General features: G+C 38.8%; 9 protein-coding genes across 13 annotated transcripts in view; 6 read left to right on the top strand and 3 right to left on the bottom strand.

Annotated features, from left to right (window-relative positions):
* The first annotated feature begins 23490 nt into the window (after positions 1 to 23490).
* On the top strand, positions 23491 to 28265 carry LOC117294291 (stabilizer of axonemal microtubules 2-like). Its single transcript, XM_033776652.1, has 8 exons — positions 23491 to 23507; positions 23754 to 23841; positions 24819 to 24941; positions 25054 to 25362; positions 25558 to 25837; positions 25980 to 26119; positions 27625 to 27801; positions 27930 to 28265. Exons 1-8 carry the CDS (start codon positions 23491 to 23493, stop codon positions 28263 to 28265), a joined length of 1470 nt encoding a protein of 489 aa, XP_033632543.1.
* A 1920-nt stretch (positions 28266 to 30185) lies between these two features.
* On the bottom strand, positions 30186 to 56848 carry LOC117294462 (transcription elongation regulator 1-like). The gene is made up of 17 exons (XM_033776874.1): positions 56709 to 56848; positions 55773 to 55995; positions 54280 to 54453; positions 52615 to 52906; positions 51517 to 51795; positions 50011 to 50247; positions 49752 to 49888; positions 47892 to 47986; positions 45424 to 45587; positions 44583 to 44794; positions 43789 to 43997; positions 43101 to 43251; positions 36324 to 36491; positions 35454 to 35624; positions 34037 to 34216; positions 33178 to 33362; positions 30186 to 31146 (listed from the first exon to the last, which is right to left on the bottom strand). Exons 1-17 carry the CDS (start codon positions 56840 to 56842, stop codon positions 30942 to 30944), a joined length of 3216 nt encoding a protein of 1071 aa, XP_033632765.1. The 5' UTR covers positions 56843 to 56848; the 3' UTR covers positions 30186 to 30941.
* Positions 56849 to 59853: 3005 nt separating this feature from the next.
* On the top strand, positions 59854 to 68226 carry LOC117294798 (histamine N-methyltransferase-like). 3 transcript variants are annotated; one of them, XM_033777328.1, is made up of 4 exons: positions 59854 to 60185; positions 65088 to 65318; positions 66302 to 66634; positions 67738 to 68226. In XM_033777328.1, the coding sequence occupies exons 2-4, from the start codon at positions 65132 to 65134 to the stop codon at positions 68076 to 68078; spliced, it is 861 nt and encodes a 286-aa protein (XP_033633219.1). In that variant the 5' UTR covers positions 59854 to 60185; positions 65088 to 65131; the 3' UTR covers positions 68079 to 68226. The 3 variants fall into 3 exon arrangements, with proteins under 3 accessions (XP_033633219.1, XP_033633218.1, XP_033633217.1); XM_033777327.1 differs by lacking the exon at positions 59854 to 60185 and adding an exon at positions 60689 to 60940; XM_033777326.1 differs by lacking the exon at positions 59854 to 60185 and adding an exon at positions 63205 to 63330.
* A 991-nt stretch (positions 68227 to 69217) lies between these two features.
* On the top strand, positions 69218 to 87074 carry LOC117294498 (ficolin-1-like). Of its 2 annotated transcripts, XM_033776935.1 has the most exons (7): positions 69218 to 69714; positions 79324 to 79521; positions 81093 to 81393; positions 82496 to 82638; positions 83743 to 83936; positions 84919 to 84992; positions 85805 to 87074. In XM_033776935.1, the coding sequence occupies exons 3-7, from the start codon at positions 81117 to 81119 to the stop codon at positions 86062 to 86064; spliced, it is 948 nt and encodes a 315-aa protein (XP_033632826.1). In that variant the 5' UTR covers positions 69218 to 69714; positions 79324 to 79521; positions 81093 to 81116; the 3' UTR covers positions 86065 to 87074. The 2 variants fall into 2 exon arrangements, with proteins under 2 accessions (XP_033632826.1, XP_033632827.1); XM_033776936.1 differs by lacking the exon at positions 79324 to 79521.
* Positions 70332 to 76352, top strand: LOC117294499 (histamine N-methyltransferase-like). Of its 2 annotated transcripts, XM_033776938.1 has the most exons (5): positions 70332 to 70455; positions 71327 to 71441; positions 73047 to 73277; positions 74220 to 74552; positions 75850 to 76352. In XM_033776938.1, exons 3-5 carry the CDS (start codon positions 73091 to 73093, stop codon positions 76191 to 76193), a joined length of 864 nt encoding a protein of 287 aa, XP_033632829.1. In that variant the 5' UTR covers positions 70332 to 70455; positions 71327 to 71441; positions 73047 to 73090; the 3' UTR covers positions 76194 to 76352. The 2 variants fall into 2 exon arrangements, with proteins under 2 accessions (XP_033632829.1, XP_033632828.1); XM_033776937.1 differs by having other exon boundaries at positions 70332 to 71441.
* An 8712-nt stretch (positions 87075 to 95786) lies between the features above and the next one.
* On the bottom strand, positions 95787 to 96293 carry LOC117294290. Its single transcript, XM_033776651.1, has one exon. It carries the CDS (start codon positions 96291 to 96293, stop codon positions 95787 to 95789), a length of 507 nt encoding a protein of 168 aa, XP_033632542.1.
* A 2198-nt stretch (positions 96294 to 98491) lies between these two features.
* On the top strand, positions 98492 to 108280 carry LOC117294289 (fibrinogen gamma chain-like). The gene is made up of 9 exons (XM_033776650.1): positions 98492 to 98514; positions 99341 to 99363; positions 100047 to 100186; positions 102124 to 102391; positions 103275 to 103526; positions 103807 to 103943; positions 105643 to 105830; positions 107549 to 107622; positions 107883 to 108280. The coding sequence occupies exons 1-9, from the start codon at positions 98492 to 98494 to the stop codon at positions 108152 to 108154; spliced, it is 1377 nt and encodes a 458-aa protein (XP_033632541.1). The 3' UTR covers positions 108155 to 108280.
* A 10024-nt stretch (positions 108281 to 118304) lies between these two features.
* Positions 118305 to 121607, bottom strand: LOC117294288 (fibrinogen C domain-containing protein 1-A-like). Its single transcript, XM_033776649.1, has 5 exons — positions 121559 to 121607; positions 120838 to 120980; positions 119891 to 120078; positions 119545 to 119624; positions 118305 to 118722 (listed from the first exon to the last, which is right to left on the bottom strand). Exons 1-5 carry the CDS (start codon positions 121605 to 121607, stop codon positions 118457 to 118459), a joined length of 726 nt encoding a protein of 241 aa, XP_033632540.1. The 3' UTR covers positions 118305 to 118456.
* A 2682-nt stretch (positions 121608 to 124289) lies between these two features.
* Positions 124290 to 127655, top strand: part of LOC117294287 — an 8228-nt gene continuing 4862 nt past the window's right edge. Inside the window, exons 1-3 of the mRNA XM_033776648.1 lie at positions 124290 to 124637; positions 126740 to 126821; positions 127485 to 127630. Coding sequence (XP_033632539.1) covers positions 124290 to 124637; positions 126740 to 126821; positions 127485 to 127630 — 576 coding nt within the window. The remainder of the gene's footprint in view (positions 124638 to 126739; positions 126822 to 127484; positions 127631 to 127655) is intronic.

Here is a 127655-nt window from a genome sequence, read left to right as displayed (position 1 = left end):
GGTGATATAATGTACAAAAGTGAAATGTATTTAAATAGTCTTAACAATTAAATTTAATTACAACTCAATTTAGTTACTGATTGTTAGTAGGCAGCATTACACTACCTGAATCACATACTTATTGTAATATTCATGAACTACTAAAGACAATCATCACAAACATTTGTTATTAATTAAATCATAGAAAGCTATTTCTTTTCAGATGTTAGTAGCAAGTATAGCATACAGTTAATGCAATGAAAACAATTTATCATGTTTAATCATTCATTTTTAAAACATATAACTAAAATACTCTTGTATTGTGTAAATTGTTTGTTAGTAATATAATCATTGCAAGCTATTTCTTTTCAGATGTTAGTAGCATGTATAGCTAGCAAGCACTTAGAGCAATTAAAATAATCTACCCATTTAATAATAATGTATATATTCAAATACTCTTGTAATGTGTTAATTTTTTGTAAGTCATCAAATGATAGGAAGCTATTTTTTTTTAGATGTTAGTAGCATGTATAGCTAGCAAGCACTAGGTGCAATTAAAATAATTTAACATGTTTAATAATTCATTGTTAACATATATATATATATATATATTTTTTTTTTAATGTGTCAATTTGTTGTTAGTAATAAAATCATAGAGAGCTATTTCTTTTTAGATTTAAGTAGCAAAACTTAACGGAACTAAAATATGTATATATTTATAAATAAGAAAAAGTTGTTTGTATTAGTCGCTTTAACATCAGTTATTTTGTTAGTTATTATAATCAGTAATTTGTTTGTACATATAATTTACAACATTGTTAATTCCTCGTTTGATTTTGAGGTTAATTAATTATTTTCCCCCAGTTTAGCTTTCTTCATAATTCATTTTATATGTGATTTAGTACTTGATTAAATTTCACATATTTTACATGTTAATATACACATGTACATGTCGTGTAACTCTTATAACGTATCTGGTAACATATATACATTATCTGTGAATAAAATAACATATTCCAGTACATATTTCATGGTGTTATGGCAACAATAATTTACAAGGTGAAAACTTTTATTTGGCAGCAGAAAACTTCCACGCAAGACAGCTTTATTTTCCGCCCGACTCACGCTTCAACCCGTCTGACTCACGCTCGAACCCATCAGCAGCTGCCTCGCTTAAAAAAAAATCGCCTCGTATTTTTTTACCGAAAAAAAGAGACACAAGACACTTCAATAAAAGGACAAAATAAATGGACAAAATTAAACACTCTAAAAGCAAACCACACAGGAACATTTTGCATTCCTCTTTTAATTTTTTTAATTTAATTGTCGTCTTCATTTATTGTGTATAATTTTTACATTTTTCAGTATCATTATCATGACAGTCCTGTTAACTTCTTTTGTCCTAATGATTCTGGATTTTGACTGTGCAGAAGCAGCCCACACCTCCGCACAAGGCAGAAGTAGCACGCACCTCCGCATCAATGCAGAAGCGGCAAGCACCTCAGCATCAATGCAGAAGCAGCATGCACCTTTGCATGATAAGTGCATTCTCGCAATGTCACCATTATAGGAGCTGATACTCCCATGATAAGAGACAGACTATAATGGGATACACTGCAAGACATCATACTGGGGTGACATGCCTTCAACACTTAGTCATCTATTAAAGGGGGTTAATTGCATCATCATTTGTTTTCTTTCATGGGGGGATTTCTTCAACATAGTTAATTGATGGTTTATCTTTTCCTGAGTCCAAAGGAGTTTGACCGTGAAGAAGCAGCACTACTTCCGCACAAGGCAGAAGCGGCACACACCTCTGCATCACTGCAGAAGTGGCCTGCACCTTCGCATGATAAGTGCATTCTCGCAATGTCACCATTATAGGAGCTGACACTCCCATGATAGGAGACAGACTATAATGGGATACACTGCAAGACATCATACTGGGGTGACATGCCTTCAACACTCAGTCATCTATTAAGAGGGGTTAATGCATTATGAATTGTTTCTTTCATGGGGGGGATTTCTTCAACATAGTTAATTGATGGGCTATATTTTCCTGAGTCCGGGGGAGTTTGACTGTGAAGAAGCAGCACGCAGCTTCGCACAAGGCAGAAGCGTCCTGAACCTCCGCATCAATGCAGAAGTGGCATTCACCTCAGCATCAATGCAGAAGCAGCATGCACCTTCGCATGATAAGTGCATTCTTGCAATGTCACCATTATAGGAGCTGACACTCCCATGATAAGAGACAGACTATAATGGGATACACTGCAAGACATCATACTGGGGTGACATACCTTCAACACTTTCCCACCATTGACGTAATTTATGTTCAATACATTCTACAAATCATTTATATTTAAAGCACAACATCCTACATAAGTACACCATCGCAAGCATTTTTTTGTCATCAGATTTTGCTGATTGTCATCCTGGTTAGCTTAGTTCAATTAGCAGGGCTACCATCGTGCAGGTTCCAGGATACCGGCCCCACGCGCTTTCTGAGATCGTAAGAGCCATTGCACCGCCCCTTAAGGGGACGGGTCCGGTCCACTGTCCCAACTTCGGCGCCAGGACAGCCTCCCTACTCTTAGTAACGCGGTCCCTAGTTGAAAGGACTAGGGACTACTTCCGTTGGTCAACCATACTTGTGATAACACCGGCACCATCCTGACAGATGAGGAGCCCAAATGCACCTTTAAGATCAACCACCCAGTGGCCCGAGCCGGAAGTAGGACCCCACATGCCACGTGCACGTGTCCAGGTCCCTTTAATCGAACCGCCGCACTCCTCCGTCAATTCCTTTTGACCGCCGCACTCCTCTGTCAATTCCTTTCGACCGCCGCACTCCTCTGTCAATTCCTTTCGACCGCCGCACTCCTCCGTCAATTCCTTTCGACCGCCGCACTCCTCTGTCAATTCCTTTCGACCGCCGCACTCCTCCGTCAAATTTCAAACGAACCGCCGCACCACCAAGACTCTAAGATCGCTAATTTCATAGCATAAAAACCGCATATATGCTTGCTTGCTTATGGTGTACTTATGGTGCTACAAATAAAACAGCCCACTATAGGACGATTACAAACATTATCAATATCAAAATATTTCACCTACAATGTCTCAATATTGATGACAACTAATTGCTGGATTGTTCTTTCATGACCTATAGATGAACTGCTTTAAAGATGTCTTGACGAGTCTGATGTTTTGATTTGCGTACCATGCAGCCTTCAAGATGTCAGTAGAGGAGATTCCCTCTGCACTTGATTTCAGGGAACTAGGAGCTTCATGTCTGACTCTGAAAGGAAAAAATACAAAATACATTTGTAAGCCAACAGTGTGCAAAAACTCATGCAGGGTTGATTAAAAACCTTTTCTGACAAGTTTGAATCAAGTACATTGTGTTTGGTTTTCTTCTTAACCCGCGGGGTTAATGATTTCCTAATAATTATGAATACATTTATAAGTATCATTTAGGGAAAAAACACAAGATCAAGTAGAGTCCAACTTATATAAATTTAACATTTTAAATCATTAATTTTTAATAACATATATAATCAAATACTTTTGTAATAAGTCCTTTTTTTGTTAGTCTCATTAAATCATAGAGAGCTATTTCTTTTTAGATGTTAGTAGCATGTATAGCTACCAAACACTTAATGCAATTAGAATAATTTAACATGTTTAATAATTAAATTTTGTTAACATATATTATTAAGATACCTCTGCATTGTGTACATTTGTTGTTAGTAATAAAATCTTAGAGAGCTATTTCTTTTTAGATGTTAGTAGCAAAACTTAATGGAACTAAAATATATATATATTTCTAATTAAAAAAAAGTTGGTTGTATTGGTTGCTATATAATAAGTTTTTGTGTTAGTTTTTATAATCAGTAATTTGTATGTACATTAATAAATAGTAAACTTGTAGTTAAAAATCCCTTTGTTTTTCTTTGATATTCCCATTAGTAAATAAAATGCATTTCTCTTGTAAATTGTACATTAGTGTTTTCATTAAGTCAAAAATAAATAAACACTGAAAGCATCGAAAGGTACTCACCAGACATATTATGTCTTCAGCATTTTCACGAAGGATTTTTCCACGTTGATGAAAGACACAAACCTCAAGAAAATCGATTAGAATTTTCACGAAGAGCTAAAAACCTTTTTGTTATGCGCTCGCATTGACGATACTGCTGCCGGAGCATCAAACATGAGTGTTTACACCAATGTCTAAATCTTACACCTACAACGTTTTACGAAAAGGGAGAAAAACAGCCACAACCAAGAATTGCCCAAAAGCGTATTGCTCTAACAAGTGGTTTTATCTACTGGCACAGTACCAAAAGTATGGCTCAGGCTTTTGCAATTTCTTCACAAACTTTAAAACACTTTCGCCCAACGTGCTGCACACAGATCACGTCTTGTACAGTTTTCTGCATTTATTTTTTTACTGAATGAAAGGATGTACAACTTAAAGTTAAGGCATTTCATTTGACTGGATTGAGCTTGAAATAGTATTAAAGGACCAAACCATCACAGCATGAAGGGAGAGGCAAAGAGCCAAGATAAAGAGAATAGTGGGGCAAAGGATTCCCAGTTTCCCCTGGACCAATGCCAGACAGAAGAGCAAATGAGGACTTGATCAAAGTCCCAGTTTGCTTTAAAAGGATTAAGGGACCCAACCATCATAGCATGGATGGGAGAGGTGCAAAGCCAACTTATAGAGGGTAGTGGGACAAAGGATATCTCACTATCACCTGTGCCGGATTGGTCGGACCAATGCCGGCCAGAAGAGCAAATGTGGACTTGAGTAACGCTGCAATTTGCTTTAGAAGGATTAAGGGACCCAACCATCATAGCATGGATGGGAGAGGCGCAAAGCCATCATACAGAGGGTAGGGAGACAAAGAATATCTCACTATCACCTGTGCCGGATTGGTCAGACCAACGCTGGCCTGAAGAGCAAATGTGGACTTGATCAAAGTCCCATGTTCGCTGTAAAAGGATAAAAAAGACCCAACCATCACATGGAAGGGAGAGGCTCAAAGCCAACACATACACAAACGATATCCCACGATCAACCATGCCGGATTGGTCGGACCAATGCCGGCCAGAAGAGCAAATGTGGACTTGATCAAAGCCCAGTTTGCTTTAGAAGGATTAAGGAACCCAACCATCATAGCATGGAGGGGAGAGGCGCAAAGCCAACATACAGAGGGTAGTGGGACAAAGAACATCCTACTATCACCTGTGCCGGATTGGTCGGACCAATGTCAGACAGAAGGGCAAATGTGGACTTGATCAAAGCCCAGTTTGCTTTAAAAGGATTAAGGGACCCAACCATCATAGCATGGATGGGAGAGGCGCAAAGCCAACATATAGAGGGTAGTGGAACAAATGATATCCCACTATCAACTATGCCGGATTGGTCAGACCAATGCCGGACAGAAGAGCAAATGTGGACTTGATCAAAGTCCCAGTTTGCTGTCGAAGGATAAAAAAGACCCAACCATCACATGGAAGGGAGAGGTGCAAAGCCAACATAGGAGGGTAGAGGGACAAAAGATATTCCACTATCAACCATGCCGGGGTGGTCGGAACAATGCCGGACAGAAGAGCAAATGTTGACTTGATCAAAGTCCCAGTTCGCTGTAAAATGATAAAAAAGACCCAACCATCACATGGAAGGGAGAGGTGCAAAGCCAACATATAGAGGTCGGACCAATGCCTGCCAAAAGGGCAAATGTTGACTTGATCAAAGCCCAGTTTGCTATAAAAGGATAAAAAAGACCCAACCATCACATGGAAGGGAGAGGCTCAAAGCCAACATATAGAGAGTAGCGGGACAAACGATATCCCACGATCAACCATGCCGGGGTGGTCGGACCAATGCCGGCCAGAAGAGCAAATGTGGACTTGAGCAAAGCCCAGTTTGCTTTAGAAGGATTAAGGGACCCAACCATAATAGCATGGAAGGGAGAGGCGCAAAGCCAACATATAGAGAGTAGTGGGACAAAGGATATCCCACTATCAACTATGCCGGATTGGTCAGACCAATGCCGGACAGAAGAGCAAATGTGGACTTGATCAAAGTCCCAGTTTGCTGTAGAACGATAAAAAAGACCCAACCATCACATGGAAGGGAGAGGTGCAAAGCCAACATAGGAGGGTAGAGGGACAAAAGATATTCCACTATCAACCATGCCGGGGTGGTCGGAACAATGCCGGACAGAAGAGCAAATGTGGACTTGATCAAAGTCCCAGTTTGCTGTCGAAGGATAAAAAAGACCCAACCATCACATGGAAGGGAGAGGTGCAAAGCCAACATAGGAGGGTAGAGGGACAAAAGATATTCCACTATCAACCATGCCGGGATGGTCGGAACAATGCCGGACAGAAGAGCAAATGTTGACTTGATCAAAGTCCCAGTTCGCTGTAAAATGATAAAAAAGACCCAACCATCACATGGAAGGGAGAGGTGCAAAGCCAACATATAGAGGTCGGACCAATGCCTGCCAAAAGGGCAAATGTTGACTTGATCAAAGCCCAGTTTGCTATAAAAGGATAAAAAAGACCCAACCATCACATGGAAGGGAGAGGCTCAAAGCCAACATATAGAGAGTAGCGGGACAAACGATATCCCACGATCAACCATGCCGGGGTGGTCGGACCAATGCCGGCCAGAAGAGCAAATGTGGACTTGAGCAAAGCCCAGTTTGCTTTAGAAGGATTAAGGGACCCAACCATAATAGCATGGAAGGGAGAGGCGCAAAGCCAACATATAGAGAGTAGTGGGACAAAGGATATCCCACTATCAACTATGCCGGATTGGTCAGACCAATGCCGGACAGAAGAGCAAATGTGGACTTGATCAAAGTCCCAGTTTGCTGTAGAACGATAAAAAAGACCCAACCATCACATGGAAGGGAGAGGTGCAAAGCCAACATAGGAGGGTAGTGGGACAAAAGATATTCCACTATCAACCATGCCGGATTGGTCAGACCAATGCCGGCCAGAAGAGCAAATGTGGACTTGATCAAAGTTCCAGTTTGCTGTAGAAGGATTAAGGGACCCAACCATCATAGCATGGATGAGAGAGGCGCAAAGCCAACATATAGAGGGTAGTGGGACAAAGAATATCCTACTATCACCTGTGCCAGATTGGTCGGACCAATGCAGGACAGAAGAGCAAATGTGGACTTGATCAAAGTCCAAGTTCACTTTAGAAGGATTAAGGGACCCAACCATCATAGCATGGATGAGAGAGGCGCAAAGCCAACATATAGAGGGTAGTGGGACAAAGAATATCCTACTATCACCTGTGCCAGATTGGTCGGACCAATGCAGGACAGAAGAGCAAATGTGGACTTGATCAAAGTCCAAGTTCACTTTAGAAGGATTAAGGGACCCAACCATCATAGCATGGATGGGAGAGGCGCAAAGCCAACATATAGAGGGTAGTGGGACAAAGAATATCCCACTATCAACCATGCCAGATTGGTCGGACCAATGCCGGACAGAAGAGCAAATGTGGACTTGATCAAAGTCCAAGTTTGCGAGAGAAGGATTAAGGGACCCAACCATCACATGGAAGGTAGAGGCACAAAGCCAACATATAGAGAGTAGCGGGACAAAGAATATCCCACTATCAACTATGCCGGATTGGTCGGACCAATGCCTGCCAGAAGAGCAAATGTGGACTTGATCAAAGCCCAAGTTTGCGAGAGAAGGATTAAGGGACCCAACCATCACATGGAAGGGAGAGACGCAAAGCCAACATAAAGAGGGTAGCGGGACAAAAGATATTCCACTATCACCTGTGCCAGATTGGTTGGACCAATGACAGACAGAAGAGCAAATTGGAACACCACAAAAGTTCCAATTTGCTGGAGGAGGATCGCTGGATCAAACCATTGCCCCTCCATGGAGAGGAGGGGGCACATTGCCCATTCAATTAGGAAGTTTTGGGCGAAGGATAACCCACAACTACCAGCACCAGAGGCGATGGTGCAGAATTACCCATAAGAATAACCAATGGATTTACTCACTAGTAAACCATTTTGTGACTATTGGAGCACCATTGCAATCCATGACAGCCATTCGACGGTAGACATTAAATTTTGGAAACATAGCACGGATGGACCACTGGATAAAGAAAAACAATTTCTTTAACCAAGGCAGAAAATGATAAGGACAGTGTAGATACTTTATCTGCTTGTTACCATTGGAAAGATGGAATCGGGATGGCATTAATGACAGATTAACAACTAATGACATACCACCAGAGGGCGTCAATTTTAAGGCATTCATTAAAGAGCAACAAATATTAGATTTCCATTCAGTGTCAGGGGTAAATGATAAGCGTATAGTTTTGTAAGTTTACCTTTTGCCATGTTTGCTGGAGTGTGTAGCTCTTTTATCTTAGGCTCGTCTGGACATTTACTTGTCTACAGGTTGATGTCTTTGGAGATGCTAAGCCTGACTGAAACACAAACAAATTGCAAAGTGTTTAAGAACATCAGTAAAACAATGAAAGAGGTAGCCATGATAGTATGATCGCTAAAGCAAGAAAAGTAAAGGTTACGTGGCACATAAAGACAGGTTACGTAGCACATAAAGACAGGTTACAAAGCACATAAAGACAGGTTACGTAGCACATAAAGACAGGTTACGTAGCACATAAAGACAGGTTACGTAGCACATAAAGACAGGTTACGTAGCACATAAAGACAGGTTACGTAGCACATAAAGACAGGTTACGTAGCACATAAAGACAGGTTACGTAGCACATAAAGACAGGTTACGTAGCACATAAAGACAGGTTACGTAGCACATAAAGACAGGTTACGTAGCACATAAAGACAGGTTACGTAGCACATAAAGACAGGTTACGTAGCACATAAAGACAGGTTACGTAGCACATACAGACAGGTTACGTAGCACATAAAGACAGGTTACGTAGCACATAAAGACAGGTTACGTAGCACATACAGACAGGTTACGTAGCACATACAGACAGGTTACGTAGCACATACAGACAGGTTACGTAGCACATACAGACAGGTTACGTAGCACATACAGACAGGTTACGTAGCACATAAAGACAGGTTACGTAGCACATACAGACTAATTACATAACAAACTGCATTAGCTTCGTAGCCATAAATATGATGAAGTAGTTGTTGCTACAAAAGCTCATGAAGTAGTTTTCATGCAGTTAGAGTTAATCTTAAAGTGCTTCCACTACCTTCCTTAGTTCATCATTGAAATAGCCGGCTTTTAAATAGTTTGCTTTTCTTTGAATTTATCTTTTGGTGAAACTTAAATGAAGATAACTCAATCATTTTAAAGCAGCAAGAAAATGATTGGAGGAACTCATGCACCTCATGAATGTTTTGATTGTTGCAATTAAAATAATGAAACTAATGAAATAATGAAAATAATTTAAAGGGAAGGTACACGCTTGGTAATTGTCAAAGACCAGTCTTCTCCCTTGGTGTATCCCAATATAAGCATAAAATTAGAAGCCTGTGAAAGTTTTAGCTAAATTGGTCATTGAAGTTGTGAGAAAATGATGAGAGAAAAACACCCTTGTTGGACAATTAGATAGGAATAAACGACTTCTGGCTAGAAGTCTTTTATTATTTTAGTGAGAAATTACCTCTTTCTCAAAATCTATGCTACTACAGAGCCAGCCAATTCTCACAATGTTTTATACTATCAACAGCTCTCCCATGCTCGTTACCAAGTCAGTTTTAAGTTAATATTTGTTTTGAGTAACTACCAAACGTATACCTTTCCTTTAAAAAATTAAACTAATCTAGCAAATGTCAAAAGCAAGAAATTGTATTGATACCAGTGTTTAACATACAAGAACCTAAAGGACTTTACCAAACTGTTTAAAACACACACCACCAAGCCCATCAACTCTAAAGAAATTGAAAATAACCTATGGGTAAATCACAGAAATAACAAACATTCTGCACAACTATAACAGAGTTTCATTTGGGACCTGTTTAAATGTTGAAAGTATTCTTTTGGGAAATTCACCTTTTACTGGAGAATGCAGCTCATTATTTGGGACTGGTCTTGCAGATTAAATTGTCGACAGGTAGATGTTAACACACACTCACTCACTCAGTCAGTCGACCCCTTGATGTCCGACACGCTACAGACTCTCGTGGAGGGATGTTGCCAAAGAGCTCAAGAGAAGTTACGCCTGACCACAACACAAACAAATCACAAAGTTTGCAACATTTGAACATTATCCATTATTTAAACAGTTAAAACTTGCTTCCATCTTTGTAATGTGTTTTAGTATTGTATCGAGAACATTGAGAGCAACAACAAAATGGTTTATCAATGAGCTTAGAATTTGTCTTGATATTAGGGTTCAACATGCAGCCTAAAAAAATACCATCCCAAAATCTTTCAAACCCCACAGGAAAAAAAGGAAGAAAAATAGATCAGATTAAATGTTTTGACTGAACATTCTTTAAACAACCATTGAAAAGAAAACTTGAAATAGCATTAAAATGTTTGGAGGATTAACCACATTTATAATATAATAATCTTTCAACAGTATTGGTACTTTTGTTTTGTTTGGGAGGGGGGAGGGGGTTGTCAAGTGATTGAAACAGTTCTGTTTAAGATTGGTGCTCGGTATGAGCTATATTTACTCAGAATGAAACGTATCTAGAATATTTTTTGAAAACCCCAACGAAGAAAACTAAGCCCAGTCGATAATGTCAAATCGCAAATGACTGCCAAACATACAGGCATCTTTGAGTTGGTTGTAATACTTTACCAAGACTTTGCCTCATTCCAGTTCTTGAAGATTGTCCACTTTTATCACCTGCAAAGAATTATATAACAATGCCATAATAAAGACTTAAACAAAAAGCAGACCATTACATGTAAAAAGACTTTCAAAGTATTTCGGCCAATAAGTCTAGTGGGGCATTGGTCTTGTTTTTGTGTCCAAGTTATCGACATTTGGGTTGAAGACCTTGCTTAATTTTTGTCTCCCCAAATTGCCTCCAGTTAGCTCTACATTTTCAAAAGCCTGCATAAATTTTGACAAAAAATAGGTACGTTAAAGGTTTTGTTACTCAGTAGGGCTACCCAAGAAGCAGGTTTGACTAGCTCTCAGCACCCTTGGATAAAAACACAATGATAAAAAACAAACACCTGTTGAGTATTGATACCATGAGCAACAATCCCATTATTCAATCACTTACTTAATTCAGTAAACTGCCTTACCTGTCAAGACTGCTCCTCCAAATGATGTCTCAGCCAAACCAAAGTTTCAAGTGGAAGTCAGTCATCATGAATGTCTGGAGAAGTCGAGATCCCTGTCCGATGCATCCAGTGATCATTTCCGTTCTAGTACGAAGACATCTCAGCTGTATGGATGGTTCGTCTACTTCACCTTGCCAGCTACAAGACGTGGTGGATATTCTGGATGGGCAGCCATTTGAAAGAGAAACATTAAGATAGAGCAAGAGTTGATAAAGGTACACTGAACTGTTTGATTGATGCCACACTTGCATCTGTCTAAAGACATGTCAATCTTCTGCAGAAGGAAAGATTTCTCCAGACCAAAGAACAATCCTGTAATTTGAATTTCAGTGGATGGTACTCTTTCAGTTATTGAAAGAATGCAATAACTTCAACCTTTATAACACTTCTCTATCATAGGATGGTAGGATAAGGGTAGGGGTGCATCTTTTGCTGAGACGACAGCTCCAGCATTGCATTCACCACACCATGACAACATTGAGGCATGACAGCCTGTAAGGTAACTAACAAAACAATGTCGCTTAAAAATTACTGAAAATAAATCAGTTTGTAACCTCATAACACTTGGTATAATATTACAAAATAATAGCACTGGGCAAGTTTGTTGGTCTATTGGTTAAACAAATCTGGAGCCAACTTATGATGGGTTTCCTTCAAGCATATTATCATCATAAATCCTCTTGCATGAAAAGCCAAATTTCTATGCAAGCTGAATATAAGTGACGAATGCTTAGAAACATGATGCATTCAATATGCACAGGCTGAAATAAATTCCTTGTGTGAAACACGCAATACTATGTACATCAAGTGCAGACTTTTCTGGGTTTTTTCTTAAATCGCTGGTTTTTCACTTCAGCAGGGCCATGAAACTTAGCCCGGCCATGAAACTTAGCCCTTGGCTTGAATGTAGAAGCTCAGTAAACAGTGCATATCACACAACAGTGTTGGGTAACAATTTAGCATACACTGTACAATAAATCAACAAATTGTATTACCAAGTCACTGGTTACCGAAAGCCTAGATGCGTGTACCATGTTTACAATATGTGGAGTCTACATTGTAACTCTGGACATCATGAAAAAACAGCCTCAATCTTCCTCAAACCAACTAATATCAGTTTAGGCAGGATGCCTACAGAGCCTTAATCCTAAAAAAGAAAATACCGGATCTGAGTTGTGAAGGATCTGCCCAATTCATGTAATTGCTCCAATACCATCCAAATTGTCTAATTGAGTTTACAGGCCTATACCTTTTTGAGTCACATCCAGGCCTAGAATTTCATCTTTTAGAGGGCAAGGCCATTTTCATTTTGAAAAGGGCACTTCCATTTGAAAATCTTAAAGTCTATTGGAGTTTTTGAAAGGGCACCAAGGTCAAGACCAGGGCAACGGCCTCCGTGGCTTCCGTGAGATTCCAGGCCTGCACACCTCCTTGCAAATGCAATATCTTACACGTATGTAAATCTCAATTCTTTTTACAATAATTATCTGTCTTAGTATTATTGTTCAAATAAAAACTCAATCAATGATGATACTGTAAGTAATATCTGTCATTTAAAGGATAGGCCTACTTTGATTTCAGTTTAAATCAACCACAATTTGACAACAACACACTCTCGCACTAAATAAGAGATGTTAAATTTGTATCGGGGATATAGAATATTAATTTTTGATTTTTACCCATACACCGATGTGTTAGCACTGTATACTCAGTACTTTCCCCGAGTCCTGTGAAAAAAATATCACAGGCATATTTACTCGGGTGGGATTCGAACCCACGACCCTTGCAACTCTATAGCAGTGTCTTACCAACTAGACTACCGAGGTTGCCCGGTAGCTAGAGGCATTTCGAATCCTATGTTTTGGCAGCGGGTACCGCAATGATATAATAGATGTTAAATTTGCATTAGGGATATTAATTTTTGATTGTTATCGTTGCTGTATTTATAATTAATGAAGGTGCAAAGGCCAGTAAGTGAACAAGCAAATTAAAAATTGAAAAACAAATTGGCAATGTTTGACCTTAACGGTGATCCGCTGGCAAAATGCCAGTAAAAATCGCGGCGGACCAGCTGAAACACCTTGCCAACTGGTCCGGCTGACCAGTCAAAAATATCGGCAGCGGTACTACAGAACTATGACTATTTTAAAACTATTTTCAGGCTAGAATAAAACGTAAAAAAATTCACTCAAGGACTGGATAAAACGTTAAAAAAATCACTCAAAGTGCCGCTGAACGCTTGCAAACTTCCGACGATCACGCCTACACAGCGCAAAACCCCCTCATGCAACGCACAGGCTTGTAGTCTTTGTATTAGTTCCATGTGGCAAAAACTGTAAGAAACATTGAACGCTAGAGCGCGTTTCAGAATATTTGATAGCGTGAGAATAGATGCCCTCTATTGGTGAAAGTACGCGATAGCTCACAAAACTAGCTTCAATCGCCTTGACAAAAGACCACAAAGCAAAACACGCACATTCTGTCAGCAGCATGGTCGTCAACAGAGCAGATATCCGTGTGGGAATAAGACTACATGTAAGAGTCTAGCGTGTTTACAAAAAACTGAAGACGGTGAGGCTTCATTTAATCAAAATTTCTAAGTTAGGATACTCTAGATGAGGAAAAGGAATATTTGATTGTGTATGTAAGGTTCTTCTGTCCTGATCTTTTAAAACTTTGCTGTTATTTGGTTGGGGCTTGTTTTTTTTGCAGGGCGATTGGTGAGCGATCGAGTTTATTGCTCAATGGACCCCATGGTATTATTGGTCACATAATGCGGGTTGGTTTCAAGAAAGATCATATATGTTAAACACAAGCGTGGTTGTTTTTGCTGCTTTTAAAAACATTTCTTTTAATGAAAATTTTGTTCACAAAACAGACGCCGGCACCGACCATTCCATAACACATAATTGACAAAAAATAACCGTAAAACTCATAGGCTTCTTCATGGATGTTGCAACTATTTTGATGTCTATTTTTTGTTGGGGGGTTTTCTGGACGAAAGTTGGAAGATTTGAACTTGGGTTATAAAAAGGGCACAACGGCCAACGGCAGTTTTGGCCGTGAAAATACAATTTTTTTGAGGGGCAGCACGGCCAGTTGGAAGGGCATCATCAATTCCAGGCCTGCCTACTACTACAGTGTTCTTTAATTAGGCAGAACTGCACCTTTGTCTTTTTATTTTTTCAATCTCAAGATGTTTTCAATAGTTAAGTGATTTACTCCTTCCTCAATCTAACAACATCCAACACCACATGGTAATCCAACACCCAAACTGTTGGTCTCTGTTATAAAATCCCAAGAAAGTATATTTTTAGTTAACTAGGCAGTCGATTAGTCTAACACTCACTCAACACCAAAACTGTTGACTCTGTTATAAAATCCCATGAAAGCATAATCAGTTTACTAGGTCAGTCCTCTGTCTAACCACAGAGAAAGGATGGTGTAACTCTGACTCAACACCCAAACAGTTGGACTCTGATTATGATGGTATGCCCAATCCAATAAAAGTGGGATTAGTTAAGTTTACTATAAGGTAAGCTTGGGCGATACCACGATATTATCGAATATCGCGATACTAATTTGGAAACAATTTCGATATCGGATCGATTAGGTTTTAATCGAAATATCGATATATCGATATATCGCGATATATCGCGATATCGACTAAGTATCGCAATATCGCGATGTATTTCCTAGCTGAGACATCTTGCACCCCATAGGTTTGGAGTAAAACCAGAAGAATAGTTCATTAGAACATCTCTCTTATGCTATGACTATCTCTTCTACAAATTTCATTGGGAGTTTGAAGACTGATGATGTCAAATTTAATTAATCGCGATTATATCAAATATCGCGATATATTGTCGGCGATATATCGTGAATAAAATAAATCGATATCGCCCAACTTACTATAAGGAGCCCAGTTCAACAGAATCAATCAATACATGCTGTTGGATGTTGTGGATAAATAAGGGAATCAATGTGTGGTGAAGAGGTTTTCAACTAGTGGTTTAATCCAAACGAGGCCTGGTTCTTGATAATTTTACCGAGACGAAGTCGAGGTAAATTATCAAGAACCAGGCCTTGGCGGGTTTAAACCACTAGTTGAAAACCGCTTCAACACACTTTGATTCCCATTCATAAACACCTTTTCGGTCAAAAAACATCAACAGTTTTGGTCAAAAAGTAAAATAAACGCAAAAATTATAATTGTTCAATTATTCCTTTCAACACAACACCCCTCCAGCTATGAAATGGTAAGGCCCTCAGCCGCCCTCGGGTAAACAACTCCTTATAAGGGAATGCTGTTGGTGTCGCGCGTATCACGTGATGTGGCACAACTGTCCCGGCCGTTGCTCTCGACCAATAGGAATGAAGAAACTGTCTTATAAGCACAGGTGCAAGCTCCCATGTTTCAACACTTTTTATTGGTCATAAACTAAGGTTTATACACACCCACGCGACGCGCTCTCCACCAATAGAAATAGCGCAACTGTATGAGGTATTTATGAATGATGGTTAAGGTTCAGAAAAAGGGACACTAGAATACCAATGTGACTTGTCACTCTACTGAAGATGTTTGGTGTTAGTTTGTCTTCAGCCCGTTTACACAAGATCTCACACTGATTTGCTACAAAATTGCATCATCGATGTTTCAAAATTGAAAATTTGCGTCAAGTGAATTGTGTTCGTGTGAATATATTGCAATGGATGCAAGTTCAATCGAGATCAAGACCTCCTACAAATGTTGCACTTTTGATTTAATTAGTTGGTGGCTCCAAGTTGCCTTCAAAAAATGCATTGGTTAACTATGCATTTTAAGCTTCTGCCATTATGGGCCTTTGTAAGCAACAATTGACGGTTAACTAAAGAAAGTTTTTTGGACTCACCTGAGCAATTTGAGGTTGTAGACTTCAACACGCTGTTCCTTGGCTATGTGCTTGCCACTTCACACTGAAGGGAGGGGACACATACATGTAGTTGTACTCTCAGTGGAGCAAACACTTGAAACTAGTTGACTCTGTACAATAAATAATACCAAAACAGTTAAAACACAAAGGCCCTAAATAATTTTAGTAAAACTGTCACAGGATTTCAATTGTGGGATGCTTATATGGTCGATAGAGACAGTTTTTCAAATTTGTTCTTTGTTTCAGAAAAAAAAGACAAGGTTGTTATGGTTTGAAGAATAAGAATTGCTACTACTCAAACTTTTTAGCTTATCATATGCAGAGTACAAAAACAAAGACAACACATCAAAAGTTGAGATACAGTATAGACACTGGAAGACCAAAAACCAATGTCTTGGGGTGCTTTCCGGAGAGATCTTCCGCGGTTTCTGTATTCAGTTCCATTGAACATAGAAATTCATATCTTTAGCCCGGGTTTGACTACTCCGTTGCACACAACGCGACACAGTTCAGGGTATAAAGTTCATATCTTTTGCCCGGGTTTGACTACTCCGTTGCACACAACGCGACACAGTTCAGGGTATAAAGTTCCCGTACCATTGCAAAAGAAAATTTACAGCCTAGATTTTTCATATTTTTACCTTATTGAGGAAGCTTAACTTTTAATGATTCCTTATAGCAGAAACTATCGGAAGGGTGAGTTGAACATTGCATAGATTTTGATCCTTTGATGACAATATTTTGTGAAACTCAAACTGAACTTGACGTCTGTTCTATGGACACGTCCTTATTAAAACTTGCTTTGTAAACACTTTCTTGCATTGATCACTACCGCCCATAGTGGCGGGTGGAGATGTGTCAGCCCTTTTTTGATTTTGTGCAAGCTGCAAATTGTTTACAGCGCAAACTTTGTTTACTTCTTGCTTGTTTTGTTTGCATGATTCAAAGATTGCGCCCAATATAATGCCAATTGCAGCGCCAGACTGTACTCCAAGCCATGTGCCCATGAGCTCACACTATCATGATGATCACATCACCAGTGCAGAACCTCAACTTATTTTCAGAAATAATTTCATCAATGGACATATTTGTCACTTGTAATATAGGTTTTCCCGGCCAATTTCAGCAAAAATCCATTCATTTTAACTCCTGGCTCAATCAATTTCGTTTTGAAACTGAATGCACTTTGAATCAGGATTCAAGAGTCAAAAGGAGTTATTCAATTTCAACAGTTAAGCATTCACTGGTCAACTTACATCATTCAATTTCATCAGGCCGCAAGACTCATTCAATTTCGTTAAAGCCAGCAGCTAGAGCTGGTCAACCATTCATTTTCATTAATGGGCAAACATTTTCCAAATGTTTGCATTCAAAATAAAATTCTTCGTTGGGCCTATGTGCTTATACTCATTCGTTTGGACAAATAACTCATGAAAAATGCGTCAGATGGTATAACCCTAGCCAGACCTACATGCCAAGATGTCTTGCACGTCAGATCATTGAAGGTTTAAGAAGAAGAAGATGGAGACAAACATAACCCAGAAAAATAACACAAATAGAACAAATGTATAACAAACAAAGAAAGAACCTGTGAAAAAAAACCAGGTTAACATTGAGTCTAACTTATTTGTAGATTTGAGAACGAACCCTTATAATTGTCAGCTTTGTGTTTCCGTAAACAAAACTTGTTAACAAAGAAAAGAACCCGAGTATAAAAAAAACAGGGTAACATTGAGTTTAACTTATTTGTAGATTTGAGAACAAACCCTTAAGCTTTGTGTTTCCCTAAAAAAGACTCGTTAATCTCTAGCTTGTTTGACAAGTTCTGGACATAGCAAAAACAAAGACAACAAGGCTAAAGCAAAAAAAAGGAAACAAGTTTTCATTTCAATGTTATCGGATACAGGCTTTAACTTAACGGGGGAACAAGGCAAGCAAAGGGAACAATTATAACAATTAAGAAAACAAAATGATGTAAACAATGTAAAGTACATGGAAACACCTAGGAAAACATCTGTGTTAGTGAGCTCTAATTTCCAGTTTACTCATGTCATAAAGCCATTATAAGTCATCTTTAATTTGAACGCAAAGAAGTTAAAATTCGTTGCACATAAATGAAAAAGAAAACTCAAACTAGCAGCAAAATCATTTTCGCTTCGGTGGGTCTTAATTTGAATACATCAATTGCAAATAGGTAGTAGAAGTTCAACTTAAGAATGGTCAAAGTGTAGTCTTGAATACCTATAAATGAAATAGAATGACTGAAGTTAATCTGAACGAGAAAAATGCAATCATGTGTGCACGAAAACGAAATTGAATGCTTTAACTCTTTTTTGGCCCAAAGTCCGGTGGATGGGGAGGGGTAAGCCTAGTTTGAGAGGATTAGGGGAAACTGCGTGAATTTGAATGCATGTTAATGAAATTGAATGATGTTTTGATGAAATTGGCCGGGAAAACCTATAATAATAACAAACCATTCTTATATAGCGCATATCACCGTGAGGTCCCTATGTGCCAAAGGAAATCAACAATTTCAAAAGAAAACAGATTAATAATGGTTTTTAAACGGTTTTGAATTGTTTTATCGTCTCAGCCTGTTTGACAACCTAAGGAAGACTGTTCAATAGGGGGCTCTAACTGAACACTACAGCTGCATACTGGAAAGAGCGGGAACCGTCAAAACTCATCAAAGGTGTGGTAAAGGACTCTTAGAAGAATATATGAACGGAATTTCAACTTCTCAAATCAAGTAAAAAAAAATTAAAATTGTGGTCAAATTTGTGTTCACATAGTAAAGAAGCTTTATACCATGAAACCCAGCAAGTCAGTGCAGTGGAACTGACTCTGAGTCTGACATCCTACCGTCCTACTCCTAGAACTATGCAGTTTCGTTTCGCTATTGTCTCCCGTAACCTCATAGACGTACATCTCTCACGACAATACTGCCACTTGTAATAATAGACGTACATCTCTCACGACAATTACAAGTCTGCTTTTGGAAAAGTTTCCGTATGGCGCCACCACTTTTTCATTCGAAATAAAATAATATAGTATCTAATTTACCTGATTGATGTATCCCTTTTTGTAAAAATGAGTGAAAAAGTGGTGGCGCCATACGGAAAGTTATCCCTGCTTTTTTCTGGTTCTTTTATAAATTAAAACTTTATAAAAGAACAAGGAAATAAGCAGACTCGTTAATTATGTCTTGAGAGATGTACGTCTATATGAGGTTACGGGAGTTGATAGGGAAATGAAACCGCATAGTTCTAGGAGTACTACGGTCCTACCAGGGCTAAAGTCCACTTCACCATTTTATAAATAAAAAATAAACTAGAAGTAGAACTTATTAGTAGGGATGGCAACCAGAATTTCAATGTTTGTTCTATAGCTTTGAAATGTGGCTAGTATGAAAGAATTCAGTAAATGGAGTTATTTGGTGGTTGTTTGAAGAAAATCGGTCAAGGGGTTCCAGAGTTGTGGTTATTTAGTGTCAAGTTCAGAGTCGTGGTCGTTGCCTAGCAACTAAAGTAAACAACAAACAAACAAATAACAATTTTAATAAAATCCTAATTAACAAATTAGACTTTTTAGTTACACAAAACTGAAATATTCTGGTTCCAGGCAAAAAGTGTTATGAGAACTGAAGAAAAAAACCAATTTGATTGCGTGGATTTTGAATTAACAGACCTCAAAAATGGACTCAAAGTCCCCAGGGATTACTCAAAGTGCATATCTTGATCTTTCGTATAAACAAATAAACAATGAATAAACAACAGTTCTCAGAAGAGCATATCTCAAAAAGTAATTGACTGGCCACCTTCATTTTTGGACTAGGGGTAGAAAAGTGGGATGCATTTGAGGTTACTTAATGACAACTAAAAATTCCCATGAACTTAATTATTGTTATTTTTGAAAATATGCAAATTAGGCCTAATTACCCGTGTAATCTGACTCCCCGCTGAGATAAACAAACAGCGAATATACCTTGCATTTTCAAAAGTGCATATCTCTAAAAGGAAATCTCTAACCAGCTTCATATTTGGACAAGGGATAGAAAAGGGAGATGCCATTAAGGTTTTTAAACAACAATAACAAAATTCCCTTATCTAAATAATTTTTTTTCTTGTTCAAAATATGCAAATCATGCTAATTATCTGTATTTTGACACCTGCCAGATATAATGAATTAACTCGTGGTTCAAATCACTCACACCAATGCTCACCTCATCACAAAAGTACTGCAAACTAGCCATTAGTAATTATCACAAAGGTAACACAACAGAACTTCTCAATAGGAATGCTCAAAAATGATAACACCTGTTAGTATGTGCCGAGTAATATTAAAATGAACAATAACAATAAAAGTTATCAAAAAGTCAATATTTAATTGTCAAAACTGCCAAATAAAAAAAGCTAAGTAACACACCTAGACTAGAGTAAATGTTAAGTTGAACAATACTTAAATACTTAACTGAGTAGGACTAAATGTTAAATTAACTTCTCAAAAGTCAAATATTTAATTGTGAAAAATGTCAAGAAGAGGTAAATAACACAACAAAGTTAATGTTAAATTCAACTTCTCAAAAGGTCAATATTTAAAATAATGTGAAAATTTCAAAAACACAGCTATATCAACATCATACATGAACACAACAGAGTAAATGTTAAAATGAACAACTTCTCAAAATGTAAAAAATGTCAAACAACAAAGATAAATAACAGAGTAAATGTTTAATTGAAAGATAACAATAAAACTTAATAATATTTAGTCAAAAATCAAGTAACAAAGCTAAGTTGCAGAATAAAATGTGTGAAATTGGAGATTAGAAAGTTTGCAATTTAAACTGCTGAATATGGATCACCGAAATCCGAAGAAAAAAAAACAATTTTGACGGACGAAAAACAAGTTCAATTTCTTTTTTACGAAAATAATGTGAATATTCTTTGTCAACAAACAAAAGTTCTCTCTAAAAAGTTCAAATTTCCCGCAAATATTCTGCACTTTGATCAATAAACACTTGCAATTCTCAATACACGTCCGCTCTTCACGAATGAATAATGGAGTGTAAACAAATATAAGACCCACGCGGCGCAGTAACTGCCATTTTGCAGCTTCATTGCGCAAGTCTGGTTTCGGCGCGATGACGTCACCATGTACACTGCGCTGTAGTGGGATTTATGAATGACTCTTTACGAGAGGTCAAAACTAGACATCTAGCTCTGTACACAACCTTGCAACCGAATAGCTACAGATTCTTGAGCGACCCCTCATGGAAAAGGCGCTGTAGCTGAAAACCGCCTCGTTCCTCAACTTAGCTACGGCCACCATTTTGTAGAATAGAACACGGTCTTTCATTTGGTATGCGTCGCGATGGTGAGCTAAGTCGCGATCGTTAAAATCCCCTTCAACAAACATTTTAACATTGTTTCAATAGTTTAAGATTAATTATGGCAAAGTGGACTTAGCCATAATTAAAAAGCCTAACATCTAAGCTTCATTTTAAGGGGTATTTCGATATTTTTGGACGTATTTACGGCCGTACGACAGCCCAAAGAAAAACTTCATCACGCATGGCAATTCAGGGACAAGAAATGAACTGCGCGCTGACGGGGTGCGAATTAACGAAAAGTACGGATTTTTTCTTCTCTTTTCTCGGAAAGTAAATTTCTAATTATTCTAACATTTTGTCAAGTACTAGAAAACGAATTTCTCAAAAGTTTTACATTATTAACATACTTTTATTCTACACCATTTCGTAAAAAAAAATTTTTGGAACTGAAATATGACACCGTCGCAAATTAAAACTTCGTCAAATTGTTCGCCAGTCACGTGACCGGGTAAATAAGATACTATAATTAATTATTTCATATCGAATGAAATGCATGGTCGTCGGATATACAGCATTGTTGTCATTATGGGCGTGTTTGTATTGTAACACATGTGAAACGTACGGCGGGTAAAATTCGCCATTTTAAAAAGAATTTCCGTTTCTGACCGAAAAATAAACTCGTAATTTGTGGAGGTCTTTTAAGCTTGGCAAGAGTATTAGTTCAAGCTTTCAAACGAGAAATACATGAAGATGTGTTGTGTTCGTTTAAATGAAGGAAAAGATTTGGTAAATGGAGAAATAATGGCAATTTACCTTGTCCATTTTTCTTTGCTGGTCGCCTCGTTGGAAATCACGCACGTAAAGGCAGTAGTGTGCGCGCGCAGGTTTAAAGGGCTCCTCTGGCTATCTCAATGCCGCCGTACGGTGGCGCTCTGTCAAAAGATGAAAAAAAGCATATTAAAACAATGTGAAGATTAATTTGACAAGTTGTAATGGTTTTTGTTGTGATAGTTTGCTATGAAAATCAGATTCTTCCGAAATACACGTTGTTTATAGGGATTGCATAACTGCGTATTCAGAGGGAAACCAGCTAGATGTTTCTGAAAATAATACACATTATAAGGAGTGCCTAGAATAATCAGTAGGAATGGTTTCCATTCATTTCAATTCAATTCAATTATTTATTTCATCGCAGTTTACAAGTAAAAAGTGAAAATAATTGTTTTCCCTGTGTGCACTTAAAACATTTACATTCTGCTAAACAAATACATTACAAATTAAACGTGTCGTCACTGCTCTGTAGAATCTTCAGTTTTAGTTCTTTACCCAAAGCTTGTTTTCCAAAGGTTTATTTTCGTATTATTTGTTAAAAAACCTCCAACAACGTTCTTCAAAAGCTTAAAGGGGGCTTTTTTTATCGTCAACTTGAACGACTGAAGACGTCTTGAAGTCATGCGCGCTGAAGCGCTTTGACGATGGGCGCGCGAGGACATTATAGAATAATAAGATAATCTTAACCCTTATTGAATAATACAAATAATATATCTGATTATCGGGTCTGAACCACAGACTGAACATCATGTCAAGAACCGAAATACTTTGTACTTGGCAGCAGATAATGATAGAGTACAGTGGAGGAAACTCACAGAGAGTGCAAAATGATGATGCGCTTAGCAGATGATGAATAATATCATTGGGTCGCGTCGGGGGAGAGATGGGGAGTGGTGTGGGTAGGACGCGCGCGCTTCTCTGCTGAGTAGAGAGCGTGCGTGCAAACTACTGACAATATCCTTGTGACGTATGTGTACTTCTTGCCAACCTTTTGTTTGCAAGAAGAGGTTGTAGTTGTTCGGTTTAAATTACGGCGCCTAGACACGAGTGTTTGTTTGGATACATCTTCATTAGTGGCTGAACAACACAACGTCCGTTTTCTTTTCCGAGAAACTGTTAGAAGTGAGCAAAATGACGGTTACACAGAAGTAAGTACCAGTAAGCCTATACCATTCTTTAGTTCAATATCACCAGCATTTTATAGATCGTTTGTGCAAAAAAAAAAATCAGAAAATTAAACTGATCTTTATTCAGTTCATCCGCTTTGCTGTGTTCTTTTGCTTTATAAACACCACAACACACAAAGCGCAAAACCTAAGTAATATTATAATAAAAAAAAATATTCTTCTAATAACTAATTTTAATAAGTTCTTCTCTCTTGTTTCCTTTAACAGCCGGCAACTTCGGACTCTAAACAAAGATATCATCAACATCCGTACTCGACAAATTCAGGCGCAACTGAAACAATCTGAATATCAACAGGTTAGCACATTACGCTTAAAAAAAAGTAATTGTTAATAGTATTGCAACTTAAACAACATTATAAACTACAGTTTTCCTCTCGTTTTCGTGCCCCACTAGCTGAGGTCTACTCTCTTAATGTAAAAGAGTGAAAAAGCACTCCTCAAGAGCCATATGAAGGACAACTCTTTATCGAGTGGTCTTCCACTCTTTTAGATTGAAGTCTGCATCTTTTTGAGTGATTTTTCACTCTGTCCTGGAGTGAAACCCCTCTAAAAGAGTGAAATAACCACCACTCTTTTTGAAGAGCCATATAAGGGACGACTCGAAATGTAAAGAGTGGTGTTTTCATCTTTTTTACATTTAAATAGTACTGTGCTTAAACCAGTTCAGAGTTTTTTTTTTTTTATGAGGAATTGTCATCAACGGTTTTCGACTCTAATAACCAGTCGTGGAAAATATATTATTCACGACATCTATGGATGTTTTTTTTTCGTTTTTCGTGGTTTTACAACTTTATGACGGAGGCCTGTTTTTGTCTTTCGTACCATTGGTTTTAAAGCTTTATGAAGGCTTGTTTTTGTCTTTCGTACCATTGGCTTTAAAACTTAATGAATGCTTGTTTAAGGCAGCGGACACTATTGGTACTTACTCAAAATAATTGTTAGCATAAAAACTTACTTGGTATAAACAAGCAGTGGAGAGCTGTTGATAGTATAAAACATTGTGGGAAACGGCACCCTCTGAAGCAATAGTTTCAAGAAAGAAGTAATCCACGTATGGTACTGAAAGCACACAACTTCGTGTGACAAGGGTGTTTTTTCTTCCATTATTTTCTCGCAACTTCGACGACCAATTGAGTTTAAATTTTCACAGGTTTGTTATTTTATGCAAACCGTACATTGGGATACACAAAGTGAGAAAACTGGTCTTCGACAATTACCAATTAGTGTCCCGGGTTTTAAAACTGTATGCATGCTTGTTTCTGTATTTCGTAGGCGTATGTAGCATGGCCATGGCAACCACGTAGAGAAAGTATGAGACCAACCGTCAAGAAGACAGCCCTGACCAGCAGACCCAAACTCAAGACGACAAATCAATGCACCTTTGTTTCTCACAAGGTTAGAGCTTATTTCGAAACACAATTGTATATAATGCGTCATCGAACCTATAAGCACCCCAAAAGTTACAAGAATTTTCAAATTAGAAAACCTATTCATGTTTTATTACTAGACAACACAGCGTCCAAAAGCATCATGCAACAAAAAGGGTTACAGAGCTCCATCAACCAAAATGCAAGCGGAAACTACATATGACAAAGACTTCAAGGAGAAAACTGCCAGCCGACCGGCACCATTTAAGCCTAAGGAAATGGAGGTATCTTCCCCAGGACCATTTGTTAGTAAGACGGTGTATGAGAAGACGTACACTACTTGGACTCCAGAGGAACTTGACAATTCTAAAGTCAAAGTCAAAGTTCCTGAAGATAACTTAAAGACAAGTAATCCCGCGAAGAGGTTTCAGGCCACAACAACTGTTAAGGTAATTGGAACGTTGTCTTCCGTCAATTATTATTATTTTTAAAAAATGTTGTACACTTTTTTTTAATTGAGACTTCTCCGTGTTCTTGTTTTAACTGTACATTATTGTTTTAAATTATTTCTTAGCAGTTTAATAAAGGCATGCGAAATAGTTTCTCAATGTCACAAAAAGTTTGCAAACATTGTTTATTTCCAGGACGACTACAAACATCATGGCAACGCATTACCGGCCAAGTCCACAAAGCCTGCCGAGAGGCCTTTAATTTCGACCGTACCTTTCGCTGACGAAACGACCCAACGGGCTGATTTTACTCCCAAATCACCCCTAGTGGTGGAGGCCTTCAAGCCCAAGGAAGACTACAAATTCAACAACACCCCTTTTGATGACCTCACAATATTTCGCCGTGATTTTCCAGCCCATATGGGGGTGAAAAAAGAGCAAAGTTACAAGCCAAAGAATGTTTATTCACCGAGTGGTAAGCATGCTAGCGGTTGCATGTAGAAAATACCTAAATTAAAAAGTATGTTGTCTCATCAGTTATGTTCTGTTCTGACCCAAAACTGGGTTTTCCAGTCAGTCCTTCAACACAACCTCACTTGATTCATTTTACTCACCAGCCTCTGAATTCGATGATCGAACTACCCAACGAATGGCGTACCAGGCATGGCCCCTCCCCAAACGGGAACACCTGCCGTGGGCAGACCGACCAGAATACAAGCCGAACAGGGCCAAACTTCAACTTGTCACTTCATATCAGGTGAGTTAAGTACAAGCCAAACTTCACAACTACCACTTAATATCGGGTGGGTTTAGTACAAGCCAAACTTCAATAGTCATTTCATATCAGGTGAGTTTAGTGCAAGCCAAATGTCGTCACTTCATAAGGTGAGTTTAGTACAAGCCAAACTTCGTCACTTCATATAAGGTGAGTTTAGTGCAAGCCAAACTTCGACAATTCATATTAGGTGAGATATTAAGTACAAGCCAAACTTCGTCACTTCATTTTGGGGTGAGTTTATTGCAAGCCAAACTTCGTCACTTCATATCAGGTGAGATAAGTACAAGCCAAACTTCGTCACTTCATTTTGGGGGGAGTTTAGTACAAGCCAAACTTCGTCACTTCATTTTGGAGTGAGTTTATTGCAAGCCAAACTTCGTCACTTCATATCAGGTGAGATAAGTACAAGCCAAACTTCGTCACTTCATTTTGGGGTGAGTTTAGTACAAGCCAAACTTCGTCACTTCATTTTGGGGTGAGTTTATTGCAAGCCAAACTTCGTCACTTCATATCGGTGAGTTTAGTGCAAGCCAAACTTCGTCACTTCATTATAAGGTGGGTTTTAGTACAAGCCAAACTTCGGCACTTCATTATAAGGTGGGTTTAGTACAAGCCAAACTTCGGCACTTCATTATAAGGTGGGTTTAGTACCAGCCAATTTCCGGCACTTCATATTAGGTGAGTTTAGTACAAGCCAAATTCCGTCACTTCATTATAAGGTGGGTTTAGTACAAGCCAAACTTCGGCACTTCATATCAGGTGAGTTTAGTACCAGCCAATTTTAGGCACTTCATATTAGGTGAGTTTAGTACAAGCCAAATTTCGTCACTTCATTATAAGGTGGGTTTAGTACAAGCCAAACTTCGGCACTTCATATCAGGTGAGTTTAGTACAAGCCAAATTTCGTCACTTCATCATAAGGTGGGTTTAGTACAAGCCAAACTTCGCCACTTCATTTTAAGGTGAGTTTAGTACAAGCCAAGTATCGGCACTTCGTATCAGGTGAGTTTATTGCAAGGCAAACTTCGCCACTTCATATCAGGTGAGATAAGTACAAGCCAAACTTCGGCACTTCATATCAGGTGAGTTTAGTACAAGCCAAACTTCGCCACTTCATTATAAGGTGAGTTTAGTACAAGCCAAGTATCGGCACTTCGTATCAGGTGAGTTTATTGCAAGCCAAACTTCGCCACTTCATATCAGGTGAGATAAGTACAAGCCAAACTTCGGCACTTCGTATCAGGTGACTTTAGTACAAGCCAAACTTCGTCACTTCATATCAGGTGAGTTTAGTACAAGCCAAACTTCGTCACTTCATATCAGGTGAGATAAGTACAAGCCAAACTTCGGCACTTCGTATCAGGTGAGTTTAGTACAAGCCAAACTTCGTCACTTCATATAAGGCGGGTTTTATAGTACAAGCCAAACTTCAACTAGTCAGTTCATATCAAATAATGTTCCAATCGTATCCATTCCGATATTAGAGTGACTTCGAGGACCCTAGTTACGTCATTCCTCATGCTCTCAAAGAGTGCCGGGCCACACCTTACAAGTACGCCAATAACCTTGGGGCTGGAGAGTCTGGACCATTCGATGATCGAACCGAGTATCGATCTACATTCATAGCATGGGAGGGTGTCAAACGACCAGCATCTTATAAGGTACTCCCTACTAATAGTTTACCTAACATCCCAATCATTCCAAGAAGTTAAATAAATATTAAATTTAACGAATCGCGCACTCGAAAGTTTAGAAAGATTGTACAAACTGTTGTATGTTTTCTTGACAGATAATTGAAAAGTTCCAGTACCCCAAGACACCCTTTAGCGGGGAATCTACATTCAGTAGTCACTTCAAGGGAGTGCGAGCCTCTCCGGCTAAATCATGCCGTCCAGAACGCCGTCCACACTCATCAGCTGGCCCTCTAAGTTTCGACACCACATACCGTGCAAACTTCGATGTAAGGGGTCGCCCGATGAGCTGCCCAGCCCCGCGGCAGTCCCCAGACCGCTCCCCGGACGAAGTGGAAAATGACGAAGGGGAAGGGGATGATCAGAGTGTGAAACAGGCGACCGAGGTTGTTCTGGAAGAGGTGGTCAATGAGGATAACAAAATCGAAGAATAGTTTGATCTAATGGTACAATTATTGTACATCAGCAACAACAACAAATACGTACTTTAATGTGCAAGTACAACAAAAATGGATCTAAAGCATGAACTACAATGTTGAAAACTTCACATAAGTATTTCATGATGCCTTGTTCATAATCAATCACATGCATAATAATATGTGATTTCAACTTACTTCATATTTAGTAAGATAATTTTTTATGACAAATTGGTAATCAATCAGAATAATTATGTAGTTCAATCACATTCTGGTATGTTAACTGGTGAAAACTTGGCAAACTATTTTAGACACAAACAAAATAATGGTAGAAATAAAAAATTAAACTATCACAAATGGACATATTATTGAAAACCATAAATAATTAATCATGTGATAATATCAGTGTCATATTAGTTGCAAATAAATCATTTAATTAGTTTGAAAATAAAATAAACAAAATATGAAACACTCAAATTTAAAAGCAATTTCTCATGTCTTTATTCGTATCATCTTTCAGTATGTATCAATTACTATGTGTCATTAAAAAAAATGTGAAGATACAGCATTGTTTTTTTTTGAAGACGACATGATTTCAAACCAGTCAGAATCAGCATAAAGTAAGATGAGCATGTCAGCGACAGCAACTAAGTTTTGGCGGAATACCATGCACTTACAAATAGTCAGCCCATCTGGGCTCAACTCCTACACATACTTTCTCTTAAAGGCACTGGACACTATTGGTAATTACTCAAAATAATTGTTGGCATAAACCCTTACTTGGTAATGAGTAATGGGGAGAGGTTGATAGTATAAAACATTGTGAGAAACGGCTCCCTCTGAAGTGACGTAGTTTTTGAGAAAGAAGTAATTTACCACGAATTTGATTTTGAGACCTCAAGTTTAGAATTTGAGGTCTCGAAATCAAGCATCTGAAAGCACACAGCTTTGTGTGACAAGGGTGTTTTTTCTGTCATTATTATCTCGCAACTTCGATGACCAATTGAGCTCAAATTTTCACAGGTTTGTTATTTTATGCATATGTTGAGATACACCAAGTGAGAAGACTTGTCTTTGACAATTACCAATAGTGTCCAGTTTCTTTAACATTTTGTGTCAAACACCAATGCTGTATGTTTTCAACACACTCGTCAACATCTCTTCTTAAGGCAACGACAAAATCTTGCAGGATTTACAACCAATACCCTAGGTCTGGAATTTGATCTTAAAGACGGCAATGCCATTTTCATTTCTTGGCACCAAAGGAAACCAGAGGAAACATATGCCATTGTCTCCAAATGGCTTCCCTGTGATTCCAGGTCATACACTCTTACAATTCAAGTGTTGCAATGTAAACAATTGTCTTGTGTTCTTCTTTAAAGGATTTGGGTACTTTTTCAAAATGTCCATAGATTTAAATTAAACTTACAGGGTTTGAAGATATCAATAGTGGAAAGCTTGCCTTCAAATATTACTTACTGAGGTGCTGTAGTTTTTGAGAAATGAGTAAAACAATGTCAAGAAAATACGTTTGTAAATGATTAAAATAATTTTCATGACATTGTTTTACTCATTTCCCCAAAACTACAGCACCTCAGCACATAATATTTTTAGGAACGCTTTCTACTATCATTATCTTCAAACTGTGTAAGTTTAGTGTAAATCTGTGGACATTGTGTTTTTTGTCCTACAAAAGTTACATAGACCCTTTAAAGAAGTTTTGAAAAGGCAAACATAAAAGTGCAGCATGATCTTTAGAAAATACAAGGTTTCAGTTCAATTTTGACACATAAGTTTTATCTTAAAATGGGTTAAAAAACTAGCCTTAAATAGATGATAAAAGTAAATAAATGCAAAGCAAGAAAAGAAAAACTGACGAAAACAACAATTAAACAAACCAAAACAAATTAATTGATTATCTAAAAAATACAATTGTTGAATGCAGATAGAGTTTTTCCAAACCTTTCCAAAATACATTGTACGAGAAAAACAAACAACAGTGGACACTATTGGTGATAATACTCAAAATAATTTTCAGCATAAAAACTTACTGGGTAACGAGGAATCGAGAGCGGTTGAAAGTACAAAACGGCTCCCTCTGAAGTAGCATAGTTTTCGAGAAAGAAGTAATTTTCCAAGAATTTGATTTCGAGACCTCAGATTTAGATTTCGAGGTCTCAAAATCAAGCATCTGAAAGCAAACAAATTCGTTTGGACTTTACCCTTGAATGCTCATCAGTCAAAGAGCTGCCGTCGATTTCACAAAACTCTTCTTAACTTAAGACTAATCTTAGGACTTAGCACTGCACTGTAGCATGCAGACCTTAAGATTTACTCGAGATAAGACGAGTCCTAACTCTTTGTGAAATTGACCCCTGCATCAGTAACCTAAAATAGAAGCCCTCTGTAGGGATAAAAAATCCCCAACACCAGGGCCCATTTCATAGAGCTGCTTAAGCACAAATTTTGCTTACGCTCAAAAAATCCTTGCTTAATAAAGTTAGTTTGCCGGCCAAGACTTCCCTCAATTGTTGTGCTAAGTAAACAGCAGCTAAATACCAGTCACAAGCAATGTATATGACATGGAATTTTGGCCAGCAATAAGCGAGCTATTTTCGTGCTTAAGCAAATTTTGTGCTTAAGCAGCTCTATGAAATTGGCCCCTGCTCGTAGGTATTAAAAATCAAGTCCTATTTATTTAGGAATAAGACGTCTTGAAGGCTCAGAGGCAGTTGGGGGAGGAGGTGGCCCCTTCTTGTATAACTCCCTGATATAAGTTATAATCATTTCAAGACGCTCCTCAGGCACACAGTCCAAGATAAGGTAACGTTTGTCCTTCTCAAGAACTTTCTCAATGTCTCGAAGATGCTGATCTGACTCCTGGAGCAGCTTCTTAGATCTAGAATTGGACAATGAAACACAACTTATTACTAGCTGCAGATTAATGGTGTTTGAAGATTTGCATGATGTGGAAAACTAAGAAGTGAATATAAATAGTAAACAGATGCGGATAGGTGAATATATTTACAAGTCAGGTTACAGCTGTGATTTGACATCAATTCCAAAGTGAGTAGGATTTGAAACTTTGCATGGTGGAAGTAGAAGCTACATGTAAGAGAGGTTTGCGGTAACACCATGTGAATATCTCTTTTGAGTTGTGTTGGTTCTGAAAAGAACCAAGGTTAACGACTCAACATTTCGATCAGTATGCTCTGGTCGTCAAGCATGCAAGCTTGAGTGGAGCTAAAACCTAAACTGAAACCCACGGGTAGTGGGTAGGGAGTGTGTGGTCACTGAACTGAATCAGTTGTTGTCAAGCACATGAGGAGGGTGAGGAGGGTGAGGAGGGGGTGAGGAGGGGGTGAGGAGGGTAGGAGGGAGTATTTTAGCAGGTTAGATTTAGATCTGCCCAATTGGCAGATAACTCTAGAGAATAACTCAGGGCAGGTACAGCTTTTGAATAAAGTCCCTGCTTAAAGCCATTGGACACTTTCGGTAAACAGTATTGTCCAAAGGCCCACACTTCGTGTATCGCAACTGATATAAAAAATAACAAACCTGTGAAAATTAAGGCTCAATCATTGGATTCGGGAGAAAATAACGGGGAAAACCCACCCTTGTTTCCGCACGTTTCGCTGTGTCATGACATGTGTTTAAAATAAATCCGTAATTCTTGACAACGAGAATTGATAATTCTTTTAATGTTTTCTCTAAAAGTAAAGCATTTCATGGAATAATATTTCAAGAGAAGTCTTTCACCATTACCTTCTGTAAACCCTGTAAGTTATTTGTAAATCTGTGATTTTTTTTTTTTTTTCTGTGCCGAAAGTGTATAATGGCTTTAAGTTTACGCCACAGCTTTATTTAGCAGAAAAATGACAATGTTATTGATGGCATTGTAGTCCTTACACCAACATGGGAGGAACACCTAGCAACATAAGAAGAACTCAAGCCAAGCCTCACACAGGAAGAAAGACCACAGCGCAAGGCTTCTATAACACTCCCCTACATTGGCCACACATCTCACAAGCTCCATCGCATCTTCAGTCAAGAACAGTTTGGATCCTTCCCGCCCAAATGTGCATCCCTCCAGCGATACTTAAGCTCAACCACCACCAGCGGCCCAGCATTCTCCTGAAGCGAGCAGAGTATACTGTTGGAAACGTTGAGACCCCACTGGCTATTTTCAGAGCCAACGCTCCCACAAAGAAATTTACACATGGTTGTACCTGCAAATTTACTAATTATTTATAATTTCATCCTAGCTAATCTGAACTTGTGTTTGTATGTCTAGTGTACATACGTTTGTAAATTAATTTTGATGCGAGAGACTGTGGAAAAGAAATCTCTGCAAGAAGAATAATTTGTCAGAGTGATATTTCTGACGGTCTTCAGTGAATCCTTTGAATGGACAGGTTATTAATTCGGACAAGCGATAAGCTGGGCCATGAACTTTGGTCCAGAGTTGTTGTATTTGTTAAATGGCTGCATCAAAGAGCCTGAGCCCAGCCTCGCTACCATGGGCAGCGCGCCGTATCAATACCTCTCCTCACTAACTCCTGGTAGGGATGTACTGGGAAACAACCCTGATTGGCTCAGGAAATTGGTTATGCATTAGATGTCAAGTGCATGTACGCATAGTTTTAAGATATTTGCATATTGATCATGCCCACGTTTTTTATGACACAAACACGTTTTTAAAAAACAAAAACATTCTTTAAGACGTAAAGACATGTGTGCGCGCGAAGAAAATATTGAATAAAGAAAGTGTACGCTCATTAATGGCTCATTTAAATGTGCTTCCATATAGCACATTTAAATTTGCCAATTCCAGGGGTTATGATCGAGCAAGGCATGCTGGGAAAAAATGGCGCGGTGAGATCGATCAACCCTGGGAATGAGGTTGGCCTGAGCCACACACGTCACTTACTTGTATGTAATAATCCTAGTTTCAGTCAATAGAGCTCGGAAGTCCGTCTTGGCACCCAGATATTTCTCTTTGATGTACTCACTGAACTCTCTTTCTCTTTTCCTATCACTTGAGGAAAACTTGACATAACGAGGATCATCCTTAATGAGTCGACGAACTTCTTTCCAGGTTGATGTCAGGGTAACCTAGATGATAAAAACATGCCATGAAAATGTTACAAACATTATGCAAGTGTCGTGAAGAGCACCAATTTCAAACTCTGGTGTTTCTGATCAGCAGAGTGTGGGTTCGAATCGCCAGCCATGACACTAGCGAGACACTTAACCATTGCTTCGTCCTTCAGATGGGACGTAAAGCCGTTGATCCCATGTAAAAGAACCCAGTGCACTTATCGAAAAGAGAAGGGGTTCGACCCGGTGTTCTTGGCTGCGGCTGCTGTATGCGCCGTAGCACCTTTTAAACCCATATAAGGTGCTACATAATTGGGTCTCAGTATTCATCACTGCAATAACATATCTTTCTGTATAATGTATATACTAAGGTCCTTAAATAACTTGTTTGGTAGCTACATGTACATGCGCTATATAAGACTTCAATATTATTTCAAGTTATCACACAAGCGCAAGAATCACAAGAGTCCGAAAGCCGAGTTGAAAATGGGACACAGACACGTTAAATTTTTTTGTATTCAACCTATAACCTATATAATTCAACCTAATAAAGAAACAATGCACGAGCAAAGTTCACACTCCGAATCGAGCATCTGACTGAAGGATTAGCGCGCACTGGAAGATAATTTCAATTCAGTAGCTTTTGTAGTAAGAAATGTCGGGTGTATAATCTCGGGCTTTGAACTCACTCCTTTCGTCTCATCCAACAATTCATCAAACTTTTCCTTCTTTCTGTAGACAAGAGAAGAGGTGTGACTAGTGAAGAGTCTCTCTCGATCTTCTTTGTCAAGAAGTGACGCCAATTCCCAACGATGGTCACGTTTTAGCTGCTTTCTTGCATCACGCCAAGTAGTCTCCGAGTCTCGCACCTAGAGAAAGACACCAAACAAGGGTAATCAAGCATTTACATATAATGATATTTAAATGATACCAATAAACCATGCTGAGAATGCTGCCATATCTCCTGTTAGACTCTCCGAGGTGTCGTGGCCGAGCGGATAAGAGCACCGAATTCAAGTTCTGGTGATTCTGTTCAGCAGAGTGTGGGTTCGAATCCCGGTCGTGACACTTGTGTCCCTGAGCAAGACACTTCACTATAATTGCTTCTCCCCACCCAGGGGTAAATGGGTACCTGTGAGGGCAGAGATGGTTCTTGTGATTGATTTAGTGAGTAGCGCATTTGTTGCACAAATCTGTATACTCCCAAGGGAGCTGAGATGGTTTAAGGAATGATTTAAGGCCCAGTGACCAGGGGTAATTATGTTGGAGCGCCATGAGCGTCACTGCGTGGCGGACCAGAGCTTGATATAAGAAGCCATTATTACACTGGCTGCCAATTGACAAAAGTATCAAATTTAAACACTACTCTACATCTACATAGCTCTGAATGATCTGTCTTCGGTCAACCTGAATGATTACATTGCCACCCATACACCATCAAGGGAAGGCCTACGATCGAACCTAGACGTTACCATCCCAAAGAGTAACAAATGGAAAGGCGATGGATCGATCAGTGTGTCCGCGCCAACTCTCTGGAACCAATAAACACAAACCATAAGATCCTTACCAACAGTTGATGCTTTCAAACACAATCTCAAAACATATTTATTAAAGTGTTTTTAAAATTGCTAATGTTTTTTTTTTCTGAAGCTCAATGATCATTATTTGAATTGTGCTTTATAAGAGCTGTTATTATTATTACTATTTTTATTATTATGTTAAAGGGAAGGTACACTTTTGGTAATTGTCAAAGACCAGTGTTCTCACTTGGTGTATCTCAACATATGCATAAAATAACAAACCTGTGAAGATTTGAGCTCAATTGGTCACCGGAGTTGGGAGAAAAGAAAAAACATTCTTGTTGGACAAGTTTGTGTGCTTTCGGATAGGAATACAAGACTTCTAGCTGGAAGTCTTTTAACATTTTAGTGAGAAATTACCTCTTTCTCAAAATCTACGTTACTTCAGAGAGAGCTCAAAATTTTGTATACTATCAACAGCTCTCCAATGCTCGTTACCAAGTCAGTTTTTAAGTTAATATTTGTTTTGAGTAACTACCAAACGTGTACCTTCCCTTTAAGTGGCAGATGGTTGATAAACACCTACCAGGTCTGTGAGTAGAGCCTTAAAGTGCTGTACAGCCTCCTCTTTCTTGAACTGTCCTCTTTCTCGGTCTAGTTCTTTCTGTTGTTCAGTACGAGTTCTTTGTACCTCCTTTTCTCTCTCTCTAAGACTGGTCTCTACTCTCTTCTGTCTCTCTGCATCTACATTCACAACCTGAGACATGTTTTAAGGAAGAAAGAAATGACAATTGATTTGACGTATAATTTGGATTTATATATACATCTAACATTACGCTCTCGTCTCCCCAATAGCCACCTATGGGTCTGAAATGTGGGCTGTGGGAACAGGAACAGGATCAACGATTTTGAGATATGTAGTGCTGGAGGAGAATGCTGAGAATATCATGGAAAGAACACAAAACCAATGCATTTGTTCGGATCATGGTAGGAGAAGATAGACCCACCTTGTCCGCAAAGATTGACAAAAATAAGCTTCAATATTCTGGTCATATTATCAGAGGAGAGGGGGACAACCTTGAGAAAAACATTGTGCAAGGATGGTGGAAGGTAGTCGCTCACGGGGCCGTCAAAAACTTTGTTGGACAGACGGAATCAAAGAACCCACATGCTTATCATTAAACGGTGCAAGTGGAACTCCATCATAACCAGGGTCAAAACGGTCAGTCATGACTCATAGGCAGCGACGGCGTTATATATATGGTTTGTGGTAACACCATGTGTGTGTATACTTGCTAGGTAGAGTTTGTTCTTTAGAAAACTGTCTTGCTACATTGTCTTGAAGTTACCATTGTTGCTTCACAATGTAAGAAATGCTATCAGGGTGTATCAATTTGATCAATGGAACAGAACTATTTTTGTTATCTCTACAAGAAAGGAAGAGTGTTTTACTTACATCCCCCTTCTTGTTGATGTACTCCTTAAAGAGTTCCTCGCGCTGTGAGCTATGATGTACGGCTTTATAGCGAGAGTCATGATGAATACTATCCTTGACCTTTGACCAGCGAGACTTACTGTCAAGATTCTTCAGTTCATCCAGTAATGCAAAGAAGTCAGTCTTAAGCTGAGAAAACAACAAACAACACCACAAAGGAAAAGAAAACAGGGACAAAGTTAATCAATACTCAATAATTATTCAGATTCAGTAAGGTCATGTTGTAAAATGTCAATCTTAAATGTAATAGTATTTTGGGCTTTACAAACTTTAATCACCAAAATGACAGGATTTTTTCTTTAATAGAGGCACAAAGTCTAGTGTCTTGATTTATATGTCAATTGAAGACACTGGACACTATTCGTAAACGTCAAAGACAGTCTTCTCACTGTATCTCAACATATGCATAAAATAAAAAACCTGTGAAAATTTGAGCTCAATTAGTCATCGAAGTTGTGAGCTAATAATGAAAGAGAAAACACCCTTGTCACACAAAGTTCCTAAGTCTCGAAATCAAATTCATGAAAAATTACCTCTTTCTCAAAAACTATGTTACTTCAGAGGAAGCCATTTCTCACAATGTTTTATAATATCAACAGCTCTCCATTACTCGTTACCAAGTAAGTTTTTTATGCTAAAAATTATTTTGTGTAATTACCAATAGTGTCCACTGCCTTTAATAAGATCAGTAATAATCTATACTGAAGTACAAGTATGATGCTTTATATCAACCAATCACAAAATCAAACAAGGCTTGTACAAGTATTCAATCCAGTCTATTTTTCAAACAAAAATCTAAATAAAAGAAACAATGCACATTTTACAGTATGTCATCATCTTTCTATCTTACTCCATAGAAGCCGTCACAAATTCAGGAATGCAATTTGAGCAATAGTTATTGAAAGAAGAAACTAGAAAAATAAATAATTTTAAGGAGGAAATACTGTCAACAGAAATAGGACACAACTATTATTCAGTCATTCATTTCAATTCCCCTCTCATGAACATTTTTCACTCACAGTATTTAAAGTTAATAGCTTGTTCCAATGTTAAGAAATATTGTTTAATTCTTCAACCCTAAAAATTTTCGGCCAAATTGTTATATTTTCTTATAATAGACTGCGCAAGTCTCGCCTGAATCAAATAGAGAAAACACACCAATTGAAATTGAAGAACATATCTTTTTTCTGAAAATGAACGTTTGTTTTAAATTTGATCTATGATGTTAGCTTTTATTTAAAATACACAAACTCTTTGTTCCTTTTTTTTTTAAGCATAATTAAAACTCTTGGACAAGGATGTTTACCTGTTCTTAACTTTGTACAACCCTCTTTTGTAAATCTCTGCATATTTAATGTGCAACTACTGAAAGCTTGTTTATAACACGAGATACAGTTTTAAGAGGACGCCAACGCCTTGACGACCAATTTTGCATCCTGTGAGACCAACGCAAGTGTTTACAGAAGTTTTGAGATCGAGGTGGAATTTTCCTAACTTTTTGCAAGTAACCGAATAAATAAATAAACGAATAAAAATCGAATAAAGCACTGTATCTAGAAAAATATGACCTGCGCTATATGACCTGCACTATATTCTCAGGTTTTTTCCCGGTCATATTGCTGAATTGATTTTACTTTTGTAACGTTTAAACAATTAACAACAACGCACAAATTATAATTTTCATGGTAATAAACGAAACAATGGTTGGGACCACAACGGCGCGAAAGTTGACATACCCGCGAGACTTGCACAATCTATTACAGTATTTATTGAACATGTATATTTGATTTAGTTTTGGTTTGAACCTAAACCAAATGCTTGGTTATTACAGAAGAATCACATTCCTTATCTATTTGTGTCACTCACTTGAAGACATCGATGTGGTTACCTTGGTAACCATCACTATGGAAACCAGACTAATCTTGTAGTTGCTGAAAACACAAGACTCTGGAATGATCCTTTTGCTTTGGTTTTTCTCTGTTTATTTTCCTGGAGGTTTTTATGAGGAAAATCATTGTTCAACATTTCCTCTATGAAAGGACTCCATGAAATCTATCCTTCCATACTTTCTTCAATCCATGTCATATTTTGATGAACTCAGTCCAAAATGACATCTAGCATATCATGAAGATGTTGTGGAAAATAAAGGACTCCATGAAATCTATTCTTTCTTGAATCCGTGTTTGATTTTGATGAATTCAGTCCAAAATGACATCTACATTGTAGCATATAATTCCAGTTACAGTTGTATAGTTTGGTATCGAGTCTTGGTTTATTTATAGAGCAAGCTCCAAGCCCTCATACAAAAGGAGCTACACTCTAAAGGCCGAGTCACACTGCAGCGATAACGAAACGATGATAACAATGCAAAGAGAACGCATTCTATTGGCTGAATTGCTCCACGCAGAATACGCCCACACTCATTCAACCAGTCAAGGGCGTGCATTTTGAACACTCTCGTTATCGTGGCCTATGTGACCGGGCCTTCAGGATCTTCCAGAATCTTGCAATCTTACAATCTAACCATTAGCACTCTCATAATACAAGAAAGAAGAGTCAGTACCGGCTTTAAGCATCAAATGTGAAGCATTGGACGATAACCCGAGGGAGCCTTAAACGCCCACAATGCATTGCAATCATTCTCTCTCCCATAATGCACCTGGCTAGAGCTTTCCACTCGAAGGACTGTGTGGGTGGCAAAGCACTTAAATGTGTTTGGATAAAATATAAATGTGGTTTAGTCAAAACATCAGTGGGTTAGACAAGTTCAAGGAAGTTTCAGTGGAACTTTTTTATCCACATTACATAAATTTCGAAATATTATTATTTTTTTTTTAAATGATATTGTAAAAAAAAAAAAGATTAACAAACTTCTATTTACACATGTTCATAAACATGTGACTTGATTGCCACGGTATCAAAATACACATTAATTAAATAGCAATGAATTAGTTTTAAGCATCAATAATGAACTGTGGGATAACAAAGAAATAGATTTCATTCATTAAAGCAACATCCGTTAAAAAAAAAAAAAAAATTTAAGTTCAATATTAGCAGGAAATGGTTTATAAATAATTAAACCTGCTCGACAATCTACAAAGAAAATGTAAGTTGAACAACATTCTGTAATGACTTTAAATCAAACATATACAAATTCAACATTATTGATTTTTATATAAAAACTCCTGTAAAAAAAACGAAGATTAATTATCAACTTTTTGTAATTATTTAGCAGGCCAGAAGGGCAAGGGCACCAAGGTTTTTCATCTTGGTAAAGGGCACATAAATAATGAAAATGGGCACCATGGCAATATAATCACCTAGCTAGAACCACTAAGAAATGACATTTCAAAGGCACCACATGTTGCTGAAATTAGTATTAAAGGCACTGTACACATTCGGTAATTGTCCAAGACCAGTGTTCTCACTTGGTGTATCCGTTCATATGCATAAAATAACAAGTCTGTGAAAATTTGGGCTCAATTGGTCATCAGAGTTGCGAGAAAATGATGAAAGAATAAACACCCTTGTTGGACGAATTTGTGTGCTTTCAGATAGGAATAAAAGACTTCTAGCTAGAAGTCTTTTAATATTTTAGTGAGAAATTACACAGTACCTCTTTTTCAAAAACTACGTTACTTCAGAAGGAGTCGTCCCCACAATGGTTTATACTATCAACAGCTCTCCAATGCTCCTTACCAAGTCACTTTTTAAGTTAATATTTGTTTTGAGTAATTACCAAACGTGTACCTTCCCTTTAAAACAACTATGTATGCAACATCCAAGTGAGTGGGTTTTTAGGTAAAGCTGCAAGAGATAAAGGATTAACATTGAAGTCAACCAACAAAACAGGTCGACAAAAAAACCCAATCAATTATAAAATTTGGCAAGACTAATAGAGCCACTTGATCGAAATAATCAGTTGGCAAAACTATCTGCAAAAGAAAGACACAATTACACACAGATGGTTAACCATTGAAGTTAATCAATTTTTAGGAATATAACATTCCTTCTTAATTGGCAAGTGACAGCAAGTCATGACGTGGAATAAACATCTCAGAAGACTGCTTGTGACTCGGAAGAACTCAAGCCACTTTTAAACTTCAGAATATTGTGAATGACAAATACTCCAACCATTCACAAATCATCAATTTAATAAGGGAATAAAAGGGTAGCGACGAGTTCTTAAACGGCCATTTAAAACCGGCAGGGTCCTTGTCGTGTGAAAAGGCGAGGGCGTTTATCGCATGGCAACTACCCTGCAAGGTTTTAAACGGATGTTTAAGAACGAGTCACTACTCTTTTATTCCCATTCATAAATGCCCGATTGTTAAAAAACGTTTATAAAATACAATTATAGACACTTTGACAATTGAAAATTTGAGGTTTGAAATTATATTATTATCATGTTATGGTTGTTAATATTATTATCAACCGTTTAAACACCCCCACGTGACGCGCTCTCCACCAATAGGGGTAGAGAAACTGTCTGGGGTATTTATGAATCTAGGTTAAAATTAAAGCTTCCTGAAAATAGAACATTGTTATCACATCTAAAATAAAAATGTACAAATGATCAGAATAATAAAATGTACAAATGATCAGAATGTAATGGGAGAAAGTTATATACCATCCTGTTAATGAAGACGTATTAAAACAATAAATTGATTAGTTCTTTGAGTTCTCAAATATGTTATTGCACACTTTCATTAAAATCATGGGTTATTGTACATTTAATAAGGGGGTAAGTTAAAAAGAAAACTAAAGCATACACATCTGACAGAAATATTTTTGGGACTGAAATAAATTACTTGGGGCTTGATATTCTCTCTTGAACCAATTTATAAAATCTTGTCCATAATCTTGTAACTTCAAGGAATAGCAGCTTGGTCTTAGCTGGCCAAAATCTCAAAAAATTAACTTCACTTTGAGTAAATCCCCCAAATTGTATCTTTTTGATAACTATGTATTTAAAGGCAGTGGACACTATTGGTAATTACTCAAAATAATTATTAGAATAAAACCTTAATTGGTAATAAGTAATGAGGAGAGGTTGATAGTATAAAACATTGTGAGAAACGGCTCCTTCTGAAGTGCCATAGTTTTCAAGATGGAAGCAATTTTCCACGAATTTGATTTCGAGACCTCAGATTTAGAACTTGAGGTCTCGAAATCAACCATCTAAACGCACACAACTTCGTGTTACAATGGTGTTTTTTCTTTAATTATTATCTTGCAAGTTTGATGACTGATTGAGCTCAAGTTTTCACAGGTTTGTTATTCTATGCATATGTTGAGATACATCAACTGTGAAGGCTAGTCTTTGAAAATTACCAACTGTGTCCATTGCCTTTAAAAAACCCAGTATTGCAAGGACATGCATTATTTTTTGTAGATAAAGAATTGTGCAGAGTTGGCAACTGGAATTCTGCACTTCTGGCCCAAAGAATGATATGCGTGACCGGGAATCGTAATCGCAGAACTTTATGGTAAGCAGAGACATAGTACAAGGCCAGTCGAAAAGAAGTTGACCGAATTTATGATTCTAAAACAAAACACCTTTCACTCAAAACCCCAGTGATGCACATATTACACAACCATTCTTTTCTGCTCTACTGAAAAAAAAAACAAAAACAAAATTTTTTACCACATTTTTTATGCAAGTCGCCAGACACACAAGGCCTGAAGGCCACTTCAAGGTGTGGGCTACAATTATTTTTTTCCAGAGGCCGTTGCCACCTACTCCTAGGGCTGAAACAGGGTTACCCGTTTTACAGTCCATACAGATGTGGGCTTGGGTATCATCAGTCTGTTGAGCAGAAAGCACTACCTCCCCAATTGTATGTAGCAAGTGCCACGACCGGGACTCGAACCAACACCCTGCTGATCAAACACCAGAGCTTGAATCCGGTGCTCTTAACCGCTCCGCCATGACACGCCACACATTAATAGTTTCTGAGAGAAGTTATGCCTGTTTTACTGAAGCACACATGTTTGTAGCTGTCCATGAAATGTTAATAATTTAATGAATCTAAACATCCGAGTAAGTAGCGAAGGGTATAAGAAAGTCATTGATTTGTTTTGTCAAGTATTTCGTGGACAGCTTGCAAAATGAGTACCTTGATTAAAATAGACTTCACTCCTCTAAGGAATGATCAATTTCTGTCGTTCCTTTTTTCTAATAAGCAGGAAAGAGCGCCTGTTAAATCTATGTTTTACTGAACTTTTGAGTGTCATTTGAGTTTCAAACAGTATCCAAAATTCTTTTGTTAACTTTCAAGGCTCACATCTCCGCTTACTTATCTGAACTTGTTCATCATTATTCCCCTACTCGGACTTTACGATCATCTCAACAGTCATTGATTTTGTACTAGAGCTTCTTCCATTTAAAAAACCCCCCACATATCTTTTTGTTACGCTGCACCATTTCTTTGGACTAGTCTTCCTGTACACATTCCCCAGGCTAGTTCTTTAAAATGTTTCAAGTCCCTGTTGAAAACTCATTTGTTTAAAGCTACTTATTTGTATCTTGTATCTTTCTCCGAGCGTTTAATTTATCGTTCTCTTTATGCCCTTAGAGGCTTTTTGCATTAGACGCTCTACAAATGTATATTATTATTACTATTATTTATTTATTTTGACAAATCCGGGTCAACTTCTTCTTGACTGACCTAGTCGAGCATATTTAAGCACAAGGCACAAGAAGAGACGGAAAGCCTCAGACATTTGAATAATTACCTTCTCTGCTTTCAAGGAGCTCTCCTCCTTGGCTGCTTTACGGATTTGTTGAATAAATTCATTGAAGAGACTTTCTCTGTCTCGCATCTTCTCAATGCTCTTGAAGCGTGCATCCTTACCGTGCTTCTGGGCATACTCACTGAAGGAACTCCTGACAAATCAAGAGGAAAAAAACATAGGAGTCAATGGTAGGCCTCGGCAACTAGTAAAATCTACTACTCGACTGGTCGCGTTTAATCACCGAGTAATAACAATAATAGTAATAATATCAAAGTCTTATATAGCACTTGATCTACCAAACAAGGTACTCAAGGCGCTGAGTATAAACTTCCAGAAAGATAGGTTATTGCAGTGATGGATTCCGAGACCCAATTATTTAGCACCTCCTAGGGTTTACAAGGTGCTACGGCGCATACAGCAGTCACAGCCAAAAAAAGCGGGGCGACCCCCCTTCTCTTTTTTAATAAGTGAACTGGGTTCTTTTACATGCGTTACACAACACATGGGACCAACAGCTTTACGTCCCATCCAAAGGACGAAGCAATGGTTAAGTGATTTGCTTAAGGACACAGGTGTCACGGCTGGGGATTTGAACCCACACCCTGCTGATCAGAAACACGAGAATTTGAATTTGATGGTCTTAACCGCTCGGAAACGACACTTCCACAAGAGGAACAATATAACATACTTGGGTCCAAGTTTGGATTCCTGCAGGAGAACTTTGAAGTCTTCTTTGCTCTGTTTTAGTTTTCCTGCCCTTTCCTTACGTTCCTCCTCAGCCCTGTTTTTAACAAAGTTCTCAAACACCTGTTTACGTTCTTTAGGGTTCAGGAGAAGGTAACGATGGTCAAAGACAATCTTGTGAAGTTCTTTCTCCCAAGTTGAGAAGGCTGACACCTAGTCAAAAATGAATAAATAAGTCAGTAAGAAGAATATGAAGTTTCACCTCAAATGAAACAAAGAGTAGCTAATCTAGATCCCACAAACCCCTTCTCCAGCAACATGTCTATAAGTTTGAACTACAACTCTCAAATGAATCAAAGAGTACATGTAGCTAATCTAGTTGTGACTAAACCCTTTCTCCAGCAGCATGTCTATAAGTTTGACCTAAGACGCTAACATGAAACAAAGAGTAGCTAATCTAGCTGTTACTAACCCCTTTCTCCAGCAACATGTCAACAAGTTTGACCTAGACTCTCAAATGAAACAAAGAGTAGCTAATCTAGTTGTTACTAACCCCTTTCTCCAGCAACATGTCTATAAGTTTGACCTAAGACTCTCAAATGAAATGAAGAGTAGCTAATCTAGCTGTTACTAACCCCTTTCTCAAGGAACATGTCTATAAGTTTGACCTAAGACTCTCAAATGAAACAAAGAGTAGCTAATCTAGTTGTTACTAACCCCTTTCTCCAGCAACATGTCAACAAGTTTGACCTAGGTTCTCAAATGAAACAAAGAGTAGCTAATCTAGCTGTTACTAACCCCTTTCTCCAGTAACATGTCCATGAATTGTTTCATCCTGATCTCCAATGGGGTGACAGCCCTCTCTCTTGCCGCTTTGATTTCTGCCTCCAATGCCGCTTCCTTCAGTGGATCAGAAGGCTCAGGAGAAGACTCCGAGGTTGACTTCTTCTTCTTCTTGGTCTTGGGTTGTTGCTCATCTTGTAGAGAATCATCGGCTCGCTTCTTGGCAGCTGCCAAGAACACACAACAGAACTTGTTACTTGTTACTAGACACAGGATACCTTTGATAATTGTCAAAGACCAGTCTTCTCACTTGGTGTATCTCAACATATGCAAAAAAATAACAAACCTGTGAAAAGTTGACCTCAATTGGTCGTTGAAATGCGAGATAATAATGAAAGATAAAAAAACACCCTTGTCACATGAAGTTTCAGATGCTTTCAGATGATGATTTCGGGACCTCAAACTCTAATTCTGAGGTCTCTAAATAACATTTTTGGAAAATTACTTCTAATTGAAAACTACGTTACTTCAGAGAAAGCCATTCTCAGTTGATTATACTATCAACAGCTCTCCATTGCTTGTTACTAAGTAAGTTTTTAAGCTAACAATTTTTATGAGTAATTACCAAGTGTCCACTGCCTTTAATGTATAATTAATAAATGTAAAAACCTTGTCAATGAGATTTGATCAAACGAACTGATTTCTGATAGTCTTGTTGGTCAGATTCTGGTAGATTCAAAAACATTTAAAGAGCTCTTATAACTACATCACGTAAAATACAAACAACTAATAAAGACCAAATTCAAAGCCTCAAATCTTACAGATTTAAGATGAATGGTGTATTTGTTATCTTTACCGGTTGTTTCTTCTTGTTTTCCTTTGTCTAGTCCTGGTGGAGATTCTAAAATCATCCTATCTACATCAGCCCTATTATAAAGGTCATCAGGTCGTTCCCATAGCGACATTCTTGTAGATGGATTGAAGAAAAACACCTTGCTGTCTCCCGTCCATACAAGACACCTGTTGAAGAATTTAAATGTTCATCATTACCAAACTTACATGTGAAACAATCATTGCAATGGCTTCTCAGATTATTAAAACACTAAGGCAGTGGACACTATTGGTAATTACTCAAAATAATTATTAGCATAAAACCTTACTTGGTAACGAGTAATGGGGAGCTGTTGATAGTATAAAACATTCCGGGAAACGGCTCCCTCTGAAGTGACGTAGTTTTCAAGAAAGAAGTATTAATTTTCCATGAATTTGATTTTGAGACCTCAGAATTACATTTTGAGGTTTTAAAATCAAGCATCTGAAAGCACACAACTTCATGTGACAAGGGTGTTTTTCTTTCATAGTTATCTCGCAACTTCAACGACCAATTGAGCTCAAATTTTCACAGGTTTGTTATTTTATGCATATGTTGAGATACACCAAGTGAGAAGACTGGTCTCTGACAATTACCAACAGTGTCCAGTGTCTTTAAGTAACTTGAGTTCAAGGCCTGAGTCTTCCTTTTGATCAGTGAGTCATGGCCAAGCTGTCGACTGCATTGGACTCAATTTCTGTTGGTTGAAGCATTGGAGTGTGGGTCCGATTTCCGGTCATGACACTTGTGTCCTTGATCAAGGCACCTAACCATAGTTGCTTTTCTTAACCCAGGTGTATTTTATCGGAACCTAAGAGGGCTGAGACAGTACTGTGATTGGATTAAACCCTTAGTTGCTTCTCTTAACCCAGGTGTATTTTATCGGAACCTAAGAGGGCTGAGACAGTACTGTGATTGGATTAAATCCTTAGTTGCTTCTCTCAACCCAGGTGTATTTTATTGGAACCTAAGAGGGCTGAGACAGTATTGTGATTGGATTAAACCCTTAGTTGCTTCTCTTAACCCCGGTGTATTTTATCGGAACCTAAGAGGGCTGAGACAGTACTGTGATTGGATTAAACCCTTAGTTGCTTCTCTCAACCCAGGTGTATTTTATTGGAACCTAAGAGGGCTGAGACAGTATTGTGATTGGATTAAACCCTTAGTTGCTTCTCTTAACCCAGGTGTATTTTATCGGAACCTAAGAGGGCTGAGACAGTACTGTGATTGGATTAAACCCTTAGTTGCTTCTCTCAACCCAGGTGTATTTTATTGGAACCTAAGAGGGCTGAGACAGTATTGTGATTGGATTAAACCCTTAGTTGCTTCTCTCAACCCAGGTGTATTTTATCGGAACCTAAGAGGGCTGAGACAGTATTGTGATTGGATTAAACCCTTAGTTGCTTCTCTTAACCCAGGTGTATTTTATTGGAACCTAAGAGGGCTGAGACAGTATTGTGATTGGATTAAACCCTTAGTTGCTTCTCTTAACCCAGGTGTATTTTTAACTGAACCTAAGAGGGCTGAGACTGTATTGTGATTGGATTAAACCCTTAGTTGCTTCTCTTAACCCAGGTGTATTTTATCGGAACCTAAGAGGGCTGAGACAGTATTGTGATTGGATTAAACCCTTAGTTGCTTCTCTTAACCCAGGTGTATTTTATCGGAACCTAAGAGGGCTGAGACAGTATTGTGATTGGATTAAACCCTTAGTTGCTTCTCTTAACCCAGGTGTATTTTTAACTGAACCTAAGAGGGCTGAGACAGTATTGTGATTGGATTAAACCCTTAGTTGCTTCTCTTAACCCATGTGTATTTTATCGGAACCTAAGAGGGCTGAGACAGTACTGTGATTGGATTAAACCCTTAGTTGCTTCTCTCAACCCAGGTGTATTTTATTGGAACCTAAGAGGGCTGAGACAGTATTGTGATTGGATTAAACCCTTAGTTGCTTCTCTTAACCCAGGTGTATTTTATCGGAACCTAAGAGGGCTGAGACAGTATTGTGATTGGATTAAACCCTTAGTTGCTTCTCTTAACCCAGGTGTATTTTATCGGAACCTAAGAGGGCTGAGACAGTATTGTGATTGGATTAAACCCTTAGCGCTAATTTAAGCAGCTTTGCGTAAAATGTTTCCCTGGGAGTTGAGAGGATTAAGAATGTATGAACATGTATAATAATGCTATTAAAGGGAAGGTACACGTTTGGTAGTTACTCAAAACAAGTATTAACTTAAAAACTGACTTGGTAATGAGCATTGGAGAGCTTGTTATTTTATGCTTATGATGGGATACACCAAGTGAGAACACTGGTCTTTGACAATTACCAAACGTGTACACTCCCTTTAAGTACCTTGATCTAGCTACTAAGATATATGTGCCTTGTGAAATAGTTTTTTGTTTTCAAACAAATCTGTTTACTTTTTTACTGAGATCAGTGATATGAAACTTACCATGGTGTTCCTGGGATGGGCTTGGTTGCAATGGGCTTAGATTTATCAATAGGTTCTTCAACTATCTGCTTAGCTTCTGTCATCATCTTCTCTTCCTTCAATGAGATGACAATAAATAAATCAATGTTTTCTTCATCTTTTTTAAAGGGTTTTGTACTTTTTCCTAACAAAAAACACAATGTCCACAGATTTACATTAAACTTACACAGTTTGAAGATAATGATAGTAGAAAGCTTGAAATTTTACTTACTGAGGTGCTGTAGTTTTGAGAAATGAGTAAAAAAATAATTTTTGTCTCAGTTTTAGCATGTAAAAACGTATTAACCAGTTATGCTATGGTTTGGTATAATATCATAACTGGTTAATGGGATTTCACATGCTTAAATAATTTCATCTTCCTGAGACAAACATTATTTTGTGACTTGTTTTATTCATTTCTCAAAAACTACACAACCTCAGTTAGTAATATTTGAAGGGAAGCTTTCTGCTATCATTATCTTCAAACCCTGTAAGTTTAATGTAAATCTGTGGACATTTTGAAAAAGTACCCGAATCCTTCAAGAGGAGATGTGAGCGGGGTATTAACCAGTTAGAGCACATGACATTCATGGCACAACAAGGAACAATGACTTATAGGAACACGTTGCCTTGGATCGGGTCGAGTTGGTCTTTGAAAAGTGTTTATAACCGTTTGTTTTGGTTAGAAAGATATTTTAAAAGTAGAATATAATGATCCACACAAGTTTGCCTTGAAATTGCGTGGTTTTCCTTTTACCTCGTCGACTAACAAGGTCGGTCATTTATGGGAGTCAAATGTTTGACTCCCCTAAATGACCGACCGTTTTAGTTCTCAAAGAAAAAGGAAAACCACGCAATTTCGAAGCAAACTTGAGTGGATCAATGTATTCTACTTTTAAATCATCTTTCTAACCAATGCATTTTATAACAAACGGTTACAAGCGCTTTCAAAAGACCAAATCGACCGATCCAAGGCAACGTGTTCCTTTAAAGCCATTGAACCCTTTCGGTACAGACAAAAAAGTCACAGATTTACAAATTACTTACAGGGTTTACAGAAGGTAGTGGTGAAAGACTTCTCTTGAAATATTATTCCATGAAATGCTTTACTTTTTGAGAAAACAGTAAAACAATATCAATTCTCACTGTCAAGAATTACGGATTTATTTTAAACACATGTCATGACAGGGCGAAACGCGCGGATACAAGGGTGGGTTTTCCCGGTATTTTCTCTCGACTCCGATGACCGATTGAGCCTAAATTTTCACAGGTTTGTTATTTGATATAGAAGTTGTGATACACGAAGTGTGGGCCTTGGACAATACTGCTTACCGAAAGGGTCCAATGGCTTTAATAACGAAGCAACCACCAATTGGGTCCATAGACAGAACCAAGACTAGAATCTTTTGTGCTTGTTTTGACACACAAAATGGCCGACAGGAGATGCGAGTGTATGTGCACTGCGCGTTTTGCATAGGGTCTATTGTCACACAATTCCTTTCTTGCAACAGAAGGATGAAAATGTAGAATTGGTAATTACACAATAACCCAAACTGCAGTTCACTAGGCATGCATCTAAGGAAGAACGAACATCATCCAGTACTAATACACTGATACATGTGAGCAAGAACACGTGAGCCTCTCCAATGCCATTCTGCACAACTCTGCCGCCCGCGCCAAGCATACGCGCACGCATGTTGGACTTTATAGTGTCGGACTTTTGGTTGTGCAATGGGTTGTGATTGGTCAATACGCAATGAGGCAGAGCTTAATGGATCGGTCTATTAAGTACAATCTCTGTCATTGACTACAATGCTTGGATATTAAAGACTTAGTAATCACCTTCTGCACTTCTTTCTCTTTGATGTCATCTACTGTTTCCTCCTCTTCTTCCATCTTAACCTCATCTTCTTTCTTCTCTTCTTCCTCCTTGGGGAGCTCTTTGTCACCATCCATCTTGACAGGATCCTTTTCCTTAACTGGACCAAGGACAAAGTAGGATCTTAAGAAACTAATCCATACATCATTGGCAAGCTTCTCAAAAAAAACATAATCATTTGCTAAAAAGTCAATATTAACTTTACAAAGCGTTTGTACTAACCAGGCTCTTTCTTGGCTTCCTCTGCCTCCACTAACTCCTTAGGTTTCTCCCAAGTGGACTCCATGGTTCTTGTATTATAGAAATATGGCCGTCCATCTGCTGTCTTGTACTCAGTCCATATACTCTTAGAAGCTGTTGCACCAGCTGCTGGTCCTCCCCCTGGTGCTTGCTGGAATGGTGGCCTAAACATTGGTGGAGCAACATTATTTCCTGGGGGAAGGAGTCCACCTGGCATACCTGTAAATAATAGCATTATAATGTTTTCAAAAAGTACATGCGATTTGTTCCTTGTGTGAAAGGCAGTTTTAGGGTTGGTGTCAGTGAATGTCGGTCACTTCATACCCTAGTCACTTGGGTCATAGTGACTTAGGTAAGACAATTTGGGTACGAAGTCACTTGGGTATGAAGTGACCAACATCAGTGTCAGTTTCACTTCGACAGTCTCGATTCCCCTAAGGGAACATACAAAAATAAAGAACGCTTTCACGCACGTACAGACGCGTGGCTGTATAGAGTTGTTCAAAAGTTGTCACTCCAATGATTTGCAGTCCAATGATTATAAGGTACCCTTATTACGAAACTGTGTTGTTGGTGCCTTTTGTTGGTCAGATAATGGATACAATGCTGCTCACAAAGGGATGAAGGATCAGTGTTTGTTGTTTAGCTTGACAATGGGTTGGTCAGTCTTTCAGATGGCAAAAGCCAAACTTAAACAAATTCTGCTTCCTGTATTTCTCACATGAAAGGTTGAACATTACTTTTATTTCCGTTTGATTATCAGAGCCTAGATATCTGAGCTTAGAATTAAGAAAGGAAATAGCAAAGGCTCTAGACAACCCTGCTCAACGTCTTTCTTTCACACGGCGACCTATTCAACGCTGCAAAGGGACTGAAACCCAATAAAGTAATAGCCATATTTTTCAATAAATCGTCGTGTGCCCGGCAAAAGGACGTAAGGGAAAGTTCCCGGCAGAAGGACGTAAGCAATTTATGTTTAAATTTGTGTTTCAAGAATTATGAGCGGGAAAGTTTGGTAAATTTGTTGCCATGCAAAAGTCATTCTAGAAAGGTTAAATTCTGCATGGGGAATGGGGAAACATGTCTTCAGGGTAATTCTAGCAAAAGAACAAACAAAAATGACATATTTTTCATGTCAGGAGCCATTTTGTTGCTTACGTCCTTTTGTTACTGGGACGAACTACTTTATGTTCCCGGCAAAAGGGCGTAAGGCCTTACGCCCTTTTGCCGGGCACACGACGAAATAAAGGCTTTTCAACATGTGCAAAGAGTGAATATCTGCCCTGATACTTCACAAAGGCAATGTAGGCGAAAACATTCAGAGTTCAACATCAATGGCCGATTCCAGTTTTTTGTTAGTAAGCAATTTTGTAAATAAACGCGAACTGTACCAGCCTTAACCCGAATGGCAGAGACGAGAAAAAAGCAGAGTCGCAAAAGAATGGAGAAATTAAAAACGAGGATTTCACACGCGGTGTAGAGACTAACCTGGTATAGGCATCATAGGAGGGATTCCAGACATTGAGCCAGGCATCCTCATTCGTGCCATGTGAGCTTGAAATAAGTGGAATGGTGGAGGAGGCATTCCCGTTGGTGCAGGTCCTTGACCAGTCAGCATGGGTGGTACACCAGTGAAAGGCATCAATGGTGGTGGATGTTGCTGTTGCTGCTGTTGGGATAGTGTTGTTGCTACAGGTGTTGGTGTTGATGTACTCAGTGTCGTGGCAGTAGGTGCAACCTGTGTTGTAATAGCTGGTGTAGTCTGAGCTGTAGCGGTACAATGGATAGAAAAAAACAGATACCACAAATGCTTCACAAATTAATTAAAGGCTTAAGATTTCATCCTAAATGTTGATTTCAGGGGTTGATTTCACAAAACTTTTGTTAACTTTAGGACGAGTCCCAGCCTTAAGACCGATCCAAGACTGATCCTAGGATCGGTTTGTAGCTTTGTATGCTTTTTATAGTCTGTCACGTCCTGCCACTGTCTTTTGTTATGTGCGGGGCTGCATACCTGCGGGTAATAGTGGTTTACTCTACTCTTGCAGCCCCTGACCCACATAGGCATTTTTTATTTGCATTTTGGTTCGTCCTCGGTTGGTTGTATTAATGTTGTATTGTGCCTTTTAAGATGTTTATAGGTGTATTTCTTGTGTTTGTGTTTTATTTTGTACATATTTATTAATTTGTGCTGTTATATTTATTTGTATGAACACGCCCCAAAAGGCAACGAATTCCTAGTGATTTGGCTCACCCCTAGGTATATAAAGGAAATTACATACATAAGTAAACTAAAGTCAGGGGTGAGAGTCATCACTAACGAAAAAGTCTGAAACTTGGATACAAATTCAAAGGTATGTTGAAATGATGCCGTATCTACTGTTTGGTAACCCCTGGGGTTATAGATTCCAAGGAGCTTTTGGAAACAGTATCCAAAGCACTAGAAAAGTAGACCAATGAGCAGAATTTCTGTGATTGTGGAAACAAATATTGTCTGATTTTCTTCACGAGGCCGAAATAAAAAGTCTGAAGTCAGCCAAAAGTCTGAACAATCTCATCCGTGTAAAGTAGAAGGGAGCTACTAACCTTGTGTAGTTTCAATAGACGTTACAGAGGCTGCCTTCGCTGCTGTTGCTACAGCAGTTGCTGCTGCAGCTGCTGCAGCAGCTGGATTCCCTGGGTTAATCCCAGATGCTGCTGAGGTCTGGTTTGCCTCTACACTGGTCACTGATGCTGCTCCCGCTGTAGTTGATGCTGCTGTACTTGTTGTGATACCAGCTGCAGCAGCTAGAGCCTGCAGCTCTGTCTGTTTAATAATTTTGACATTCGCTGGCTTTGTCCACACAGACTCACGCTTCTTGGCATGATAATAATACGTCTAAAAACAAACAAACAAAAACAAGATTGTCATAAGCTGTCATTTTTTCCCCCGATGAAGAGAGTAGACCCTAAATGTCTCATTAAAAACCAAATTGTAAAATCCAGTAATAAACAGCAAGGGAAACTGACTGAGTAAATACTAAACAATTTGGGGTGGCAATAATGGTGGCATCTGAGTAACAAACAAAAGTTGCATCACCTTAAAGTCACCTGGAAGTGGTATTTTTTCAAAATAAAGCTTTTGTCACTATATGTGTTTTGATGAGTGGAATGTGAATAAACAGTTAACTAAGGTTTTAAAAAATCAGTTTCCATGTTATTTACAAATTTAAGAGTAGACCCCAACCCGCGAGGGCGCTGACGTCAATGGAGGCAGACTTTGCCTGTAATGCGTAGAGTAAACACAATTGCAAAGTACATGTACGGACCAAGTCGTGAGTTTTTTTTTTCTTTTTTTTCCGGCAATGCCGACCAGGTGTATTGCTGCTGAATGCAGAAAAACACTTTTTGAAATGTACCAACTCACGACTTGGACGTACATGTACGTGTGTTTACTATACGCATTGCAGGCAAAGTCTGCCTCGATTGACGTCACAAAAGGGGAAGGCGGAGTCAGCCCCCCAAACAACTTTATATATTTATTAAACATATAAATCGTGACAAACAATTACTAAAAAAATTGTTTTATTGTTCGTAAGCATATACTGTTATGTTTGAAAGAAAAAAAAAATTATTTCCATGTGACTTTAAGGTGATCCCTCCACTGCCGCTTTCCACGTAGTATATTAAACTTGGGAGTGATCCATGGCTGTGGCAGTTACAGGTTTGCTTCTGACTGGCATCTCCAAACAACAGGCATTGACACAATAAGGAGACTGTCAACATGAGGGCTAGATAGCTCAGTTTATAGAGAGACAGCTCGTTAATCTGGGACTGCAGGTTCAAGTCCCTTTTAAAGACACTGGACACTATTGGTAATTGGCAAAATTTGAGCTCAATTGGTGGTCGAATTTGCGAGATAATGAAAGAAAAAACACCCTTGTCACATGAAGTTGTGTGCTTTCAGATGCTTGATTTCGAGACCTCAAATACTAATTCTGAGGTCTCAAAATCAAATTCGTGGAAAATTACTTCTTTCTCGAAAACTACGTTACTTCAGTGGGAGCTGTTTCTCACAATGTGTTATACTATCAACAGCTCTCCAAATCTTGTTACCAAGTAGAGTCGTTGCCGTGTGATAAAGGCCCTCGCCTTCGGCTCAGGCCTTTATCACACGGCCGCCGACCCTGCCGGTACAAACGTACGTTGAAGAACTCGTCGCTACCCTTTTATTCCCTTATTACAGAATTGAACAAACAGATGTCATCTAACCTTTCCTTCAGGAGTAACATGCTCAACCCAGAAGTCTTGATTAGGATCTAGAGCAGCCACAGCAGCAGGTGAAGTAGCAGATGGTGTCTGTTGGTTGCCTGCTATAGGTTGCTGCTGTAGGTTACCAAGAAGGGGTGGCGGCATTCCAAAGGGAGGTGGCAATAGTGGTGGCCTCTGAATAACAAAAACAACAAGTTTCATGTAATATAGGATTTGAGGCATTGCATGGTGAGGTATCAATACAAATTTGGTTTGCGGTACCACCATGTGTGTATCTACTTGCCAGGTAGAGTTTGTTCTTAGAGAACTGCTTTGCTTTATTCTACTACCGCAGAGAAGATGTTCGGGAGACTTCTCAGTTCTGAAAAGAACTGTCCTGCTATTTTACTATTACCCGGGCAGATGGTATGGAAAATAGGCGTGGACTACTACTTTAGCTTATAGGATCGTGATTAACTATACTACCGCGGAGTCAGTTGTTAAATTGCTCTCAAAGTTTCGACTAGCTTGCTCTTGTCATCGTCAGAAGTTTCATCTTATTTTCTTGTCTTGTCATGTACTGCACAAATTGCCTTGTGCAGACATGATATCTGGTCTTCGAAAAGGAGAAACACTTTATGGAGCGCACCAGCTAACGTACATGTGTGCATGGTGTAGGGTGTCGTGGCCGAGGGGATAAGAGCATCAAACTCAAGCTCTGGTGCTTCTGTTCAGCAAAGTGGGGTTCAAATCCCGGTCATGACACCTGTGTCCCTGAGCAAGACACTAAACTATAATTGCTTCTCTCCACCCAGGGGTCAATGGGTACCTGTGAGGGCAGAGATGGTTCTTGAGATTGATTTAGCCGAGTAGTGCATTTGTTGCAAGAGGCTGTATATTATACTCCCCAGGGAGCTGAGATGGTTCAAGGTGTGAATTAAAGAGTCTATGTACTTTTTGTAGGACAAAAACCACAATGTCCACAGATTTACACTAAACTTACACAGTTTGAACATAATGATAGTAGAAAGCTTCCCTGAAAATATTACGTGCTGAGGTGCTGTAGTTTTGGGAAATGAGTAAAACAATGTCATGAACATAATTTTCGTCTCATGAGACGATTTAAAAAAAAATCATTTTAAACACACGTATTTTCATGACATTGTTTTACTCGTTTCTCAAAAACTACAGCACCTCAGTAAGTAATATTTGAAGGGAAGCTTTCCACTAGCATGACCTTCAAACCCTTTAAGTTTAATGTAAATCTATGGACATTTTGAAAAAGTACCCAAATCCTTTAAGGCCCAGTGACCAGGGGTAATAATGTGAAGCGCTTAGGGACGCCCCGTGTGAAAAACGCTATATAAAAAGGGGTTATTATTTTAATAAATATTAATAGACCTTTCAGGCCTTATTAAAAAGTATTTTTTTTCCTAATTTTTCCCAGGGACCTTGTACTCACATTGTAGTAGCCCACACATAATTGCTTTGGCATTGCCTTTACATGTACTCACATTCATGAAAGGAGGCATTCCCATTAAGCCTTGTGGTGGTGGTCCTCGAGGCATGTTTTGATCAAATGGAGGGGGACGAAACATCCTGTCTGGGGGAGGTCGGCCAAAGAAAGGTCTCTGCTGTGGCATGTTTCCATGGCCACCACCTCTCATATGCTGGCCTGGAGGACCTGGATACCTGGGAGGAAAATTACGGAACCTTGGACCTGGTACTGGAAACCCTCTGAAAGAGAAGAATGATCAATGAACAGTAGGCCTAGCCCAGGTTGGACTCCTCCGTTGCATGCAACGCGACAGAGTCCAGGGTATAAAGGTCCCGTACGTGACAGAACGTGTGCCGCGACAATGAAGCAACAGACAGAGTACCGAGTAGAAAATTGACTTTTTTGAAGAAATTATTGAGCATAACTCAACAAAAGGGACACAAGCATTATGAATGTTGAGTAGGAAGGATGGGGAAAGCTTTAGGTGTACAGTATACACATGGAACTTCAGTTCTGGCTGGCTAACGGTCGCAAAACTTTCACCCATCAACGCTGATTTGAAAAACGTATAGCGTTAAAAAGGCCCTAAATATGAGACCCCTATGGCTCACAGGGGAGCCTTATATATAGTTTCTTAGAAGAAGCGCCTCACAATCACAGCCACACGAGAAAATCATTTGATTTTTACACAAAACTTGTTAGAAAAAAAAAATCCAGGCAGGTGTAGTACATAATCGGGCTATCTGCAACCTCAGTACCATTTAATAGATCGGCAAGTTTCATGATAGAGGACGAGGTCGTAGCAGATATTTCAAGAAGGCGTTGAAATGAATGGTGCTGCATGCACGCTATCGCTAGCTGCTGTGAAAAAAACAAGGATACGATACGGACGGTTCCGATCCGGAGTGGATTGGGCCAATTTATGAGGCTAATGTCCAAGCAGAATATTTACCTTTGCCTGTTATTTTCTTGAGATAACTCTCTGTTCGGTACTTCATTTTTTAAAGACGATTGATGCTGAGATGTTGAATTAGAGTCATTTTCCGTGAGATTTTCATGTTCCATCACATCACCTTCGTCCGCCATGTTGGATTAACGTGTGAACCAGTCATTCATTCAACTTGAGACACATGAGGGCGGGCTGCGGATTCACTGGCTGTGTATTTTTTTTTCTGGGACTTTTTCAGACATTCATAAAGTGTCAAGATGGTTTTATGAGCAGCTGCTACAAAGGCAACCGTTTATTAGCATTTTTCGTCTTTTGAACACGGGGAAAGTACAATTTCAACCCCCCCTAACAAAAAAAAGGGGGGGGGGGGGGGGACACACACACACAACCAAAATTGCTTTCCAAAGGCAAACCTGTAGTGACATGTTTCTTTAAAAATCGGTCTGAAACTTTCAGAAGAACATAAACAGCCTGGTCCTGATGGGGTTAAGTATCCAACAACGAATTGCCACCAGCGATAGGTAACCGACAACGAAAACAATACCACAAACGAATACGTTAAAACCATCAACGAATCAATTTAATACCACCAAAACGAATAAATTTAATACCATAATAAATATAATATACCAACAACCAATGCATGTAATACCACCAACGATAGGTAAATACCCCAAAACGAATAAATTTAATACCATAATAAATATAATATACCAACAACCAATGCATGTAATACCACCAACGAATAGGTAAACAACACGTAGTATTTTCAGGGAAGCTTTCTACTATCATTATCTTCAAACTGTGTAAGTTTAGTGTAAATCTGTGGACATTGTGTTTTTTTGTCCTACAAAAGTTACATAGACCTTTTAAAACAAATTAATATGATCAATCGCACAAAACAACGAGAAGTAGTATAAACATTAGATAAAAAGTACTGACAATCTAAAGAACAATTACATGAAATGAAGAAAAAAAAATCAGTCTTTACTTTTCGCTTAAAAATATCAATGGATTGAGAGTGTTTAATGTCAGATTGCAGTTCATTCGATAGCTTGGGAGCAGCCGATGAAAATGCTCTGCACCCAATGTTTGTAACATTTTAGTCGTGAAAAAAAACAAAAACTTTTCGTCAGAACTTTAACAGTAGCTGGATTGTTTCTTTATACCGATGAGATTACTAATATACTTAGGAGCTATTACACACAAATCGGATAGGCCCCAGTGAAGCATAGAAGATAGTTAATAGTTTACAATTAAAACAATTTTATAATGCTTTATTTCTTGTCTTTATCTTTTGTAAATTTTTCTTAAAAATTGTACATTATAGTTTAGACAGTAATGTGGTATTTGCTTCTGCCGTAGCGTTTGCTGTGGTGTGTTTGCTTTTGCTGTGTGTTAATTTGTGTTTTGCTGTATCCCTTTTCTGGGCAGTTGTTGGTCACCTTAATACCTAATTCATAAATACCTCAGACAGTTTAGCTATTCCTATTGGCGGAGAGCGCATCACGTGGGGGGGTGTTTAAACCTTTGAAAATGACCAGTGTTTATAACCGGTTGTGAGCGAATACTCTGCGCTAGCCTTTGTGCAAGACGTTTCTTGATACGGGCGATGCGGGCGCTGTAGGTGAGCTGGCTTCGCTGTGTGTGAAAGGAAAAGGAAAACGTGTTGTACCAAGACTATACGCGCACGAACGAAACCGGAAACTGTCGGAAACAGATGTCTCAGTCATAACAATGCAACACACGGACGTCGTACATGTACATACAGAGCTCAAGCAAAAGAAGCAGATAAGGAAACAGGAAGTTATAGAGTTTCTTACGTTATTACGCCTTTTAACCAAAAATACATTATGAATGGGAATAAAAGAGTAGTGACTCGTTCTTTAACGGCCGTTTAACACCTTGCAGGGTCGTTGCCGAGTGATAAAGGCCCTCGCCTTCGTCAGCTCGGGCCTTTATCACACGGCAACGACCCTGCCTGATTTAAACGGCTGTGGAAGAACTCTTCGCTACACTTTTATTCCCTTATTAAAATGACCCCGGTCGCAAGAGTCTCCCTTTTGTGCCACTTCGATCTTCAATCCCCACAGTGTCAGGGAACAAGTTCAAGTGCAGCTGAGTCAAATGATTATACCATCATGACTTTTTTCTTTTAACATGTCTAGCGTGTGGCCCTTAGCCGACTGGTTTCCCCCTAAACATAACAAAATAGCCATTGTTGAAAGACAAACAAAGTGTACAATGCCTTCGAAGTATGCACCAGAGAGCACCCTTTAAAGGAACACGTTGCCTTGGATCGGACGAGTTGGTCTATTTAAAGCGTTTGAAACCGTTTGTTATGAAATGCATATGGTTAGAAAGATGTTTTAAAATTAAAATATAATGTTCCACACAAGTATCACTCAAAATTGCACGGTTTTCCTTTTACGTCGCAAACTATCACAGTCGGCCATTTATGGGAGTCAAACTTTTGACTCCCATAAATGGCCGACCGTGTTAGTCGACGAGGTAAAAAGAAAACCACGCAATTGTGAGGCATATTTGTGTAGATCATTGTATTCTACTTTTACAATATCTTTCTAACCATATGCATTTTATAACAAACGGTTACAAACGCTTTTTATAGACCAACTCGTCCGATCCAAGGCAATGTGTTCCTTTAAGTTTACTGGGGCAATAAAGCGGTCCCAGGACGACACGTCGTAGGGCTTTGCACTTTGCTTGCTACTTCTCGAAAACATGATAACAAAAGATTATGATCAGAAGTATGACATAAAATAATCTTAGAAATACAAAACCGTGTGTTTTAATTTCAAGAAATATAAAAATAAAATAAAATCTCGTTTTTTTTCCTGGGGGGGGGGGGGGGCAGATTAGCGTACGATTATAAAATACTCCCAATCTCCTATGAGCAGTATCTTGCCATCTATCTTTTCAGACAAGCGATCACTTTTCAAGAATTGCAAGACCTCTGCTTGGGTTTCGGGGGAGGCTGTTTCAGTAAAATTGACCACGTGTGTGTAGAAGTCCAGGAGGGAATGTCCGTCTTCGCTCATATCTTCGGGAGGATCGAAGCAGTCAGTGATGTTTATACGCTCTTCGATGACAGATTCATGTGCTATGGGGATGTTGTCCGTTTCACATGTAGCCTTGACGTCTTGAGCAGTTATACTTGGTCGATGGTCTCTCTCTGTAAAAGGTGCACCAACCTCTTCTGTTTGACCAAACAGAATATTTAATTACACACATTAATTTAATGGTAGCAAATAAGTGAAACAATGTTGTGTAAAACATTACAACACCTATGTTAAAATTTACCCTGGCACCGGGCCCCCACTTGGTGGAAAGACGGTCTTCTGGGAGCACGGCAAAGTGCAGAGTCGGAGGCAATCGTGTGAGAGTGCCCGTGGGGGCCAGCGGCGCTCCGTGCACCACGGGTATGCGGTGAAGACCCGGACCGAGGAGGCTGAAACCACGGTAGAGTTTGTTTATGCAATCTTATGCTTTTAAAACACAACTTTTGTCAAGTTTTCTAGGTTCATGAAAGTTTTTCAGAATAACCGGGTAACCTTAAGGGTAAGGACGCCATTCTCACGTACAAACTTCGAATTCGCACGCCTCAAGAAGCGTCTGCGAATTTGAATGCTGCTTTGATGAATTATTAAATTGAATGATTATTTTGTTAAACCGAATGACGCAACATTACATTTGACCAATCATAAAACGAAATCGAGTGACCCTTTTCAGTAGCATTCGATTTCGCGCGAAATAGAATAGGCTGGTGGTTAAATTGGCTGGTCATTTGCCGAAATTGACCGAGAAAACCTATATTATTATGCTTCCTTTTTAAGGGGGGGGGGGGATCACGCGACGCGTCAGTAGAGCGGGCGTGAAACTCAGGGAGCGACCAATGTCCCGAACTGAAGTTGAATTGATTCTACCGAATAAACACGTTACCGACCGACTTACGTGCGAAGGTACCCGCTTCGGGTATGTCGTCGTTACACATGAGCGAATTCTTTGAGTATTTTGAGTGATAATAGCTAAGCTAGTGCATAACAAATAATTGTTGTTGGTCGACTGTACGGCTGACCTTCCTGAAGAATACTCTTGTTGCCAGACATACAGTAACTCATAATGCAAAAACTGTACCAGCTCGTGCGGGTTGCCTCGACGGTATTGCCTCCGCCTACAAGTAGACTTCTAATCAGACTTGTCCAAGATTAAAAGAGGTAAGAGCTTATTCGTTGCCAACATCCACGCCTTTCCTCGATACACCTATTGACAACCAACATGTGAAATTTGATCAATTTAGTATATGCTAACAACATTATTTGAGTTTTTGCATAGGATGTGCACGTTCATTTTATAATGGTGACAGCTCTATTCAGACAACCATAGGGTGCGTTCGATTAGCTTCCCTGGGTCTACCCGCGGTGCTCACTCAAGAGCCCGTGACAAGAGCTACACGATGATCACTCACCGCTCTCGTAGTGACGTCGTTCACCTGGGGCCAGCCCCCAAGTGACACACTCCACAAGCAGGGCACTGGGGGCTGACCCGGGTGAGCCCCTGGAATGACGTCAAAGCTATTCGAAAGCACCGGGGGAAGACCGGGGTCGACACAGGGAAGCTAAACGAACACACCCATGGACAACCATGGTATGGTTCGGAAAACTCCTCTTGTGCCATGGATGGGTCACGGAATAAGGGTCATGCAGGGTCACGACAATCTGCCCGTTGTTCAGGTTTTTTGTGGTCGATCACCAACCCGAAGAGAATCATTTCAACTAGGCCTATCAGTATCATCGTAATTTATTGAAAAGGGAATTTTTAATGTAGGAGAATCTTTACGCATTCTGAAGTAGAGGTAATTAACTCAAAAATATTTGTTGAACGCCTAGCGTTACCGTATCGCAGTTGCTCAAAATTTCTTTTTGATTCAGACAAAAACCCAAATCCAGAATCCGCTCACTCAAGAATCCGTTTAATTGTACTTTGGGCACCTTGGGGCGAAAGCTGTTGGTTTTGCGCAGAGCGTCATTGCAGCGAACTTAGACATTGTTTGTGTACCCGGCTAAAGGCCCGGGCCCAATTTCATAGAGCTGCTTAGCACAAAACTTTTGCCTTGATAAAAACAGGATTACCAACAAAATTTTCAAAAGATTTTCAGGAATAAGCAAACAACAGATGAACACAAGTAATACAAGCAGTATGCAACAAATGGAAATGTTGTTGGTAATCCTGTTTTTATCAAGGAATAAATTGCATGCTTAGCAAATTTTTGTGCTTGGCAGCTCTATGAAATTCGGCCTCGGTCACACTGCAGCGGTATTGAAAACGATAACGATCACGACGGAAAGAGAACGCAATCTAGTGGTTGAGTTGCTCAGCGCTGAATACGCACATGCTTATACCAATCGATTGCGTGCATTGTATAAAACGTTCACGTTCTCGTTTTCGTCATCGTTTTCGTCCTCGTTACCGAGACCTGTGTTAACCATTCATTTTGCGGAACAGTAAGTGTACATTTATTTTTTTGATTTCGAGGGCGTGCATTGTAAACGTTCTCGTTTTCGTTCTCGTTTTCGTTCTTGTTATCGAAGCCTGTGTTGTTCATTCATTCGGCGGATCATGGTTCAGTATTGGAAGCAATTGTATCATTTATTTTGTTTGTTTACCAAACACAGATGTGTGTTTGCAGTGTAGTCAGTACTCTCCAGAGCTCTGTTTTTCAGCGGCCTTGATCTTTTTCAACCTTGTTTTCAACAGAAACATGTGTCAAGCAATTTATTATTATTATTATTATAGGTTTTCTCGGTCAAATTCGGAAAAAGAGCAGCCAATTTAACCACCAAGCTATTCTATTTCGCGCAAAATCGAGTGCTACTCAAAAGGGTCATTCGATTTCGTTTTGGGATTAGTCAAATGTAATGTTGCGTCATTCGAATTAACAAAATAATCATTCAATTTAACAATTCATCAAAGCAGCATTCGAATTCGCACGCCTCAAGAAGCGTCTGCGAATTTGAATGCTGCTTTGATGAATTATTAAATTGAATGATTATTTTGTTAAACCGAATGACGCAACATTACATTTGACCAATCATAAAACGAAATCGAGTGACCCTTTTCAGTAGCATTCGATTTCGCGCGAAATATAATAGCTTGGTGGTTAAATTGGCTGCTCATTTGCCGAAATTGACCGAGAAAACCTATATTATTATGCTTCCTTTTTAAGGGGGGGGGGGGGGATCACGCGACGCGTCAGTAGAGCGGGCGTGAAACTCAGGGAGCGACCAATGTCCCGAACTGAAGTTGAATTGATTCTACCGAATAAACACGTTACCGACCGACTTACGTGCGAAGGTACCCGCTTCGGGTATGTCGTCGTTACACATGAGCGAATTCTTTGAGTATTTTGAGTGATAATAGCTAAGCTAGTGCATAACAAATAATTGTTGTGGGTACTGTACGGCTGACCTTCCTGAAGAATACTCTTGTTGCCAGACATACAGTAACTCATAATGCAAAAACTGTACCAGCTCTTGCGGGTTTCCTCGACGGTATTGCCCCCGCCTACAAGTAGACTTCTAATCAGACTTGTCCAAGATTAAAAGAGGTAAGAGCTTATTCGTTGCCGACATCCACGCCTTTCCTCGATACACCTATTGACAACCAACATGTGAAATTTGATCAATTTAGTATATTATGCTAACAACATTATTTGAGTTTTTGCATAGGATGTGCACGTTCATTTTATAATGGTGACAGCTCTATTCAGACAACCATAGGGTGCGTTCGATTAGCTTCCCTGGGTCTACCCGCGGTGCTCACTCAAGAGCCCGTGACAAGAGCTACACGATGATCACTCACCGCTCTCGTAGTGACGTCGTTCACCTGGGGCCAGCCCCCAAGTGACCCACTCCACAAGCAGGGCACTGGGGGCTGACCCGGGTGAGCCCCTGGAATGACGTCAAAGCTATTCGAACGCACCGGGGGAAGACCGGGGTCGACCCAGGGAAGCTAAACGAACACACCCATGGACAACCATGGTATGGTTCGGAAAACTCCTCTTGTGCCATGGATGGGTCACGGAATAAGGGTCATGCAGGGTCACGACAATTTGCCCGTTGTTCAGGTTTTTTGTGGTCGATCACCAACCCGAAGAGAATCATTTCAACTAGGCCTATCAGTATCATCGTAATTTATTGAAAAGGGAATTTTTAATGTAGGAGAATCTTTACGTTGGTTAATTTGGAAAGTAGAGTAAACAATACTGGTGCTAAATTAAAATATCGGAGAACAAATTAAAGGCAGTGGACACTGTTGGTAATTATAAAACCAAGTTACTTGTGTACGGGTAATGGGGATAGTATAGACGATGTGACCTATGTTTACATTAAAACCGCCCTCTGTTGACAAAATACTGTACACGACATGTTTCGCCGGGCAAAAAGACGCGTGAGTCATGGTAAGATTGCGTGTACTTTTTTAGATGGCTGCCAAAACACAAGGGTTGTGGCCGGCGGTATGCGCACGAGTCGTGTTATGGTTTCCAAGTGACGTCAGAGGTCACATCGTCTGAAAAAATTGAAAGAAACGACTCCCTCTTAAGCAACGCATTTTTCGAGGAATAATTAATTTTCCACGAATTTGATTTTGAGACCTCTTGATTTTGAGGTCCGTAAATCAAGCATCTGAACAAGGGTCTTTTTTCTTTCATTACTAGCAACTTCGACGACGATTTGAGCTCAAAAGTTTGTTATTGATGCATATGTTGGGATACAACAAGTGAGAAGACTGGTCTTTGACATTCACCAATAGTGTCCAGTGTCTTTAAGCATTAGTTTAGCTCTTACAGTTCTCTGCCCAGATTCAAGCGATGTTAAATTAGAGTCAGCCTTTTTAAAGGCAGTGGACACTATTGGTAATTACTCAAAATAATTATTTGCATAAAACCTTTCTTGGTGACAAGTAATAGGGAGAGGTTGGTGGTATAAAACAATGTGAGAAACCGCTCCCTCTGAAGTGCCATAGTTTTGGAGAAAGAAGTAGTTTTCCACGAATTTGATTTCGAGACCTCAGATTAAGAACTTGAGGTCTCGAAATCAACCATCTAAACGCACACAACTTCGTGTGACAAGGGTGTTTTCTTTTTTAATTATTATCTCGCAACTTTGATGACCGATTGAGCTCAAATTTTTACAGGTTTGTTATTGTATGCATATGTTGAGATACACCAACTGTGAAGGCTAGTCTTTGACAATTACCAATAGTGTCCACTGCCTTTAAGTAACTCAGGTAGCCATCATGATCTTAGTTAAACCGATTTTGTCCATAACATAATCTAGTAAATCACAATGCATTTTTTTGCAGTTTAAGTTAAGACAACACTGACTGCACCGACCGTGGTTAAAACAATGGCATCGGACAAATTGGTCGGGGACTTTGATCGGTATCACCGTTCCTTCAAAGCGTTCGCTCGTAATAGTAATAGACTCCAAGTTATGACGAACTTTATACACACCCAGCTACGCCAGGTCATCAACTCCATCAAGGTCAACTCTGGTGACGTCACGCGGGTACTTAGCATCGGACCTGGCGACGGTACGTTGCAACATGGAATAACGGGTTACTTACTTATTTTGTTTAATTTATCAGTAACTACGGATTACAGATCTATTTTTGAGAGCAAATCTGTTAGCTAAAGTATAGATTAGAGGGTTGAGGTTAAGTTTGCGATTGGCTTAATGTTTTTAAGTGTTGATTGGTAGACATTTGTGAAATTGAATTCTCACGATTCATTACTCTTTTTCGTTTTAATGTTTGCACCCATGACGACCTTGGGACCGCTTGGTGGCAGCAGACTTGACCGGGAAATAATGTCACAAATTCTCGGTCTGGCGGTTAGGCGTGGGACGAGCTGCATGCTGGTCTAGCAAGCGATCAATTGATCGCCAGCTAGACCAGCATGCAGCTCATCATTCAACAGTCAGCGCTTGTGTAATAGATATTAGAGAAAAAGTCAATGTTCAGTGTTACGTAGTTCTGAACATGCGCAAAATACCAAGATTACAGGGTAAGTCTGCTGCCAACTGCCACCTAGCGTCCCAAAATTATCTAATTGTTTCGGTTCATTTATTTTTTAGGTTTTCGGACAGCAGTCGACCACAACTTTTGTGTTCCCCCCCTTTTTTTTTTTGGGGGGGGGGGGTGGGTGGGCTGTTTTTGAGTGTTACTTTCGCTCCGGGTTACGTCACCTTAAAAAAACTGTAAGCATGGACTGACAAGTTTACCCAACCAGTCTTTCTCGATGGCTAAAAAGAGTAAGACTAAGTGTCTTAAAGTGAGGCTACAAACTATCTTTGAGAAAGACTTGAGGTTGAAATGCAGGCAACTAACATTATTTTCGAAACTGAGAAAATATTCCCAAAAGTATCACCTTCAGTTTGATTCTGAATGCGATATTATGACGAATACTTCAAAGAAGTACGTTTAATGTACAACAAAATAACGTCAACACAAATTGCTGACATGGTGTAAACATTGCTCGATTGTTTTTGAAAATCTAAATATGAAACTTTTTACAGGTGAAGTTGAAGATGACATTTTGAAGGTCGTACGAGACAGGAACGAGTCCGTGCATCCCGTCACAGCCACGATCGTAGAGCCATCTGTTTACATGATTAAAGAATACCAGAATCGTGTCGACACCCAGGGAACTCAGCTACATAGCATCCGTTACGATTGGCGGACAGAGACGCTGAAGGCCTACCTGGAGAACGGCGTAAACGACGGCGAGAAGTTCCACTTCATCAGCGCCGTGCATTCCGTGTATTACTTTCAAGATCTCCCGGGCACACTCAGAGATCTGTACAGTCGACTGGAACCCGGTGGCATGATGCTGATACTGGCTGTTACGGGTACGTAATGCTCACTGTGACATCCGAAACAATAATCTGAGTGTCGGAAAACCTTGAGTTCTATATTTGTGTGGCTTTTTAGCTAGGACTGGCATAATTTTCAAGTGTCTAATTATCAAAAGTATATGGTAAAATTTCCAACCAAATTGAGTAAAACTCATAATATGGTGCACCGGTAAATAAACTCCACAAGTTAAAAATAGCCCGTAAACTTTAATTTTGAAATGATGCTCGCAATAGGCCTACTTCTGCTCAGCTGTTACCCTTTCCCCATCAGTGCGCGTTTCGTGTAGTGAATTTTTCGTCATTAATGGGGGAGTGGTCGCAACGGAAACCAACACAGAATTAAAAAATCATAATTGACTATTGAAAAACTGAACAATGTCTTAAATTATTCAGTTTCACTTTACAAAATTATACAGATTTAGTAACCAAAACTTCACAAAATTGTATATTTCCGACTCGAGAGTAAGCAAGTAAAAATGGCATCATTACTCTACAAGTTACCCGATTAGTCTGTAAAACGTTAAAGGCGGTGGACTTTATTGTTAATTTCTCAAACTAATTATTAGCATAAAACCTTATACTTGGTAACGAGTAATGGGGAAAGGTTGATAGTATAAAACACTGTAAGAAACGGCTCCCTCTGAAGTGACGAGTTTTCGAGAAACAAGTAACTTTCCACGAATTTGATTTCGAGACCTAGATTTAGAAATTGAGGTCTCGAAATCAAGCATCTGAAAGCAAACAACTTCGTGTGACAAGGGTGTTTCCTTCTTTCATTATTATCTCGCAATTTCGACGACCAATTGAGCACAAATTGTCACAGGTTTGTTATTGTATGCATATGTTGAGATACACCGAGTGAGAAGACTGGTCTTGGACAATTACCAATAGTGTCCAGTGTATTTAATGATCATTGTAAAACTTGATAAAAGTTGTGTAAAAGCATAACATTACATAAACAAACTCTACCATGGTACTTGAGTTCGGGTAATTGTTAACATTGTGTAACACATGTATTTTACACACTGTTTATCCCACTTATTATTTACTATTATTTATTTTATGTGTGTTATTAAAGATTCTATTTGTTCAAACAGGAGCAGTCGGTGCACCTTTTACAGAGAGAGATCATCGACCAAGTATAACTTCTCATGAAGTCAAGGCTTCCTGTGTAATGGAAAACATCCCCATAGCACATGAATCTGTCATCGAAGAGCGTACAGACATCACTGACTGCTTCGATCCTCCCGAAGATATGAGCGAAGACGGACGTCTTCTCCTAGACTTCTACACACACAGGGATAATTTTACTAAAACAGCCTCCCCCGAAACCCAAGCAGAGGTCTTGCAATTCTTGAAAAGTGACCGCTTCTCTGACAAGAAAGATGGCAAGATATTGCTCAAAGGAGATTGGGAGTATTTTATAATCGTACGCTAACCCGGGCTACAATTGTTTTTATTTTAATGATGACCTGGGTACATGACCTTGGCTTTCGATCCAAATCGGACCCTCTTCAGAGGCATAAAAAAAGTATACAAACAAATACGTATCCGTAGGATTTGAAAGTTTGCATGGTGGAAGTAAGATATAGAAAAGTTTGCGGTAACACCATGTAATAACAATACGTATCCATTTATACAAAAAAAGACGGGAAAGGGATTAAGGGAAGAATCCAGAAAAATAAATATACATATTTTTTTATATTTAGCTGTTCCGACCTACTGTCGGAACAGGTATTGATTTTGTCGAGATTTTAAAAACGTTTTACCAACCTTTTTTCTTTCTTAAGCGCCATAGGTTTAACACAAATTCGTAATCTTAAAAACAGAAGATATTACAGACTTAAGTCCTATATTGAATCTAAGCTTAGTACGTAACTTAATCACTAAATGTTATACTGTTTAATTTCTTAATCAACTAGCTGAGTTAAAATGACATTAATATTTAGTTAGGCAATCTTGTTAGCACTGATCTCCCAAAATTAAAGGTCAAATTTTCAAAAAAAAATTCAGATATTGACTCTCTGGGTATTGAAATTGTGCACAATGAAGTAGTTTTATATTTCACGTCATCATGAGATCATTAAAGCGTGTTTCGTATCCGTGTACAAAGTGAACTCGTGCCAAGTCCTGAGGCCGTTTGCGTTCGATGCTGTCGTTGTTTTTGTACTGTTGACATGATACTGCATCAATGGCAGACTTTGAACTTGTCTATTCAAAATATTACATTATAAGGTATTAAAGCCATTATACACTTTCGATACAGAAAAAAAAAAGTTCACAGATTTACAAATAATTTACAGGGTTTACATAAGGTAATGATGAAAGACCTCTCTTGAAATATTATTCTATGAAATGCTTTACTTTTTGAGAAAACATTAAAACAATATCAATTCTCGATAGCGAGAATTATGGATTTATTTTAAACACATCATTACACGGCGAAACGCGCGGAAACAAGAGTGGGTTTTCCCGTTATTTTCTCCCGACTCCGATGACCAATTGAGCCTAAATTCTCACAGGTTTGTTATTTTATGTATAAGTTGTGGTACACGAAGTGTGGGCCTTGGACAATACTGTTTACCGAAAGTGTCCAATGGCTTTAACCATGATCCGCAGAGTGAATGATTCGAACCGTAGACTAAGCCTGGTATATACACAAACATAGATCCAAGTCTGCTGCAATGTCGCTCTGCACAAAACCAACACCATTCCGCCCTTTGGTGCATTGACAAATTACAGCGGACGTGACAAATCAGAGGGCAAAATGTGATATAAACCTACGAAATTCCAAACTTGAATTGATTCCGCCGACTTAACACTAGAACTGAATGAGTTTACGTGAGAATGCACTGCCACTGTTGTTTAGTCGCTACACCTGAGAGAGTTCTTTGTGAGTTTTGATTGATAATAGCCAAGCAAGTGTATTACAAATTTATGGAGAGTGTAGAAGCTACTTGAAATGCCAGACAAGCAGCAATTGCGAAAAACTGTAAGAGCTCGGACGTGTGGGTTTCTTGATGGTACTGTCTCCACCTACATCTTCTAATCATTCTTGTCCAAGATAGAACGAGGTAAGAGCTTATAGTTGTCAACATCCACGCCCTTCCTCAATACACCTAATCGACAACCAACATGTGAAATTTGATCAATTTAGTATCACTCTAAATTACATAGATTTAAAATTTAAATCTTTTATAGGATTAAAATCAAAATAAATCCTAAAGATTATTTTTTAATCCAAATCGATTTAATAAATCAACAAGTATCTGTAGACCCTATTTTTTGTTTCAATCCTCCGAACGATTTAAAGAGGACGCCAACTTTATGGACAGTGGACCAATCAGCGTGACGCGATTTCGTGACGTGTTGCACGAACGTACGACTCAAAACTTTGTCGGCGGCCATTTAAAGACAGTGGACACTATTGGTAATTGTCAAAGATTAGCCTTCACAGTTGGTGTATCTCAAAATATGCATAAAAAAACAAACCTGTGTAAATTTGAGCTCAATCGGTCATCGAACTTGCGAGATAATAAGAGGGAGTTGTTTCTCATAATGTTTTATACCATCAACCTTTCCCCATTACTCGTCACCGAGAAAGGTTTTATGCTAATGATTATTTTGAGTAAATACCAATAGTGTCCACTGCCTTTAAATAAACCGACTGTGTGCGCTGCTGCTGCTGCTGCTGCTACTGAGCTGACTGCATTTTATACATGAACGAATGATCAGCAGGCATCCATTGTCACACAAGTTTCTTGTCAGAATAGAAGGCACTCCAGTAACGAGGCAAAACTTCAACATTTCCTGAGGTAGGTGAATCAATCTTTATGTAGTCGGATAGGATATGGATAGGTTTGCAATGATTGTTTACACGACGATGTCGTGTGGAGTTGTAAAAGTTATTGATTGATACGTGTACGTTGTGTTATAAAGTCAGTGAACATCGTTGTTAACTAAAATAAACCAAACATTAACCATTCCACGGAGAAACTTCATAATGTCCACGACCGTGACCATACTCCACATAGAAAGAGACGAGGAAAAGAGTGAATTTAAGACCGATTTTCACTCAGTTCCCCTCACCCTGTTCATTTTTTTTCCAGCGACGATGGCGGACCAGAGTTCAGCTCCCGTTGCATACTCTACCGAGTACCATGTATGCAATTCACGAACAACAGTGTTTTACTGTTTGGTGTTGCTTTTGTTGGTCGCCCACCAAGATAATTAATATATGTAGATAGGGCAATATTTTACAATAGAAACGTAATTAATTTATATTAGGCCTATACTAGACTCTGTGCTCTAAATATTTAAAAACGAAGAAAGAACGATTTCGATAGGCTAGCAATGTTAAATTAGTTTGACTTTCATGAGGGGGTAGAGAATTATGTTTTTTTTTTAAATAATACATCTTGAGTGAACCCATAGCATGCATAGTGGAAATTGTTTTGCAGAATAAATAATTTAAGAACATGTAGTCCTAAATCCTGGAAAATACATACAAAGCACAGATTTTTTGCGAGTCGAGAAAAAAAAAAAACCCCAAAACATGACAACAATTTTGTAGGACCTAGTTGTCTCCAGTTAAAGCTTTGTTTGAAGTTCAATAGGCTACTAATAAAACTCTATATAATAATGTGAGGTTTTTATTTTTATGTTCTGAATGTTTCCATTTTCCAGGTGATCTGTCTTCCTTAGTGGTCGCTGTTTACAGTGTTCTTTGTCCAGGCAAAGTCAAGAGGTTTCAATTGTACCTGATGCAAATCCCAACATTAATAATATTCAGATCAAGCTGGTAAGCATATCTTGTGTTTTTTCGTTGATTATTCCCATCCAATACAATTAGAATAAAAGTAAATTTTGTAATATCTTTGTTAGTGCACTGTCATTGTGGAAACATTAGAGCCTAATCTTTTTGAAAGCAAGTATATCAGAAAAAGCTAGTATCGTAACTAGACTGTCCATTTTTTCCCTGTCTATGAAACCAAAAAAATTGTTTTGTTTTAACATAATTATCTCAAATGTGGCCAGAGGTCGTTTACAACTGATTGACAACCACTCGCATCTTCTAAGAATATTTGAATAAAATTGCAGATTTAACCCTCGGGTGATAAACATGTAGCTACAAAGTAGAACTTCTCATGTTTACGGAAAACATAGGTCATGTGTATTATTTAACTTGTATATTATTTGAAAATAAAGTTTTTCAAGGAAAATATTTTAAACTGTTTTTACTTTCGGTTTTTTCCCCTGCTGGTTAAGAAATCGTGTTTAATATTTTTATACCAAGGAAGATTAGAAATAAATCCGAAAAGATTTCTAGCATCTAGGTTTAAAGGCAGTGGACACTATTGGTAATTGTCAAAGACTAGTTTCACAGTTGATGAATTTCAACATATGCATAAAATAACAAACCTGTGAAAATTTGAGCTCAATCGGTCATCGAACTTGCGAGATAATAACGAAAGAAAAAACACCATTGTCACAAGTTGTGTGCGTTTAGATGGTTGATTTCGAGACCTCAAGTTCAAAACTTGAGGTCTTGGAATAAAATTCGTGGAAAATTACTTCTTTCTCAATTAATCCTCCAAAGACTAATTTTTTTAATCTTTCGAAAGATTAATTTTAAATCCACGCTGATTGGTCCCTAAGCACAATCCTTGAAAGATTTAAAATTTAATCCTGTGGATTTAAATTTAAATCCTTGTAATTCAGAGTATAGATGCTCAAAACATTATTTGAGTTTTGTATATTATGTGCACGTTCATAATATTGTGAAAGCTCTATATGCCGACATTCTGTTCATGGTTTATACCCATGTTATACACTGATGTGTGTTAGCACTGTATACTTTCCCGAGCCCTGTGAAAAAAAGCCCAGGCACATTCGGTGGGATTCGAACCCACGACCCTTGCAATTCTAGAGCAGTGTCTTTATTCCCGATGCAAATTTAACATCTATTATAAACCAGATTATGGTTCAGCCCCTCTTGATGCAAGGTTTCGGTAAGGGTTTGAGTCAGGGTTTGGGTCAGGGTTAGGGTCAGGGTAAGGACAATGAATATTCTTCAGGGTTTTTGTGGTCGACCTGTTAGGTAGACTATGAAAACAAGAATCATTTCTTCCACAACGTTGAATTTTAAACGTAGGGAAATCTCTATGTTGGTTGATTTAGAACAAGAGTAAACACTACCGGGTGTGATATTAAAATATTGGAGAACATAAATTATTAATCAGTATCATATAGTTAAACTCTCAAAGTTCTCTGTCCCATGTTAAAGCGATGTCAAGTTAAGAGTACACCTTTCTGAGTAATTCAGGTAGCTATAACATGATCTTGGTTATAAAATTGCATTTTGTCAATAAACTATCTTGTTGAATCACAATGCATTTTTTTGCAGTTTTAGTTTAGACAACACTGACTGCACCGACCGTGGTTAAAACAATGGCATCGGGCAAATTAATCGGAGATTTCGATCGGTATCACCGTTCCTTCAAAGCGTACGCTCGTAACAGTAACAGACTTCAAGTTACGACCAACTTTATACACACCCAGCTACGCCAGGTCATGGCCTCAATCAAGGTCAACTCTGGTGACGTCACGCGGGTACTTAGCATCGGACCTGGCGACGGTATGTTTCAATAACGAGTTGACATAAATAGTAATTTTTACTACGAATTACAGATCTGTTGTTTACTGCAAATCTGTTAGTATAGATTAGTATTGTATGGTTGACATTATGTGTGAGGTTGAAGATTGAAGATTCATGATCTCGGTATTTTTTTTTTTTTTTAAATCTGCGGCCCACACACCCATGGCGACCTTGGAACCGCTTGGTGGAAGCAGATTTGCCGGGGAAATGGACCTTATCCACGACCTTATCGCAAAATACTCAGTACACGCGCGTAAGGCGTGGAACGAGGTTTACATGCTGGTCTAGCTAGAGATCAATTTTGATCGCTAACTAGACCAGCATGCATCATCATTGAACAGTTGGCGTTTGCGTAATGGGTCTTTGAGGAAAGGTCCATGTTCATTGTTTACATAGTTCTGAGCATACACAATTACATAGTTCTGAGCATGCACAAAATACCAAGAACAAAGGATTAACCTTGTACGTCTGCTGCCACCTAGCGTCCCAAGAAATCCAATATTGTACTGTTTTTTAAAAAAGGTTTCGTCTTTTGTTTTTCCTCCGTTTTTATTGTCTTTTAGTGACACACAGACTACGTCACCTTAGAATAAGTTAGCATAGCCTGAGGTGTTTACCCTACCAGTCTTTCTCCAAGGCTAAAAAGAGAAAGACAAAATCGTCAGGCCACTAAACTATCTATATGATAATTCTTGTTCAAAACGTTAAGACACTAACTATCTTTTGAAATTGTGAAAATATTTCGGAAATATCAACTCTGGTTTGATTCTGGTCAAAAGCGATACTTTGAGACTCCATCTTCAAACGCTCTGGGATACTTTAAAGAAGTATACATTGTGTGTACAACAAAAAATAGCGTCAATACGAATTGCTTATACATGGTTTTTGATTGTTTTTGAAAACCTCAACAATGGTACATAGGTGAAGTTGAAGATGAAATCTTAAAGGTCATACGAGACAGGAACGAGTTCGTGCATCCCGTCACAGTCACGATCGTAGAGCCATCTGTTTACATGATTAAAGAATACCAGAATCGTGTCGACACCCAGGGAACTCAGCTACATAGCATCAGTTACGATTGGCGGACAGAGACGCTGAAGGCCTACCTGGAGAACGGCGTAAACGACGGCGAGAAGTTCCACTTCATCAGCGCCGTGCATTCCGTGTATTACTTTCAAGATCTCCCGGGCACACTCAGAGATCTGTACAATCGACTGGAACCCGGTGGCATGATGCTGATACTGGCTGTTACGGGTACGTAACGCTCACTCTGACCTGACCAAAAACAATAATCTGAGAGTCGGAAAACCTTGAGCTCTGCTTTCGTAACTTTTTGGCTCGGGCTGACATAAATTTTAATGTCTTATTATCAAAAGTATGGTAAAGTTCCAACCAATTTTATCACGAATAAATCTTTATGCTGGATGGAGCGTAGTGATTCAAACTCACATGGTGTACCGGTGAGTAAAATCCACAAGTTAAAAATATATCATAAACTGTAAGATTAAAATTGAAAATGTTAAGGATACTATACACGCTAATCCCCTTTATTGCGCCCAAAATGGCCTCCTTTCTATGAAAAAACGCCGATGATCAATGTAAAAGTTGTGTAAAATGCTAAAAGCATACAATTACATAAACAAACTCTACCATGGGGTTGTGTATTTGAGTTTGGGTAAATGGTTCAAATAAGTTAAAGGCACCTGGAAATAGATTTTTTTTTCAAACATTAGAGTATATAGTCATGAACAATAAAATTATTTTTTGAGTAATTGTTTTTAACGATTTATATGTTTAAACAAACAAATAAAGCTGTGTGGGGGTGACTCCGCCTACCCCTTTTGTGACGTCAATCGAGGAAGACTTTGCCTCGATCGAACATCGAACACACGAACGTGCAAGTACATTCAAGTCTTAGTCGTGAGTTTGTACGTTTTGAAAAAGTTGTTTTCTTGCATTTTTCCAGCAATGTCGACCAGGTGTATTGCTGCTGCTGGTCAGTTTGCCAAGTTGTCTGGTCCGTCGTCCTATACAGCGCCGTGCAGCAAACACTTCTAGCCGTCGTGCTTCGAGAATCCGGAATACACTTCAGATTTTGACATGAAGAGAAAAGTTCTTTTCTAAAACATGACGCCATCCCAATAATTTTTCCAGCTAGTGGGGAAGTCAAAGAAGGTACCTGAAAGACGTAACGAACCTAAAAGAGCATTTGCCTAACGTGAAACAAATCAGGTATTGTTTTTAGCTTGCGCCAAGCGTCACTATGTTGTGTTGGCACTGAATGCGATTCATCGTGCCTCGATTGACGTCACGAACAGCGGCCTCTCGGGTCGGGCTTTTTTTCAAATGTGTAAATAACATGGAAACTATTTTTTTTAAACCTTAGTTAATGGTTTATTCATATTCCACACATCAAAACACATATTTGAATGACAAAAGCTTTATTTTGACAAAATACCACTTCCAGGTGACTTTAAATATTATCTTACACACTACTGTTACCCACTTATTTGTAACCGCTAATATAATTAAAGTTGTTTTGGTCAAACAGGAACAGTTGGTGCAGCTTTTGCAGAGAGATACCATCAACCCGATATAACTTCTCAAGAAGTCAAGACTGCATGTGTAATTGAAAACATCCCCATAGCACATGAATCTGTCATCGAAGAGCGTACAGACATCACTGACTGCTTCGATCCTCCCGAAGATATGACTGAAGACGGACGTCTTCTCCTAGACTTTTTCTACACAAACGTGGCTAATTTGACTGAAACAGCCTCCCCTGAAACCCAAGCAGACATCTTGCAATTCTTGAAAAGTGATCGCTTCTCTGACAAGATAGATGGCAAGATATTACTCAAAGGAGATTGGGAGCATTTTATAATCGTACGCTAACCCGTGCTCCTCAAAAAATATATATATTACATTTCTTGAACTTGAAACACACGGTTTTGAATATCTTGGGGTCTTGCAGTCTTGGGGGCAAAAGCGTTGTCATGAGATTTAAGTCATTAAAGTGTTATGTTCAATAATGAGAGGAACTAGCGAGTGAAACTAATGGCGGGATATTGACGACAGTGCAAAGTCTGTCTCGATTGACGTCACAAAAAAGGGTAGGCGGAGTCACCCCAAACAACTTTATAATTAATTTGTTTTTAACATATCGTGACAAACTAAAATTGTTTTTGTTTGTTCATAAGCATATAGGTGACTTTTATAAAGCCATTGTATTTCAAGGGTTTGTATATACCCTTGGTTTTTTAGCCCTTCGAATGTTTCAATCCTATACAAATGTAAATATACACAATAAAACTAACACACGAAAATTTAATTTCAAAAGTTGGCCGATAATCCGGAATGTTTGTCCACGCAGGCAGAACATAATAAGAACACACATATCTTTTAGAAGCGTTACCGGTTTACTTCATTATTCAAATTTGTTGGGATAAAAAGTGATATCTTTTTCCATAACCACACTACTTCGAAGTGAAATTGTTCTCAACATTGCATTATACTATCAAAAGCTAGCGTAACTGATAACACGAAAGTTTGTACTAAAATTAATATTCGGAGTCATTACCAAACGTATACAGACCCTTTAAGCGGGGAGTGAAAACCATACGTGGCACTGAGCATGGCCCCCCTATGTCAACAATGTTGTTTCTCATTGTCTGTTTGCTGCACCCCCGCCCCCCCCCCCGATAGATTCATCAAGTGTTTTGTTTTTCTTCGAAAAGGCATTTTATACATGTAGTTACATCAGTTGTCGGTACCGTTTACAGACGGATGTGGTATAGGTTGTGCGTTCGTTTAGCTTCCCTGGGTCATCCCCGATCTGCCCCGGTGCGTTCCAATAGCTTTTGACGTCATTCCAGGGGCTCACCCAGGTCAGCCCCCCAGTGCCCTGCTTGTGGAGTGGGTCACTTGGGGGCTGGCCCCAGGTGAACGACGTCACTACGAGAGCAGCGAGTGGTTGTTGGTTTAGCTCTTGTCAGGGGCTCACCCGAGTGAGCACCGCGGGGTAGACACAGGGAAGCTAAACGAACGCACCCATGAGTGTGCAGAGTCTGTGTTGTGCCTGGCCTTACCCACGCACACAAGACACATTGGAAAGAGATTATATTAGTTTTCTTTAAGTCTGCCTAAAAAAAAAGGTTTTAAAATGACGAAAAATTGTGCTATCGAGACGAGCGTTATTGACAGGATCTATTTTCTTGCCATTTCATTTTATTTCAAGTCTGTATGAATAATTATGTTCGATTTGTAAATGTTTTAATCGAGCAACTCCTTTATGTTTCAACTTTTGGTATGTATTGTCTTTGGGATTGTATTGGTATTTTTTTCAAATTTTAATTGAATTCTTACCTCCTCATGCTTATGTAATCATACCTTCTTATGCTTTTTGCGCACCGCCTTAAAGCATTGCACAAATATTTAGCATTATGCCTCTATCAATGCATCATTTTGTTCTTCTTTTCTTTAAAACCAAGGTCTTCTGACGCAATTCATGACAGAATAAACATTATTAACTATGTGGAGTGGTTACTGCATTGTAATAGTTTCCAAGGAAACTGTCTGGAACTCATCTCCTTTGTTTGTTAGAAAGTAAATTAGTCACTGAGGAATTATCGCTAGTATGAAGGACACTCCGATCGATTGCAAGTTGTTATTGCAGTGTTTAGTTACTAGCACCACTGCGTTGAATCTATTTGTTACACGTACATTTTGTACACTCCATTTTGCAGCACCAAATGAAAACAAAACAAAACACAGCAACTTATCTAGTCGTATCCAGCTAGGAAGATGTCACTACAGTAGGGTTAAATGAAACAACGAATAATAATAATATCTCGATGTTATGGAAAACGAGATGATGAGAAATAAAGATAAATTTTAATTGTATAAGAGTTGCATTAATTTTCAAATTTCAGTTTTGTTAAATGGCTGCATTTGGGTCAGAATGTTCTGAGTTGTAAGATCATGTAATTAATGTATACTTGGTTTGCGGTAACACCATGTGTGTATCTACTTACTAGGTAGAGTTGTTCATAGGGAACTGTCTTGCTTTATTCTACTGCCGTGGAGTAGATAATCGGAGGTTCGGGAGACTTCTCAGTTCTGAAAAGAAATGTCCTGCTTTTTAACTATTACCAGGGCGGATGGTATAGGAATTAGACTGGACTACTACTTTAGCTTATAGGATCGTAATTAACTGTACTGCCGCGGAGTCAGTTCTGAAATTGGTCTCAACGTTTCGACTAGCTTGCTCTAGTCATCGTCAGGAGACTCTGGAGTGTCTACACGTAAATGGCAGCTCAAGCCACCTAGTACAAACGAAGTGTCTGTACGTAAATGGAAGTAATTCAGTCAGCATTTTAGGTTGTAGATAGAAAATAAGGCAGCATTAATAACCAGGGTGTTTGATTGCACGAACGAACGAACGAACGAACGAACGAACGAACGAACGTTCGTCACCGTTCTCTTTCATTAGAAGATTTGCATGATTTGGACAATATTGTGTTTGCACAGGTTACAATGGGCTTAGTCTTGATTCTCAGCCACTACGGGTATAAAATCGACAAGATCAATGAACTCCAATTAAAATAATAACACCAACTCGTTGGTAGTTGTGACGTCATCGAAAGAAAGATAGAGGCAGGACGCGCATGCGCCAAATCAAATGGAACACGCGTATAAAGCAATAGCCTGTTTTGCCTTGCAAAGTGGGTCAGCTATCAATAACATTGATGATTTCCACAAAATACTCAACCAGAAGAATCAATGTTGTTGAGTTTCAACTTTCTCTCAAGATTATAATACCGAAGCAATTGTTTAGTGCTTGATGTTGCCAACTTGAATCAAACGTATTATTTTAAAGCTATACTTAACTATTATCATGGGCAGAGAGTTGCGACAATGCACATATGTCGCAATATGTGTTTCCTTGGCCAACTTGTTGTGCTGTGAAACAATTTTGCAGTCGGCAGATTTCTCTAAACCCTCGGTATCTAACATTGCTCTTAAGAACCATCTACTACTGAGTCTACAACGAGTCAGATCTGCGTCAAGATGCTTGGCCAACTGCCTCCGTGAACCCCAATGTGTGGCCGTGAGTTACAGCCAGCTAACCGGTGAATGTGAGCTTTATGACGGCAGCAAGACTGACCACCCATCGGATGTCATTACGAATGATGGATGGTCTTATTACGAAATCACGTCAAAGGTAATACACAAAAATCTTCTGATTTTCAATGACAACCATTGATTCGTTAGTAATTTGGTTAAAGTGATGGGGCTTTGAAGAATGTCATATAACTGATTGTATTTTATGTTTTTACCTATGCCAATCAGTGGGTTTCGTGACGTCACAGTGGATCGTGTCGCTCCCTTTTTACCTTTGATTCATTGTAATTTCCGATGCTAATAACCAAATAACAACAACTTCAAAGCTATATCTTTGCCCTTCACATTCAATGGTTATTTAATAAAACTACTTTATTTTTTAAATTATACTTATGAATAGAATCATTGAAAGGATAACGCCAACAGAGAACACAATCCCGGCCATATCTCGTTGGGCCCTGACCCCGCCCCATGTTCAATGTCGGCTCTTGTTGTGCACCTTGTTTTTTATGTCGGCTCTTGTTTTTTATGTAAGTCAGTGTTGTGATAGTTTGTTGGTGTGTTTGTTTGTTTTGTTCGGTTTTTGTCTGTCCGTAGGTACGGGAACAAAAGCCTTGCTTCACCCTATGCCTATATGTTGTCCTGTTTGTCATTATTTACTCAACTTCCGTGTAAATTGTTATTGTCTTGGCTACATCTGTGGTTTGCCATTATCTATTCATTATCATGTATATTAACTTTAGCGATGTACACAAATGTAACTTTATGGCAACATTGAAATAAATGTATTGAAATGAAATGAAATTTAACAGGCTTGATGGGAGACTTTTGGGACGCTTGGTGGCAGCAGACTGAGCAGGTAAAATCCATTGCTCAGAACAACGTACAAAATCGACATTTACCTGGTAAGTCTGCTGCCACCTAGCGTCCTAAAGTCTCCCATTGGTCATGCCTACGCTGCCATTCATGTGGAGATTGACCTCCCATTTTTGGCCTTTTCCTTCTTTTCACTCAACTTGAAGAGTACCTACTCGAAGGTTTTGTTTTCAAACAAAGTAATATTATTTTTAGACAAAAGGCTAAATTTTACACACCTGACACCATTGTGAAACGAAATGCCGCAGTATTAAACAACAACAACAACAACAACAACAACAACAACAACAACAACAGCAGCAGCAGCAGCAGCAGCAGCAGCAGCAGCAACAGTAACAGCAGCAGCAGCAACAAAAACTCGGATGAGTGTTCTTGTCATAGCTCTTGTGGATGGTGGGTGTATGATAATATTAGACGGCACAGTTCAACGAACTACTAGCAAGGAGTCGGTGAGACGATGGGAGGAGAGTTTGTCCGAAATTTATGGCTCTACAAAAGAGTTAATGTATTTTAATCTTAACGGAACTAAAAATCTGCAGTGTTTGTAGCAAAAGAGGAATAATTATGTTGTTTTGTATTTATTCGTTTAAAAGGGCGATTTCGAGGGTAGTTTTGAACGGCTGGCTTCCTTTGTGTGGCTTCGGCCCCGTGCAGTTCTGGCTTTGTTTTTATTGCGAACACTTCAGGTCAATGTTTCGCCGCATGGACCGCTGAAAATGATTAAAGCATGATTTTTTTTCACGTAAAATGGGATTAAAGTAGACTTTCCTTTTTAACTGACAATCACCATCTCAGACCACACAAGTTCTATCAACGGACATGCCTTCAACAACAGCACCCACAACAACAGGGCAACCGACAACTCAAGCGCCGACAACGGAAACACCGTCAACGACTGCGTTACAAACAACCAAACAGCCGCCAACAACCGATATGTTGACAACTAGCCAGACAACTGGACAACCGACAACTCGAGAGCCGATAACGGAAAAGCCGCCAACAACTGCGTTGCAAACAACCAAACAACCGTCAACAACTGACATGTCGACAACCATGCAGACAACTAAACTGCCGACAACTGCATTCAAAACAACAGGTAGGAGTGCACTCCAACCCCCCACCCCAACTCCCCAAAAAATTTGGTGGTCTTTTTCGTTTGCGGAATATGTTCAGCTAGCTGTTTACAACTGGACCAGAATTTAAATGCTGCAAGAGATATGTTTGAATCATATTCTTCAATTGGGCATTGATTGTTCTATGAATAAACACTTCTGTTCAATTCCTTGCAGCAATAACTGCGAATGTTCCATCACTTGACTCGTCAGAGGAATGGAGCTACAAAGACTAGACCGGGGAAAATGTAATTCAATGCGTTACTGGTTGTCACGAAGACCATTATGTTAACGGATTATGATGTGGAACAAAACTCACGTGTTAAAAAAATTCAGTGCTGTATTTTGTGCGCTCGAAATAATGTGGTGGTTTTCACTTGAATCAATTTGGTAAATTGACAGGTGCGGATTACTCTTATAGTTGGGAGGTGTCCCTTCGACAGAACCAACCAGTTATTAGGCCGTTGCTTTTTGGGGTTAATTTTTCAAGTAAATTTGTTTAATGTTCCAATCACTGCTGTTTAAACGTAAAAAAGAAGTAACAAAATATAACGCCGCTTTTACTGAATACGTTTAGCAATGAATGGAAATTACCGCAATATAAATTTAACTGGGTAAGAAGTAGGGGCCTTTACAACAGTTTTGGACATAATAAAGCATTTTGAGAAACATTTCACTTTAAAGTAGGCTACTGCGGTTATGACAAAAGTGTACAAATTTTATCCACAAAATTTTATTACAAGAAGCGTTACAGCTTCTCATATTGTGTACAAGATTCAACCTTCCGGCGCGGATATAAAATTTGCTCTAAATTTCCAGCGATACCTCAACAACGTCGACCATTTGAAATTAAAGTTGTTTACATTTTAATAATACAACTCCAATTATAATGGATCGAACTGTTTCCAAAACTAAAGGTATAAATTGCCTTTCCCCTTTGTGCGTATAGGCGCCGTGATCGGGTTTCCCAGATAAGTGCGACAAAAATGACCTATCTATATTATCACTATTATTATTTAAATAAATGTGTTAAAATTATGTTTGCTTTAATATTTCTTACTTTTTCTCTTACTTTTGGACCATCAGCCCAGCCTGGTCCCAGAGATTGTTGGGGCTATTACAGTGATGGATTCTATAACAGTGGTCTCTATACCATCTACATCAAGGGGGCAGCACCTGGTGGAACTAGTGTATATTGTGACATGCAGTTTGGTGGAGGTGGGTGGACGGTAAGTGGTTTAACAACAGAAACGACTCTTTCTAATAATACTTATTATAGTGGCTTCTCATATATTGCTCTATCCGTCACTCAGTGACGATCAAGGTGCTTTTACTGCAAGATGTGCGACTACGTTTGAGATCTACTCCGTTAGCACCATAAGAAGGTTTACGGGGTGCCATGCGCAATATGATGCCTTTCAAGCCAGTAACACCGGGCGAACCCCCTCTCTTGTCAATAGGTGCACTGTTTTTTTGTTTTACGTGCGTTACACAACATACGGGACCGACGGATTTACGTCCTATCCGAAGGACGAAGCATCACAAAGCGTCTTGCTTAAGGACACAGGTTTCATGCTGTGGCTCGAACCCACACTCTGCTGTACAGAAGGGAAAAAACAGAGCTTGAGTTCGGTGCTCTTAACCGCTAGGACACGACGTAAAGAGAAAATATGCATTTGTTTTTACCCATAAGCACCGATGTGTGTTAACACGGGGACTCAGTGTTGAAAAATGTAATAATATAACTTGACTTACTATTTCTAAACTGACGACACTTTCACGTCCTATCCGGTCGACTGATCTTTAGGCGGCAAAAGGTTGGTGACCCGTTTCAGGGTTACTGAACCGTGCAGACGTCGAGTGATCTTCTTATAGCTACACTATAGGCCCCCCGCAGACAACCTTCTCTGTTTTGTGATGGTCCGGATCCCTCCCTCTTCATGTAGATCGCCTCTTTCACTCCTCTTTCCAAACACCTTGCCTCTCTTTCCAAGACAACATTGTTCTCGTTGTTGAAGGAGTGGTTTGAGGTTTTTAGGTTCGTAAAGATGACAGAGTCTCCACAACCCCGTCTGTGCTGGGACATACGCTTGGCAAATGTCTGTTAAAAAGAAAACACAGACAGAACTAATGCAAACAAAAAGACAAAAAGAGAAAGAAAGAAGAAAACAAGATTAGAATAGAAGATTTGGGTGAGGGTGACAATTCGAGTGCCTTTTATGAGCCTGCTCGCGTGGCTGATATACAAACAGATAGTCTCAAAAGATGTAAGACCAAATGATTTTCTTTGACATTTTTTTATTGGAATCTGTGTCCCCTATTTTCATCCACAGACGATACAGAGGCGGGTCAACGCTGTCGACTTCTATCGCAACTGGGCGTCTTACAAGATGGGCTTTGGTATCATTGATGACAATGATTCCGATTTCTGGCTCGGATTAGATCTCATTTACCTCTTGACAAATCAAGACGACTACCAGTTGCGTATTCCACTGGTGGACTGGTACGGTGAAGTCAAATTTGCCAAGTAGGTGGATATTTCACTTGCAGCTATTGGTGGCAGCAAGACTTTGTCTCGTCAGTGTTTTCTGTTTATCTAATTTAAATTGTACAGACTTGTTTTGCCGAAAGCATCGAAGAGAAACGAACAAAACAATATTGAATTCTAACTATTATTTAGTAGATACAAATGAACTACACATGAATAGTACAATAACGGGTACAACCATGTACTGAACATTGAACCTCTTCTTGAGGGAGTATTGGCCCTCTACGTTTCAGAGCCAACATGTCTCTTAAAGGCAGTGGCCACTATTCGTAATTTATTAGCATAAAACCTTTCTTGGTGACGAGTAATGGGGAGAGGTTGATGGTATAAAACATTGTGAGAAACGGCTCCCTCTGAAGTGCCATAGTTTTTGAGAAAGAAGTAATTTTCCACGAATTTTATTCCAAGACCTCAAGTTTTGAACTTGAGGTCTCGAAATCAACCATCTAAACGCACACAACTTCGTGTGACAAGGGTGTTTTTTCTTTCATTATTATCTCACAAGTTCGATGACCGATTGAGCTCAAATTTTCACAGGGTTGTTATTATATGCATATGTTGAGAGACACCAACTGTGAAGGCTAGTCTTTGACAATTACCAATAGTGTACACTGCCTTTAAAAAGAGATTCAATACATGATTGTACCCGCAAGTTTAATATTTATGTTGTTATATTCATATTACTCACCAAAGTCAACAGGCATTCTTAATGCACATTTAAAAAAACAAATCGGATAAAGTATCAGGGAATAAGAAAACAAAATAAAAGTGTACACACATTATGTGCACGTTAGGCACTAAAGAGTTAAATTTAAATTGGGCGGAATGAATAGCCCCCCCCCCCCGGGTATACAATGCTCCACATACATCGGTGTTAGGGTTAAAACCAAATAATATTTCCCCGTAATTGAATAGATAAGAACGACCCAAGCGAAATAGTTTTGTTGTTGTTGTCTTGTAGATACAGTGAGTTTCGAGTGAACAACGAAGCGGACAACTATCGACTGACGGTTAGTGGCTTTACTGGAACTGGAGGTAATGTTTCACAGCTCATATTCTATCTTAAACTTGGCTGTAAACTCTCGCTATAATAATATAGTAGTTACAAGAAGGAAGTATGGATTCCAAGTGCACGACGAAGAAAGATAGGTGATCACCGATATTAGGGCAAGATAGCTACCGTAGCTCATTGGTAGAAAGCCGTCATAAAACGAAATGTCACCGATTTTAGTCCTGTTCTGGTATTTGTTTCTGTTTCTAAAAGATTACAACCCCTAAAAGTTTTTATCCCAGTGTAATAAGATTACTTAATGATTAATACTTTTTAATTTGTTTTCGGTGGTTTGCATTTTTTTTTTTTTTTTACTGTAATCGTCTCTCTGCATAAAGTGCGCATACTGTTTATTTGTTCGTTATTGTATGCCTATGTGGTTTAAGGGTTTTCTGTATTTTTGTAATTTTTAATACATTTAGACTCGCAAGCCGAAGTGAATTTCACTGTATATGTATATATTATATCTGTGTGGCAATAAAATAATTGAATATAATTGAATTGAATTGACAATCACTTACAAATCGCATCCCAGAAACAAGTTTTAAAATAAAATTAGATAAATAAACTAGCCTTTACAACTGTTAGTTTATTAAAAAGTCACGCTGCTGTGTTGTTATTTCCAATTATTGTTGTGATTTTGTTTAATACCACTCAACAAACCAGAAGACAAATTACTCAAGTACGTTCACCAGTGATTCTCTTTTTCTATCGCAAACTTTACAAAGACTATTATAATGCGCCTGTAGAATCCCAACCAACAAAACAATGATGTTTTTGTGTCATTCTTTCGTAGGTGATTCACTGATAGCGACTCACAATGGAATGCAATGGACAACCCACGACAAGGACAACGACAACGCCATCGGAACCAATTGTGCCGAGGTGTACCAGGGAGCTTGGTGGTACAACTCCTGCCATACGTCTAACCTGAATGGTCCACGAACATCTGCCAGTATTTCACCCGGTCGTGGCATGGTGTGGAAGACATGGCCTGGGGAGTCCGTCTCCTTAATGGAAGTAGAAATGAAAATAAAGCCACTAAGTGCCGGCTAAACAGACCATAAACATAAAATTGATTGATTTGAGACTACATACCCTTTCAGGTAGTCTGTGGCAAGACAATATCAATTTTCCATCGGTTAAGACAACAACGAGGCAAGAACAATACACACTCATTAAAATTCAACTTTAGACTTCATTATAAACTAGTCAGTTTGTCTGCCGTCAGACAAACTTGTTGTTGTTATTATTTTAAATTGTTATGTGATTTATTAAAGGCATTGCATTTGGAATGGAAAATTGAGACAATGTAGTCATTAAAATATAAACAGCCTACAAACACCCATTGAATAGCGAGGACAAAAGACAAACTGAGTTGTGGCGGTGCTATTGCGAGATCACTGCTCTCGCGCGAAATGCTGGTTGCCGACTTCTACTCCCCATGTAGTCGTGACAGCAGTAGTAGAATACCGCGGGATTCTAATGGGAGAGTCGGAACGCTATCACCGAGACAGACATTTAACGACTTGTCCACAAGTCTATTGTTCTATGAATGATTCATAGGTTATGAAACGTGCGTTATTCAAAAGTACGATTAACCAATCAGAACGATTAACCAATCAAAACGCGGACTTTCTCTAGTTTAGTCCATTTTGTTTTGGAAGGGTTACAGGAAAATACCAAAAAAGTAAGAAATCAATTCAGACGAACATGGAAGTGGGTCAGTTTTTATAATAAGTTTATAAAAGGGAATGAAGGATCAACAAAAGGAAGTGTGAATGAAAGAGAAGAGATTGCATTATACCCAAAAACGTTTTATAAACGAAACCCAAAATGGATGATTGTTGTTTTCACAGACAGTGTGCATAATTTATTATTCATAAATACCTCAGACAGTTTCGCTATTCCTATTGGTGGAGAGCACGTCACGTGGGTGTGTATAAACCTTTGTTTATGACCAGTAAAAAGTGTTGAAACATTGGCGTGACACACGAGTTTGCACATGTTCTTATAAGACAGTTTCTTCATTCCTATTGGTCGAGAGCAACGGCCGAGACAGTTGTGCCACATCACGCGATACGCGCGACGCGCACAGCATTCCCTTATATTAAAGGAGTTGTTTATCAGAGGGCGGCGGAGGGCTTTACCATTTAATAGCTGGAGTGGTGTTGTGTTGATAGAAATCATTGAAAAATTATAATTTTTGCATTTGTTTAACTTTTTGACCATAAGTGGTGATGTTTTTTGACCGAAAAGGTATTTGAATGGGAATCAAATTATGTTGAATCGGTTTTCAACTGGTGGTTTAAACCTGCCGACTGCGCCGAGGCCTGGTTCTTGATAATTTACCTCGACCTCGTCTCGGTAAAATTATCAAGAACCAGGCCTCGTTGGGGATTTAATTAAACCACTAGTTGAAAACCTCATCACCACACATTGATTCCCTTATTGTATGCTGACCCGCTGACCCCGTCGCTTTGCTTTTTATACCAAATGGGAAACAAAAGTCTAGATTTATAATAATCAAATAATAATAATAAACCACATGCAAGTTGTAAAAGGGCCATCGTGGCTGTGCCACTCAGTGCGTGTTTTCCCTTCCAGTCGACTAGGATAACTGGGCCCAATTCCTTGGCTCTGCTCCGTAAGCAAATAATCGGCGCTTACGGAAGCAGGGAAGTCTGCGCTTACGTCCAGCGTATTTCACGGGTTAGCGGCGAGTTTTGGCTCGTGCGCGTGCGTACTCAGCGTTACTAGGCACTCTCCACGTTACAAGGCTAGCAGCACGTAAGCGGATAATTGCAACTGTAAGCACAGAATTTGGCGGTAAGCAGAGCCATGACATTGGGCCCTGCTCTATTCGAGCCCCGATGAGTGACAACAGACTGTGTCACAACCAGAACTGTTGACATTTCAAAGCTGACAAAGAATAAGAAATGGGACTATGTTTTGAAATTATTGGTCTTACCATTTTTAATTCGTGATAATTTGCTGGCCGCGGTCTGGGTTAAGATTGCTTGCAAGTCCAAATTGGTATTCATTGGTTGTGCATAAACCAATCCCCAATGAATACGACTTGTGTAATTGGATGAAACCTTCTTCTATTCTTCTATCTTGTAGCGAAATTAAATGACAATTAATTTGAAATGATAGACAGCCTGGTTAATTTTTGTTAAAGACAGTGGACACTATTGGTAATTGTCAAAGACTAGTCTTCACACTTGGTGTATCTCAACTGCATAGTATAACAAACCTGTGAAAATTTGAGCTCAATCGGTCGTCGAAGTTGCGAGATAATAATGAGGTTGTGTGCGTTCAGATGCTTGATTTCGCGACCTCAAGTTCTAAACTTGAGGTCTCAATATCAAATTCGTGGAAAATTACTTCTTTCTCGAAAACTATGTCACTTCAGAGGGAGCCGTTTCTCACAATGTTTTATACCATCAACCTCTCCCCATTACTCGTTACCAATTAAGGTTTTATGATGATTTTTTTGGGAGTAATTACCAATAGTGTCCACTGCCTTTAAGTGCGGATTCATGAGGTTATAGATTAGGGCCCAAATTATGCGCTTACGATCACAATTCCCCGCTTACGTGCAAGCCCCGAATATCTGAGCTAGCCCTGTAAGCGTAAAATGCTTCCGTAACCGCCAACTCTGTGCTTACGGTAAGCAGAGCCATGAAATTGGGCCCTGTTTATTAATAAATATGTAAATTGTATCAACAAACAAATTGTCTTATATCAGTGTTGTAGGTCATCCGCTTTGACATGCTAGTCTTGGTCTAGATCTTGGTCTTGGGTGTACCGGTCTTGACTACAACACTGTCTTACAGCTCTCAGGTAGTTTTAGGGAATTCACAATATTATTACTAGTTGACGCAAAACAAAAAAGGTTTCTTAATACGGGTGAGACAATTCAGGATCAACAAGATGTCAAAGGTAAAATTGTCGTGCACACCTTTATTTATTTTACAAACGAGGTATATACAATTGCACAAAGGCAACGTGAGGTGGTGACTTGATGCGAAGACTAGTCGTTTCCATTGGTTTGGGCCACAATGTGATGTTAACCAGTCTGATGCCTCCTTGTTTGATTAGTTGGTAGACTGTTTGTTTGTTGGGGTGTTTGTTTGTTGGGGTGTTTGTTTGTAAAAACAAGAAGACGGTTTCATTTTATTTATAAAAATGAATAAATTCTCTCTTTGGCAAAGTCAACAATGTGTAATATGAACGTGTCTGTTAAGACAATCGTGTCAATTGCAATACCCTTTGCGATTAAATGTTAAAATAATAATGACGAAACGGCACTGCGGTACTAAGATTATAGCAGCTAATAGCTCTGGCGTATTTGTCTTTATCCTTCCCAGGCAATAATCCCAATACATTAGCCTTGTCCAGTTTATTACCAAGTCGCCACTTCGCATCGATTGGTGAAGTCGACCTCCAGACTGATGTATAACAATACAGCCTGACGCCAGCCATGCTAGCCTGTGACTTACACTGCTGCATAACGGTAATGGAAGACAAACGCTATATGTTCGTTATTGAATTACACTACCTTCTGATGGTACCAAACTCGCTTGCGAAGCAACAAAACAGTGTCGGAGTAGCCCTGGAAATCAATTAGTGGGTTTTATGCGATACGTATTAAAGAGACCTCCATAAAGCAAACGTACAAGAACAGGCAGAACTGAGTTAAAGCATGCAGACAAATCAGAATTACAGAAAAACAGAACAATCAGAACAATCAGAACAATCAGAACGATCAGAATAATCAGAACAATCAGAAAAATCAGAATAATTAGAACAATCAGAACAATTAGAATAATCAGAACAATTAGAACAATTAGAATAATCTGATTAATCAGAACAATTGGAATAATTAGAACAATCAGAACAATCAGAATGATCAGAACAACTACAACAATTAGAACAATCAGAATAATCAGAACAATCAAATCATTCAAAACAATAACAGAACAATTAGGACAATTAGAATAATCAGAATAATCAGAACAATCAGAATGATCAGAACAATCAGAACAATCAGAAGAATTATGACATTTAGACCAATCAGATTAATTCGAACAATTACAAAAAAAGCAATCAGAACAATCAGATATCAGATTAACCAGAATGATCAGAACAATCATCAACGTAAGCCCAATCAAATTAATTCGAACAATCACAGAAAATAGAGCAATTACAACAATCAGCACAATCAGAATAATTAAAACAATCAGAACAATCAGAACGATCAGATTAACCAGAATGATCAGATTAACCAGAATAATCAGAACGATCAGAACAATCAGAACAATCAGAAGAATTATGACAGTTAGACCAATCAGATTAATTCGAACAATCACAAAAAAAAACAATCAGAACAATCAGCACAATCAGAATAATATTAATAACAGTGAGTACAATAAAGAGCACCTTAAGGGACATACAATGAAAAAAAAACACAAAGAAATGCACACAAGAAATGCTTTGATTACTTTTTTTGTACATTTAAGATCCATACGTGGGCTCGAACTAAGGTTGTGTACTTGAGTTAAAACGTGTCGAGCTTTAAATCATTCATATGCACTTGAAATGATTCAAAACTCATATTTAATTAATCAAAAGGGCTTCTGGAAATCGTTCATTTTCGGCCTTTTCTGAAAAGTCTCAACCAAATTAATGTACCAGTAAATTGAAACGAAGACCATATCTGGCGTTATGTATGAAAAAATCGGTGCAACTCAAATTTTCAAAAGAGAAAATTATACGTAAAAATATGCTTAAAAAAGAAAGAAAACAAGTCACAAAAACATGGCAAATTCTCCCGTTATGAATGTCGGCAACAGTTCCTAATAAGTATAATATGGATAAATTATTTCATGATTCTCCCCGGAAATATTAAAAGCGAGACCGGATCGTAGCTAGTCCAGTCCGGATACAGCAATTTCCACCGGTAGTCCATAACTCCCGTTACGACCAAAAGTCAACCATTAAACAGCATAGTTTTCCTGCACGGTGATTGTCTGACGATGACATCATCCATTGATATGACAGCTTACTGTTTTTCGTGGGTATGGAGCCCCAACCGTCAAGCCATCGTTAGTCAATTACAAAAGAGCTAAATGAGCTGAATCTGGGTTGGGCTATTCGGCCGACTTTAAAGGCAGTGGATACTATTGGTAATTACTCAAAATAATTATCACCATAAAACCTTTCTTGTTTGAGTAATGGGTAGAGGTTGATAGTATAAAACATTGTGAGAAACGACTCCCTCTGAAGTAACATAGTTTTCGAGAAAGAGGTAATTTTCCACAAATTTGATTTCGAGACCTCAAGTTTAGAACTTAAGGTCTCGAAATCAAGCATCTGAAAGCACACAACTTCGTGTGACAAGGGTGTTTTTTTTCCACAGTTATCTCGCAACTCCGACGACCAATCGAGCTCAAATTTTCACAGGTGTTATTTTATGCATATGTTGAGATACACCAAGTGAGAAGACTGGTCTTTGACAATTACCAATAGTGTCCACTGTCTTTAAACTATAAGGACTTAACTCCTTGAAACCTACCTACCCTATCAATGAGTGGTCATATTCGGCCACAAGTCGAAAACAGAAAGTTTACATTGCCTTCAAACAGGTATGGACACAACACGAATCAAACCTGAATATGCAGGTATTTGGCAAGCTATTGCTACTACAGAATAAAAACCAACCCGAAGTAAAACGTTCAATCATTCATTATAATAATAACTATATGTATTGTACAACTGTAATGAGCACCACACGCTAAACTAACCCCGAGGCGCTATACAGCATTGAACATTTCCGAAACGATAAAACGAGACTAAAATGTTAAAAAAAGGCATGAAACCTGACCATGTACAAAATGTATTCATAGCCTACTTGTCCGTTCAAGTCAAGTGCCTGAGAAATGCCCATGTGTTGGTGTTACATGAGGAAGCTTGACATCGTTAAATCGATGTCTTCAAAGACAAACATCGATTTGGACGATATTGCTACACAATTAGTGAATACAGCGCTCATCAAAAGAACTCCGAGAACAAAAACAAAAACTAAAACATAAATAATTAAAAATGGAAGACGAGGAGGGCGGGATAAATAATAATTTAATCCCTTTTGTTTCTTCTTGAACGACACATTTCTGAGCACATGTTCGTTTGTCATAATAGTAAGCAGTTAATTATCAGTGTCGAGCACAATTTGATACTGTATGATCACTAAAACAACATTTTAATCAGTACAATATTATAAATTCATTGTGTAAAGGCAAAATATACCCATTCAATGGTAGCAAGTGGTCTATGGTATCTAATAACACAATTTTTTACTCCGGGTGTTTCAAATTAGTTACAAAATTACTTATTAATATACAATTTCCATAGGAAGTAAGAAGAAATCGATTATAAATATTATTTTAGAACAAATTTTACCGACGTCAAAATACGATCGCTAAAACACGAAATTCGTTTAGGTAAAATAGTTCTGATCTATTTGACCCTAATATTAATAATGGCCAATTTAGAAGCAAAAACAGCCTTCACAGCTTGAAATCAATTCAGAGCAACACTCACACAACACAATGGCTTTTTACCATAATTTATGCATCGAGCGATCGTTCTTTTAGCTACTAGTGGTATTTCGTGCTCTATCAGTAGTGTGCGTCACACAGTAAAACCATGTTTTTATTGTCTGGCGAAACATAGGTCTCTGGTGCACAGCCGTATGTCTTAACCTGTTGTTTGTTTTGTTAAAATTAATTTTTATTGACGCGAATGACTCCACTTGTCAAGGCAACCATCTTAGTTGATGTGTTTGGCTGGAAAAATAACGTCAGTCACTAACACAAACAAGGCGGAGTTTGCTTTAGAGTTACTGTTTCATGATAAGCTGTTCTTTATTATTGAAACTGACTTGGACTCACGAAGAACCGGTAGATGGTGACAGGACGAAAACGCTATGAAAAGTTGAGTCAAATAACTGTTGAAATAGTTGTTTCTGAGATTGGTCCACCATCGTCGTTCTGATGTCAAGATGACTTCAAGTTTGAAAGTATCTGTAAGCATGATTTTGGTTTTGTCATGCTTTGTGATGACTTTTCAAGCCGTCTCGGCTCAACCGGGAACAGGTCCCCTTGGCCGGTCGGCTCTTTTGCGTCAAGCAACCCACGACCAGGTTCTAACTAACCATGTGATCAAGAATAACACCCAGAGATCCTGGACAAGGTGTTTGGCTGCTTGCCTAAATGAGGACAGGTGTGTCTCCATTAATTACGGGGGTACAGGAGGCATCTGTGAACTGAATGCTAGCCACAGAGAGGCCCATCCTGGTGACGTAGTGGATAAAGAGGGCTGGAGGTACGGAACGCAGGAGAGGTCACCAGTGGTTGAACTACAAAAAACCGTAAGTAAGATAACACTGCAAAATAATCTGTAAAAGTTATTATAACACTACTACAAGTCGCTTCTTATATTGCGTTCACTGCGCCTTGAACACCCAGCAGGGGGGATATGTGCGCATTACAAGTCTTATTAATATTTTATCATTATTTTATTTTATTATTCATACCCGTCACTCAGTGGCACTCAATGTTCCTCAACGTTCAGTATTTTCCTGCAAGGTATGTGGCACTTCGTTTGAATTATGATACCTACTCCTTTTACATAGCACCATGTAATTGTGTTGTGGAACACTTGGGTGAACCCTTTCTCTTTTCTGGGTTCTTTTGTGTGCGTTACATAACACACGGGACCAACGGCTTTGTGTCCCACCCGAAGGACGAAGCATCTTGATAAATAGTCTTGCTTAAGGACATCGGTGCTTTAAATTAACAATAAATTAACGTTACAAAACAAACCACCTGCGACCATAAAAAGGAACATAAACAAAGATACAACAACATACACAAGGACAGTAACAGGTGCCCTTAGACTTAAAATACTGGTCAAGGGGAAAATATTACCACAATGATGTGACCATGTGCACGAATGCACATCCAAGGATACCAGGAAATGATATCAACGCACTACGCGCACTCTTGCAGATATGTAATTGCGGAAAAATTAATTCAAGAAAGATTTATCCCTCAATACACGTTAACCCAGGAGCATTATTAATGTAGGAGTTAAAGTGTTTAAAGGGTTTGGGTATCTTTAAATACAGCACAAAATACGATGTCCACAGATTTACATGAAATTAAAAAGGCTCGATGGTAGAAATCTTCCCTTAAAATATTTTAGGTTTTCTTGGTTAAATTCGGCAAATGAGCAGCCAATTTAATTTTCATGCGTTCGAATTAAAGCTATTTTGCCTTTAAAAAATTCAGAATTCGGTCAATCAATTTCGTTTTGAGGCATTCAAGTTCCTAGCACACTCATTCTTTTTCATGACACACAATCATCATTTAATTTAGCAAAGCTGGTTCGACTAGAGATTTGCTGATTTAATCATTTTCAATTTCGTAAAGAGGCAATCAATTTCGCTCACCGAGGATTCAAATAAGTACGACTAAAGAAATACGAATAAACAGATAAACTGTATAAGGCAAACCGTTTCGTACCTTCACTTTTAAATCGAGCGAACCTTATTTTCTTTATTTTATGTTTCCAGTAGACTTTACCTTGGGCTCAATAAGTGTTGTTTTCTTCTTTATTTTTTCGGGAGACCTTCAATGGTTAACTGACCAAGACTTGACATTTGAATGTGTTTGAATGTTTTTTTTTTATTTATTTCTATTTTTAAAATGTTTTTCCAGTTGTTGGTTTTTTGTAAATATTCACCAACCATCTGTTGGCGTGCCAGACATCTTGGCATATTATGTTCAAGAGTGCCAAACAAATTAACCGCATGCCTTTAACATTCGTATAAGGAAACAACAAGTTAACCAGGCGTTTTTAAGACTGCACAAATATCAGAATTGACTGCCTCAAAATGAAATTGAATGACTAAACACACGCCTCAAAAACACTCCTGCGAATTTGAATGCAGCTTCGATGAATTGTTAAATTGAATGATTATTTTGTTAAATCGAATGACGTCAAAGTAGATTTGACTAGTCTTAAAATGAAATCGAATGACCTTTTTTTCGTAGCATTCGATTTCGTGCGAAATATAATAGGCTGGTGGTTAAATTGGCTGCTCATTTTCCGAAATTGACCGAGAAAACCTATACTAGCTGAGGTACACAACTCTCCTGAAAACATTTCTCAGCTGTGATTTTCACTTTTTTTTCTCTAAGACGACTATATAATAAAGCTGAAAATTGTGTTACATACATCTAAATTCCCAGTGAAATGGACTCATGTCATGGCCGACAATTTGTTCTAATTTTTTTTTTCAAAATCCTATAACGCCGGGATGGATTTCACAAAGAGTCAAGACTAGTCTTATTTCGAGTTAGGACGAGTAATGCGTCCTAACTTTAGGACTAGCCTAAAGATTTGAATATCTCCCAGGACTAGTCCTAAGTTAGGACTAGTCCTAACTCTTTGTGAAATCGACCCCTGGCTTGCTCAGTCCTCCTTGCCCTGCTTTTCACCTCAGTCCGGAGCCGTGCATGTGGATTGGATTTTCAGTCTCCGATAGCGTAGTTTTTCTCCATTTGGGTTTTCCTTAATAATAATAATAATAATAATAATAATAATAATAATAATAATACAGGTACTTATATAGCGCTCTATACACATGGACATGGTTTCAGAGCGCTTTACAGAGTAGTACAATATACATAACAGATAAGTTAAAGCTATTAGTCAAACAGGAGGGTTTTTATGGCTCTCTTAAACGCATCTAGTGATGGCAACTGGCGGACAGATTGGGGGATATTATTCCAAAGACAAGGTGCAAATGTCTGAAATGCATTATCACCGGCTTTACTGTTTGGCAAAGTACAGTCTGAACTTGAGCGAAGACCGGGTCGAGCAGAATGATATTGTGTGATGAGTGAGTCAAGATAGGTGGGAGCTTTACCATGAAGAGACTTGTAGACGAGGGTCAGGATCTTAAAGGTGATTCGTTGTTGTACCGGGAGCCAATGTAATTCTTTCAGCAGAGGGGTCACGTGATCATATTTCCGGGCCATGAATATGAGTTTAGCCGCACGGTTCTGAACTCTCTGGAGACGCTGGATACTGGATAAGTTGACTCCATGCAGTAGCGAGTTGGCATAGTCCAGTCTAGATGCAACGATCGTTCTAATTGCATCTTCACATGCTTTTCTGTTGATGAATGGACGAATGCGTGCAATGTTTAACATCTAATACTGGATATTATTTTTCCTCTTTTTTTTGCATTTATCCTTTTATTGGCGCTATTGTGTTGTTGGATGTGTTGATTAAAAATAAATAAATAAACAAATAAACAAATAAATAGGTTATTTTTAAAGCCATTATACACTTTCGGTACAGCAAAAACAAAAAAGGTTAACAGATTTACAAATAACTTACAGGGCTTACAAAAGGTAATGGCGAAAGACTTCTCTTGAAATATTGTTCCATGAAATGCTTTACCTTTTGAGAAAACATTAAAACAATATCAATTCTCGATAGCGAGAATTACGGATTTATGTCATGACACGGCGAAACGTGCGGAAACAAGAGTGTTTTTTCCCGTTATTTTCTCCCGACTCCGATGACCGATTGAGCCCAAATTTTCACAGGTTTGTTATTTTATATATAAGTTGTGATACACGAAGTGTGGGCCTTGGACCATACTGTTTATCGAAAGTGTATAATGGCTGTAAGTAAATATTTAAACATTTCAAGAATCCTGCATATTGTTTGGAGTTCATGCCAAGGTACATCGTCGAGTTATTCACAGTTTGTCTGTCTCTGGAATCGAACCAGAATAGCCAGTAGCTTTCGATAGTAAAAAGCATTTTGAGGTAATGTGGTTATGTTAAAACCTTTATTGATACCCCGCCCCAAATTGAATTTGAGTTTGAGAAACGTCTCAGGAAATGTATTTCGAATACAGAATATTGGTCATGCATGAACCGCTTCTATATTTTCGGCGAAATCTCAAAACCGCTTCCAAATTTTGCTAGAAATTTGCAGGTGATAGTTTGATTGCACTATCTACATTTATATAGGATCAACAAGACGGCTCCAAAACCATAATACTTTCCCTTCAAAGAGATGCCTGGATTAATGAAAAGTCTTAAACTAAAGCATATCATAATTTATCATGTCGTCTTGTAGTAAAATATTTGATTGCTATTTGACCAGTACGTGCTTTTACAAAGTAGCATTGATGATGATTACTTACACACGTACATTAAACACGAGTATCGACATCTAAAAAGGAAATTAATTTCAAACGAAAAGACTGCCTAAAAGGCATCCTTCCTTCATTAGTTTTTGCTAGAAAGTGATTATGTTCGCTTGGTAGACAGTCATTGGCTTCACAACCAGAATACATGGAAAACCCTGTTCATTTACGTCGAGTTAAACAACATCAAATCCCAATACGGAAATGATTCGTTGCCATAGCAATAAGCTGTATAGAAATTTCTACGTTTGTTTTTTCTTTGTTTGGGTATAAACAGTCAACTTTAGTGTCAATGTCATGTGGTATTTGGATTATTGAACCAGTATGTTTAATAATGCAGATTGCGATCAAAGAAGCCGCATGTAATTATTGCTTACATGTTCTAACTCAAAGAGGACCAACTGTATGAAGGTTTAATGTGGTTCATTGAGGGGTTCAGTAGGAACACCAAGTTAACACCAATATTCAAATTATAATCATTCTTATTCGGGTGATGACTTACTATAAGAGCGTCCATTATAGTGGTATAATTTTCATCTTATGGTCATAAAAAGTGTCTGCAAGAGCCCTTATCATAAAAAATGTAGTTAAAATGAAACCTGAGCACTCTGCACAACAGCCGCAAACGAAAGGGAATTAAATAGCTTACTCATTCTCTTACATAATTCAAGCTATGATAAATACTAGCTGATTCGAGACTTATTTTGATCAGTAGAACACAGAAACAATAGTTATTTTTAGCCTTTCTAAGGCTCTATAAACAGAGGCAGTGTAGTGAATATTTAATAAAGCAGTATATTTAAACTCAACAAATGCGTTTGACCACTGCATATCAACTGTGCGGCTCCCTAATGTAGCCAGGGCCACAAATTTTGTCCTGACCTAAATTTAGCCCAGAATCCGCAAAATGGTTGCCCGACCTAAATGTTGTCCCCACCCGGCCTAAATATAGCCCAATAATTACCTAAGTAAATGTAGCCCAAAAGTAGTACCTAGATGTCATCCGACCTTAATGTAGCTCCCAAAACGTACCTTATTGTTGCCCGACCTTAATTTAGCCTCAAAGTTTAACCTGAATGTCGTCCAACCTAAATGTAGGCAAAAAGTTGTACCCAAATGCCACCGGACCTAGTTGTAGCCCCAAAGTAGTATCGTTATGTCACCCGACCATAAGTAGTCCCAAAGATGTACGTAAGTGTAGCCCAACAGTAAGTACCCAAATGTCGCCCGACCTAGTTGTATTCCAAAAGTAGTACCTAGATGTCACCCGACCTTAATGTAGCCCTCAAAATGTACCTAATTGTTACCCGACCTAAATGTAGCATCAAAGTTTTACCTAAATGTCGCCCAACCTAAATGTAGCCCCAAATTGTACCTAAATGTCACCCGGCCTAAATGCAGCCCCTAAGATGTACCTAAATGTAGCCACAAAGGTGTACCTAAATGTCACTGGACCTAGTTCATGTTGATGGTCTCTTTCCTTCTACTTTGCCAAACAAAAAATAAAGACTAGCAATTCTCATTTAAACAATGACCACCTATTCAACCCAGTTTCCAGGGGATAGTTTTTTCAACATTTTCAAATAATGTGTTCGAAATAATGCTTTTAATCACAACACAGATAACAACTACTGCAGCACCGACTACTGCAGCACCGACTACTGCAGCACCGACTACTGCAGCACCGATTACTGCAGCACCGACTACTGCAGCACCGACTACTGCAGCACCGACTACTGCAGCACCGACTACTGCAGCACCGACTACTGCAGCACCGACTACTGCAGCACCGACTACTGCAGCACCGTCTACTGCAGCACCGACTACTGCAGCACCGTCTACTGCAGCACCGTCTACTGCAGCACCGACTACTGCAGCACCGACTACTGCAGCACCAACTACTGCAGCACCAACTACTGCAGCACCGACTACTGCAGCACCGACTACTGCAGAACCGACTACTGCAGAACCGACTACTGCAGCACCGACTACTGCAGCACCGACTACTGCAGCACCGACTACTGCAGCACCGACTACTGCAGCACCGACTACAACAGGTAAAAACATTTTTAATTGGTGTGTGTTGGTTCTTGCTAAACAGCTCTCTTGCATCAAGAATAATGAATTATCACACTTGTTTGCTTCATATGTCATCAGCAGATTGGTCAATTACGCTTTTGTTCTGGTTCATTACCTCATCTGTTTACATCATCTTGATTTTCCCGGTCAACCAAAATGAAAATACCTACAAAGTAAACACATTTTAAATCGCTGAAGTACCTGCTGCTAAACATAGGCTTCGAACTGCCTCTAGCTACGGGGAAAACTCGGTGGTGACACTGCTCTAGAATTGCAAAGGTTGTGGGTTCAAATCCCCCCGTCCAACAGGACGTTTGAGTACTATGCCTGTGGTGTTTTCACCAAACTCGAGAAAACACTGAGTTTACAATTCGGACGCTGTGTTTTTAATTTAATGGTTATTGTTTGTGATCGTGGTTAGTTCATGAGTGTGGCAAGGTACCAATGTTTGTTTCTACTTATATAGTCTAGTCAATTTATGCAAACGAAATTGCATCATACTTCTTTCCCTGGCAATTATCTCTTGAAAACCTCCCAAATAAATGCGCTATAGACTTTGCTTCTGGGATGTGCATTCATTTGTAAGGTTCCATATAGGAAAGTTAAAAGACGTATAACTATAGTGCCTTTAATTTTTTAATTTTTTCCCTTTGACTTTTAGAGTTTCAACCAATCGACTGCTGGGACATTCAAACTAATTCACCCTTAAGCATCAGCGGTGAGTACACTGTGTACCCAGCGAGGCGGACTGGATCTTTGCAAGTCTACTGTGATATGGATTCAGATGAGGGGGGTTGGACGGTAAGTTATGTTTAGACATAAGCTCCTTCAGCGAATGCTATACTTTGTACTTAAATGTGTTTGTAGGGTTTAAAGGTATTCACTGTGAAAGTATAGCTAAGAGTGGTTTGTGGTACCACCATTGTGTTTAGACATTTATTCCATTATTGGCAACAACAAAAGCATCAAATGCAATTCAACCATTATACTGGCTACAAAATTGAAACATACTATAACATGGCTAAAGATACCCCGTTGAGTTATTACCAACATGCAGTGAAAATTTGAAGCATAGTGCCTTTTTAAAAATTTACCAATGGACAGCAGGACTAGGACTAGACAAGGACATACAGACGGACGAGACCGGTCAGATATTTAAATAGATACATTGTTTTTAGTGGATATCAATGTGGACACTGGCTCTTTTCAGAGCCAACACTCCCTCAAAAGAGATTTTACACATGGTTGTCCCCGCTAATCTACTATTCATATTTATAGTTATTCTTTCTCCACAACATGTAAGTTTCAAACATGTGTATATCTATTTCTCTTGAAGACAATCAGAGCATACTGATAGAAACGTTTATTCGCTAACCACCCGGTTCTATTTTTTTTACACTTCAGTTTTGTTGTTGTCTGTATCAATAATTTCGATGTACTCCAGGCTTTATGCCCTGTTTCGTGGTGCGTACAAGAGTAGTACAAGTTCAAACCGGTGGCCTTTAACAAATCACACGAGAGAGTCCAGTGAAAGGTCGACAGTTAGAAAACGTGTACAAAACCAATGGGAGCTATTGCACAAACAATTTTTTTTTGTATAAACAAAAGAGAGACAATAGGAGGTCCACGGTTGCAGAAGTCAACGTCACAAAAACCTACATTCAGATAATTAGCAGACTTTGTGCAAAATATTCCGCTACAATCGCCATTGATCGCCATTGTGTCAAAGGTTGCAACCAGCATGACGCCAAAAGGCAGCTCTCCAAAACAACAGTAGTGATAATTTAAGGCCATAATATCGCAACGTTTTTTGGTTAGATGTTCAGAAAATATTTTTGACCAAACCAACCATACCGCATGCAATAACAACAAAATCGTTTAATTGAGAATCAATTTTCAATTTTCAAAAATCATCCTTGTGTTTTTATTTCCTTTTTATAAGATCAGTAATTGATAAAACATGGATAGTTCTAAGTGGCCCCTGACTGAAGCTTGCTCCTAGTCAGAGCTGTGTATTGCGACAAGGAGGGACCAGTTTTCTTTGGTTACGTGGTTGCTGAACGCCATGTTGTCTCCAAATGAAGCACAGCTAAATGGGCAGACTAGTTTGGCACCCCGTGTTCGCCCATGCTTTTCTTGGGGAAATAAATGGCTTCTAATCGCGAGTTGTCGTAACTCTCTCAATATGGGTTCACCCCACCGAATAGTCTCCCAAAGCACACAGTGCAAAATGCTAAATATAAAAAAGTACACAACAAATACTTAAAAGTCTCACAGCTTTTAACTTGAAAGGGAAAATTATTGATTGACTCTTGAACTTTTATTATCTGCTCAATTTATATGGGGAGTCCCTGACCCCGTCGAGTTATTCTCCCTCCAAGTAAAAACACCCCTTCACAGGTCTAATTTTCAAAACGTCCGAGCATCAATCTTGAAAAATGTCCCTACACCTCTCAGCAAATAGGACCATTTATTTCAGGGCCTATGTCATCCAAAATACCTCAAGCTAGAAGTCAACAACCCACAGGTCACATTTGGGCAACATTTTTACACTGAAACACTTTCTGGGGGCTCTCAAATCTGTCTAAAATAGAATATTTTCAGTGCCTACAAAATATTAATGAGCTCGACGCTCTGTTTTCTCCTATTTGGTGGGGTGCACCCATATACGGCTCTGCTCCTAATATAGAAACAGCGCCATCTAACGGTAACTGTTATTTATTTTTCACAATCACTAGGTCTTTCAGAGGCGTGTGGACAATTCGCAAGACTTCGACTTGACCTGGGCGGAATACAAAGCAGGGTTCGGTGACCTCACAAAAAACTTCTGGTTGGGTAACGACGCCCTCAACGAGCTAACATCAGACCGGGTTTATCAGTTACGGATTGAGATGCAATCGTTTTCACTGGTCAGCATGGCCGTCAAATATGGACACTTCAGAGTGGACACGGAGAGTAACCTGTATAGGTTGGACATCGGTACATTCTATGGATCATATGATGCAGGTTTGTTCACACTTAGGTCAAAATTTGAAATAGACCCTGCATTGACGTCATCTAGCCGCCATCTTAGAGGTAAATCGATGACGAAACAATCAAAACACACCGATTTGTACGCGCGGCGCACAGGTTTGGCCAATGTACGTTCGCTTTTTGACCTCATTATGTGAGGGCGCCCTCATGAAATGACATCGTGTGCAAAAGCTCTCTACGCTATAAACGCAAGCGTTCCACCAATACTAATCAAAACGTTTAGTCTTAAAAACGATAACTGGAGCGGATTGGGGATTACTAGAACAAATGAATACGATACTTGCTATTATTGTGTGAACCTAACTTTGTATGGATAAAAATATAAACATGGTTTATGTACACCATGTTATGATAACAATGTTTTAAGAAGTGGTGGATTTTAGAAGAACGGCTTGTTGGTTTGTGTTTATTGTTTTCGCTCATGTGCTATGGATGCATACAACATGATTGGTCTCTCTGACTGCAACCGATCCTGTTCTTATTACAGTCAAGACTGTATGGGTTTGGGTACTTTTTAACAATACAGAACATCGTGGTTACAGATTTAAGATAATGATGGTAGAAAGCTTCCCTTAAAATATTATTACTGAGGTGTTGTACGCTTTGAGAATGAGAAAAACCATCAAAATGAGTAATGTAAAGAAAGTGTTTTCGTTTCAAAAGACGAACATTAATAATGAGCATCTACAACTTATGACGCGACTTTCCTGAAAACAGTTTTCTGCGATTTTCAATGAATATTTGTCAAAAAACCCTGTATGTCCCAACTTGATTTACAAAAGGTATCAATTCCCTTTAACGTTATTCTGGAAGGAAACCTGCTTGACATCCTATTCACTGTTCATTTGTGTCTTAGGTGACTCCTTGGGCCCAACCAATAGTCAACCTTTCTCCACGAAGGATCGGGACAATGACGATGACTTCAGACACTGTGCCCAGACCTACTTAGGCCCCTGGTGGTACAAAGCATGTATATATGCCTGCTTGAACTGCCCATACATCAACACAGATTATGTACCTTATGTTGGGCAGGGTGTGGTCTGGGGCGCGTGGCTAGATCTTTACCACTCAATGAAGTTCGCAGAGATGAAAATCAGACCCGTGGAAGGTAAGAAAGTATAAACAAAACCAACTCATTTATGATGTGAAGCATTGCATGGTGAGGTATCAAAATATATTTGGTTTGCGGTTACACCAAATGTGTTTCTACTTTCCAGGTAGAATTTGTTCTTAGAGAACTGTCTTACTGGAATTATATTGTCCAAAGCCCGCGTTAGCACCATGGCCAATTTAAAATTTAATCTTTGCACTGGTGTTCCATAGGCTTTGCCCCATCGGAAATTTAAATTGCCTAATGTTTCAGACACTTTAATTTCAATATGTTACAGCTATGAAAGGGAAAGACTGCTACGATTTATTAATGATGGGTGAGACAATCAGTGGGGTGTACAACATCAATGTTGAAGGTCGAGATCAACCACTCTCAGTGTACTGTGAAATGGTAAATGCTGGTGGCGGTTGGACGGTAAGTGACGCAAGTTCCAGTCGTGTACAGCAGTGATCGGTATTGGATAATGTACTGCCAGTCGGTTGTAAATCGCATGATTTATCAAACTTGACTGACTAGCGAGCTAGCTGAACATTAGACACGGTTTGTTTTTATCCGCAAGGATAAAGACAGGTACTTGCTTTTCAGAACCAGCAATTTCATTGGATACACGTGCAGTGACGTGAGTTTTTTATGTGTTTTGATTGGTCCGAGGTGTCGTTTGGCAGCTGCACTTTCGGTTGTCTGCATATAAACCTAGGTGACAGGTGAAGATGGACGGGGATCGACCAAGGCTTGAGACCACTATCTGGCATTAACGAGCTCGAAGTGTGACGTCAGATGTTCAGGCTAGCTGAACATCTGACGTCACACTTGAATTTACCCCAGAGATTTGACTATAGCCTACGTCATGATCCTGGTGGTCACGTGGTACGGGTGAACCGTTGGTCTCGCATTCATTTCGATGTCAAAATGAGAGCGCTAACAGCCGAGCGCAGTACACTATTACTTACTATCGATCACTGACGTATTGGGTCAAGACGCAGCCCTGGCATTTGGCTGTACATAGACGGTAGCTTTCCCAACTTTTTACTCAGCCTTTTATGGTTAAAGCACTGAGGTCGATTTTAGAAAGATAGTCCCAACTTAGTCATGTGACTCTTATTAAAAACTTAACTCGTCTTATAAAACTCAAGATGAGACAAGTCTTAACTACTTGTGAAATCCACCCCTGGACACCTTTGGTAATTCTTAAAGAACAGTATTCTTACTAAGTGTATCCCAACATATGCATAAATAAATCTTTATAAAAATGGACTCAATTGGTCATATATAAATTGCAGAGAATGAGAATAATGATACCCTTGTGGTACAACATGTTTGTGTGCTTTCAGATGTCTGGAAAAGGCTTCAGCTGAAGTCTTATTTGAGTGACAAATTACCTCTTCTCAAAAACTACGTTACTTCAGAGCGAGCCGTTTCTCACAATGTTTTATGCTTTCAACAGCTCTCCGTTGCTTGTTACCAAGTACATTTTTATGCTAACAATGAGTTTTTGTGCAACCTTTTTGAGTGCCTTTAACATCGACGTCTTATGGTTAGGATGTACAACAATTTGGAAGTGTCGTGGCCGAGCGGTTAAGAGCACCGAATTCAATCCAGCCGTGACACTTGTGTCCTTAAGCAAGACACATAACCATTGCTTCGTCCTTCGGATGGGACGTAAAGCCGTTGGTCCCATGTGTTGTGTAAACGCATGTAAAAGAACCCAGTGCACTTATCGAAAAGAGAAGGGGTTCGCCCCGGTGTTCCTGGCTGGATTGGCAGCATATTGCGCCACAGCACCTTGTAAACCATTACATGGTGCTTAAGGATTAGGTCTATATCTCAAAATTCGACCCACTCCTTGCAGTAATAATACCTGGCGCTTTGTATCCTTTGGCAAAAGGCGCGTTATTAATACGATTATTATTATTATTATTATTATTATTTAATTTCGCAATCAAAGATTATCAATACACACGCTCCCTCTTTACGACGTTTTAAAGGATATTATTATTATTGAAAGTTGTAGGACACCGTCATACGTCATGATATAAAGCTTCGATCGTGAAAATTAGAATATTGAGAAAAACTACTTTAATAACTCACAAGTATCATGATATAACTTCCACAGGTGTTCCAACGTCGAGTTGATGGTTCCCAAGACTTTTACTTGTCCTGGGCGGACTACAAAGCAGGGTTTGGCGACCTCACCAGAGAGTTTTGGTTAGGCAATGACGACCTACACCTGTTGTCTAATCAGCGTCGCTATGAGCTCATTGTTATCGTCAAAGATTGGGTTGGCAATGCTCTATACGCACTGTACGTCATGGTACACTTGTTGTGATGTTGATGTTGTTGATGTTGTTAATGTTGTTGTTGATGATGTTGTTGATGATTTTGTTGATGTTGTTGTTGATGTTGTTGTTGATGTTGTTGTTGATGATGTTGTTGATGATGTTGCTGCTGTTGTTGTTGATGTTGTTGTTGTTGTTGATGATGTTGTTGTTGATGTTGTTGATGTTGTTGTTGATGTTGTTGTTGATGTTGTTGTTGATGATGTTGTTGATGATAATGTTGATGATAATGATGATGTTGTTGTTGATGTTGTTGTTGCTGTTGTTGATGTTGTTGCTGTTGTTGTTGTTTTTGTTGCTGCTGTTGCTGTAGTTGCTGTTTCTGTTTTTTTGTAGTTGCTGTTGCTGTAGTTGATGTTGTTTTTGTTGTTGTTGTTAAGATTACAATTATTATTATTATTGTTGTTGCTGCTGCTGTTGTTGCTGTTTCTGTTGTTGTTGTTGTTTTTTTGTAGTTGCTGTTGCCATGGGCGTCAATCCGTCTTGAAACGTTGGGGGGGGGACATCATATTTACTGCGTGGGGTCCGGGGCCCGCTTTAGGGCCCCGTGGACTTTTTTAGCCCGTAGATGCTCTCTAGTGCAATCTAGTGAATCTGCGGGGTGATGTTCCCCCTCTCAGATGTCAAAATGGAACAGAACATCTGTAAAAATGTGAGCAGCAGTAGCACCTTTTGGATTGTCAGCATCTTCAAGTGCGGATCTCTATGAACCAAGTTTTAGGAGAAAAACTGTCATAGAGTGAGCCAGTAAGTGTGAAACCTTGACGGCATGGGTCCGGGCCCGCTGAAGGGCCCGGGGAAATTTTGCATTCTAGATGCTCTGTGGTGCAATCTTAGGCCAATAAGAGGCATACAGAACGGAACAGAACATCTGTAAAATGTGAGCAGCAGTAGAATCTTTTGGGTTGACAGCATCTTAGTGTGGATCTTATGAACCGAGTTTTAGGGGAAAACCTGTCAAAGAGTGAGCACGTGAGTGTTAAACCTTTACGGCATGGGTCCGGGCCCGGTAAAGGGCCCGGGAAAATTTTGTGTATTTAGCTGCTCTGTGGTGCAATATTTAGGCCATTTAACGGCCAAATGGCAAACGAAACAGAACAATGAGCTGTGTGAATATTGTGTTCCAGTGCTCCACAGTTCCTCAGTGCAAAACACGATTTTCATGATAAAGGTGGTCAAAAGACTTGGGGAACATATGATACTGTGCTTTCACCCTTCGAAAATGGGTTGGGTGGGGTTGGGTTCACGATGGAGCATGCGTGTGAGAAGCCTTTACGGCTCGGGGTGCGGGCCCGATTAAGGGCCCGGGAAAATTTTGCAATTGTAGACGCGCTGTGATGCAATCTAGGGCCAATTTTGAGGGGGAATATTGTGTCATCCTTTGATCACATGATTAATGCCCATATAGGGACACGGGGTTTCGTCTTACACAGTGCAAAACTTGGGCTTCATGATAAAGGTGGTCAAAAGGTGGGGGGGGGGGGACATTTGATATTGTGTCCCCCACCCTCCAAAAGGTGGGGGGGACATGTCCCCCTCCCCTGATTGACGCCCATGGCTGTTGCTGTAGTTGATGTTGGTGTTGTTGTTGCTGTTTTTTTTTTGTTTTTTTTTGGTTAGGATTACAAAAGAAAATAATTGTGCTATAATCAGGGTTTTTTACTTGTTTTTCTCATGACACAGTTACGATGAATTCTCTATTACGGACGAAGGTGATTTGTACCGACTCTCTGTCGGGTCTTACACTGGAACAGCTGGTAAGTACGTGTGTCCAAAACAAACGACAAACATATTGACAACAGTGCATGTTGTCCTCGGATAAAATTTATTGTTGATGTTTATAACATTGATATTATTCACAACAGATCAATGGCTAGCATGGGTGCGGACAATGCGAGCATCAGCTCTGAATACGTACTATCAATCTGGACATTGTTGTGTTAATGTTTGTTGGCATTCAAAATACATCCAAAATTCAGACCTTTTTTCACCAGCTTGTGTCCTGTTATGTTTTTAGGTGATTCTTTAACGACAATTCATCACGGAATGGCATGGTCAACCCACGACAGGGACAACGATTTGGATAGTGGCAGGCAATGTGCACAAACAATGCTAGGTGCCTGGTGGTATAACGCGTGTGATATGAGTAACCTGAACGGAGTATACGTCCCGTATCCAGGGTCGGTGGCCATCACCGGTCAGGGAGTCATATGGGGTACCGCGGGCTACCAAAGTAACTCTTTCTATCAAACAGAAATGAAGATAAGACCGGCAGAAGTTGGATTTTAGTTTTGGATTTGATTTGGTTACCACCTTAATGGCACTGTACACGTATAGTATTTGGGAACAAAAGTCTTCTCACTTGGTGTATCCCATTATAAGCATTACATAACAAGCCTGTGGAAATTTGGGCTCAATCGGTCATCGAAGTTGCGAGAAAATGATAAAGGAAAATACACCCTTGTTGGACGAACTTGTGTGCTTTCAGATAGGAATAAAAGACTTCTAGCTAGAAGTCTTTAATTATTTTAGTGAGAAATTACCTATATAGGATTTGAGGCATTGCATGGTGAGGTATCACTGTATATTTGGTTTGCGGTAACACTGTGTGTATCTACTTGCCAGGTAGAGTTTGTTCTTATAGAGAACTGTCTTGCTATATTCTACTACCGCGGAGTAGATAATCGGAGGTTCGGGAGACTTCTCAGTTGAGAAAAGAACTGTCCTGCTTTTAAATTACCCCTTTCTCAAAAATTACGCTACTTCAGAGGGAGTCGTTTCCCACAATGTTTTATACCATCAACAGCTTTCCATTGCTATTACCAAGTAAGTTGTTAAGTTAATATTTGTTTCGAGTAATTACCAAACGTGTACCTTCCCTTGAAAGGCACCGGACACTTTATGTAGTTGTCAAAGACCAGTGAACACAGTTGGTATATATAGCCGAATATGATATGCATAAAAAAGCACTCCCTACAAATATGTGGAACTTGGGCTCATTATTGGTCATTAAAGTTTAAATAAAATTAATTAAAGACCCCCCCCAAAAAAAAAACAAAAAAAAACAAAAAACACACACACAAAAAACACTCTCAAAGAGGCTCAGACCTGACGTAATTCTCCGATTCAAGTATTTTAAGTACTTTAGGGAGAAATTCCTTTCCCTATTAAACTACTTTACTTCAGAGAGGACCATTATCACAGTGTTTTATCCTCTTTACGAAGTACAATATTGTATGCTAATTATATATTGTGAGTACCAAATTGTCCAATGCCTTTAATGGTTACTTTTCTGTATATATAATTTGTATAAACAGTGTTATCTTGACCACACTGAGTGTACACAATAAATAAATAAATATATTATATAATAAAGTCTCGAGTGGGAATCAAGAGTAGAAGTAATATTCAATGAGGCTGCATAAGAATACTTACTCATTACGCCGAGTATGGACTGTAAATAAAACGCAATCATCGTTGTGCCTGTTTGGGATTGAAAAGGGCCGCGCAACAGTTGGCGGTCACGTGGTGGAAGTTGTTTTGTGAAATTGGGATAGGAATAGCATCCTCCACGGTAAGCTCAGAAAGTAACAGATATAGACAAAACTATTAAAAAAAACTACTAAAACACAACATTATTTATGTCAAATAGTAAAGTAAAAAAAAAGGGACCGGACTGTTTTTAAAACGGGAGGTTCTCATTGGATGAGTAGAATTTGGTTTGGAATTGCGGGTATTCCACCCATGGACACTCTCTCTCAGGTCGCGGGGAGAAGAGGTTTTAAACGGTTATTAACAAGACGGTCTTTAACAAGACTTTTTGCAAAATGTTCAGAAAGATAGGATAAAGACAGCTCAAGCATGTGATGGGAGCTCTGCATTGAAAGTTATCAGCGGTATAGCCAAGATTTTGTTGGTGGGTGTGGTGAGGGGGCGGGGCACAGAGGGGGGCGGGCATTGCTCTTAGTATAGTAGGAATTGGTTTGTCATTAGGGAGGGGGAGCGCGATCGTACACTAATTCGTCAACACTAGAATGTAACAATTTTCAAGCTGAAATCATCCAGAAAACTGTGTGATTCCATTGTCTATTTGAAATTCATCAAGTCTCAAATGCTTCAAATTGTTTAAAATACTCTTTGTAGTGTGGTACAAAATAAATAGCCGTCTTCCGAAACCGGTTGTGAATATCTCAAATTAAACAATTTTTTAGTAATGGGCCAACTGCAATGTTATTTAAAATCAATTTCTTCACAACATAACACAAGGCTTAGGATGCCTTAAGCCCGGTTCATCCAGGAAGTATGAACCGGGCTCATTCGCAGGAAGTATTAACCGGGCTTAACGGTGTTTTATTATTTACGACAAATAGATCCTATACTGTATTAGTAGTTTTTGCACGTATTTGCCACCTGACAAAACGACGTTGCCTAGTATCCACTATAAGTCACGTGAAATGTAAACATCAGCCGCGCAATTTGTCTATTGCAAATATTTATGCCAACAATAAGGGAGTTGGTGAAGGCTTGGTGAAGGGTCGTTCGTCATTGTCCATGTCTACCAGTGCTGCCTATTACAAGTGCCATGCATAAGACACATCCTACCGTTCATGCAACAGTCACAGTGCGATTATACATTCATGCAACGGTCGTACATGCAGGTTGCACGTGGCACATTGGGATCGAGGATGTGTGTGCCGTCCCCTCAGCTACAGTGTGAACGGTACACAGACCGGCGGACGGCAAATACAAACGCACAACAATTACCGACTTGATTTTAAGACTAGCAAGTGAGATGAACGTTTAAATTCGACAATTAAAATGTAGTTATTTTTAAGCAATGATTTTTTGTTAAGTATCTTGTATTCCCCGCTGTAAGACACGTGCAGATAAAAATGCATTGAATTGGTAGATAATTTTGACTATGTAAGTTTATTACAAAGCTTTACTCGTATAGTGTTCGCATTATATGGACTGGCAATATGGTGACCAGAAGATGGTCCAATCATGTCCGGAGGCTGAACCCTATAGCGCCCTCTCATAATGTGAAGCAACCATGCAGATAGCAGTAACTTAAACTTGCATTAGGGAAACTAAAAGCGTAAAGTGCCTTTAATAATTGAGTGTTGTTGAATTGATTATCATGAGTTAAGTGTTGAATAAACAAGTTCACTTGAAACATAAAACTGTACATTTTCTGTGGACAGAGGTGTAGTACACACATGGACTGGAATAATGATTGGGCAATAGTTCAGGTGTTTCTAAACCTCAACCCAAAACAAGGGTGGGTTGCAAGTGCAATTATGACCTAATCCTTCAAATATATCTTAATGTAAGCGAATAGAAATTCTTGTGTTCAATAAAATATAGCAATTTAACAATAGGGCCTACTGGATATAGCAAAACATCGACTTTAAGTCACCGAATAAAAATATTTAATCATACCGCATTTTGTCTGTAATTTATCAATATTATCTGGCTACAAATCAATATTCTTGTTTTCTCGCCTTCGTTTATCGGGAGAGGAGGTTTTCTTAGAAAATTAAACAGCAATATACAAAGCAATAACTGTGGACTGACGGAGTGAAACTTAAGCATTAAACTCTTTAAAGACACTGGACACTATTGGTAATTGTCAAAGACTAGTCTTCACAGTTGGTGTATCTCAACATATGCATAAAATGACAAACCTGTGAAAATTTGAGCTCAATCGGTCGTCGAAGTTGCACGAAGTTGTGTGCTTTCATATGCTTGATTTCGAGACCTCAAATTCTAAATCTGATGTCTCGAATTCAAGTTCGTGGAAAATTACTTCTTTCTCGAAAACTACGCCACTTCAGAGGGAGCTGTTTCTCACATGTTTTATACTATCAACCTCTCCCCATTACTCGTAATCAAGAAAGGTTTTATGATAATAATTATTTTGAGTAACTACCAATTAGTGTCCACTGCCTTTAAGACAAAGGCGGGTTTAAATCACATTATCGAAATAAGTCATATAATAAACTTACATCATTGCCGGGAGAAACTCATAACTTCGTCCATACACATGGGAAATGTTCAGTGGTATTCTGCGACATTCTCGGGCATTCTGGGGCTTTCTGCGGCCGTCTCATTACGGGAGATGACTACGGGAAATTACATGAGCAGAACTATAAAGAAAACTCTAACTGAACTCAAAGGAAACAGGAACAGAAAATGACCCAACGGTTTTTACTACAAGAATCAGCTAAGCAGCCTACGCCAAATACGTTGGCACCCGGGGCATATTGGACATTCTAAAGCAATACAAAGTAAATACCTGAAATGCAGTGATTAAAATAAATAAAGGGGAAGGCGGGCAGGACAATACAATGAATACCTTAAGATAGTACAATACAAAACAACACACTAATCTACGGAGACTCCGAGTGTTATAGCACAACAAACTTGCAACACGCAGTTGAGAACTGTTCATAGTATATCATACTTTGTGAGAAATGGCTCCCTCTGAGTAACGTAGTTTTGAGGAAATATTACAAGACTTCAGACTTGAAGCCTTTTATTAGGCATCTGAAAGCACACATATACTTTGTGCAACCAGGTTGCTTTTTCTTGTATAATTCTTTTGTAATTTCGAAGACCAACTAAGTCAAAATGTTCAAAGATTGTTTTTTGTATGCATATGTTGTTGGGATGCACCAAATGAGAAAAACTGGTCTTTGACAAAAACGGTGTCCATGCCTTTAAAGACAGTGGACACTATTGGTAATTGTTTACAGACCAGTCTTCTCGCTTGGTGTATCTCAACATATGCACAAAATAACAAACCAGTGAAAATTTGAACTCAATTGGTTATCGAAGTTGCGAGATTATAACGAAAGAAAAAACACCTTGTGACACGAATTTGTGTGCTTTCAGATGTTTGATTTCGTGACCTCAAAATCTAATTCTGAGTACCTGAAATCAAATTCAAATATTTAAGAGGAAAATTACCTCTTTCTAAAAAAAAAACGTTACTTCAGAGGGAGCCGTTTCTCACAATGTTTTATACTATCAACAACTCTCCATTGCTTGTTACTAAGTCATTTTTATGCTAACAGTTATTTTGAGTAATTACCAATACAGTGCCTCTAACGGACGCTGTAGAACATTCGTTTTGTAATTTTTCCCATACTATTTAAATTAAAGTTCACTAAAAGTTTAAATAATCTTCTCCCTGAATTGGAAATTTCTGATGCTTTCAAAATTCCTTAATTCCGTTTCAATCCGGTAGCGCAATCTCAACCTAAACACCAATAGAACAACCTTTTTGTATTCAAGGACAACTTCTTTGTATTTTATACCAGTAATATACTATTAATAGGATGCAGTGCCTCGTGCATGTAGTTTGTTGTTCCTTTGGTTGCCATGGGAATGGGAGCCGGCGGTGTTTAGTTTATCTGTCAGAAAAACAACCCCCAAAATCCCAACATACACAGCACATGTCAAACGATGAATTGTGTGTCAAAATTAACAGACAGTGGCCTCCATAAAATAGCCACGTCTGACCGATTTACACAATGACCAATGAAACACGTTGACTTGATATCCCTACATGTTGGAGACCTAAATTCACTCACTTCGGTGAGTTGATCAAATTAGGTTCTAATGACTTAATTCATGTGTACAAAACCCCATACAGCTTCGCTCCCCAAACAACGTGGAAAAGAAAATTGCTTAAGGATGAAAATAGCTTGCTTATTTTACACATGTTACTGGCCCAAATTTCTTGCCATATACATTGCTCTCGACTGGTATTTAGCTATTGTTTACTTAGTATGTCAATTTAGTGGCGTCTTGGCCGGTCTGATTTTACTAAGCAATGATTTGTTTGCTTAATTAAGCAGCTTCATAAAATTTGTCCGTGCTCCTGAACGTTCCACGTTGCGGGCAATCCTTGGGTGATCGCTGAGTTTCAGATGCAGGGACGTCTCTTTGGAACAGCGTCCCACTTCAACTCATACTATTATTATTATTATTATTATTATTTTATTCGCCATAACAGTACAAAACAAAATACATTGACAACATTGTACCCCAAGATGGGCAAGGGACAACAAAAGCAAATACATACTATGATCCGTAGATCTGTTGCCCCACATCTGGGGTACACAATAAAATTAATATAGATTTAACATAATATAGTACACAAAGCAATAATAAAAGCAGAAAATTAAAAACCAATAGAAAATGATAAATATATATTAAGAATAAAAAATAAATTAAATTAAATTAAATTAAAAATAAATAAATAAGTAAAAATAACAGATGGGGTAAGGATAAACAATAAAGGGAAATAAATAAATAAATAAAACCTTAACTAATTGTAGATAAATTAAAACGACTTAAAATATTGCACAAGTGATTGGGCTAAAGCTACTATTCAGTAGATTCATGAGATTGACAGACAGAAAATCTAAGTGATTTGAGAAAGCTGTGGAAGGGCAAGAGCAGTAGTGAATTACGAATGTTTTCTGGCAAACTAGACCAAAGTCTGGGAAAAAGATGAGGAGCAGATAAGTGCAGAGCATCGGTTCTAGCATACAGGTGTTTGAAGGTGAGAACATTAGGATATCTATGGTTGACAGAAATGATGTCTGCCACATCGCAGTGAATAAGGTTAAACTTACACTTAATGATAAAATACAAAACAGAAAAATTACGACGAATTGACAGAGACGTCCAGTTTAGGGACTTAAGTCTATCGGGGTAGGACATCTCACCCATCCTCTGCCCAAGAATAAACCGAGTAGCACGTTTTTGTACCCGTTCGAGGGCCTGAGTCTGGAGAGATGTATGAGGGAGCCAAGCTGGCATGCCATATTCTAAAATTGGGAGAACTAGGGATTTATAAAGACAGAACTTAGCTGAAACAGAAGAATTGAAAGCAATGGTCTTAATGAGGCCCAATGTTCTATTGGCACTTGAAACAACATTTTTAACATGGTTATTCCAAGAGAGCTGAGCATTCAGAGTGACTCCAAGGTATTTGACAGAGGATGTGGGTTGCACAGGAAAACCTGAAAGAGTGTAAACAGGGGGGTCGAGAGAGTGTTTACGGGAAATGTGCATGATTTTGGACTTTGTAGGGTTGAACGTCATACCATTGGAAACACTCCAAGTGCTTAGCTCATCGATGTCATGCTGGAGGGAACTTACATCTAAACAGGAACGGATTGTACGATAAATTAATACATCATCAGCGAAAAGCAGATACTTCTTCCCAAGTCAAATTTACCTCAAAACATATCTATTTCAGAAACCAAAGCCTTCAAACTGTTGGTCGTCTATTAGCAGAGGTCTTGTTTTTGTTTGCGCCAGAGTGTCATTATTGACAAAAGTGACGCACTAAAAACTTTCAATATTATTATTATATTTCACAAAACACTAAATACACCTCAATTACTGTGATGCCAATAATTATCTTTCCTTAGATAATTGAATTGATTAAATTAAATCTCCAAATAATATTCTAATGACACATAATAAAATTGTTGCACATAACTTGTCAGAATACCATAATTATGTTGTTTGATCAAAAGTATGGAACAAACCGATGGACCCTCAGAGGAAACAAGCACTGTTCTGTGAACAAACACTACTTGGGTTCCAAGGTCGTAGGTTTTTATTTACCAACAATTTGTTTTTCTGTTTTATCAACACAAGTATATACGATTTGACTAAATTTGATACAATTGGACTGTTCAATACGATCGTTACGTTAGTAACAACAAATAGAATATTCGAAACTCTTGATAGAGTAATTGTTAATTAAAAATCTCAAGTAAGAATTCGGATGTAGGAGTACTTAGTACGTGTATTGTTGTACTTGAGGATGAAAAAAGAGCGGGGATTTAAAACCCCGTATCGAGTAACGAGGCTCAGCGGAAAGAAAGAAAGAAAGACCTTGGAACGAACCACTTCAATGGAGGGGTGTTAGCATTACCGTCTCATTATAACACAGTGGTATTTGCTACCATTTAAAATGGCGGCCATTATTATTTTTATTATTATTATTATTATTTTTTTTTTTAACAGTTGTGATGAACCTCTTTGCTCACAAAACACCAAATTTATACAATTTACACTGACCATGACATTCGTTTACAAACAGAACGACTCGTATATTCCGGGGCATTTGCTAGCAGGCAATATTATACTACACAGATCATGAGAATTTTCACATTTTGTTTTATAGGTTCCGCATGAATTCAAGAAATAAAACAATAACATAATGTACAAAATGGCATATGTGTATGGAATATTCATGACATACAAGATTTGATGTTTTCTTGCGTGGAACTGTGTAAAATCTTTCCAGCAGAAAGCCCATGCTCTGTGGCTTTTTCAAAGATGTGACGCAACAATTATGTCATGGTCTCTAAGAATTCAAACTGAAATATTATTTGTAAAAGAAGAAGTAATTTTTTCACCAATTTGATTTCGAGACCTCTTTGAGGTACCGAAATCAAGCATCTGAAAGCACACAACTTCGTATGACAAGGGTGTTTTTTCTTTCATTATTATCTCGCAACTTCGACGACCGATTGAGCTCAGGTTTTCACTGGTTTGTTATGTTTATGCATATGTTGAGATACATCAAGTGAGAAGACTGGTCTTTGACAATTACCATCAGTGTTCAGTGTCTTTAACGAAATCATGAAACAAGTCGTGCATTACGACTACAATTACGATTTTAAAAAGATCTGCCTCTGCTTCAACGGCCGCTTGGGCAATGAAAGTTTATAGCCATTTTGCAAAGCGACATTTCCTGATGAGCACAATATAGTGAGTGTCCTTTCTAAAACGTGGTTTTGGTACGAATGACGATTGGTTTGCGTTTTTTATTAAGCTGTTACAAATTGTAGCGGCATTCAACAGACGACCACCGACAACGATAAAAACTATCTAATATAACATCGGGGAACATTAAACCTTGCCCGGTATACGCCAAAACGAAACGTCTATACTGGAACAGGCGAAAGAATGTATACCTTCGATTTTTGGAACAGTTCGATTTGGTTTTTTTATTTTTATTTTTCAACATAAATGCATAAATGTACATTTGTTTTTGCATACATTGGCTGCATATTTGAGGTATCGCTGAAACCCCAGAGCGCGTTGTCTACGTATGAATAAAAACACCACATAACATCAGACAATATGCGTAGCGAATTACCACGGCAATTTGATGCGATTTATTTATACACCGTGGTACTTCTTACCACGTGAGTTTTTATTGCTATTAATTTTCAGAGTCACTAGCAAATGTATTAACCCTGTAAGGAGTGTCTGGAATGAGGCAAGTGAGCTTTTATTTCAAATTTTGATTGAAGCAAATTTTAGGCACAACAAAAGAGGGCAAGAGGTAGACGAATGAAGATGTTTCAACTTAGATCTAAATTTATAGGGCATGTTCGTGATCTACGTTGACAGGGCTTGCTTATGAAACATTGTTTTAAAAGATAGGGAACCAAGGTAGGTTGATGAGAAATGACTGGGTATAATAGTACACCAGGCCACATAATTGATCACCAAATTGGAAACATTTGACAACGATCAACGACGTAGCAAATTCTTGTATTCTCTATTAGTTTTAAACAAATATTTTGAAAAACAAAATGAGCAACCTAAATAAGTGTCTAGACGCGTCTAAAAGTCGATCATTTTGTTTATCTTCTTGCATGCAGAAGCTCAAGGGTGAAGAGAGCGCCTCTCTAATTAGCTGTTAGGAGTAAATATTGGATACTTATTTGTCCATTGATCGGGTGCTTCTTGCTCCTGGTTAACAGTTCAATGCGATTTGAATCAGTGGCGTGAAATAGACACTTCTATTTGGAGAAGGGGGTTCCACAATGGATGATAACATTGTTTATTTTAAACTTTGGATTAATCTTAGGACTTATGATGGGTTCAGTTTCGTATCCAAATACGTAGGACGAATTGAACCCATCCTAAGTTAGGACGGGTTACTCGTCCTAACTCGAGTTAGGATTAATCCTAGCGTTTTGTGAAATCGACTGCATGCAGTCTCCCACTTGGTGTATCCCAACATACGCATCAAATAACAAACCTGTAAAAGTTTGGGCTCAATTCATTTATTGGTAAAGCTTCACTCTATGGAAAGGATGGTTCGCTTCCTAGAAGATGGCATACGTTATGACCGAATATTTCACAAAACAGTGAGTCGGATTTCGTAAACAAAACAACCGTGACACGGATTATTCGATCAATAAAGTATTTGATTGATTGATTGTTTGGTTAGTTTGGTGTTTTCTTTTTGTATTCGAAGTTCATTTGTTCTCACCATATTTAAAAAAAAAAATTATATAAAACAAAGAAAAAGTAAATGGTGGTGCTTTTAAGCATTACTTAGCGTCCTCGTGCAAAATGGCAGTTGTCTTACATTCCCCTTCTTCTAATCTACGCGTATTGACATTTTGCAGAACTAGGTAATAAATTAATATTGCACTAGTCGTGTGATCGAACTGTTAAATTTTTGTTTTCGCATTGGAGATATCTAAAACTTCAATGCACTTGAACAGTTTCGAGGTTGTTAATCAATTAAAAATCCTAATGACCGGCACTCCTTGGTTTTATTTTCATGTCCACTCTTCTTAAGGACTCATACTTTCCAGTCCAACTTTCCCAAGTTATCCCTTTTTCATTGCTACCCAGGTATCCGTTCGTCCGATAGGGCCCGTTTAAGTTAGAGGTTTGGCAATCGTTGTACCACCAAGCTCCATGGTAGATCTCTGCACAGTTGCCATTGGCATTGTCGTTGTCATTGTCATACGTTGACCATGGCATTCCATTGTGCTGTCCTATCATCGAGTCACCTGGAATTTAAGGACCCGGTAAATCAATTTTGAATTTTTTTTTCGTTAACCATAAATAATAAATGTATTATGAAATTACCATATCAAATTCCCCTTTTTGTCTCCCAACAACTCAAAGCTCTACGACATTAAAAAACGCGGTCCTGACGATTCTGAAGAAGGAAGATGCTGCATTGTTTTATTTTAGCCAAATCGGTTTGGACGATTGTGAAGTCTCCCCAACTTTCTTTTACTACCAAATAAAAAGTTGCCCAAAAAATCATGCAAAAGTTAGTGTGAAACGGGTTGAACACATACAAGGCAAGCTATGACATGACTTAGTATCCATTGATGTGTTTTTTCCCTTTTACTTATTTCATCGTCCGCCATTTTTGGGAGCCATACAATTTGTTTTACCAAATGGCGGACTGTGTTAGTTCAGAAAGTAACAAAAACAAAAAAAACGTAATTATGAGGCACATTTTATGTGAATCGTTACATTGTACTTTTACATCATCTTTCACACCAAATTAATTCATGTAGCCTAAAAGCGTCGGAGGCAACGCGGTCTTTGCAGAATTCAAGCTTGTTTCAAACGATTGAAAGTATAAAGTTTCCCGCGGTCGTTCTCAACCGTGTTGTTATATCTTTAACCCCAAGGTCTAATGAGTTGGTGTCCATGTTTTCAAGTTGGCGTATCTTAAAAAGCCGTGACGCAGGCGCCCGACTTCTCGTTTGTGCTTTAAACGGACCGCGTACCTGCAGGTTCATTTGGGGCGGAGCACCTCTGCCCCCCCCCCCTCCTTTGACACTTAAAAAATAAAAATAATAAAAATACAATACCTGGTTTTGTGGTACCGGTATATGTGCCAATCGTCAAGGTGTAATTGTCCTTCTCGTCAGATACATGAAAACTATCGTACCTAAAGAAAGAAAAACAATTATAACCATAACAATCTCAATCGAACAGCATAACTGGTTTAAAGATGAAGTGTGAAAATCTTACTCTGACTTGGATTTTAAGATCATATGATCCGTGGCGTAACTAAGGGAGTGGGGCACAAGGGGTCATGTTTTTAAGTGCCCCTCCCTAAAAATATGTGCCCCCCCCCCCTTGTGCCCCTTAAAAAATTAATACGCCGCTCCATTTATTTAACTATATATAGGTAAATAAAACACAACTTCTTACATAGCATATGCCCAGTCATCACTTTCAAACAAGAGCACTACTCGAAGCTGATAGTCATCTTGGCTCGTCAAAAGATGAATATTCTCCAATCCCAACCAAAACTCCCCGTTCAGATTCCCAAATCCAGCTTTGTACTCGGTCCAGTTACGATAAAACTCAACGTTGCCATTTTCACGGTTCTGGATTTTCTGCAAGATTAAGGAAAATATTATCTTTTTTTTACGAGTGTGAAAACTGGTTTTACCTACCTGTGTATGGATATGTCTCCTTTAAAAAACCTTTGGAATGTTAAACTTTCGTATTCAAAACTTTATGAATTATTAGAAATTAATGTTTACTTCAAATAAAAAGGTAACCATGTCTAATATAAATGCAAATCAACAAGTGACATGCGACACAAATAAATGAAAAGATTGCAGCTGTCAATGATAGACTGAATTAAGTTGCATTATAAACAGTAAAAACATGGTATGCGTCAAACATTTAACTCATAACACAGAGAATCTTGTTCGTGTTTTCAGTGTTCCTTTCCTTTTACTGTTTTTCTTTTCACCTACGAGACAAAGATCGGGGCACGTAGACCCAAATGGCCGTCAAATTTTAGGCCATTTTGAATTTGGGGTTCACTGTTGAGTCAAGTGTCTATACGAATATAAAATTTTATCTTTCGTATTTCGCCTGTATATTGTAATTCTATTGTAGTTGTTTATATTATATTTCCATGTATTTTTGTAAATGGTTAATTTTTAGTGTAATTTGTATATAACATAATATTTTTAGACACGCAAAACCAAAGCGAATTTCACTGTACTAATATTTGTTTTTTTTACAAGTGACAATAAAACATTATTCTATTATATTCTAAAGACAGGACTTGGTTTCCGAAAATTAGAAATTTATCGACAAATCGGTGATGAATTTTTTTTTAAGTTTTTTTTTACACGTACCGTCCATCCTCCGCCACCGTAATGGTCCATTTGGCAGTACACATCAAGTCCCGCCGACCTGCCTTTGACATAGATGGTGTAGATACTGCTTGATCTTTGCCCATTCTGGAAATGGTCCCAGCAATCCTTGGGTCTCGGATCAGCTGTTGAGCGGCAAACAAACAAATGATTTGTTTATTTAAATAATTGATGACAAATACACTGAAGGGAAAGAGTGTCAAAGACAGATAAAATTAATTCCCTCTTGGTGCAAAGTATATAATTAAAATAGGCATCTGATTTTTCCTGATTTTTTGTGAAACTACCTTTTTATTTAAATTCATTTTGGTTTGTACCCATATACACCGATGTATGTTAGCACTGTATACTCAGTGCTTATAACCCGAGATATATGAACAAGGCATATTACTCGGGTGGGATTCGAATCCACGACCTTTGCATTTCCAGAGCAGTGTCTTACCAACTAGACCAGCGAGATTGCCGGTAGCTAGAGGCAGTTCGAATCCCATGTTTTAGAAGCGGGTACTGAAAACGATTTAATAGATGCTAAATTTAAATCGGGGATAAATAATGTTTTTTTAAAAGTTTTTTACCCATATACACCGATGTGTTTAAACACTTTATACTTAGTACTTACCCGAGTTCTGTGAAAAGAATCGCAGGCATATTACTCGGTGGGATTCGAACCCACGACCTTTGCATTTCCAGAGCAGTGTCTTACCAACTAGACCAGCGAGATTGCCGGTAGCTAGAGGCAGTTCGAATCCCATGTTTTAGAAGCGGGTGCTGAAAACGATTTAATAGATGCTAAATTTAAATCGGGGATAAATAATGTTTTTTAAAATGTTTTTTTACCCATATACACCGATGTGTTTAAACACTTTATACTTAGTACTTACCCGAGTTCTGTGAAAAGAATCACAGGCATATTACTCGGTGGGATTCGAACCCACGACCTTTGCAATTCTATTATATTTGTTTACTAAAGTTCTTTTTGAAACAATCCGGGCTTTGATTTGGGATCGGCTTTTGGCTCCATCAGTAATTTGTAAAAAGGTGCACTTTCCATGCGGGTTTCAAAACAAGTCGGGGTCAGAGCTTTTGCCGTCAAGTTTGAATTGTGCATTTATTGCAATAAATCCCTTCCGACCCCACATAGCAACTACAAACTAAAATTATAATGTAGTAGGTGACATGTGTCATTGTGTGTTCATAATCGAATACCTACCAGTAGTTGAGGGCCGTGTCTCCTGTGTCTGAGTTCTAGTTGTTGATGCTTCGGTTGCCATGAGAACAGGAGCTGCCTTTGTCTGTCAGAAAAAAACCCATAGCATGTGATGTTCGTACCTTAATCAGGGCCGCTTTCTTCAAAGGTAAAGTGTCATAAGTTGATTTTGGGCACATAATAATTACAGGAAAAGTTATAAATAAGGGTGCAATGAAGGAAACGTTTTGAGGTTTAAGCTGGTGTCGCAGTGAAATAACAGCGGGTACCAGCCGCATCTAATCGCTGCAGTATTCCCGAACGGACACCAACCCACAGGAATCTGAGAAACGATTCGTGCTTAAAATTAAATTGACAATGAAATAAACCAAAATAAGGAAGTCAATAAGTTCTCATACACATAAAGGGAAATATGAAGAAGTAGCTCAAAACATATAGGGGCCTACCTAAAAAAAAAAAATCATTCATGGGACCTTTAAGATGAAATGTCAACATACTAATTGTGACTTCACATTTACTTTTTTGAAGTATCTAAAAGGACAGTTCGAAATAAGTCTCAGATTAACTATGGCATACGAATATAGTTATCCAATTGGTTTTTTGATTTTAGAGATGACGCCCAAAGTACGAGAGAGCAATGCGATTACCAGAATCGGCTTTTCCATTGAACTCAATCGGTCGTCGAAGTTGCGAGATAATAATGAAAGAAAAAAAACCATTGTCACAAAAGTTGTGTGCGTTCAGATGGTTGATTTCGAGACCTCGAAATCTAATTCTGAGGTCTCGAAATCAATTCGTCGAAAAGTATTCCACTTCAGAGGGAGCCGTTTCTCACAGTGTTTTATACTATCAACCTCTACCCATTACTTGTTACCAAGTAAGGTTTTATGCTAATAGCTATTTTGAGTAATTACCAATAGTGTCCACTGCCTTTAAAAGACTTATAAATAAAAAATTGAAACGAGGACAGAGAGAAGTATTGCCACAATTAAATTTTGACCTTAAAGTGGACTTTCGTGGAACACATTTTAAAGATGTGAAAGTATACCTTTAACATAAGCGGCTGAATTTGTTTTCGTTATTATGAAACACCAGGTCACATGTATTGAACCCAACATGGGTTTTTAATGAAAGCACCAACGTTCTGAATATAGTTCTCTATCAATAGTTGACCTCCAAAAATAGGTGGGTAATGTAATTATTCTTTGGCCTGACAAAAAAATGGGGGAAATTAAACCGCCTTTTGTTACCCCCGCCCTAAATTTGAGAATGAGCCACGAGCCAGGAAAATAAATGAGGCTAAACCAGCACCAATTTATGGGGAAATTGGTAAAGACCTTGGAACAATCCATTTGCATGGAAGGGGTGTCGGCAAAAACATGATAATTTGATAACCCAAGTCTACAACCCCCCCCCCCCCCCCCACCCCACTCAACCTACTGTGGACCCCGATGCGGGCATTGGGGGTCAGACCTGATTATCGATCATCATGACCCAGATAATGTATGATGATGACCAAGGAACTGGTCAAACGGTCACACAGTTTAAAGACACTGGACACCTTTGGTAATATTTGTCAAAGACCAGTCTTCTCACTTGGTGTATCTCAACTTATGCATAAATTAACAAACCTGTGCAAATTTAAACTCAATTGGTCGACGAAGTTGCAAGAGAACACAGCTGCCTTGAATTCGAGAGCTCAGCAGAAGTATCGATTTCAATTCTAGTGAGAAACTACTTCTTACTTCAGAGGGAGCCATTTCTCACGATGTTTTACACTATCAACAGCTCTCCATTACTCGTTACCAAGTAATTTTTTAAGCTAACTCTTATGAATAGATTTCAGTGCATTTAAGTGAAGTCACATTTTCTGGGTCAGCCATAACCAGAAATATTTCATGCCCAATGTGACCCGGAACCCGAGTCAAATCTAATCCTGGAATTATTAAAATGTGTAAATGGACATGTTGTTCCTGTTGTCTTCGGTCCCATGAAGGAGTATTAAAATACCGCTTTGTGTAACATGCACTTTGCAGACATTCATTTTTGTTTAACATTTAAAGACACTGGACACTTTTGGTAATTGTCAAAAACCAGTTGTCGAAGTTGCCAGTAGTTGGTTCACAACTGGTTCAGTGGGTTTCACCTACACAACGTTGAATTTGGTTTTGTCGAGACATTTCGTGACGGGGGTTTTTGTAAACTCTTCTGTGGAGTTATTACAAAAATGAATTTCTACCAGATTTCTCAATCGTTTGGGAAGATTTGTTTTCTTGCTGTTGTTCTCAGCTTGTACTTTTTTACTCAGTCTCACGCTGAAGTACTCTCGCGTTCCTTTGGGTTTTCAAAATCCCTTGGATCCAACATTGCTCTTAAAAACCATCTACTTCGGAGTCTAAAACGAGTTAGATCACCTGCAAGATGCTTGGCCAACTGCCTCCGCGAACCGCAATGTGTTGCCGTGAATTACAAGGATCTATCGGGTATATGCGAGCTGATTGATGGTACGAAGACCGAGTACCCCGGAGATTTAAAGGAGGAGTCTGGATGGATGTACTACGAGGCGGAGACCAAGGTCAGATTAATAATTTCGTTGTTATTTATTTATTTATTTTAAATCTTGAGACATATACAATAGTTACAAGTTGTACAGGGGCTGTCAAGGTTAAAACAAAAGTATAAAAACTGTCATCAAAAGATGTGTAAAACCAGACTCCTGCCAACGATAAAAATATAATTATACAATATAAAAAGGAGACCCAAGACTCGCTCAAAGTTAACTAAATTATTTCCTCTCTCTCAGTTCCTTTATATGTTCCCTGTCAATGTCTTGCTTACGTTTAATGATCTTACGGGAGCACCATTGTGGGGTATTTTACACAAAAGAAACACAAACTATCACGACAGAAAAATAGTTTTAGGTTCTCGCGCGCAGTTACTCCTTGAGGTTGAAACCACTTTGATCGCTCAATTATTAATTTAACCGCGATTAATTTGTGCACATTAATTTTATGTCGTGCGCTTAAAATATGTTATCATTTTTGTGAGCATCATTTCACGCACTCACTATAAATTATTTCATCCGTTCGAAAGCATTTCGCCGAATGACTTCAAGATCACAAAATGGTCGTACATGTCTGAAATAAATTTTTTCCATAACATTATATCGAGAAAGTACAAAAACTTGTTTATTTCGCCTAAAGGAATGTGGACACTTACTCGAAATAATTGTAAGCATAAAACCCTACTTGGTAACGAGTAATGGGGAGAGGTTGATAGTATAAAACATTGCGAGAACCGGCTCCCTCTTGTAACCTAGTTTTCGAGAAAGAAGTAATTTTCCACGAATTTGATTTTGAGACTTTAGATTCAGAATTTGAGGTCTCAAATCAAGCATCAAGCACCAATCACCCGTTTCACTTCGTGTGACAAGGGTGTTTTTTCTTTCATAATTATTTCGCAACGTCGACAACTAATTGAGTTCAAATTTCACAAATTTGTTTTTTGAAGCATAATGTTGAGATACACCAAGTGGGAAGACTTGTCTTTGACATTTACCAATAGTGTCCATGTCTTTATCGATATGAATCGGTGAGCACACCAAAATGAGTGTATACCCACAATGATTATCGAGTTGGCAGTTGACAGTTGATGATTTCATTTTAAGCATTGTTTGTTATTCACGGGACGTAACGTGACCTTCCCATAAAACGAAATACCATCCATTATCAATACAACTATTATAAGAACTAAGAAATTAGATGGTTGGCACACGTTTCTCTCTATTAAGTCCGGTGGTGCAAATTGAGCTGTGGTAATCATCTACTCCTGGTCCCAATTTCATAGAGCTGCTAAGCACGACAATTTGCTTAGCATGAAATTTCTTCCTTGATAAAAACAGGATTACCACACAAACTTCCATTTGTTAAATATTGCTTGTTACTGGTATTCAGCTGTTGTTTGCTTATCCCGAAAATCACATAATAATTTGGTCGGGTAATCCTGTTTTTATCAAGGCATAAGAATTATGTCCGAAGATTTAAAATAAATGAAATAATTATTGACACATGAATGAGTCTGGCACCACATGAACCAGATTTGGGTGCGTATGTTATAATAAAATTATAGAGAATAATAATTGTTTGTTATTAAAGCATCGTTATCATTTTAATTTTAATTTGCATCTCAAGAGCATGAGTTTTTCACTTTCATGATTGCGCTTGGTTGCGCTCGTAAGAGAAAGTAGGTAAAACACGCCAATTATGCTAAGTGGCCTCATCTTACTGGGGGAAAAATACACGATCTTGGTCAACCTTAAACTGTAAAGTATTTCAGAGTTGGGGTGGGCGGGTTAGTTTCAGGTAACTTCATTTCAACGTATGAGATGTTTTATGTTGGCTTGTGAATGCTGCAGCCGGAGATGTGGTTGGTATACCCTCAGTCACCTCGCCATAAACCCGAGGGAATTCAACGTTCTTTCGAAAATACCGAATCAGTTTTTAGTGTCCTCAGCAAGAAGACACTGAAACTTTCACACGTGGTTTTTTTTTTTTTTTTTTTTTTACTGTTAGCATTATGTCGACACAAACCAATTGACGGCACCATACTTTTAAAGAAAGCTGCCCTTTAATAAGTTTGGACATCACTTGCTCTGTAATTGATTTTTTTTCCTGGCAGACAAAGACAGCTCCTGTTCTCACGGCAACCGAAGCGTCAACAACTAGAACTCAGACACAGAAGACACTGCCCTCAACTACTGGTAGGTATTTGATTATAAACACACAATGACACATGTCACCTGCACGCAAAGTGGCGCATATAAGGCCTATAATTATTGGCACGATGTAATTAGTCCAAACGTATTTTGTGTTGATGGTGTAATGTTTTAGTTTGCAACTACTGTAAGGAAAGGCGGGAATTAGGATTCCAAGAACCGCCCAAATCAAACTGAGGCCGTTTTTTGAAATGACGCCTTATAATCTCGACTCCGGTGTCCCCATGGGTGCGATGTATTGGTAATAACATGGGTTGAGAATCAAAAGAGGGCGCTGTCAGAAGAAAACAAAACATTGTACACAGTTCGGCGTTATGGGGAGAGGGGGCGGAGCCGGTTTCGCTGCCTCAGTGCATCAGCCCCTTCATATCTCACTGACCTCTAGACCATCACAGAACCTGTCAGAAATCTGCGTTCCTGTTCCAAAACTTAATTTATTCACATTCAAAGAACTAAACACAGTTGGGGGGGGGGCTCTTTCTTTTGCAGCACCAATGATGTGAAATCATCTTCCTCGGGATATCAGGCAATCTACTTCATTAGAAAATTTCAAAAGCTTGCTCAAATCACATTTTTTTCCTTTCTACTTTGTCACATTCTTAAAAAAAAAAACATGTTTAATCGTTTTGTTTGTTTGCCGCTCAACAGCTAATCCAAGACCCAAGGATTGCTGGGACCATTTCCAGAATGGGCAAAGATCAAGCGGTATCTACACCATCTATGTTGAAGGCAAGTCGGCGGGACTTGATGTATACTGCCAAATGGACAGTCCAACCGCTGGTGGTGGATGGACGGTACGTGCCACACAAAACTCTCTTT

Source organism: Asterias rubens, chromosome 9, assembly GCF_902459465.1.
Source record: "Asterias rubens chromosome 9, eAstRub1.3, whole genome shotgun sequence".
Classification (NCBI taxonomy): domain Eukaryota; kingdom Metazoa; phylum Echinodermata; class Asteroidea; order Forcipulatida; family Asteriidae; genus Asterias; species Asterias rubens.
This window is presented reverse-complemented; position numbering and strand designations above follow the sequence as displayed.

What these genes read in the sequence shown, in the direction of transcription:
- LOC117294462 (XM_033776874.1), bottom strand. Translation starts at nt 56,842, where the DNA reads ATGGCGGACGAAGGTGATGTGATGGAACATGAAAATCTCACGGAAAAT. An exon ending in ACATGTTACTGGAGAAAGGG is followed by an intron (nt 43,998 to 44,582) that starts GTTAGTAACAGC and finishes ATTTTTGACTAG; the next exon opens with GTGTCAGCCTTCTCAACTTG. An exon ending in ACTAGGATTATTACATACAA is followed by an intron (nt 31,147 to 33,177) that starts GTAAGTGACGTG and finishes GTCCAATTCTAG; the next exon opens with ATCTAAGAAGCTGCTCCAGG.
- LOC117294499 (XM_033776938.1), top strand. Translation starts at nt 73,091, where the DNA reads ATGGCATCGGGCAAATTAATCGGAGATTTCGATCGGTATCACCGTTCC. An exon ending in TAGCATCGGACCTGGCGACG is followed by an intron (nt 73,278 to 74,219) that starts GTATGTTTCAAT and finishes AATGGTACATAG; the next exon opens with GTGAAGTTGAAGATGAAATC. An exon ending in GCTGATACTGGCTGTTACGG is followed by an intron (nt 74,553 to 75,849) that starts GTACGTAACGCT and finishes TTGGTCAAACAG; the next exon opens with GAACAGTTGGTGCAGCTTTT.
- LOC117294290 (XM_033776651.1), bottom strand. Translation starts at nt 96,293, where the DNA reads ATGTTAAACATTGCACGCATTCGTCCATTCATCAACAGAAAAGCATGT.
- LOC117294498 (XM_033776936.1), top strand. Translation starts at nt 81,117, where the DNA reads ATGCCTTCAACAACAGCACCCACAACAACAGGGCAACCGACAACTCAA. An exon ending in TTGGTGGAGGTGGGTGGACG is followed by an intron (nt 82,639 to 83,742) that starts GTAAGTGGTTTA and finishes TTTCATCCACAG; the next exon opens with ACGATACAGAGGCGGGTCAA. An exon ending in GGTGAAGTCAAATTTGCCAA is followed by an intron (nt 83,937 to 84,918) that starts GTAGGTGGATAT and finishes GTTGTCTTGTAG; the next exon opens with ATACAGTGAGTTTCGAGTGA.
- LOC117294798 (XM_033777328.1), top strand. Translation starts at nt 65,132, where the DNA reads ATGGCATCGGACAAATTGGTCGGGGACTTTGATCGGTATCACCGTTCC. An exon ending in TAGCATCGGACCTGGCGACG is followed by an intron (nt 65,319 to 66,301) that starts GTACGTTGCAAC and finishes AACTTTTTACAG; the next exon opens with GTGAAGTTGAAGATGACATT. An exon ending in GCTGATACTGGCTGTTACGG is followed by an intron (nt 66,635 to 67,737) that starts GTACGTAATGCT and finishes TTGTTCAAACAG; the next exon opens with GAGCAGTCGGTGCACCTTTT.
- LOC117294289 (XM_033776650.1), top strand. Translation starts at nt 98,492, where the DNA reads ATGTACGTAAGTGTAGCCCAACA. An exon ending in TGCAGCACCGACTACAACAG is followed by an intron (nt 99,364 to 100,046) that starts GTAAAAACATTT and finishes TTTGACTTTTAG; the next exon opens with AGTTTCAACCAATCGACTGC. An exon ending in GGCAATGCTCTATACGCACT is followed by an intron (nt 105,831 to 107,548) that starts GTACGTCATGGT and finishes CTCATGACACAG; the next exon opens with TTACGATGAATTCTCTATTA.
- LOC117294288 (XM_033776649.1), bottom strand. Translation starts at nt 121,607, where the DNA reads ATGGGATTCGAACTGCCTCTAGCTACCGGCAATCTCGCTGGTCTAGTT. An exon ending in CAATCTCGCTGGTCTAGTTG is followed by an intron (nt 120,981 to 121,558) that starts GTAAGACACTGC and finishes GCCGCTCAACAG; the next exon opens with CTGATCCGAGACCCAAGGAT. An exon ending in ACGGTGGCGGAGGATGGACG is followed by an intron (nt 120,079 to 120,837) that starts GTACGTGTAAAA and finishes TTAATCTTGCAG; the next exon opens with AAAATCCAGAACCGTGAAAA.
- LOC117294291 (XM_033776652.1), top strand. An exon ending in AACAATCTGAATATCAACAG is followed by an intron (nt 23,842 to 24,818) that starts GTTAGCACATTA and finishes TGTATTTCGTAG; the next exon opens with GCGTATGTAGCATGGCCATG. An exon ending in GAATGTTTATTCACCGAGTG is followed by an intron (nt 25,838 to 25,979) that starts GTAAGCATGCTA and finishes TTTACTCACCAG; the next exon opens with CCTCTGAATTCGATGATCGA.